General features: G+C 44.5%; 1 protein-coding gene and 1 long non-coding RNA gene across 5 annotated transcripts; one reads left to right on the top strand and one right to left on the bottom strand.

Annotated features, from left to right (window-relative positions):
* Positions 1-1,547: 1,547 nt before the first annotated feature.
* On the bottom strand, positions 1,548-70,591 carry TPD52 (tumor protein D52). 4 transcript variants are annotated; one of them, XM_034763176.1, is made up of 8 exons: positions 70,458-70,591; positions 28,294-28,409; positions 24,696-24,844; positions 23,623-23,724; positions 22,561-22,587; positions 6,890-6,931; positions 5,260-5,308; positions 1,548-3,120 (listed from the first exon to the last, which is right to left on the bottom strand). In XM_034763176.1, exons 1-8 carry the CDS (start codon positions 70,477-70,479, stop codon positions 3,004-3,006), a joined length of 624 nt encoding a protein of 207 aa, XP_034619067.1. In that variant the 5' UTR covers positions 70,480-70,591; the 3' UTR covers positions 1,548-3,003. The 4 variants fall into 4 exon arrangements, with proteins under 4 accessions (XP_034619067.1, XP_034619063.1, XP_034619064.1 ...); XM_034763172.1 differs by lacking the exon at positions 70,458-70,591 and adding an exon at positions 34,957-35,336; XM_034763173.1 differs by lacking the exons at positions 22,561-22,587; positions 70,458-70,591 and adding an exon at positions 34,957-35,335.
* LOC117873604 lies at positions 70,563-73,789 on the top strand. Its single transcript, XR_004644772.1, has 2 exons — positions 70,563-70,684; positions 73,740-73,789. It is a non-coding gene; the product is annotated as an uncharacterized LOC117873604 (long non-coding RNA).
* The last annotated feature ends 70,390 nt before the right edge of the window (positions 73,790-144,179 follow it).

Below are 144,179 nucleotides of genomic sequence, written 5' to 3' on the forward strand. Positions count from 1 at the left end.
ACTCAAAAGCAGGGAGTAAGTGTTAACTGGCTTAGGATGCAGATTAGATCACAGGTTGTGGTTCTAGAAATTTGATGCCCAGGGTTGCTTTTCAACCATTTCAAGTCCAGGCTTTCGAAGCAGAAGTCTCAATTGACAGGATTCGGGTACTGAAGACAGATGGAGCCACTAATTGCATTTCACACTAGTGGGAAAACATTCCCTAGATGTGTCAACTGAAACTGCTCCTCTGATTTCTTGAGAATGTTTTAAGTGGAATTTTACTGCCTAAGGATTCCAAGGTGTACCTATTCAGTTTATCCCACACTGTTAGCTCAGTTTACATTTGGCCAGGATTTAGGAGTTTCATCACATCACTGAAAAGAGGATTAGGCCAAGGCAAGACACTTCTGCTGTACCTGGAGATGAAACCAGGGTCTCTAGCTAAAGTGATGTAATGAGGAAAACTCAAGCCCTTTGCCATTTTTGTATGCTCTGGGGAAAATCCAATGTGATGGCAGCCTATGGTCATCCTTCTTAAGGCAGCTGCTGGACAGGAGTGAGCAAAAACAGGCTACAAAACCCATTAAGTATGAAACACTGAAGCAGTATATTGGGAATGTTTGTGCCAAGCAGGCTCTTGGAGCTAGGCTCAGGTCCTGCCTCTGAAGCAGAATGAGAGATGCTTCAGTGGGTCAACAGGGAGAATCAGATAGCTGACTTGATTAGATGGCAGGGAAAGTGTTTGCTTGACACTGTCAAACCAGGTACAGATAGGAATGCTCCTTCAGTCTAGGAATCCTACTTATTCAGAGTAGCATTTTTTTAAAACTGCTTTAGAAGACAAAACAAAAAGCTGATATTCATGCCAAAAAGTTTAGTAGTTTAGTGTTCTACTGTACCGGTATTAGTTTCAATCTAGTGCACGTATAATGTTTCCTTACTATCACTTAATCATACTGTATATTGCAGCACTAAAGTAGGGTGGTTTAAACATATTAGATGGGAAAGTACCCTGGTATTACTGGAATTTTGATCCTTTATGGTTGTCATTTATTTTACTTGCGGATTTACAGCCTCTGCTGAACTTTAAGTCTCAGGCCAGGAACTGTTCATGAATTACATTTGTGCTACAAGAGGCATAGTAAATTCCTGAATCAGTTTCCAGGATAGAACCAACTCAGCCCATTTGTCCAAGAAATAAGTGAAAAGTGGTCACAAGGCCATGAGTATGAAGACAGGAGGATTCCAACATCTTCCCAATTACTTGGGGAGCAGAGGCTAGTAAGGGAATATTTCACATGTGAATTCAGTCCTTTCAAATAGATTTTAAAAAGTATAAGTCTGTAGGGAGCTATGACTTTTCCAAAGAGTGGAATGTCTGCATTTACAGCTGTGCTATAATGGCAATACAGTGCTCATGTATAGGATTTTATTAAGCTGCTCACATGTAACTGAGCATATTCACCATAGGTGAAGTGCTATCAAAGCACTCATCAGAAGTGCAGTACAATGGTGTCTAAAGAAAAGTGTATAGTGGTTTTGGAATTTGACTTGCACAAGACAAATTTTTGCAGTTAGTTTTTTTAATTGCTTCCAGTTCATTCCAAGCTCAGTGATGAGACATTTGGCATAAGTTACAATTTGATAACGACCAACATGTGCCAGACATGTACAAAATACAAGCAACGTCCAAAGTACATAAAGTAGATATAGTCAACATGTAAAGCAACATAGCCCTCTTACAAGGTCTGCTGTAGGCTTTGAAATGGGCAAAGTTTCAAGAGTGGATCTCAATGGTTAAGCAGGAGTGGAGTCTCCAGGGTGCAAACAGTATTGCTAATTTTCAAGCCTCTAACAAAAAAGACTTAGGACAAGAGTCTTGAGAACATGAAATAGTTTGAACATCTCAAAGGCCCTCTGCCTCCTAGAGCAATGGCTCTTGCCTGCAACTGCTGTGCAAGTTTACTACAGCATGATGAAAAGTTTAAAAAAAAATTAATTCCCATAACTGACTTGGAATTAGTCAGTAATGACTTGTTAGAAATAATTTTTGCAGCAGCTGTAGGAATGTGTTCACATTTCATCTCCACTCCATGTTTTTAGTGTAAGATTCAATATTAATACCAGAATAGAAGTAGTTTTACAATCACCACCATTGGAGACCATTATTCCAGTGACTGCCATTTTACCACAGCAGAATAATTCTGGCATTAAAGCATCAAGTGAAGAACTCACAATAGTGTACTGGGGTAAACAAACTGGCTCAGATACTAGACCAGCAGCATTAGGCATCTCACTTCCATTTGGAGCATTCTGAGAAACGCACTCTTAGGACATTAAATCTAGTCACAGGACCCACAAAGAAGTCAGTAAGTCGGAATGCTAGTTAGGATTATGTCCTTTGCCCCACATGCACCAAATGCAGTATAGGACTCAACAGGTTTTGACTACAGTAGATTAATATACACTTGTGGAAACCTGCTATAATGATGTTATTCATAGTGTTGAAGCAGAAATCCTTTTTCTGCAGCTTGGAGTAATCTTCCAAGTGTGATGTCCGATTTAGGGAACAGTTGCACTGAAGCCACCAAAGGAGTGAAATAAACCTTCAGTTTGGCAGTAAAAGTAGAATGCCAATTCTTATAAGTGAAGAGAATTGCTAATAATCACAGCCTCCAAAAGGAAGTTATGAATCTACGTACTACATGTACAGTATTAGTAGGTTTGTCTAAAGTTTTTCAAAGCAACATTTTAGAGATTGCCTTTAAAATCAGGGATATATCCTTTAAGTACTTGAAAAGCATAAAAATGTCCCTTCCCCCCCAAAAGCCAGGCTGATACAATCTACTTTAGTTCCAAAAATATTTTAAACCCACAAACAAGCTATTTTATCAAATTGATATAAAGCTAAGTGCTAAGTAAAAGCACATCTGGTGGAAACGGACAGTGAAGAACATTACAAATGTGCTTAGTTTTTGCTTGCAGCATCTGGCAGTGGGTAGCAGGACAAAGGCAGGAATCTCACTGGGTCTCCTCCTGTATCTGTTCCGTAATAGTTTCTGTGGCACTAGCATTGGCAGCTGAATTTAAGACTTCTCCAAAGTCACCTCCAGCAGGCTTGGCTCCTCCAACTTTAGACTAAAATACAAGTAGTTTTAGATAAACCCTTCAGAAAGTATAACTGCAAATACAGTTAGATAAGTATTTTAACAAACAAGTTTTGCAATAAACAATACCTTCATGTCAAGATTGTTTGGGGGAATTTATCCTTTGGAGGCAGTTTTTCCAGGATCAGACTGCCTCTACAATAATTGAGGTAGGAGCGGCACTCAGTGCGACTTGGAGGAAGAAGCTAGGTGGAGAAACACTGAAGGAAATGTTGCAACCCTCCAATCATTAGCTTAACATATAGGTCTCCCTTGGCCTTTAGTACTGCAAAAATTCTCCTGATCAGATTGTTGCAACAGCCCATACTCATATGCTCTATGAAGATTGTACAACTTCAAGTTGAGATATCCTATATTTGTTTTAACTCAAAAATGTTCCAAAACCTGATTAGCTTTTGTTCTGTACCATCCTGGGGGATGTCCAAGAAAAACATTCAGCCTCAAGGACTGAAGCTCTCTGGTGTTTTGGTGGAGCACATTCACTACTACACCCCTTCAGATGGTGTGTAACACACTTACCACACATCATTCCCATATACCTCCATCCCTCCCCTCTAGTGAAATTCATTCCCAGAGTTCATGGACGGAGAAGTTCCTAAACTCCCTTAGATTGCAACAGGCCATTATACAAGATGCCAAGAGGGGAAAGGAGTTCCTTATGCACTTTTCCCCAATCCCAAATTCCTATACAAGGAGCAGTCTGGTCCATAATATGAAGGCCTTTATACCAAAAACGTTAGTTGGAACAGCCACACAACGTTGATCTCTGCTTATTGAGGCCTCAGCCCCAATTTCAGCCTCCTTTCCTGAAAGTGAAGTCTAAGAGCATGTACATTTTACAACAGAATTGCACACCTATATTCCTTACTTTCTGATGCTAACATGCAAGAGTTTGCGTTCCCAGTGTAAGCTAGAACAAAGCTTTTCAGTCCTGAAGTTAAAAATCAGTATAGATTCTGGATATACAAAGACTAGGTTCTATTATGCGTGAAAGGCAGTTTCCTGGACAACCTTTATTGAATGAAGTATCTTAGAACTTCACTATTAAAAATGCAAGTTTGTGTTGTGGTGGGATTATTTGCAACTTGTCTAGAAAGACATGATTAATGTAAACTTTGGGAAGTGTTACAAGCTTCAAAGGACTCTTTAAAACAATGGGCTAAAACAAGACTGAGCTGTTAATGGAGTAGATTTCCTAGGAAATATTTGGGAGGAGGGGAATGCAAATATCCACCTCCAGACCTGATCTTCTGAAGCTTTGACCTGGGATGGGGATCTTGGTCTACAACTTACCTGTTCCCAAGATCAATACCCAAATGGCATAAAAGAGCAACTTGATTCATAGTGTGCAGGTTCTGTACCACGGCAGTTATCAACTTGTAACTAGAGAAAAACCCCTTGGTGGGGTTTGAAGGGCTGTTCTCTGGCCAGAGCCCTGCTTGGAGTTGGGGTGATCTCTGATAAGCGTATTTGCATGTAAGTTTGCTATTTTATATGTTCTCTCACTAATGAGTTCCCCTTAATAAATGGGCTTGCTTAGAAAGAGCTGTGTGCTAACTTAATTGTGGTCAGTTACATTGCTTACCATCAGAGGAGCAAAAGTAAAGCAGGCCTGCTTAGGCAGTCTGACTGCTGGTGAACTTCCAGCGTAGGCAGGGAGCTGTGCAGCCTGGAAATATTTTGGGGTCAGGAGGGAGAGAGATGTATGTTTCTATCCAAGAGGTAATGGCAGGGAGTCAGAAAGAGTGGCCTTTATTGGACCACATAGGAGAAATACAGGTACAATTGCCTCGAACTGAAACAGCATGATCCAGCCCATTTGTGCTGTTCTGAGCATACAAGTGGACCAGAGAGCAGTTGTCTTCCCAACTGGGGATTTGCTGGCAAAAAAGCTATCATAGTTGGCTATACCCCTGCATTTCATAGCATTAATTTACTTGGTTGTCAAATGACTACATTTGGATTTTCAAAGAGTAACTTAAGAGGTTAGTTGCCCAGCTGCCATTGAATTTTAAGGGAAGGGATTTGAGCACCACATTTAGGGTCCTTCAAAAGTCCCAGCTTAAGTCTCATAAAACAACTGTTTCCAGAGGCAGCTAGTTAGATTTACCTTTAAGTTTTCAACCTTTTCTTCAAATGACTTGAAAGTAGAAGAATTTCTAGGGGGGGAAAAAAAGCCAGTGGTTAGTTTCTTAGAGTGAGAACGCGAGCATAGTAATACTAGGTTATTTTTGAGACAATGCATCCATGTTTCCCTGTCCTATGTCAACATGCTTTTGACAGCCCTCAGATTAATCTCTCTTTTGGATAGTAGTTTTTGTACACTTCGCAAACAGTTACTTTAGACCTAAATTGTACAGTTGAAGAGCTTCAAATACAACCCATGTCTAGAGCTTTCAACTGCAAGCCAAGAAGCTCATTTTATTACTACCTTTGAGGCAGTAAAGATATTACTCTTTACACTGCTTAATAGCAGGAGAAAAAAAAAAAAGAAAAAAAATAAGTTTTCAGTGAAGTTACTCATTGCCTGTAACTCAGTGACAGTACCCTTTACAAAAGGTAAGGGGGTAAGGTACTGTATAATGCCAGATTTAACTTGTCATTAGTGACTTTTCAAGGACTCTTCAGACAGGTTGACAGCTGTTGTCTTAGAAAAGTTGCTAGCTCAGTAAGACAATTTAGTCACATCCAGTCACTCTAGAGGCTAGTGAGTGATTGTTAAAGACAACTCATTATAATGTGTGTCTCAAAGTTAAAGAAAGGTTATTTACCCTGTCCCTCTGGAGACAGCCACTGTCAACAGTAATAAGTATTCTCCTCCCCATCTCTCACAGGTAGAGATCATTAAACTATGAAAAGTTAAAATGCAATACCCTAAGATAAAAATAGTGTTTAGTCATAGCAGCCTAGACAAGGGGTGAAATTTTGTCCCCACTGAAGTAAATGGCAAACATGGACTTCAGTAGGGTCATTAAGTCACCCAAGGATTCTATATCAATTGCCACCAACTTGCAGTGTGACTTTGTGCCTTAATCTGTGTCACCAGATGGAGAAATGCTTACTTCTGATGCAGCCAGCCTTAGTGTTTGTAATGTACTCTGAACCTTATTTAGAGGGTGCAAAATATTAGGAGTTTTAGGTTTGGAGTAAGGCCTTTACTTCAATTTTCCCTTGCTCAGTGTCCATTTAAGATGCCCCACATTTAATCTTTGTTACTCTGAATATGCATTTATATGGTAGGCATGTACACCATTCCTTGTTTGGGAAATTGACACTAAGCTATATGAAGTTGTATCTGCATGCTTTTTGATCAAAGCAGGATTTTGGAAGGAGGGAGGCAAGGTAAGCAATTAAAGTCAGCAAGAGAAAAAAAACTGGAGGCCAAACTGCTTACTTTCCTATGAGTTAGTAAGAAAGTAAGTCTCCATTTTAGAAGAGCTGTAGACAGTTTGGAATTTGAAATCATTTAGTAGCATAATATTTCTAAGAAAAAGACTATTCAGCTTCTCACCATAAGCGAATATCATGTCTAGGATGTGTAATTGCCAATAGAACAAGTTCAAAGAAATAATTAACTTTCTGCAAGAACATTCAGTACAGCAAATTGTTCTAAAAACCAAGATGTTTCCATGTATTTAATTCTACACGTGGGTGGGATGGGGGAAGGAAAGAGGATCAGTTCAACTAGTAAGAGACAATACACATCCAATAGCTGAATTACATACTAAAACATACATTACCTCATAACAGGCATGCTAATTGAATGTTGTATGGAGCGTATACTAAGTGTCAGCATTAAGAAAAGGAGAGAGAGTGAAGTTAGTTATGATCAATTATGAAAAGCAATTTGCTTAGAAACCCTTTGCATCAGGTTCCATGGAAAGAATCTTTCTCCCCATAATTGAAGATGTCTGAGACTACGATTTTCCCCAAGCGCAGTTTCAAATAAACTGGAGTCATGCACACATTCATAAAGAATATGCAAGAGAGTGTAGTAATACTTTATTTAAAATATGCCAGTTAAAATGTACATTCTGCATAGTTGCAACATAATTCCTTTGTCCTTTTTTAATCTACCCATTAAGTTTTCAGACAGTGAGAAACATGCTAAGTTTGCAATTCTAGTAGTGTCAAGTGAATGCCAAAAGCTATCGTTCACATTCCCTCCCCTTGAATGATGCTTACATTAAAGGGTAATGTCTCTCAGACTATCACAACATTAATTGCAATGGACTCCTGCATATGGAGTAGCAAACTACAAGTCAGTATGGATCCAGGAGCTGAATTTTAGTTCATTAGCACCATTTAGAAACAGCTCTGTTTCGTGGACTGTCAATCCATTACCTTTCACTAGGATTAGAGTCATAGTAACTCAAACAGGCCTAGTTTCAACTACAGCTGGTTGGGAAGTTTCCAACAAAATAGTTGGACATGTCACTTCCAGAAAAGCCAATAGCTTAGGTCATTCACCTAGGATGTGTCAGACCCAGGGTTGTGTCCCAGCTCTGATTTAGGTCTTTGTTTTGTCCTAGTGTGGAACAGGAAAACAGTTTGAAAGCTCAAATTTGTGGAACAGGAAAACAGTTTCTTGCCCAGCTCTAACCTTAACTTTGTTTTTGAGGAACCACAAGCTTATTCTTCATACTTGTTAAATCTTATCCCTGCCAATACATCCAACTCATCACTAGGAGTATCGTTAGTGATATAGTTTAAGTGATGTGGACAACTGCTCATTAGAAAGGAGTCATTAGGAGGGTCATAGGCCCAATAGCAACTAGATTGTTTCAGACAGTAATAACTTGAGCCAATTTAATCCTCCCTAGGAAAAGCTCAGCATTCTTATTTTTAATTCCCCATCCCCCCAAATATTTAGTCCTACTCAATTGTAGATGTGTAGTCTGTACTAGTGGAGTGCCATACCAGCTTCAGTAGAGCAGTTTTGCTGGACATGTATCTTCTCCAACCATACCTGGATGCTTAATCTTGAATCACGAGTCAATACTTTTGTATTAGAGTTCTCATCCCTGGCAGCTCATCTCATTTTGATGGCAACTCAGTCTCCCCTAAATTAGGGCCTCAGTGGTAGAGCCACTTTGGTACTAATGAAAAAGTTCCAGAATAGGTTTAGAATGTAAGGATTTCTGGAGAGGTTTAGACACCAAAGAGATAAAAGCTTTAAGATAAGCCAGGACATGTTGCTAACTGAACATGTGACTGAAGATTGGGTAGTAGTGCCATATACTGCAAGTCAAACGGTCAGCTAGTTGTTTGCTGAGGTTGTCTGTGCTCCAATCATGTTTATTCATTGTTTCACCCTGTGTATATCTGCTGTCCATGTCCCTGTAGGAGACCCAGCTTCTAATAATTAGATTTTTAGAGTCTATTTTATCCTCTGCCTTCAGGATGAGTCACACTTCTGTATTGAGACCCATTATGTTATAAGAGGATTGGCACAGATCCCAACTTTGCTGAATGCCAAGTTTCTGCTCAACACATTTTCTAATACACGCAATAGTTACATTTTTCCAGCAGTGGTCAGCCACCTGTCTGACCCTGTAAGAGGCTCTCACCTCTAGAGAGAGGAGTCTTTTTTTTAAATAAAAAAAGTAGAAGGATGCCTACTCTTCCCCTGATATTACAGTCTACAAACCCACCCACCCACACCTACCTACAGGAAATATAGTGTACAAAGACTGACCTTCAAGGATAGCATTTGCATTGTCTTTTGAGAGAGACATGTACTGTAAATACAAGCTTCAGTGTTCAGCTTTCGGTGGAGAAGTTTTCACGGACCTCAAAAAACCATGCACAGTTCTGGAAATAGTTTAACTCCCATAGTACCAGTTTGTTATGTAGCTATGATGTGTTTTCAGTAACTCAGCCAAGACAACTGTTTTAGAATGAAGCATATTTTTGAATTAGTAGCAGTTACGTTACTTTGGTTTCCAAGTTTGACTTACAAGTCCAATGTTACACTTAGCCACGTCATAGCATACCCAGATACAGGATGTGATCCAAGAAGATATTCTCTGGAAGGACACCAGGAGGCTCTTCATCCTTTCCGCCACAACAAATTACTGGTTCAACTTGTGGAACAGTTTTGTTCGTTCAACATAAAAAGCCAAAGCCAGCCGAATATTCAGGGAGTGAAGCCTCTGCTCACGGCTGTTGGCATGGGGCTTCAGGAAAAAGACTGGGAGAAATAGGTCTTCGTTGGTGTGAAAGTTGGAGACCAACCCTACTTGGTGTTCCTCCCGAAGGTGAAGTTGCACTTTGTCCTTATAAAAAGGTAGTATATTGGGCGGGGTGGTCAGATGTGAGGGCCTTGAGCTCAGAGACCTCCTGGCTGAAATTATGGCAATTAGGATTAGGCCACTTTATAAAGACAGGTAAAAAGTAAAGTAAAGTAGTTGAGCATGTCGCTAATTGTTTGAATGGAGGTCCCCCCAGCAGCCGTGAGTGTACCAGGTTAATGTCCCAAGGAGGGAGTGGACTGCTGGATTTGAGGGTATAGGCTGTCTATCCCTTTAAGAAACCACCGCATCATAGGGTTAGCGAAAACTGAGAGGCCCAACTCTCCTGGGTGAAAAGCTGAGATGGCAGCCAGGTGAATCTTTATCGACAAGTTGGACAGGCCCTGCTGTTTCAACCTTAGTAGGTAGTTCAAGACCGAAGGGGGACCGAAGATTGCAATGGAAGGATACGGCTCTGCGAAGACAAAATAGAGAATCTTTTCCACTTGGCTAAGTAGGCCGCCCTGGTCGATGGTTTTCTGCTGCCAATAAGAACTTCCCTAATGGGGTTTGAGCATGCAAGCTTGCGTGGATTCAACCACACAGCTTCCAAGCAAGGAGATGGAGAGATTCGAGATTGCAGTGTTGGAGCTGGCCGTGATGTTGAGTAATGGAGGTCTGGAACAAACAGCAGGGCGATTGGAGTCTTCATCGAGAGTTCCAGCAACATGGTGGACCAATGCTGGCATGGTCAGGCTGGTGCTACCAGGATGACAGAGGCCCCGTCGCTCTGAATCTTGAGGAGGACCTTGTGAATAAGTGGGATTGGGCGGGGCGGGGTGGGGGAAGAAGAGGAGAGAAGTGATAACATGTAGAAGAGCTGGTCCTTCCATGGGAGAAGAAATGCACCTGCCAGTGAGCCCTGGCTGTGGCTCAGGAAGGAGCAGAATTAGAGGCACTTCCTATTGCTCCTTGTGATGAACAACTCAACTTGGGGAAGACCCCATCATTAGAAGATATCATTTATTACGTCCAGGCGAATGGGCCATTTGTGGTTGTGAAAAGACCTGCTGAGATGGTCTGCTAGTTCATTCTGAGATCCAGAAGCATTGAGCGTGTTATGCAGAACTCCCAGAGCTTGCAGGCTTCCTGACATAGGGGAGAGGAGCGCACTTCACCCTGTCTGATAAAGAACAATCACTGTTGTGTTGGTCAGGACTGATATGCATTTGCCCTCCAGATGAGGCCGAATGGTCTGACATGCCAGACAAACCGCTCTCAGCTCTCTGACGTTCATGTGAAGCCACAGCTCCTCTAGAGACTAGAGGCCTTGAGTTCTGTGCTCTCTGAGGTGAGCTTCCCACCACATTGATCACTGACGCATCAGCAGTCATAACAAAAAGGTGTTGTTTGGAGAATAGGATGCTTATACACACACCATGTGAGGGTCAAGCCACCACTGAAGAGGCTTGAGAACCATTGGTGAAAGCATGAATGCCCTGTCTAGACTGTTTGCTTGGTCGGTACACAGATGGCAGCCAAGCCTAGAGAGGTCCGAGTTTGAGCCTTGTATGCTGGACCACGTATGTGCACAACACCATGTGTCCTAGGAGTTTCAGACAGTGGTTGTAGGAAACTGCTGAGGTCTTGTGTCATGTATGGCCTGAAAACATGACTGAGGTCATGCTCTGGCCTGTCTCAAGTCTAGCACTGCCTCTATGAACTTTATTCTCTGAGTAAGGGTGAGCATTGACTTCTGAGTATTTAGCAGGAGACCCAGTGAGTCAAAGGTCGATCTTATCGGGTTGACCTGCTAATCCACTTGTGTCCTAGAATGTCCCGTCAGTAACCAGTCATCGAGGTATGGGAATACCTGAACCCGTCTTTTCTGCAGGAAGGCAGCCCTGACTGACATGCATTCGGTGAACACCTGAGGTACTGATATTATATAGATAGGTAGATGTAGATATAGATCTATCTCAGAACTGGAAGGGACCTTGAAAGGTCATTGAGTCCAGTCCCCTGCCTTCACTAGCCGGACCAAGTACTGTCCTTGACAGTTTGTTTGCCCCAGATCCCTAAATGGCCCCCTCAAGGATTTAACTCACAACCCTGGGTTTAGCAGGCCAATGCTCAAACCACTGAGCTAACCTTCCCCCCCATAACAGACCAAACAGGAGCACTGAGAATTGGTAGTGAGCACCCCCCATTACAAACCTTAGGAAGTCCATGTGGGGAGGGATTATGGAAATATGCATCCTTCAGAATTGAGGGCAGCATACTAATCTCCAGGATCCAGGGAAGGAATAATGGTGGCTAGAGAGACCATCTGAAACTTTAGCTTCTTCATGAACCTGTGAAGTTGCACGGGTCCAGGATGGGTCTGAGCCCCCTTCTCCCCCCTTTGCTTTCAGTATTAGGAAATACTGGGAGTAAAGACCCCTTGCCCCTGAGCTCCAGCAGAACCTCCTCCATGGCTCCTGCTGATAGGAGTGTTTGTACCTCCTGCATAAGGAATTGCTTGTGAGAAGGGTCCCTGAAGGGGATGCGGGGGCAGCTCAGGGGAGGGAGGAGGAAAAGAAAATTGGAGGTAATATCCCATTTCTACCCTGCAAAGGTCCTAATGGTCTGAGGTGATTTGGGACCAAGCCTGGTATAAATGGGATAGAAGGTGCCAAAAAAGGAAGGAAGGATCCAGTTGGCTGGCTGGCAAGTCTTCCTCAGGCACATCTTCAAAAGGCCTGCCTAGGCCTGGTGGCTGTTTGGACAAACCAGATCCCTGGTTGTTTGGAGCTTGGGGTTGGCAAGGCCGTCTTCAACTGTGGTCCTGTCTGGGCTGGCCTTGGTAGGGAAGAGGCATAGGCTGAGGCTTAAAATGCCACGTTTAGTGGCCGGGGTGTGCAGCCCCAGTGATCTCAGACTGGCTTGGGAGTCCTTTAAGCTATGCAGCTTAAAGTCAGTCTTCTCTGAGAATAACATGGCCTCCTCGAAAGGGAGGTCTTGTATTGTCTGTTGAACCTTCCCAGCTAGGTCCAAGGCCTGCAGCCAGGAGCAGCGACATTTCTATGCCTGATGACATGGCACAAGTTGCTGCATCTGCATAGTCCAGCGCTGCCTGTAATGAGGTCCTGGCCACAGCCTTGCCCTCATCTACAGGGGCAGAGAACTCAGACTTGGAGTCCACAGAAACCAGCTCAGTAAACGTGGATAGCGTGTCCCAAGACTTAAACTGTAGTGGCTAAGGATCGCCTGCTGGTTAGCGATGCAAAGCTGGAGTCCTCCAGTGGAGGGCACCTTCCTCCCGAAGAGGTCCAGCTTCTGTGTGTCCTTAGCCTGTGGGGTGGATCCTTGCTGCCCCTGCCTCTCCTACTCATTGACTGCTGCCACCAAAGAGTCCGGCGGGGGGGGGGGGAAGATGAGTGAAGAGGTATTTGTACCCTTTAGAGGGTACAAAATACTTCCTCTCGACCCCTTTTGCTGTAGGGGTCAGGGAAGCTGGAGTTTTCCAGAGTGTCTTTGTTTTCCAGTATGGTCTTGATTCGGGGGGGGGGGGGGGGGGGGGAGAAGAGGAATAGAGCCACCCTGGTGGGACCTGCCTGAGATAAAATGTCCACTATTGGGTCTGAAACCTCAGTGACTTCTTCCATCTGGATACCCAGATTCTGTGCCACCCATTTTAACAGCTCAAGATGGACTCTGCTGTCCTGTGGAGGAGTCCCAAAGAGGTTCCCCCTACTGCCTCCTCAGATGACAAGGATGCCCAGGCCAGTGCTGTCCCCCCCGTCTGTCTGGCTCCTTGAAGTGTTCATAAGCTGCTGCACCAGAGTTGCTGCCAGAAGTGTTGGTAGAGCTGGATACAGTGCCAGGAGTGGCACTGGTGCTGGTAACGATGGCCGCCGAGCCGTGGGAAAAGACCCTGCTCTGGGACTTCTTTCTTGGTCATGTCTGAGAAACGACCGATTGCCCGGAGACAGATCCCTGGGACTGGTAGTATGGCCACAGGGTCCTGAAAGGCTACTGCACCAGCACTTGTGGTAGCATCTGCCACTGTGGCCACAGCACCAGAGAGAAAGTTTGGGTTATGTCTGGCCTCTGGTGTGCCTGTCCTCTACTCCAGCTCCTCAATGTGTGGAGAGAGTGTGCCAGGGAAAGGGTGAGCAGTGCTGTGTCAACAAGGGTTTGCCTCTGGATGGCACAGTGGTCTCTGATGCCAGAGGCTTCAGGGCTGATGGTCTCTTGGGCAAGAAGATCCCTTCCCACCTTGAAGGTCTCTGGTGCCAGTGGAAGAGGGACCTTCCCTCTACCCCAGACTCGATGGGCCCTCTTGTGGACCCGGAGTAGACAGTGCTGTTTGTTGCACTGCTGTAGAGTGGCCCGGCACAGGTCACACTCCCTTAGCTGGCTCACGCTCTAGCGCTCAAGAGGGGGTGCACCCTGTCAGTCTTCCTGTGCTTCTTACGAGGCACAGGTGCCTGGAAGTGGTGCCGAGACTCTATGCACAGGGCAGTCTTCGGTGCTGGGGAGTGCTAGTGCCAAGTCCCAGGACTCTAGTCCCAGAGTCTTCCTCGGTGCAGCCTCCCTAATCAGAGCTGGTGTATTGTGCACTGATGCAGAGGAGCCCAGTGCCGGTTCCACAGGGCTCGTCTCAGATTGTGGCCGCAGGGCTGCCTGCATCAGCAGCAGCCTCAATCTGTGGTCACTTTCTTTTAGTGCAGGGATGAAAACTCCTGCAGATCTTACACCTGTCCATTTAATGGGATACTCAGCCTGTAAAGTCTGGGTTGCCCCGGGCAACAGTTTTTGGCAGACTCCATATGGTTTAAACCCTGGGACCGAGGCATGTCCCAGGAAGGGGAAAAATGGGGAGAACCATCCCCAGTAACAAACTAAAACATTTACACTACAATAACTATCTAGAACTATTTACAAGAGAAAGTAAGCAAAAGCTATTAGGGGGATCACTCAAGCAAGAGAGAAAGCACTCCAACAACTTTCACTGGCAGTAAGAAGGAACTGGACAGGTAGTGGGTTGGCAGGACCCCATTTGCAGCACCATGAAGGCACAACTCCAGGGTGCTCCATAGCAGACCTGATGGGTGCTGCTAGGGGAAAAACCTTCTGGTGACAGTGCACGTGGCACGCACACACCTAACTGTAATGGATATGAGCAAGCACTTGAAGCAAAGTGTAGGTCCATTACTTAGTGGGGAAGGAGAGCTAGTGATGGACAACACCAAGAAGGCTGAGGGGTTTAATGGGGGGGGGGGTGTCTTCAAACTGATAGCAATTAACTCTGAAAAACTCATGAAGGATGGGTGAGGTCCCTGAGGGCTGGAGAAGGGCAAACATTGTTCCCATTTTTAAAGACTGGTCTGAGGTCGAAAGGTACTAAGGACCCTGGAACTAACTTCAATACCTGAAAACGTACTGGAACAAATTATTAAATAATCAGTTTGTCAGCACCTTGAGACTGAGTTATAAGGAATTGCCAGCATGGATCGGTCAAGAACAAGTCATGCCAAACAAAGCTAAATTTCCTTTTTTGACAGGGTTGCTGGATAAATGGGCCGAGGAAACAGTAAATGTGATTTTGACAATCCTGCATGATATTCTCATAAGCAAACTAGGGAAATGTGATATAGATTAAATCATCATCAAGGTGCATACACAATGGTTGAAAGACCACACTCAGTAGTTCTCAATTGTTCACTGTCAAACTGGGAGGACATAACTAGTGGGGTCCTGCAGAGGGCTGTCCTGGCTCATTCTATTCAACATTACCACTAATGATTTGATAATGGAGTGGAGAGTATGCTTAAAGTTTGCATGTGACACCAAACTGGGAAGGGTTACAAGCACTTCGGAAGACAGGATTAGAAGTCAAAATGACCTTGATAAGTTAGAGAACTGATCTGAAAGCAGCATGAAGAAATTTAAGACATGAGTACTGCACTTACAGGAAAGAAACAAAAAATGCTCAGCTACAAAATGTGGAGTAACTAGCTAGGCAGTAGTACTGCTGAAAAGGATCTGGGGGTTATAGTGGATCACAAATTGAATAAGACAATATTGTGATGAAGTTGCAAAAAAAGGCCAATACTCTGAGGTGTGTTGACAGAAGTGTTATGTGAAAGACCTGGGAGAGGACTGTCCTGCTCTACTCAGAGCTGGTGAGGCCTCAGCTGGAGTATAGCATCCAATTCTTGGTGCCATACTTTGAGAGATGTGGGCAAATAGTCTAGAGGAAAGTGTACTGGGGTGGCTGCTTATTGAGCTCCCTGTTGCGAGCCAAGATGGCTTTGCAGGCGCCCTGTCTTGTTAGGCCCACTTCATAGGCCCCTTAAGCACTCCACACACTTATGGCTCACAGCACCACCATCCAGGGCTGGTTTAATAGCAAATAAAATTCACACCGTTCTCAGAATCCTGCATAACAAAATAATTCAAACAATCCTCACTGAGCCCCCCAAAGTCCATAACTGTAATTCCACAGTTCATACTTTGCACTGGTTCTTTGACACACCCAGAGCTCTTCCTCCGAGAGCCTGCTCCGCCCACAGGCACTAGGTACGAGCTGTCACCCAGGCTTTTCTCTTTCAGAAACCTTCCTTGTTTTGAACATGGACCTCTTTCGAAGAGCTCTTCCCAGTTGTCTGAAGAGGGGATCCCTGCCCCACCATACACTACAGGGCTCCTGATACCAGGCTCTTGAAGGAACAGTGTCTCCGGTGTCTTCCACAACCGGATTTTAGTTCCCCAGTACCGCTCATCCCTGGAACAAGGTCTTCTGGTCCCCTTTATTCTTAAAGGGCTAGTATACCCCATTACAGAGAAAAAAAAACAATAAGTTTAGAAAACCTAACCTATGAGGAAAGGGGTGGGGGAGGAGGAAAACTGGGCACATTTAATCTTAAATAAAAACAAGGAGTCCAGTGGCACCTTAAAGACTAACTGGATTTATTTGGGCTTAAGCTTTTGTGGGTCAGAAACCCACTTCTTCAGATGCATGGAGTGAAAGTTACAGAGATAGGCATAAATACATTTTGGTACATGAAGAGAAGGGAGTTACCTTACAAGTGGAGAACCAAGTGGAGTTTGAGAGGGAGTTTGACAGAGGGAGGCCTACGATGGTTAGGAAGACCTGCAACACCTGTGCCAGCACTGCTTAGGTCTCTTCCACCTGCGCCTGTAGCCAGACAGAGCACCTGAGCATAGATGCTTCTACCCAGATCCTGGTGTGGTTTTCATAGAATCATAGAATATCAGAGTTGGAAGGGACCTCAAGAGGTCATCTAGTCCAACCCCCTGCTCAAAGCAGGACCAATTCCCAGCTAAATCATCCCAGCCAGGGCTTTGTCAAGCCGGGCCTTAAAAACCTCCAAGGAAGGAGACTCCACCACCTCCCTAGGTAACGCATTCCAGTGTTTCACCACCCTCCTAGTGAAATAGTTTTTCCTGATATCCAACCTGGACCTCCCCCACTGCAACTTGAGACCATTGCTCCTTGTTCTGTCATCTGCCACCACTGAGAACAGCCGAGCTCCATCCTCTTTGGAACCCCCCTTCAGGTAGTTGAAGGCTGCTATCAAATCCCCCCTCATTCTTCTCTTCTGGAGACTAAACAATCCCAGTTCTCTCAGCCTCTCCTCATAAGTCATGTGCTCCAGACCCCTAATCATTTTTGTTGCCCTCCGCTGGACTCTTTCCAATTTTTCCACATCCTTCTTGTAGTGTGGGGCCCAAAACTGGACACAGTATTCCAGATGAGGCCTCACCAATGTCGAATAAAGGGGAACGATCACGTTCCTCGATCTGCTGGCAATGCCCCTACTTATACAGCCCAAAATGCCGTTAGCCTTCTTGGCAACAAGAGCACACTGTTGACTCAAACTGAGCACTCAGTTTTGCAGGGACTGACTTGCAATTCCCACTTACTGATATCCAGGCTGGGGGGGGACCATCCAATGTGAAAGGTGCCTGCTGGTGGAATCTCTCAGGCAGCAGGTGGGAGAGCTACAGGAGGAGGCGGCTAGGTTGAGGCGCATCCAAATCCACGAGCAATTCCTGGACAGTGTCCACATGGAGACAGTTGAGGTAGCTGTCCCAGCACACTGGACTGCTGACACACCACTGGTGGTGGAGGAGATGGCTCAAGGTGGACACTGGCAGCTGGTCACTTCTGGCAGCAGGCAGTGCTCCACCCCTGCTCCAAATCCTCCCACTGTGGTAATAGGAAACCATTATGCTCTTCTTGGTACAGGAGAGAAGGAATCACCCCCTACAGCAGAGAAGCCTCGTACACCTAAGGCTGGGAGGTCTGCTGCCACCACTGCAAATAGGAAACATAGGGTAGTGGTAGTCAGACTCTCTTCTGAGGGGGATGGAGGTGCCCATCTGCCACCCTGACATTTCATCTTGGGAGGTATGCTGCCTGCCAGGGGCCCATATCCGAGACGTTACATAGGCATTGTTGAGGATTATGCAGCCTTCCGACTATTACCCCACGTGGGCACAAATGATACTGTGAGGTGTGACACTGAGCGGATCAAGTGTGACTACAGGGCTCTGGGAATATGGTGAAGGAGTTTGGAGTGCAGGGGGCATTCTCTTCGATCCTTCCTGTCAAAGGTAGGGGCCCGGGCAGAGACAGATGCATCGTGGAGGTGAATGCCTGGCTGCGAAGATGTGTTGCCAGGAGGGCTTTGGCTTCCTCAATCATGGGATGCTATTCCAGGAAGGACTGCTAGGCAGAGATGGCGTTCACCTTTCGAGGAGGGGAAAGGCCCTATTTGGCCACAGACTGGCTAACCTAGTGAGAAGGGCTTTAAACTAGGTTTGACAGGTACCGGTGAGCAAAGCCCACAGGTAAGTGGGGAACATGGAGACCTGGGAGATGGGTCGGAAACGAGAGGGAGTGTTGGCTATGTTGGCAGAGAGAAAGGAGGGTCAGGGCAAAACTGGGAGGCAAGATCAAATCAATATCTTAGATACTTATATACAAATCTGAGAAGTATGGTTAATAAGCAGAAAGAACTGGAAGTGCTAATAAATACAACTATGACCTTGTTGGCATCACCAAAACTTGGTGGGATAATACACATGATTGGAATGGATGGGTATAGCTTGCTCAGGAAGGATAGACAGGAGGAAAATATATATTATATATTATAAATATACACACTTGGACATAGGAGACAGAAGTGTTGAGAGAGTCTCTGGGTTAGGCTAAAAAGGGTAAAAAACAAGGATGATGTCATGCTAGGAGTCTACTACAGGCCACCTAACCAGATAAAAGAGGTGGATGAGGCTTTTTTTAAACAACTAACAAAATCATCCAAAGCCCAAGATTTGATGGTGGTGCGGGGGGGGACGGGGACTTCAGCTATCCAGATACAGACTACCCAATAAGTTCTTGGACTGCATTGCAGACAACTTTTTATTTCAGAAGGTTGAAAAAGCCACTGGGGGAAGCTGTTCTAGATTTGATTTTAACCATTAGGGAGGAACTAGTTGAGAATTTGAAAGTGGAAGGCAGCTTGGGTGAAAGCAATCATGAAATCAGAGTTCACAATTCTAAGGAAGGGTAGAAGGGAGTACTGCAAAAGAGACAAGGGATTTCAGGAAGGTGGATTTTGGTGAGCTCAGAGAGCTGATAGGTAAGGTCCCATGGGAATCAAGACTGAGGGGAAAAAACAGTTGAGGAGAGTTGGCAGTTTAAAGGAACACTATTAAGGGCCTAAAAGCAAGCTATTCCACTGGGTAGGAAAGATAGAAAATGTGGCAAAAGACCACCTTGGCTTAACCACGAGATCTTGCGTGATATAAAAAAGGAGTCATAAAAAAATGGAAACTAGGACAAATATAGGCAAACACAGGAATGCAGGGGCAAGATTAGAAAGGCAAAGGCACAAAATGAACTCAAACTAGCTACAGGAATAAAGGGAAACAAGATGACCTTATCAATACATTAGAAGCAAAAGGAAGACCAAGGACAGGGTTGTGTCCTTGGTAGCCTCCACTGCTCAATGAGGAGGGAGTAACAGGAAACTTGGAAATGGCAGAGATGCTTAGTGACCTTTGTTTCAGTCTTCACCGAGAAGTCTGAAGGAATGCCTAACATAGTGAATGCTAATGGGAAGGGGGTAGGTTTAGAAGATAAAATAAAAAAAGAACAAATTAAAAATCAGAGTTAGATGCCTGCAAGTCACCAGGGCCTGATTAAATGCATCCTAGAATACTCAAGGAGCTAATAGAGAAGGTATCTGAGCCTCTAGTTATTATCTTTGGTAAATCATGGGAGACAGGGGAGATTCGGCGGGGCCAGGCCAGAGGGAGCCGCTCGACCCGAGCCGGACTGGGCCGCTCCTCCCTGAAGCCCTCCTCGCACGTCCCCGTCCCAGTTTACCTGCCTGCTGCTTGTTTCAGGCTTCCCGTGAACATCTGATTTGCGGGGAGGAGGAGGGAAGGGAATGTTCCGGGGAGGAGGGGGAAGTGAGCTGGGGCCAGGGTGGACAGCTGCTAAAGCTTTTGTTAAATTTAAAAGCCCTTTTAGAACCGGTTGTCCCAGAACCGGTTTGTATGTTACCATTCCTGATGGTTAATTTGTGTCCATTTATCCTTTTACATAGAGAGACTGTCTGCTTTGGCCAATGTACGTGGCAGAGGGGCATTACTGGCACATGATGGCATATATCATTAGTAGATGTGCAAGTGAATGAGCTTCTGATGTTGTGGCTGGGTCTTACGATGGTGTCGCGAGAGTAGAGATGGTGACAGAGAAGGCAATGGGGTTTGTTACAGGGATTGGTTCCTGGGTTAGTGTGGTGTGGTGTGTAGTTGCTGGTCAGTATTTGCTTCAGGTTGGTGGATGGTCTGTAAGCAAGGATTGGCCTGCCTCCCAAGGCCAGTGAGTGTGGGGGATAATTTTCCAGGATAGGTTGTAGGTCATTGATGCACTGGAGAAGTTTTAGCTGGGGGCTGTACGTGATGGCCAGTGGTGTTCTGTTATTTTCCTTGTTGGGCCTGACCTGTAGTAGGTGACTTCTGGGTACCCATCTTGCTCTGTCAATCTGTTTTCTCACTTCCCCAGGTGGGTATTGTAGTTTTAAGAACGTTTGATAGAGATCCTATAGGTGTTTGTCTCTAGCTTAGGGCTTGGCTGTAGACAATGGATTGTGTGATGTGTCCTGGATGGAAGCTGGAGCCATATAGGCAAATATAGCATCAGTATTGGGTGGTATTTATGGGACCATCACTTATTTGCACTGTAGTATCCAGGAAGTGGGAAGGAAGAAAGAGGAAGGAAACCTACCAGATCTACTATGTCCTCTTGAGGAGGACTTGGACCAGTAAGCAAGAATAGAAAAAACCCACATATTATAAGCGTCTGAAGGTGCCATGTCAAAGGCGAGATCAGGTTTCAGCAACCAAGAGAGTGGGAAGAGGTCCTTAGAAAAACAGTGCATTTAGCTTAAAAAAAAAAAAAAAAAAAAAAAAACACACAGATTCTCTATTAAATACATCTCTCTAGCACCGGGGTGGGCAAACTACAGCCCACAGGCGGCATCCGGCCTGCCAGCCATTTAATCCAGCCCTCAAGCTCCAGCTAAGGAGTGGGGTCTGGTGCTTGTCCCACTCTGACACTCCAGCCGGGGAGTGGGGTATGGGGCTTGACCCGCTCGGCTCCCAGAAGCAGCGGCATGTCCCCCTTCCAGTTCCTACACGTAGGGGCAGCTAGGGGCCTCCGCTCCCCATGCTGCCTCTGTAGCTCCCATTGGCCGGGAATTGTGGCTAATGGGAGCTGCAGGGGTAGCACTTGTGGATGGGGCAGTGTGCAGCAGAGCCGCCTGGTCGTGCCTCTACATAGGAGGCAGAGGGTGGGGACATGCCCCTGCTTCTGGGAGCTGTTTGAGGTAAGCACTGCCCAGAGCCTGCACCCCTGAGCCACCACCCCCACATTCCAACCCCCTGCCCCAACCTCTGAACCCCTCTGTCCTAGCCCAGCGTATCCTCCTGCACCCCAAGCCAATCATCCCCCACCCCTCCCCAGCATGGAGCCCCATCCTGCACCCTGAACTCCTCATTTCTGGCCCTACCCTGGAGCTTGCATCCCCTCCTGCATCCCAACCCCAATTTTGTGATCATTCATGGCCAGCCATACAATTTCCATATCCAGATGGGGCCCTCGGGCCGAAAAGTTTGCCTACCCCTGCTCTAGCAGGTAGCTACTGGAGCCAAGAGGCACTGGTAGGGATAAAACACTGAAGACAGGATTATTATTTTGCAGAACACCGGAATCAAATTTAGAATATTTATACCATGTCTGTTATACACTGTTAAGATACTTGAATTATTATACATTTATAAGTATTATAGTTTCTCATGCATGTTACCCCAAACTATCTTTTTAATACACAACCCTTTATGAGGTATTGTGTGAATATCGTTTATGCAGCTATATTGTCAATTCCATCAATACTTATTACCCCTTATACAATACAGTTACTCAGACCAAGATGATCCACCGAAGTCTGTATACTAACGTTACATTTAGTAGCATGCCTTTTCAGTTGCTTATAAATCTGAGTCTTATTTGCAAGTTAAATATTAAGTTTGCCTAGGACTCCAAAAATAGTACATACAAAGGGTGAGAAATAGCATAGTTAGGTACAGACATCAGTATGGAAATTTATTTAGCCTCAAGTATTGTGACAGCAGTGTACTTACTGAACAGCTATGTGATGAGAGACACTGAAAGGACAACTGCTACTCTAGATCAGTGCACTGCTGAACAAACATACATGATACAAACAGAGGACCAGAACTTTTAATCAGACATTAGAGGAAGGAATTCTGCATGCCATTGACCTCAAAGCCTTTTCATGTCTCCTTACAACATGCTTCCACAACTGTTCCCCCTCCCACCTCTCAGCTTCCTTTCTTTTACTTTTTTAAAAGTATTACAGTCTTACTGTATATCTGGATTTCTTGTTCATTTAGGAACTACCCAAAATGATGAAATCCAACCCCTGACATTAAAGACTAGGTTATTTTTATTCTGTGTAGTTACTATAAGGGACGCAAGTGTTGTCTAGATAAACCAATTTTAAAAATTGATGTGGAACAGTCTAACCAATTATGTGCTAAAGTTGTATTAACAATTCTAAAGCCCACCTTACCTAAAGGAATGTGAAAATGCCTGCAGTCTGCAGGATGCCAGAGTAAGCATTAAAAAAAGAAAGGAAGTTCTGATAAATCTGTAGTAAAATTAATCTCATGTAGCTACTTCTCTTGCTTCTATAAAATGAGTGCTTGAGAGGTAAATGGCAGCACTTGACATGCAGGGCTGACTTTATTACACTGTTTTCCAATGCAGTTAAAATCTTAAATGGATACATTTCTATGGGCCAATTAACAGGCAAATAATTTGGTCCACTAATGCAAGACAAGCTACAGCAAGACAGAGGCAAGATAAACAAGAATTTCGCAAATTCCTGTAGTGAAAGCAGTGCAATTGTATGGATTGTACAAGCCTGCAGATGTTAATGGAGTCAGGAAAAAAAGTCTTTCATGCTGGTCAAAACAGAGGATAGTTTTAAATGGTCTTTGGTATTAGTGTGCATGAAAGATACAATATAATGGATGTGCAGTTTTGGCACAAGACAGCAACAGATTTTCAGTTTGGCAGTTACCAGCTTTTAACCTGGCACACTGGCAATTGTTCATAAAAAGGTAATAAAAATCAGGCTTTTGGAATGAAGTTACGAATAGCTTACAGAACATGAAACATGACTTAAGGAAAGCAAACAAAACACCAAAAGCTATCCATACAAAATGGATTTTGATGCAAAAGCTTTAGACAGTCATGAGAAAATGTAATGTGCTTTCATAGGCTGAAACAGCCAAAAAACCCAGGAGCAATGACACCACAGGAGTACTGATGAAAATACTTACTGTGTAAAATCCTTCTAAAGAGAATTGAGTGACATTAGAAGTAAAACATTTGACTAGGAAGCTATTTTGCGTACATAAACCTCTTATATGAATAGAATTGCATAGAATGATTTTAGGAGTGCATTCCACAAGCAGCCACTCTCTCACCCAGCTCAAGTCAGCAGCAGATGCTCTGCAGGTTCTTGGTATACTAGTCTGTGCCTTTAGCCACTGATCAGAAGTCAAATTAATAATGTGCCTTCCCTCCCCCAGACACTCAACTTCAGTAAAAGATTAATGAAACATACTTCACATCTTCCAGCTTCTTTGTGATGACTGAGCCAACTGATGAAAAAGCAGCAGATGCCTTCTGCCCAGCCTGAGACAGGGTTTCTGATGTCTTCTTATATCTATATTCAAACAGCCAGAGGTAAATAGGATTCTATTAGTAAGTCTACAGACACTTACAAGTTGTGCAACATTTTGATACAAAATCTAAAAAAACCCACATGAAAATTAAGTCTTTGAATCAAGATAGATATCCAAAATATGCCCCAGTCACAAGACACTGAAATTCTACAGCCAATTCTGCAGGTGGTCAGACTAGATAACAATGGACCCTTTAGCCTTAACACTTAAGTCACTGTCATCAACAAGTTTCAGGGCAGGCTCACCTAGAAATCAATTTGTTTTCTACATGAAGCCAAGCAACATGCTCTGCGGCCACTGGAAAAGTGATTTTAGCAATCTTGGTTTCAGCCTGCAGCTTAATTTTGTGCTGTTCTAGTGAAAAACTGCTTGAAGAGGTGATTAAGTAAGAGTAAAGGCTTTGTGCTGAATCTCAAGGTTATGAAACCTTTCTGTACAAACTTTTTACTTCATGCATACAGTTATTGCAGATCTTTCAGATATCCACCAGTTGAGTGATGTTAAAAATGAATCTTTGGAATTTTGTTTGGATAAAATCCAAAGTTCAAGTGCCCATTGTAGTATTGTGCATTTCTTTTCCTACATTAGGGAAAGATTTATAATAGTTTGCCAATTAAAGAGAGAAGGATATTGCATTTGATTTGCACCATCTTGGTGGTGCGATGTGCTGGCAAAACAAAATTGCCTTTTGGTTTATGCAGAATAGGAATCATGGCTCTGTAAAGACAGGGTTGTTAGAAGTCTCTTTGGGACAGGGACTTAGCTAGATTTTAATGAAGCTTAGTTTTACCTTAAACTTGATACCCTCAAGAAAGCTGCTACAGTTTCTTCAGACATTTGAAAGTAAAGAAAGTTTGACTAGTAAATATGTTACAAAGTTTAACAGCACAGGAACAGTTTTCACTTAGCCAACACATATTCATGATACACTGAACCAGTGACAGGGACATACGCTGAAGTAGAAGTCACATCTTGCCAGCCTTTGGTAATGTTCTGCCTCAGTTCCTGCAATGAATTGATTCCTAATTTTCTCTTGATCTCTGCTAGATGCTTCTCCTTGGCAGCTAGCACCTGTGAGAGCGTCTGGATTTCCTCTTCTACCTAGGGCAGTATACAGTTCAAGGAGGAAGGTCAGTTAGCAAGTGACGTAACCAGTTGCAATACTTCATTTAGGAAGTTATTAACTGAAGAACATTTAGCATGATGAAGTAATTTACAATGGATGCCATGTTTTAACATTTCCTCTTATGTTTTAGAAATGGATTGATGCAAAATGGTCTTTTTTTTTATAGAAAGGACTGCAGACATTAGGAAGAGACCAGTGCAAAAAAAAAAAAAAAAGGTTCTCATCTCCTCCAGTTATTTCAGCGTTTCTGGAGGAGGACTGGATGATTTAGGAGATAAATGAGGCCCTATAGCCTATTAATCTACTCATCCAAATTAATAGTAAATAATTGTCTACAAGACAGTTCTTTTAGCCAGATTGGAGATCAAGGATTGTCTCGTTAAGGGAACTACCATACACTTTCATGCCTCAATCCGGACATGAAAGGACTGTTAAGATGTGGTTATAGGGACTAGTGAAGCCTGCACTGTACCTGTTCTGTGCGTAAGATTTGTGCTCTTGTAAATATGCAGGGTAGCTGCCCTGGAGACTAAAAGATTCTTGAGATGAACAGACTGACAGTATTACATTTCTTAAAAGCCAAATGCCAAGGTTTAAGCATCCATGTGTCATAACTATAAAGGGAAGGGTAACAGCTCTCCTGTGTACAGTGCTATAAAATCCCTCCTGGCCAGAGACTCCAAAATCCTTTTACCTGTAAAGGGTTAAGAAGCTCAGGTAACCTGGCTGACATCTGACCCAAAGGACCAATAAGGGGACAAGATACTTTCAAATCTTTGGGGGTGGGGGAAGGCTTTTGTTTGTGCTCTTTGTTTGGAAAGTTGTTCGCTCTTGGGACTGAGAGGGACCAGACATCAATCCAGGTTCTCCAAATCTTTCTGAACAAGTCTCTCATATTTCAAACTTGTAAGTAAACAGCCAGGCAAGGCGTGTTAGTTTTATCTTTGTTTTCTCAACTTGTAAATGTACCTTTTGCTAGAGTGTTTATGTCTGTTTGCTGTACTTGGAACCTAAGGCTAGAGGGGGGTCCTCTAAGCTCTTTAAGTTTGATTACCCTGTAAAGTTATTTTTTCATCCTGATTTTACAGAGCTGATTTTTACCTTTTTCTTTAATTAAAAGCCTTCTTTTTAAGAACCTGATTGATTTTTCCTTGTGTTTAGATCCAAGGGGGTTGGATCTTGATCCACCAGGAGTTGGGAGGAAGGAGGGGGATGGTTAATTTCTCCTTGTTTTAAGATCCAAGGGGTTTGGATCTGTATTCACCAGGGAATTGGTAAAAAGTCTCTCAAGGCTACCCAGGGAAGGGAATTAGCTTTGGGAGTGGTCCAGATCTAAGCTGGTAGTTAAGCTTAGAAGTTTTCATGCAGGCCCCCACATTTGTACCCTAAAGTTCAGAGTGGGGAAGCAGCCTTGACAAACATGTAGCACCCTATGGAGACCCTATCTTCAGAGGAAAGGTGCTCAACCAATCTGCTTAGATATAAACACCATTCCCGAACAGGCCAGCAGAGGCTAGAGAAATGACTAGCTGGGGAATGCAAGCTTTATTCATCATCAACTCTAGGATATGTTAAACAAGCATTTAGGCAGAGATGTTCAAACTTAAGGGTCTGAAGTTAAACTATATGGAGGCTCTAGCAGTCTTTACTCCTGAGGGCATTCTGCACCTAAAAGTTCTGCATGCAGTATTGTAAAATTCTGCACGTTTTACTTGTCAATAAATAAATGTGGAGTCTCCAGCATGGCAATGGGGAGCACAGGCCACTGGCTGCACAAAAGGTGGGAGGTCACCCTGCAGCCTCCCCAACCCCATGACATGGAATCAGTGGTGAGGCTGCACCTGACCCTGACACCACACAAGGCCTAGCCCAGAAACACCCTGGGGCCCTCTCCCTGTTGGCCAGATGCACCAGGTGTGGGGCAGGCAGGCTCAACCAGGCAGGATCCGAGGGGCTGTGTGGGGTTAGAGGATTCTGTGGGGGACAATCTGGGTGCAGGCAGCTCAGTAGGTGGTCTAGGTGTGGGGGATCTGGATGCACAGGCTCATGGGGGGGTCCAGGTGCAATGTGACTCTGCAGGGACTTCCAGGTGAAGGTGGTTGGGGCTCAGCAGAGGGATCTTTGTGTGTGGGGGGGGAGGGGTGTCATCTCAGCAGGGGACTGGGTGCTAAGGGAGTGGGGCTTGGTGGGATGGGGTCTGGATGCAGCTAGTTGGGGGAGTCACTGGCGTGGGGGTCTGGAGGCAGGATGTCTGGGTGCAGAGAGCTCCAGATATAGGGGTTGAGGTTCAGTGGAGTGCGCTTCAGGTATGGCAGGCTGGAGGGGGTTCTGGGTGTATGGGGTGAGGCTTGGCAGGGATGTCTAGGTACAGGAGGTCCAGATGCAGAGGTTGTGAGGATGGGGGAGCAGCTCCCTGTACAGTGACCTCTGCCCCACAGTGAGAGGTGATGGGGCAGGAAGCAGGGGAGGATGCTGAGCTTCCTGCTGCGGAGGGAGGTTTTGGGGGTGGGTCTGACAGCCCCATCCACTCCTTTCAGAGGAAGAGGAAGTCCCATCCTCTTCTGCCTCCAGCCCAGCCGGGACTAGCAGCTCATCCCAGCTCAGGGTAGGAGCCACTGGCTGGGGTGTGTCCAGCCCCACAGTGATTTACCTCTGTGAGCTGCTTTGGGTGCCTGAAACGTTGTACCTGTGTGGATAGGGAGTGGTGCATGACTGCTCTTGCAGCTTCCCCATCAGAAAGTCATTTTTCTGCAAGGAAGCAAAGAAATCTGTGGGGGACATGAATTCTGTGCACATGCAGTGGTGCAGAATTCCCCCAGGAGTAAAGTCTTATTTAAGTGGCCTGATTTTTTCCAGGTTTCACTGAAACTAGAGAGTGCTCAACAGCTTTAGGAGTAAAGGCTTTAGGAGCCTAGTTCATTTTGGCTCATCGATAAGGTCTTTGTTTAATGTCTACTGCTGGTATGAATTAAGGACAAGATTAATTTCCTTGTTAACCATTAGCAATAAGTGTGCACATCAATAACACTACAAAAAATAAAAATATTAGTAGAGTGGGTGTTTTACTAGTGGATTCTAAAGTTGAAGTGTGAAGGGAAGTGGACAAGGTGTTCAAGCCTGGGCACCTAAAGACAGACACTTAAAGCTATATTTCGGCATCTACTGAAAATGACTAGTTATTTAATGCTGAGCACTGGTAGCTTTAGCTGACTTTAGTGAGATTGGAGAGTACCAGTTTTGAATTAAAGTCAAGGTAGATTAAATGCCTAAAGTTGGGGACCCAAAGTTGACCATTTTGGTCAGTGCTTCCCAGACTTCTATTCTGACAGCCAGTTCAGAGAAGGATCTTATTCAAACTTTGAACTTTTACTGGTTTCTGAAAGATTTCAGAGTGAGAGCCACCTGCATGAAGATTGTTCTTTACCTTAGCAAGTTCTTTTCTTAGTTCCTCCTGTTCTTCTTCAGAAAGATTTTCTGTCATATTAACAGTAGCAGCAGCATCCTCTCCTACCTCAGGTACTGTGTCTGAGCTCAGCAAACCTGTGAGAGAAAGATTAGTAGAGTACTCTATTCGCTAAGAAAAGATGGTAGATGTATTGCAGTCTCCATAGAGACTGCAAGATTTGTTCTTGTGGCAAACACTACAATGCCAGAGTTTGTGTACTAAGGAGTACTGAAATTCTTAAGGCAATTGTTTTGGCACTTCTATAAAGGGCCTCCTAGTTTGACATCAGCATTGAAGTCAGCGTCCTTAGTTTGGAAGGCTGTTTCTTACACATGTAGGATGGATAGAAAAAGCAGAAATCCTTGAATCTCCATTGCCAGACCCCTGCTGTAGCCGGGGGAAAGTACTGCCTATCATCCTTTAGCCTACCAGTCAAGTTCTCAAAGAAAACACAGGTAGCACCTAGCACTAAGGTGGGATCAGAGAACAGCCATCTCTATCCTTTGGCCTTCTTAACTGGGGCTTGGGAAAGAAGACCTTGTTAAATAGACACCAGGTTTACATGTTTTTGAATACATCTCTGCAGACAAATGAGGAATTTTATACTTGGTTTTGAATGGCCAACATAGCAACTAAGTAAGATGGATTCTATTCTCATTAGAGTTTTAATGACATACAGACAATTCTACCAGTACAGCTTTCAGTGAGATTGCCATTTGTAACTCTTAACATTTATCCTGCAGAACCTTGCTTACTGATGTGCAAGGAGAGCCATCTTGTCCAGAGCCCACAGTTGAATCTGCTGTTCTGATGGTCTTGAGAAACCAGTTGAGTGTATTTGATATGGAAAAAGTCACAAGACAAGCCCTGGGCCTCAGTCATTTTCAGACCGAAACATGTTTTAAGTACTGGCATGTACTGTGATCACCACTAAAATGTATGTTTCATAGTAGTAGTCTGATTAACAAGTTTTTGGCTTCAGCCTTGGTGCACACAGCACTCAAGTATAAAGCTAATGGATTCCAGCCTTAATATTTTATCTACCAGCAGTTTGTTACTGCTTGTTAGGCAAGTAATTCTTGCTAAACCATTTATCCTCACTTATTAATTTGTATTACCAGAGAGTCAGGAAATCCCTTGAGTTAGAAGCTGTGTAAATAAAACAGTTCCTACCCCCAGAGAGCTTGCAATGCAAGCACAATAGTATGTGGACTGCAAATAAGAATATTACAGCAGAAAAGCATTGGCTTTCTATTTGGGGGAGGGGAAAAAAAAAAAAAAAACCACACACTCACTCACTCCAGGCTTACCAGGTGTGATGTCACAAGAAAATAAGAGACACAGAAATAGAGATTAGGGTTGGAAGAGACCTCAGGAGATCTAGTCCAACCCCCGGATCAAAGCAGGACCAACAGCAACTAAATCATTTCAGCCAGGAATTAGTCAAGCCAAGCCTTAAAAACCTCTAAGGATGGAGGTTCCACCACCTCCCTAGGTATGCCTTATACCTCAAAGAGTCAAAGACAGACCTTCTGTGATGAGCCAGTGTGCCTAATCTATTTTCCAGAAAACAGATCCCAGTGTTTTCATCCATACAACTGTTACAAGGCACTCTCCAGAAACAAACCTGAAATACCTTTTGCCACTGTAGGAAGATGAGTGGGTAACATGACCATTTTTACAAGATCCCCAACAGTATGCTAACTACTTGCTCTTGAGCCAAGACTGCTTGAAAACCTTATTCCTGAAGGGATGCAAGCAACTGAGTAATGTTTCTAACAGCTTGCTGGAGCCAAGTTTTTGGTAGTATTCTTTTCTCCAAAGGGTGACTGAGGCACATATACAATATGTTGCCATTTTATGGCTGTAAGAAATTTCTGTACTTAATGCTTTCAGACACTCTATTGGAGGGCCAGGAGTAGATACATGGTCACAGCCAAAATAGCTTGCAGAATCCTAACAGACTAGTCTGGCTTTCATGTGTTTAGTATTAATTGTATTAAATCTTAATGACAGTCAACTGGAAATAGCGTAGCTCTTCCTATACTTCAGTATTTAACAGCAACTACTTCAGAACAAGTGCAAAGATAAGAGGAAAGATATGAAACAAAAAATAAAACCAAGTAGAGACTCCAATTTGAGAATTTAGAATTGGGATACCAGTATATTACAAGTTGGGCTGTCAAGTGATTAACAGCGCAATTAATCGTGATTAATTTTTTTAAACACTAGAACACCATTTAAATATTTTTGGATTTTTTTCTACATTTTTAAATATATTAATTTCAATTACAACAGAATACAAAGTGTACAGTGCTCACTTTATATTTTTATTACAAACAATTGCACTGTAAAAAACTTCAATTCACCTCATTGAAGTACTGCAGTGCAATCATGAAAGTTGAACTTACAAGTGTAAAAAAGATAACTGCACTTAATAAAACAATGTAAAGCTTTAGAGCCTACAAGTCCACTCAGTCCTACTTCTTGTTCAGCCAATCACTCAGACAAACAAGCATTCAGTGCTGGAGGGGTGAAGTAAGCAATAACTTGTGCAGGAGGAGGGTGAGGGCGATATCTTGCTGCTGCTTCTGGAAGGGTGGTTTCTGGTACTGGGCTAGCTCAGTTAAAGGAGGCGAGCTGGACTCCCTTCAGCTGAGTGAGTCCTTGTTTGCAAGGGAAGGTGGACTTTACCTCAGGGACTCATACTGCAGGGGAGGAGAGGCTGAGCTCGCCAGCACCATGTTCTCTATGGGGTATTCCCGGAGCGAGCGGCTGGCTAGAGGTAATGGGACATGATGCAGAAGGGTTGGTCCTGGGATTGACGGGCTGGCCAGGGTGACAATACATCCCGTTTTGGCCAGGACAGTCCCCTTTTTCAGCTTTGTCCAGGCCATCCCCACTTTTTTTATTAATTAATTATTATTATTAAACACACACACACACACACTGGGCATTTGTTCTGGCTGCAAGGCCGAGCAGAGAAATGTGGCTGCTGCCCAGGGGTCAGCTGAAGGCAGCACTGCCTGCCAATAGGAAAGCAGAGAAATTTGCTGCTGGTGGGCTGCGGGCAGCACAGGGCTCGGCCCTGGAGGTGGGTGAGTGGCTTGGGCGAACTCTCTGCAAGGGGGGGGGGGGCAGCTCGGGCAAGCCCCTGGCATTCCCATTTTTACTTTAAAAATATGGTCACTGGGTTGAGGAGGAAGGGTCAAGATCTCTACTTCTCCACTGGAGCCAGGATGAGAACCATATCTTTCTCTAGCCTCTTCTCTTCCCACCCTCTGGTGACTGCTTGTGTTACTGCACCTGACCGGACATAGGTTCTCTGCAGCAGCTGATACTGCCCTCCCACCTAGAGGGTCTGCGATTAACACACATTTAAAAAACATTAATATACTAATTGTGCTGTGTGTTAATCGCATGTGTTAATGGTGATTGACAGCCCTAATTACAAGATGACTGAAACAGAGTCATCTGAATTATCTACCCATAAAACAGTTTGTGAATTCTGTGCGAATGAAATCTCCCAGATTGTCAGCAACATCTATAGATTTGAGGAATAGGGTCAACATAAGCAGCACAATCCTCTTCATGTCACCGCATGCCTCAATTTTGAACTCGAGACCACCCAGGTCAAGACTGTAGATAGGCTTCCATATGCATTTAGTCCTCAACCTCTGCACCACTCACCAGCAAAGGTGGATTTTTGTGGTGCCACATTTTCAGGAGACTGGAAATCACTGCTATTCAGAATCCTCTTCCCCGACAGCTAGCACAAGTTAAGTTACTCCTGAAGCCAAGGTTTTAACCCGCCTTCAGAGTAAATCTGAACTTCCCCAAAAAAAGCTTAAAAACCTCATCCTGCCAGTAGCACATGGAAAGCTCTCCATTGGATGTGGATAGACAATATTGACATATTGCTAGCAAATGACTGACCAACTCAATTTCATGTCAAAACAAAGTAACAGTTGTTACCACCTAAGATGTTTAAAGGATGTTTAAGTAAGAAGTCAGAGCTATCTAATCCCCTTATTTTGCAGAAGAAAAAAAAACAGGGGAAGATATTTTCAGGAGTTCTCCTCCAATATACATTTGAAATACTGTCAGCTCTTTAGGAGCTAAAGTCTGGACTGAACAGAGTAAGGGGCTAGATTGTAGAATGAAAACAATGCTTGCTAAATAGTGTTTATCCTCTAAGATGGCATTTTTTCAGAAGTTTAACTAGTTTGATAGCTACAAGTAGTGTGGGGTAGTTTACTTATCTTTACACAACTAAGGGATGGCCAAAATAATACATCAGTTTAGATCTACCTGGTGCTTTTTTTCCCAAAAGAAGTCTTCCAGTATATGTTAGCTGACTAATTAGTGTGGGCAATCTTATGACTTTTGAGGGTTAATGCCAATGATAGCATTCCAATTACTACCCTAGTACATGTTTGTCTGGAGAGCTGGAATGGCATCTTCATTTTAGCATCTCAGATTATCAAGGTTTTTAAACCCCTTTGAGCTAATGTCTTCCTCATTTGAGATCTAAACGGTCTGCAAAATCAAAAGGGAAAGCACTTGGCTTTTAAAAGATGTAATTAGCACTTGTGACACACTTTGAGAACTGCAAACTCCGTAGGAACTTGAGAAATCTTGTTCGCAGACTTCCCTGTTCTGCTACTACAAAATGAATTACTATTAGAATCATCCACACATATTCATGGTCTCAAAAAAAAAAAAAAAATTACCTGTTGACCTGAAGATACTCATGTTCATTCTCTCCCAAAAAAAAAAAAAACAACTAATATTTAGGAGTAGTCAATATGATCTGATCCACTAGTTCTGGGAACAGGGAAATGTGGTCCTTGATTACTTGTTCTGTTCATTCCCTCTGAAGCCCCTAGCATTGGCCACTGTTGGAAGACAGGATACTGGGCTAGATGCACCTTTGGTCTAACCCAGCATGGCTGTTCTTATGTTGAAAGGCTGTAGGTTTTCCTAGCATTGTAAAATTTTATATTTGCCATGAACTTCACCCTCAGTGAGCAGAAATAGGGATTAGTTAAGTCTCCCTAGACAGTGAAGTATCATGATAGGCATAACAGTTTCAAGCCCAGGAACAGAAGGGGGAAAAATGTTCCCACGTACACTAACAATTTTTCTTAATCAATCTGGCCTCCTAGCGATCTTAAGTTTACTCACATAACTGCTTACAGGCTAACTGGAAGGGATTTTTGCTTTGTGATTGACAAAGGAGAGGCATGAAGTATCTAATTTACAGTCTGTCAACTCAGTTTTCCCCTGATTTTGCTAGAGAATATTTGGTCATGTTGAGGATGCGTACCTTGAGTTCCCACATTGACAACTCTGTCCAACATCTTCACCTTAAATCATTGTTCCACAGGAGTCATTGGTTTTCATTTTAACTTCAATCTGGAAAGAACTTCTCTAGCTCAACTTTCACTTATAAGTTATTTCACTAATTGTCTATCAGTCTGATGAGAAAATAGCTGTCTTTTCTCCATACTAATACCTTAGGCCTCCTATCTACAGAGGACCAAGTGCCCAGTCTTTTCTATCATGTGTCTGACAAAGTGAGTCACTTTTTATCTATCCCTATAGTTTAGCTTTAAAACATGCTTCTTAACAGTTCTGTCCTCATTGAGGAGGGGGGGAGAAGAGAAGAAGAGGGGGAGGTGCCATATTACCATTTATCAGTTCACAAGCAACTTCTTGTTCATACTGCATTCAGATCTGACCAGAACGAAAGCAATGTGTTCACTAGCATAAGGAGGGGTGGGTGGGGCAGGAATAGAAGCAAACAAATGAGCATAGGAGGGTGCCAGAGGTTCCCAGTTCTCCAACTGGAGAGTACTTTCACAAGTGTTCAAGACAAATTCAAAGTGCCAGTTCATATGTAATTATAAATGTTTAATTTTAGACCAAGGGCACCAAGGTGGCTTCTTTGGCACATACGGCACTAAAAGCAGTATTCATTCCAATCAGACTCTGCTGTTTGTGCACACAAGCAAGTTAATTTGCAGTAATGGGGGGAAAGAAAGGGAGGAGGAAAAGTTATGTGGGAATTGTAATTTAAAGACTTTATGGGCCTTTGTTAGATTGGGAAATACTTTGACACAGAACCAACAAGAGTTAATGTCCAATTTCTACCAATTTGGGGCACTGGCTATTTTAAGCTGAAGTACATCTTAGATTTTTTTGATGCAAGATTCACATGCAACTAAAACAATTGTTAAACTATGTTAAGTATCCCCATCCTGCAAAAATTTGCTTTCTTAGTTTTCAGATCACTTATTTTTGCTCAGTCTACTTCAGACCCCAGACAGCTTGTTTACAGCAAGGAATCAATGTTAGTCATTCTATGATGCATATGTACTGCAGGTCATTCCATAAGACAGCAATTTTTGGATCCAGTAAACCTCCCAAGTTGGGAGCAGAGGACCAAATTGTCCTCATACCTGTAACCCTTTCAGTCAGTGATGTTGCCAGAATAGGAATTCGGCCCCCACAACACCAGCCCCTAGATTTCCAGAATTTGATTGCTCTTGCTGCACGTGTAATTGTTTGTACATGGATTAAAGTAAACTAGTATACTCGCTGCTCTCCCCCACAAAAAAATATTAAGGAAGAAGTTACCAGAATTCTTCTGTACAGGTGATCCAGGTGGAGAGATGTTTACACTAGGTGACAGGTAGAGATAGTTTTTGTTAACTCCACTATTGAAATCAAAAGGAGATTTATAATCCTCATTTAGATCTGTATCCCTCCAATCCATCCCAGACAGTTCAGAATGCATGTTCACTCCTTAATATAGATCAACATCCACTGAAGTATTCATCCCGATTGTCAGCGTTGTGCAGCCTCATTCACTTAGTAATCCCAACCATAGGATTTAGATGTTGTACTTTCCCACACTGCACTTTATTTCCTTTGGACGACTTTAGACATTCATATGACTCAAGTGCCGTACACATTTATTAAATTACTTCTGAGCCATGTTGTAGTTGTGGCATAGCACAAGGTTAAGTTTCTGTAAATCTATAACCTGGGCTGGGTTTTACAGACCATTCCCTTGGTAAACAAACACTTGCAGCACACTATGCACAGGCTTCTGGGACGTCTTAGTCTTCTGCAGAATTGCAGCCAGAATTTTCAATCATTGAAATAAGAAATAAAAAAAAAAAAAAAAAAAAGTCAGCTGACTGCAGCTGTACCAGGATATCCTTAATCTTCTAGGACACAAAAGGATTACTAGCCACAATCTATTCTATATGCCATCTGTGTAGGACTGTTAATCACAGAAATAAGAAATTGTGCATGGCTTCCTGTTGTCTGTGCAACAACTGTTTGTAATTTGTGTTGCTAGCAAAAATTTAAAAAAAGTCAATCTGTGTTTGTTTATCTAGCAAGATTACAATGCAGCACCCATCTCAGCAGTCTAATATACTTAAAGTAGTATTTGTCACCTGAGATGAGTTACCAATATATTCAAGATACTTTCAGATGAGACCCATTGCTGGGGTCAGCAATGGACAAACTGATTAACAGACCATACAAAAAGTTTATAAGTTTCACAAGCTACAGAGGAGATGAATTACATTTACCTTTGTAACTCATGCACTTGGTACTTTGGCTAAAGCCTATTTAGTGCTAGTCAGTATAGTAAAAAAAAGTTAGTGGAAATTTTCTGGATTAATTTCATATTGGGCTATGCAACTTTAGTGCAATATATTGCTCTACTATCCTCAGTTGCTTCACTACATGCTTTCAAAAGGAGGCAGGTTGTTGGAAACAGCTACACAATTTTATGCAGTAGAGAGATTAGGAATTTGAAACATTTATACTTATCAGAGGCAAAATTGGCATGAGTACAGATGTTCATTGGAACTTACACAATATTAATTTGCTCTAGTTTTCTATCGTTGTGGGCTAGGAATTGTATTCAACTCCATTGTGAGTGGGGCAGGGGGAGAAAAGAAGGTTACCACAGTTCCTCCAGGAACTTAAAGATGACTGTCAGGGGTGATTACAATATGAATGCAATGAACAGCTCTAGAGAAGTGCCATTCCTGGAGTGATTGATATACACACATAGGTACTAAAGGTCCAAGAAAAACAAAGAAAGGGCTTTTGGAATAAGAGGCTGAATTTAAACAGACTGAGTCTTCTTTCAGATCCAGCAAATGGATGTGACCTTTGGTCCACATCCCTCTCCCCAAAAATCCTTGCTGAAGGGTTGGAAGAACTTTAACCTGCCCTTCTGTCTATGGGCCCTGGGATTCTTCTGGTACATTTTACCTGTTTCTGTTCTATTTATTTAAAAAAAAAAAAAAAAATTTTGATTTAATGTAGTCAGAGAAAGCTGGGTGGTTACTAGTAGCTAATTTGTCATTATCTCCTGAGAAAGCAAAGTGAAGGTGCTGGCCTTTAGGCAGATGGCTTGCTCAGGTGATTAGTGAACTATAGGGGACTACAGCCTAAAACTCCCAGTCTGAAGAGAGAAAGGATGTGGTTCCATAGAAGGCTAGGGGCCTAAGACTGATTGGACATTCTTAGAACAGACCATGGAGGAGATCCAAGGAGCGGTTCCCTAGAAACTGATTTATTTTGCCAAGTCATCCCATTTTTCCTTCTTCCTGCTCCTTCAAGAAAAAGATCCTTGCAACTTACCTCACTCAAGTTTGGGTACTGAATCCTGATCAGGGCCCTTTGTAGAAAGGCACCATAACATAATGAGTCCAGGCTTGTTAGCTCAATCTCTGCTGATTGCAGACCACCTTAAAAACATTTGATGTCAATTGGAAACCACTGCAGATTGAGCATGGGAATAATAAGATCTCTGCAGGAAATTCTCTTGAAGTGAGCACTGCATTAGTTTCTGTACCTTTGAGTCTGTGCCCTATGGTAGGGCATGGTGACCTAATCTCTGCATTGGAAAAATGGCTGAGGATCCTGCCACAGAAGTTAACTTTCTATCTGGCTGAAAGGTTTGGCTACAGCATCTACCCAGGTATCCAGGAACAGCAAAGGATTTTAACATTGCCAGATTTAATAAGTGACAGATGCCCTTTCAAGCCTGAGTGTCATTAAATAACATTTTTTTCCTACCATCCAGCCCCTGGATGTGACAAGTGTTGACCGATTTATCTTGGTTGAGCCTCAGTCAGACATACTAATCGCACAAACTGGGTTAGGTGAGACGGAGACCCTGTTAGGGTCTCAAGTTTCAGAACAGCTGTCCTAACAGTTTGGTCTTTAAGATAGGCCAGGAACGGAGCTTGTTCACAAGCCATGATGCATTCAGATAACATTGTTTGTTTCCATCTACAATGCAAGACAAGACCACAACTTCTCTGTGCTGCTGGGGTCTACTGTACATTTTAAGTGTTCCAACAATGCACATCTGAGATAGCAAAGGTGGAAGAGAGAGAGACTGAAGAATGGCCTTGAAATGTTAAGATCGCTTTTGCTCATTACATTTCCCTTGATTTAGTCTAGGTAGCAAAGAAGTACATTGAGATGCATCAAAGAGATGAAGGCTCCAATACCATGACAAGTCTTCAGTAAAACAGTCATAACAGGCACATCTGAGAAGAGGATGACTTGTTTCCTTACAGCCAATAAGGAACTGCTCGACACATGCAAGAATACCAGAAACCAAGATTTCCTCAATGTGATCACAGCTTCCCAGCCTCCTCCATTATATAGCTATGAGGAAGACTCCCATGTGAAGCAAGAGACCCTGTTATGAAATGACCTGCCAAAGAGTCTTGCAGTATGCCTTTAAATGGCAAGATTGATTTAGCCTGACCTCTGGCTGAAGCTAGTTTCCCCACTCTGACCACATCACCAGTGCTTATTTTGAGCCCCAGCATCTCTAGGCTTGGCAGTTCATAGCCCCGGTACCTCTGTTATTGTCAAGTAAGTTATGAAAGTTTAAAAAAAAAAAAAAAATATGGGTTGAGCTCCAGCACCTCTTTCATTACAAATTAAGCACCACACATTACCTCCCATTAGCTGTACCTTGCCATCTTGCCTTAGCACTACCTGCAGGAGTTTAGGTGGTCACAGTTGATTTAGATTTTAGCCACTTTAAGCCAGTCCAGAACAGCTGTTACACACATTCCAGAATGCTTATGCTCTCGAGAGCAAGTAAACAGCACAGACTAAAATCCCATTCTTGTAGTGGCAATATCAGTACAGCTACATGCACTAGCAGGAAGTTTGAACTACCTCATCTTCCTGTATCCCGTGAAGACAAAAAAAGTCAAGTTTTGCCAGCATAGAGCTCAACCCTTTTCAGATACCACCCCCAGTACCTTTTCTGTTTCAGAAGTGTTGCTTGTTTAAGCATTGCACCCACATGTTTTACGGCTATTATTTAATTGCTTCTTTACAGGCTGACAAAACCAAGAGCAAGCAGAAGCAATGAAAGGTAGGAGATGGGCACAGGTTTGAGAGATAAGGGCAGTAGTTTTCTAGACATACCTGCCCCAGAGACTCATATTGATAGGGCACGGATTGCTATAACCAGCATTTCAGCTTCTATGAGGTGAACTGCTGTAGATAGCATTTCTACCCTAAAAATGTGAGGGGAGTAGGAGTTCAATAGACTAAGTGCTCACCCTTTGGTTTACACCATTTTAGATGCTACGTATTTGTGCAAGGGCTGTCAAGAAGGTCAATTACTCATGACTAATGCACTTTAGCCAATTACAACCAAGTTTGCCTGAATGTAATGTAAAATGGTTCAGTCAGGCATTAGCATCAAGATTCTTATATGCTACAAGTAATTGGATTGTGATCTGTTAGTGTTCCAAGACTTCTCAGAGTTAGTACTCAGCATGAACACCACATGCTAGTATTTCTCTACATGAATTACACATAGAAAGCTCTCTGCACTTGTGGAGAGAGCACTATTTAACCAATGTTAAAAAACAGGACATGTGTTTGATTAGAGTTGGGCACAGGTGTATTTGTTCCTCAGATAGCACCTCCTACCTAGTTTCAATTTCACACTGTATGGCTAATACTAACTGGCAATGATCATGTGACAAGTGTTGCCATCTTATTAACTGCTTTCTTAAATGGGAAAGGCTAAGAAAGCATAAGGTTTGCCTACATTTCAATAAGGCTGTCTTATCTACACTATTGCAGATTGCATTTATGAATGAATCAGCTGTATACTTTTCATATAGTCATAACACATACAATGGTTGTTAATTCAGTCCATCTCCCCTTACCTTATACTAAGTGCATTTTTTCCAGGAAGCTTGATTAGAGAAACTGAGTCCCAGTGGTCTCTAGCCTTGATTTGAATTGTTTTCACAGCAGAAAGCACATCTTCAGTGGAGACAGCCTTATTGCTGAAGTGTGCTTCAGATTCTATCTATTTCTTTGGTCTTCCACACTGAAGTCAGGAAGTGAAAGAGTTGGGTAGGAGCTCCCTATTGCCTGAAGAGTGATTAGGATACTAGTAATCTACTCCAAAACGAGGAGAAGAGATAGCTCAGTGGTTTGAGCATTGGCCTACTAAACCCAGGGTTGTGAGTTCAATCCTTGAGGGGGGCACTTAGGGATCTAGAGCAAAATCAGTAGTTGGTCCTGCTAGTGAAGGCAGGGGGCTGGACTCTATGACCCTTTGGGGTCCTTCTAGTTCTAGGAGATAATATATGGAGATATCCTTATTATTATTAGAGCTTTGGAACAGGGTGCATTACTTGGACAGAGACTGGTGCTGCACAGGACATGTGATAGAAATTCCATGGGCAGGAACATGTCTTTCTTGAGGTCTATTGGTGCCTTTAAATCCACACTTCAGAATTAGCACTAAAAAAGCTAAGTCCCCTGCCAGCTGGCAATCACTTTCCTGGATAATGATCAGTGTCACAACTTCATAGGCCAGAACCATATTCCATCTATTTGAACTGGCAGGGTAGTGCCGTCATACTAAAGGGGATCTTACATGGGCACCACTGTCACTTTATGTTGTGATTAGCTTTAGACGGTGTCCTGAACTGGGGAGATTACCTTACTAGGCCATTCTGAATTTAGTCAATACTTGCCCAACTAGTGCCTTTTAAACCTACACCCTTCAACTAAGTCCATGTTCCTGCACCCCTTTGAAGCGGGGAAGGCATCTGTTTTATTGGGGTATACACCATCTAAACCTTAAAGCCACTTAAGCATACCTTCAGTTATGCAGCATCACTTGGATTGCTTAAACTAATAAACCCTCATAGATCAAAGATGAAGTCCGCTAATGCAGGTTTAAGGTTCTGGATCAGTTTAAAAGAGAACATTGCTAGAAAACGGTTTTCAGGGTGGGAAAAAGCAGTTCAACAGGGCAAGACACGTAGTGCATCCAGGTTTGGTTTTTAAAATGGCCTTGTTGCACTGCTGTTCCCCACCCTTCCCATTCAAACACAGGATTCTAGTGGAAGAAGCCAGCAATTCAGCTTTTGAAATAACACTGTTAGAATCATAATGGATAACTGGTGTCTGTTCATTTAAGACCAAAGGAAGATATTACCAGAAGCCACTTTCCATTGTGGTCCAAGTTTTTTTTTTTTTTTTTTTTCTCCCCTCCTGTAGTTTAAAAAAGAGGCTGAACACACATCACCACAGATCCCAAAGGGACATGGCCTCTTTGCAAATAGAGCACCATCCAGGTTGCTGGCTGGCTAGGTGTTTAAGGTGGTCTGGTTGTATATGCCAATGATGGGCATAACTGCAATCTTGTGCGCCAGAAGCATTGGTGACATGACATGATTGTGGGCCACATAGCAGCATTCCTTGGCACACAGGCTTGGGAATTTGTTGGTCTTCCATATCAGGAAAGCCACCGAAACCAAACTAGTGCTGATCAAAGCCAAACCAACAATTGCCTCCGATATCCTAACTTCTTATCTTACCCTGCAACTTGCTATGGAGCAGCTGACGAAACACAAGAGTCAAAAAAGTCGATTTGGTGTTCTTCAGCCTGCCTCAGTGCTCATGATTTGCTTCTATGCAGCTGTTTAACCATGTTCTACAGATCTGCAGCTTTATAGCAAGCTTGATGTCATGACATCCCCAGAGATCATTTAAGGGTCTCACCCAGCAGCAGCAACTGCTATACAAATGTCCACATTCTTCAAGCATCCTCCACTACTACCCAAATATACATGACAGTTGCCATCTGGACAGCTTAATGATAGAGACCAGGGACTTCATTTTAGCCTATTTAATAATCAGATCAGTGCTCATGGCTTCTTGCCCAACCAAGTCAGCCATCAGTTACAGTGATTTCAAACTAAGCCCAACAAGAGGTCATCAGCATATTTGAGATCTTACAGCAGAAGAGTGCTGAGCTTAAAACCAGCAACTGCCTTCTTAAACTTGTTAGCCAATCAACACTGATACCGAATAATTAGGGTGACAGCACTGCCTTCCCACATTCCTGTGGTGATACACACCATGATTTCCTATCTGCCATTGATTTGAATGCAGCTTTGTTCCAGTATAGCTCTTCTAGCAAATGACCATCTTCCCTGTGATGCTGAGCCACCTCACCAGCTCCCACAAGCTTGCTCAATGTATTGAATCAAAGGCCACATGCAAGTGCAGCACCCTGCTTACTAAAATTCAGACATCCTCAAAAGGCAGTCTCAAGGCAGAGATCTCACTGACCAGTGGAATGACCAGGTCTAATGTTGCACCAAGTATCCTGGCCTTTGCCACGAAGTTTGAGACATTAACAGAAGTAAAAAAAAAAAAAAAAAAAAAACCCCACACACTTTCCCTGGATCTATAGTTGCTACCCTCAGCAACTGAATAGTCCCCTTCTTCTGATCAGAGAGGGATGGTATTTATACTCCAGATAGTCTGGGAAAAAGCCACAGTACAACAATTCTCATGTGTCTTTAGCATCTCAGGGGTAGTGTGACCAACCCCTGGTGCCTTCCCTGACTTCAGCTTATGGGCTATTTGCAATGATGGCAAGATGCCCACAGCTAGTATGGACTTGAATACTGATAAGTAGTTCAATCACCTGCCACCCTTGGAATGTTTATCTGGCATTGGGTTAAGCTACAACAGCCTCCCCTTGCTGGAGCAACCTGTCAGGGCAGCATGAGAACAAAGTACAGTCCTCAGCTTTTTCATTACTTCATATCCAGTGCAACTCAGATAAAAGGCAGATATCAAGCATTCAGGTTTTTCAGTTGCTTGATGAAGACCGCTTTCACCGTTTTGGCGGTGTTTCCAGTACCAATTTTATGTTTGGCTCCAACACAGGATATACCTGAATGGCCCTTTTGCAAAATTTCATTGGTCATTTTTACCTCCATAGTAGAGAAACTCAACCATTTCAGCTACAAGGACAACTAAACTATTTTGTTGCATGTGGTCAGCTTCAACACCCACAAAACAAGAATAATCTTTGTACTCAGTAGCCTTGTGAGGTAGCATCTTGGGGTGGGGGAGGTGGGAACCTCAGTTTGCGGGTCAATATGTTCTTGATACAACTTTGGAACACATTTTATGTTGAGTTATAAGATTTCCCTGTATAGTGTTAACACCACATTCCAAACCCAAAGCTGACAAACTGGTCTGTCAAACAAAGGAATGTGTGCTGTGCTTAATTTGCATTTAAGCAGTAAAAAACAAAACCAGTCACCAAGCAGGAAGGGTGGACAAAAACTTCAAACAGGTGAGGAAAAGCAGCATTGAACATCCTTCTCCATAGATGTTCTGTCTCAGAATCTCAGCTGGAAATGTTTTCCAAAAGGAGGACTGGCACTGTAAAAAGAAGGGACAAACACCCCAAGGCACCTCTCCTTGGTCCATCAATTCACTGCACCAGAAGGGACAAAAGAAGCAGCCACTAAACTGGAAAAGGGGTTCTAGTCTAAGAAGTTTGGTCAGTAAGACTGCTCAGAGCATGTGGTAAGAAAAACTTAAATTTAAAGCAAGGTTGTTATATCAGGCACCGGTTGCGTTGTACCTTTATTTTTATTGTAACCATTTCTGACTTTTAAGCCTCATTACTTGTATTCAATCTATGTAGTTAATAAACTTGTTTTATCGAATCCAGTGTGTTTAAATGGAAGTGTCTGTGAAACTCCATTGGGGTAACAAGATGTTTACACATTATTTCTATCAAAGAAATATGGACTTTATATGAATTTGTGCTGTCTAGGAGAGGGCTGGACAATACAAATACATTTCTGGGGGAAGTCAGACTTCGAGCGTGTTGGAGGCACCATGCAATCTAACCAAAGCCAAGGTATGGCTGGATGGCTGCAGCACAGACACAGTGGGGAGTGGCTTACATGCTGGAGGCTGTGAGCAGTTCAGACCGGAGGCTACAGCAGCAAAACATTGTAAAGGGAACTGCAGGTTACAGGGCACGAGTGACAAATTTAGTCTAGATTGTACCCAACTAGGTGACAAAACCGCAGGCAAGTTTTATGCAATTGATGCCTCAACAAGTGCCCCATTTAGTCCTGCTATATCTAGTAATTTCAGCTGCTCTTCCCTGGACTGGTTATCTCAGAATATAACCAAAGTTGGACACAATGCTCCAGATGAGGCTGTGTCCTGGTTCTCTTTAGTACACTCAAGCATTCTGTTTGCCTAACCCTTACAGCTACGTACTAATCTGGTCTCAAGCCTTTCCTCAGAGAACCATAGATTACGTACACTGCTCTCTTCAGCTAAACCCACTTCCTTCAATGCAACATGCCAAAAACTTCCTTCATTGGGTCTCAGAACTCTGCCAATCATTAAGGACCCTGAATCTAATGTATAGGATTTAACACCTTCTTGGCCTTCATCAAGCATATTTAATGCTGTTCCAAGTTGGATCTTAAGTAGCTAAGATAGCACTTACAATGCTATCTTGGGCACTATCTGAAGTACTGGTACTAGTTTTGTGGTTGATATACCAAGTTAGTCACTTGATGTGATCTAAGAAATAGTACTGGAATCTCTTAGATGGGCCAGTAACCATAACTTGAAGTCTGAACTGGTATGGTATTGCTAAAGTGCTGATCTTTGCTAATTCAAGTTAGCTCATACCATGGGAATGTCAACAAGTTTTGTTCGCTTGTTTAAAAGGCCTAGGTTTTTATAGCTACAAAGCTTGAGTACAGGGAATATTAAAAGGAACGGATGCTCAGAAACTTCTGCTAATAGTATGGTAATGCATAATTTGTCACAAAATGATAGGAGGGCAAAAGCCAGCTAAAATATGAACCATATAGCAAGCCTGTTACTTAGCAGGCAAAGACAGTTGAGCTGGTCATAGTTTTCTGGATTTCAAAGCCCTGGTCTACATTACAGAGTTAGGTAGACATAAGGCATCTTACACCAACCTAATCATGTTAGTATACACACTATTGCCTTGCCCCTGCCAATGTAAGTGCCCTATTACAGCGACATAACTCCACCTCCACAAAAAGTGTAGGGCTTATTTTGGTATAGCTAGGGTGGTGCTGTGTCTGTGTAGACACTGTGGTTACTTACATTGGGGAGCAGGGAGCTGCAGAGCCAAGGGCCTGGGTTCTCAGCATCCCCAACACTACCTGTTATGTTGGTGGAAGCTCTCATGATGAGGATGCGCACCATTAACATAGGTAGACTTAAGTTTGTAGTCGAGACATGCCCAAAATCTGAAGCTAATGAAAGTTAAGCTTACTAAAGGAAAAAAAAAAAAAAAAAAAAAAAAAAAATCAGGTTTTTCCACAATAAGCTCTACTAGGCAACATTAGTGTCCTTGAACAGCTTCTTCACCCATTTAGATATTGCCATGGTTGGATTTAGTTAGCCTACTGCGGTTAAATCATAGAAGGGGGCATATACAGGAATACATTAAGTGATGTTACTCCATGACTGATGACCTTTGAGTAGTGCTCAAGTTACTTTAAGATCTTGAATAGAGTCTACAATAGATATGTTGATAGAAAGATCCAATTTTTTTTGGAGTATGCCAATTATGCTCCAATGTGAGATGTAACTAGTAACTTGGTTTAGAAGTCATGACGTTCAGTTAAGACACTAATGTTTTTAGAATTTAAGCAGACTGTCCCCTTATGCCTTTTTATAAAGTTCTTTAAATGGTGATCGTGTAACTGCCAGGTCTGAAATCCCAAAGGGAAAGGACTCTGCACTACTTGTATTTGTGGTACAAACAAGAACTTGCTCATACAAGTTGCAGAGTTGAGCTCAAATTTGGGGTTTTAGACTAACAGTTTCCTCTAAGGGACCGAACACCTCCATAGTCTCTGTGCAGATTCGGTCCATTGCACAATATCAGTAGCCTGCCTGACAGCTAAGCAGCAGTTTGACCTGTGCAGCTTATCTTAATTTCAAGCAGGGTTGAGAGGCATTAAGGGGATTGCATCCATGCAGCTATGTGAGGGACTGGGAATAGGGAGAAGCTGGTTTATTAGAAGGTATTAATTTGTACTTGTTTGTTCAAAGATACTCAGAGTAGGTTCCAAACACCCTCTTCACTACTTTTTTCTATTGTGGACAAGGCCTAGTTTAGTGCATTTGATATGAGAATTTTGCAGCTTCACCCAAAGAAGCGTGTAAAGCCAGTTGAAACTTTAAAATGGTTTGGGGTACCCAAATTCTTCTTCACCCAGACCTAAAGAAATCCATTTTTGGTCTTAGGTACTAGTCATTCACAGTAAAGTCCCCTGTTGTAGACAGACGTATTAGGCCTGGTCTACACTACGGGGTTAGGTCAAATTTAGCTGCACCCACACAACCAACCCCATTCCGTCAACCTAAAGGACTCTTAAAATTGACTTCTGTACACCCCTCACTGGGGAGGAGTAGTGCTAAAAATCGACCTTGCTGGGTCAAATTTGGGGTAGTGCAGATGCAAATTGATGATATTTGCCTCCAGGAGCCATCCCAGAGTGCTCCATTGTGACTGCTCTGGACAGCACTTTGAACTCTGATATACTAGCCAGGTACACAGGAAAAGCCCCGGGAACTTTTGAATTTCATTTCCTGTTTGGTCAGCTTGGTGAGCTCAGCAGCACAGGTGACCATGCAGTCCCCCCAGAATTGCAAACTAGCTCCAGCATGGACCAAAAGGGAGACACTGGATCTGATTGCTATAGGGGGAGAAGAATCTGTGCAGGCAGAACCCTAATCCAAAAGAAGAAATGCAAATATATTTGCCAAAATCTCACAGGGCATGTTGGACAGAGGCTACACCAGGGACACACAGCAGTGCCACATGAAAGTTAAGGAGCTCAGGCAAGCCTACCAAAAGGCAAAGGAGGCAAACGGTTGCTCCGGGTCAGAGCCCCACACATGCCGCTTCTATGAACAGCTGCATGCCATTCTAAGGGGGGGACGGGGGGGGAGACACCCTACCACTATCCCACCACTGTCCATGGACACATGCAAGGGGAGTCACAGAACACAGATGAGGATTTTGCTGAGAAGAATGCACAGCAGGCAAGCAGTGAATCCATTCTCCCCAGCAGCCAAGAACTCATCACCCTGGAGCCAATACCCTCCCAAGGCAGGGTCCCCAACCCTGAAGCCAGAGAAGGCCCCTCTGGTGAGTGCACATTTGTAACTACAGTACAGGGTTTAAAAGCAATATAGTGTTCATGGTCACCTGGTTGAAATAGGGGATTTTTTGTAAGGGAAAAGTAAAAGGACCCCATTCATCCTGGGCTGTTTGTGCTTGGCTAAAAGGGATCATCCCAGAGAATAACCACACGGTGGGGGAGGGATGGTTGTGTGCTGCACATCTACCCGAATATTGCAGCCCCTCCTTTTAAATGTGAAACCCAACCCATTGCTTGCTCTGGGAAAAGGGGACGCTGCAGTTTGAAAACATTCCCACATGTTATGAAGACATAAGAAGTCAACCCTCTTTTACTCTCCCTTTTTATCTCCCCCCCCCCCCCCCCCCGGAGCAAATGTTTCTACACTCCCCCTATCATCTCCATCTCTGTGGTTATTGCAGATTAGAAGGTGGGGAAAAAAAATGCACTTCTGAGCTGATGCAGTCCTCCATCACTGATAGGGCACAGCTCAATGCATGGAGGCATTCAGTGGTAGAGGCCAGGAAAGAACTGAGTGATCACAAAGAGCGGAGGCAGGACGTGATGCGGAGACTAATGAGGGAGCAAACAGACATGCGGTAGTGTCGGTTGAAGCTGAAGGAAAGCCAACAAGAGCACAGACCCCTGCTGCATAACCGCCTACCCTCCTCCCCATGTTCCATAACCTCCTCACCCAGATGCCCAAGAACATGGGGGGGGGGGGGGAGGGAACAAGGAGAGTGGAAGGGGGAGGCTCCAGGCACCCAGCCACTCCAGAGGATGGCCCAAGCAACAGAAGGCTGTTATTCAAGCAGTTTGATTTGTAGTGTGGATACAAACAAACAATGTGGCCTTGTCCTTCCCTCTTCCGCCACCCCACGTGAAGGGCCCTAATCCATTTAATGTGGATGTAAGATCTTAACTGCAGTTTCTGCTAAGAACTTTTCATATAGGCCCAGAGTCCACAGCTTGGCCTGGGCCATGGGGGCTGGCTAACAGAGAACGATACATAGCTAAGAAAAAGCTGGGGTAAACAAATAACCTTGTGTGTTTCAAGTCAGTGAGTGGAGTCAGCATAAGTACACCCAATTACATTCGGAGTTATGAGTTCTAGACACATGAAGCACAGAGAAAGGCCTCACGGTTACTCCCTAATGCAGGGAGGAGATAGTGGTACAACACCCCTCAGAGCCCAGACAGTTCAGGAAGAGGCCCAATATGATTTACATGAGTTATGACACCCTCCCCTCACATGTATGCCAATCCTAGCCCACACACATGCAAGGGTAAACTTAAACTATTGTGTACTAATTACTGCCTTTTTGCTTTAAATCTTCAGGAATGTATCTGTTGGTCAACTGGGAGAGCTGCTACCTCACTCCCCTGCAGCCCAAAATTAGGATTTAATTTATACACTTCAATAGACAGTTTGGGGGTAATCATCTGTGTGTCAGCAATATGTTAATTTGAGCCTCAGGCGAAGCCATTATGTAATCTTTTAAGACCATTGGCTTATTGTGCTTATCTTGCCTTGCTGTTAGAACCTATCCAGGGGCTTGGGAAAACCCATCCCCGTTGCTTCTCTCTGCCCAATGAGTACCCTATATAATCTATTGTAATTCATTGTTCTGCAGTGTCTCTAAGCCTAATAAGCAAGGTGACACTCCACCAGTGCTCTGCGTAATAAACTCCTGTGCTTGACTCTACACAGTGTGAATGTATGTTCCTTCACCACCCAGGCTACTTTGTCCATTATCTCTTTAATTAAAGAATGCATGGTCTCAAAACTATAGCTACTTTATTTCGAGGGGGGGGGGGTTCAAAACCTCTCTGATGCACAGCATGCCTAGCTGTACTCTTCTAATCACCCTGGTGTCTGGCTGCTCATAATCGGATGCCAGGTGATTTGCCTCAACCTCCCACCCCACCATAAATGTCTCCCCCTTACTCTCAGGTATTATGGAGCACACAGCAAGCAGCAATAACCATGGGAATGTTGGTTGTGCTGAGGTCTGACCTAGTCAGCAAACTGCGCCAGCGAGCTTTTAAGTGTCCAAAGGCACATTCTACCACCATTCTGCACTTGCTCAGCCTATAGTTGAACTGCTCCTTACTACTGTCCAGGCTGTCTGTGTAAGGCTTCATGAGCCATGGGAGCAAGGGGCAGGCTGGGTCCCCAAGGATAACTATTGGCATTTCAACATCCTCCAATGGTAATTTTCTGGTCTGGGAAGTAAGTCTCTTCTTGCAGCTGTTCGAACAGCCCGGAGTTCCTAAAGATGCTAGCGTCATGCACCTTTCCCGGCCATCCCATGTTGATGTCGGTGAAATGTCCCTTGTAATCCACCAGTGCTTGCAGCACCATTGAGGAGTACCCCTTGCGGTTTAATGTACTGGTTGGCAAGGTGGTCCAATGCCAAGATGGGGATATGCGTTCTGTCTATTGCCCCACCACAGATTGGGAAATGTGCAGGTCATAGTGGATGGCTTTACTGCAATAGAGTTCCGAGTCACCACCCTTGATAACAGTAAGTCAACCATTGCATTGGCTACTTGGGTCACAGCAGCCCCCACAGTAGACTTGCCCACTCCAAATTGATTCCCGACTGACCAGTAGCAGTCAGGCATTGCAAGCTTCCACAGGGCTATCACCATGCACCTCAAGTGTCAGGACAGCTCTCATCTTGGTATTCCTGTGCTTCAGAGTGGGGGAAAGCAACTCAGAGTTCCAGGAAAGTGGCCTTACGCATGCGAAAGTTTTGCAGCCACTGTGAATCATCCCATAGCTACCACACTATGTGGTCCCACCAATCTGTGCTTGTTTGCCTGGCCCAGAATCAGCATTCCACTGTGTCAACCAGCCCCAGTGCCGCCATGATGTCCCAATTGCCACAGCCCATGCTTTTCAAGAACATCTGGGTCCATGACCTCATCAAAATCATCCTCGTGCTGGCATCTGCATATATTCCCAGTTCTGCATATACTCAAGGATAACGTGTGAGGTGTTTACAATGCTCACAACAGCAGCGGTGAGGGTAAGCTGAGCGGGCTCCATGCTTGCCATGGTATGGCGTCTGCAGGAGAGCAGAGTTGCAGCGGAAGCTGTGGATGACTGGTTAGCAGTCCTATTGCACCGTCTGCTGACGGCAGCACCCAAGACAAAACAGCAGCAGTGACAGTGAGCTGGCTCCATGCTTGCCGTGGTATGGCGTCTGCACGGAAAAAAGGCGTGAAATGATTTTGCTTTCATGGAGGGAGGGGTGACTGACAACATGTACCCAAAACCACCCGCAACAATGTTTTTGCCCCATCAGGCATTGGGAGCTTAACCCAGAAGTCCAAGGGGCGGCAGAGACTGCAGGAACTATGGGATAGCTACCCACAGTGCACTGCTCTGTAAGTCGATGCTAGCCACTGTAGTGAGGATGCACTCCGACTTAGTGCACTTAGTGGGGACATATGCAATCGACTGTATAAAATCTATTTCTAAAAATTGACTTCTATAAAATCGACCTAATTTTGTAGTGTAGACATACCTGTAGACTGTCACATTTGTTTATTCTGTCAGAGCCAACATCTAACCTGCTGGAGGCTCCTTTACCACTACTGACAGCAGCATCTAGTGCCTTCTACCAGCTCCCCTTACATGAGAAAGGGGTGCAAGAAACATGTTCCTCAGCAAATGAGGAATTGTGGACATCAAAAAACTGCACTAGAGCCCAGTTTCTCAACCTTTGATACTTTGCTGCCTTCCTAAACTGTGTCAGGAAGATCTCAGGAACCAGCAATGGTCCCTAGACTGGTCGTTGAGAAACACTGCACTAGAGGAATAAGGGACAGATCAGGGATTTTCAGAACAGCTGACTGCCTATCCCATATTTAGGGTGACCAGATATCCTGATTTTATAGGGACAGTCCTGATATTTGAGGCTGTGTCTTATAAGGGAGCCTGTTACCTCCGACTTCCATTTTTCACACTTGCTATCTGGTAACCCAACTCATATTTGAATTAAATGTTTAGATTGCACTTAATACTATTTGTTCAGTGCAAGTGGGAAGGTTAAACGTGACAAAGTTAAAAGTATCAATAAGCAGCCTAGGTATTGAAATAAGTAGTTGAGCTCCCCCTAATGGTGTTCTGTAGAACTAGTAAATTACAGAATATTACGCACTGGGGAAAAAAAATTGGGAAAGCAAGTTAGACTGGCTTTGTTCACATCTCACTACATGTGCTCCTTGAGGAAACCTGAAATTACGGTCAGTGTTACAGTGGCAAGATTAGTTAGCAGTTAGTAGCCTGTTTTTTGTTGTTGTTGTTTTTTATTGCAAGGAGAACAAAGACTTGTATTAACAGTTTGAGAGTACTCATATTCCCAATCCCTATGAATTATACCCGATCTGCCAATAGCACAATTGTCTAAGGATCAGTTTGATCTTAAGTTTAGCGTATTCAGACACTACTGCTATCAACTCTGCTGTAAATAAGTCTATTATTCAGGCTTGTTATACAGGGAAGTTCGTGTCATGCAGGGACTCTATAGAGGAGCATCAATTCAGTTTTGCCCTTTAAAATGCTGTATGGATGCCATTAAGCAGTTAGCCCACTCCCATTAACTCTGTACCAGATATTTGTTTTGAGAACTGTGGGATTCTACATGTACTCCTCCCCCTCTGTTTTCAGGGGACAACCCTGGTTCCACCCTGACTTCTCAGGCCTGGTCTACACTAGGTTATGTCGAATTTAGCAGCGTTAACTCGAATTAACCCTGCACCCATCCACACAAAAAGCTATTTATTTCGACATAGAGGTCTCTTTAAATCGATTTCTGTACTCCTCCCCGACAAGGGGAGTAGCACTAAATTTGACATGGCCATGTCGAATTAGGGTAGGTGTGGATGGAATTCGATGCCAATAGCTCCGGGAGCTATCCCACAGTGCACCACTCTTGACGCTCTGACCAGCCACACAGGAAAAGCCCCAGGAAAATTTGAATTCCTTTTCCTGTTTGGCCAGTTTGAATCTCATTTCCTGTTTGGACATCGTGGCGAGCTCAGCAGCACTGGCAATGATGAAGAGCTCTCCAGCAGGTTATATAGTGTCATAGCACTGTCAACTGGGACTTCTGTCATATCTTAAGCTATTGCATAAGAAGTTTACCTTATTGAAGGGGTATAGTAACAAATGATTGCAAGGAAGATGTTGCATACTAAACTGACAGTTTATAACTGCTACCTATCATCTTTGCTCCCTTAGTTTGTCAACAGCAAATCGCAGGTTATGAAGTTGTCCCATGCCATTTTGAATTAGATCTTTAATTGCAGAAGATTATTAGTGGACACTTTACTTGGTGGTATGACTGGAGTGAGTGTACATACAGGACAATCTCAAAGAATGGCTAGGAATAAGAGCCATTACTTCAAGGTATTAGCTCCCCTGCTTGGATAAAAGAGTTCAGTATTTAGCCAAGCATCTTTCAGACAGCTTAAAAGGTAAAAAGATATTGATTTCATTGGCAGCTTGATGTTAAGTGGTAGCTTGCATCAAGATGAAGGATAGTCACAGCTTAGACACAGAATTAGATTTTTAACAAAGTAGAATGAGTTGTGTTTATCATCCCCTGACCAATCTGCTTATGTTGCATTATAGCCCTTCCCCACCAAGTGTTTTGGGGCAGGGCTCATCTTCCCTTGTGTAACTAACTCATTTTGGTGCTATTGCCATACTAGTACACAGTATTGTCTGATGAACTTTCAAAAGGTTTGACCAGTTTCCCAATTTGCTAGTTTCCTCCTGCATCATTCACGATGTGTGCGCACACAAAGCTGGAGACTGCAAGAGAGGTTGATGCAGATTGTGACACCAGATACTCGGCTTGTTAGTTTGGTTTGAAATCTTCACCTTCAAATAATCCAGTATTTGACAATATAGTAAGAGCACCTGATGGGTCTGGTTCTGTTTATTGTAGTTTGACTGCAAAACTACTAATCCACTTGTTCTATGACATGGTATAGCAGAGTAGTAACATAGGTAGGACTAAAATTTTAGATGCTGCAAACTAGCAGCTATTAGCTCATATATTAATATAGCAGATTGGGATATTAGTATCTATGACAGTCTTGTTTCATTCATGTGACAGCCTACAAAGATATTGCTAAGCAGTTCACTTAATTATCTGACTTGAAATAACTGCAAATGTCTAGTCACAGTAAGACTTGTTAATGTTTAATGCTACTTGAGTTTACTGTATGCAGAGTCAAAATAATGGGAAACTAAGAAATTAAGACTAATCATATTATTTCTAACGGACTTCATATGGAGTAATAAACCTTCCCCTCAAATGAAAACCTAAAATGTGTTGATCTAATTAGTGTGCATTTTCCCTTGTTCCCTGTCTGAATGCCTAGGCTATATGACTTTCATGGCAGGGGAGAGGTATCCTTAATCTATGTATATTTGATACATTTGGCTTGAACATCTTTAATTAAAATTACAAAATACTGTAACGACAAAATAATTAAATTGCTCCTTTTAGTCTGACTGCAGGAGTGAAGGAGATGGCCTTGAAGTCTTTCTGGAAGCCAAAATCCAGGCTTGTAGTTAGCTAAGCAACACAGATATTGAAAGTGAGGCATCCCAGCATCCTCCTTTTGAAGATTCTGGAATACTGGGTAGAGCTGAGGTTTGGTCTTTAGTTAAGGTACTACAAGAAGTCAGATCTGCATTCTATTCCAGCTATACCACATACTTCCTGTGCAAGCTTGGGCAACTGAATAAAGAAATTTATACTTGTCCTTGTGAGGAAGGCAAGTACATTACCCTTTATGAGATGCTAAGATACTAAAGTGATGGGGTTCATATAAGAACCTAGAGAGTTTCCTACATGCTCAAGTTATTTTCATCATATTTCAACACTACAGGCTGGATTGGGGCCAGAGTGGAAGGGTGCTAAAGAGCCATGTTTTCTGGTTTAGTCCCAACTAGAAAAGTTGTAGATCTTTACTACACAAAGTAGAAATACATTCTTATTCTCCAACATTGAGACATCCACAATAGAGCTGGTCAAAAAATTCCAACTTTGTCTCTTTTATGGAAGACCTCAAATATTCATTCCACTTCTTAGCCAATTCTAGACCACAGGCTTCTGTCATTAACTGCTTTCTTTGGCTATTCAGTATGCCCTCAAGAATCTGCTTTCTGCCACCCACAGTTGAAGACCCCTAGATATTAATTGACATTATGGCAAGTGGACACATTCCAGTATTTCTTTAAGTGAGGCCATCTTACCTAGGAGACCCTGACTGCAGAGGCCTGGGCCAATTTTGTTTCCTCTTAAAGAAACCCCTTCTACTAGATGGCATATAGGCAGGCTCAGTGAATCCAACTCTTCCCATTTATCTCAAAACCTGTTCTCTAGGGCTTGGATTATCTAACATATGCTACGTTGTTTCTGATGGGGCCCTGAGCTGTACGTAGTCACCTCCTGTCCAAGGCCTGCTACCAGTACCGCAAAAGCCTTTGAGCATTCAGGGTGCTGTGGCAAGTGGGATTTCTTGTTGCTACACATAGGTGATGACAAAGCAATCTAGGTAGGAATTTGCCTCCTTGAAGTTTATGGAAGATAAAAGTTCCAAGATAGAGCTACCAGAACAGGGTCCTTAACTTCTTGCAAATCGTGGTTAGTTAGGAATCTGTTCAGATGTTTTAGCCTTAGTATTGCTCTGATCCCTCCCAACCATTTGGCAACCAGGAGTAGAATGGACATCCTTGTCTTTTCCATTTATGGGATTTCTTCAGTCACTCCAGCCTGATGGCAAGTTGTTTCTCTCATCTGCCCTCATCAGCATGTTTATACTGGGGATTTTCTAGTAAAGTTTATATTTCACATGGAAACTGGTCAGGTGAATTTTAAAGTGTTTAAGTGAAAGATAAAGGGACAAATCACATGTAGAAGTTGGCATTAATGGAACAATGCAGAAACAGTTGCGCAAGACCTAGGAGGACAGATCTTGAACCTGATGCAGCGAACATGGAAACCAGTGGGGAGATTCAGAAAGCAGGTGGCATGGGCAGGAGATCTAGCACTATTTTTATGGATTGAAGAATGGCAAAATGGGTGTCAGGAGGCCCATGAACACTTACAAGTGTACAGTACTAAAGCGGAAAGGTGGGATCACTTCAGCTTGGGAATTATGCAAGTTCTCAGCTAGAACTAAAGTATAATGTAAAGCCATGACAACTGGAACTTTGCTGAAATTGTGCAATACATTCAATCACTTATGCATTCATCCTGTTTCCTAATTGTAATCCAGAGTTATGAAGCCTATAGTGAAAGTTTTAACAGCTATTTCTTGTTACTGAGTTTAGTAGCAGACTGGATTGTTATATTATCAGTTTACAACCTACGAAACAGTTTAGATATCTAAATAATTTCTATATCCAAGCAGAGTCATGGAAAACTCAGTGAGCTTCAGGCCACTGCATCAGCAAGTATGCAAGCCTTGTTTTGCACATGGTGCCACCACCACATGCATAATAATTGCTGAGAATATTTAAATACTAGCATTTTTTGCTGGGATTAAGGTGACTAATCCCGATTATTTCCCATTCATTCTGAAATGTAGAATGTAATGCCAAAGGTATACTCTTCCCCCCCCCCCTTTTCTTTTTTTCCAGGGGGAGGGGCTTAAACACTCAAGTTCTTGAAATCTGCAATATGATGTAGGCAATTCTCAATGTCACATTCAACCTACTGCATTATTTAATGCACAGTACTTCCAACATATTAAGACATTCTCTACTAGTAGTACTGTGCTAGAGTACTCTCCACTTGTTGAAAGTGCTTTAGTCCCTATTTGTATAACAAACCAAAACTTAGTTGCTTGAGAATTCAGCAGTATCCTAAAGGGGTTAGATAAGCAGCAACTCCCTCCCAATCCAAAAATGGATTTAATATAAGTAGTCAAGTTATCAAAGATTGTAGATTCTAAACATTTAAGAGGAGACATGCTTTAGATGTCTCCAGTTTGTTTCCTTCATACTTATTTTCTTATAGTTTGGCTTTGTTGATATGTAGAGTTCTTTCTGAACTCCTAATATTTTGATTGTTCTCTCCCAAGTTCTCAACCCCCACCTATTCTTCCCTCCCATTTAAACACCATCTGTTGAGTTGAATGAAGACCCTGCACTGTCCTTCAAAGTTTAAGAGTGGGTAGCCCTGCCATAACTATAAAGAGGAAGCCCATTTAGTTTAGGTAAGAAACTGAAGGATATTCAAAATTAAATTAGTATTAAACTATAGAGGAGAATTACGTATAAAGCAAATAGAAAGGAAGACTCATGCTCTGGTTAAGTGTATTCTATTTACAGCTACAGTAAGTGTTTTAAAAAAAAAAAAAAAAAAAGCTCTCCAAATTCTACCTAGGATAGGAGTCATGATGGGTTTCCCTTCTCATGCACAGGATGGGACGACAGTCTAGACTCAAATATGCCCTCAGTGATATGCAGCTGCATTATTTCTGTGGGCTTTGTTAGTGGATGCAAGTCACTGGAACGTTTTTATTAATGCTCAAGGGAGGCATACACTCCAGGTCCCTCTTAACTGGGTTGGCACTGAAGTGCTAACAAGGAATATTGATTAAGGAACTAGTTGTTATTGTATAGGTTGTATAAACAGGTCCATTTGAGTGTGGTTGTACTCAGAGTTTGTTGAATGGTACCCCCTTCAGTCTGGAAGGAAATCCATATCCTGCTCTAGTGTCCAAGTCAAGATGAACACATTCTATTAATACCTCACATGATTAATGTGACAACTGAAGCCTGTTCAACAGACTAGTCTCCACAAAAGTGGTAGTTTACATTTTAAGATTAAGATTCAGACAACGCCCACTGATTTAGTATTTTTTGTGCACTCGTCACCACTGAGATACTGCTCCAGCTATGAATGCTAGTGTAATTTGCTACAAGAGTTTAAATACACATGACTATGGCCAGCCGAAGATATATAGATATCAAGGTCTCTACAGTTGTAAGTCCTGTCTGATGAGCTTGCCTCTAAACATTGTGTGGCTGTCAGAAACTGAGTCTGCAGATGGATCTAGGGAACACAGCTAAAGCAAGCTTCCATGTGTCAAGAGTGCTTTAGCATGTCAGTGACAGTATGTTTCTGTAAATACAGTCAAGCCTCTAGACTGCTTGTAGCCATGGATTTGTAAAGAATCAGTTTCATTTCCGTGCTTAGTTAGTATATGCCTGCTGAGCTGGCTTGTTTCTCCCTTGAGTAATCGTGCACACTGTCAAGTTTGATGTCAACTGCAATGCTGACAAGTTGGACAGTACAACATCCTGTATTTGCAGCCCTTCCTCTAAAGCAGGAGTTCCCAAGCGGTAGTACGCATATCCCTGGAGGTACATATGAAAATGCAATAAATAAAATCACAACACAATTTTTCTTAACAGGCTACTCAAAGCTTTAAAACGGTGGGAATGTTATATAAAATACAGTAGTTAATTTACTTCAAGATGTAAAGCACTGGAATGGGTTATCTAGGGAGGTGGTGGAATCTTCTTCCTTAGAAGTTTTTAAGGTCAGGCTTGACAAAGCCCTGGCTGGGATGATTTAGTTGGGGATTGGTCCTGCTTTGAGCAGGGGATTGGATTAGATGATCTCCTGAGGTCCCTTCCAACCCTGATATTCTATGATTTTATGTACCAATGAGGACAGATGTGATATATAGAGCCCTCACCTCCAGTCACTGTACAGCACAGATTCAGTTGCCCAGCAACAACTGTCCAGTGTAACTGAGCTCAAAACTTAATCAGGGGAGATTTTCAGTTGTATATGTCACTCTATACTGTACATAACAGTGAAATATGGACAGATGGCTAAAGACACTGTTCTTCTTAACACTAGCTATCAGTGATGATAAAGGTAGGGGGACATGAGCAGCTGGTATATCTTGAATGGGGTACACAGGCAGATGGTAGCTCTGGAAGAGGTACGCAATAAGAAAAGTTTGGAAACCTCTGCTCCACAAGGCTCAGAATCTGCTAGTGTCAGAAGACAAATTCCAGAGTTGATCGTGTCCTGGTGAAATTAAATATTTCTGTTGCAGCCAACTGCCCACTGCAGATTTGTGGGTAGAATGAGACTAGTTCTTACTGACTTATACCTGAAAGCAAGGCATGTTACTATACTAAGGGTCAGTTATCTAGACCTAAACATTTTAAAGACCCCTCAGTCACAGCATTATTCAAGAATCAAATCTAAAAATTTGGGCCCTAGCAGCTTGACTGTGAACTATGGGGTAGAGCTAATCAGTACCCATTTTAGTGCCTTACAGCATGATGTATCAATTCGGAGATAGATTAAGGCCAGAAGAGGCCATTATGATAAATTTGGCCTCATGCATAATGGGCCATAGACTTTCATCCAGTAATTCCTGCAACAAGCCCATAACTTCTGGGTTGTACTACTCCATTCAGTTTTACACAGCCCCTCACCACTGTAGTCTGAGCTCCTTCCAGAAGTGCAGTAAGTGATATCAATGTCTTTTAGGGCTTGTCTACACTGCCACTTACAGTGCTGAAACTTCCCTCACTCAGGAGTGTAAAAACACACCTCCAAGTGATGCAAGTTTCAGCACTATAAAGTGGCAGTGTAGATAGCACTGGTAGCTATTCCCCTCACAAAGGTGGTTTTTTTTACAGCACTGGGAGAGCTCTCTCCCAGCACTGGAGCTGCATCTACATAGCCACGTTAAAACGCTGCCACAGGGCTTTAATTTCGGCTGTGTAGACATGCCCTTAAGGGCATCCAGTCTTTAAAGACTTTGAATGATGGAACAATTCAAAGAATTTGGATTTTCTAATTGTCAATTACCCCCCCCCCCACACACACACACACACAATTTGTTGTGGTTCAGGGATGGAGATACCATTATGGAGGTAGAGGTGCATACTGTGGACAGGTCCTAAACAGGAAAACACTGGATAGATTTTTAGAATCATAACTCTGGCCCTGCTCAAGCAGACTGGGTCCTACATCCTGTGATGGGCACTAAGTTTCAAGCCCTACCTTTCCCCAACTGAGGGTACGTCTACACTACCTGCTGGATCGGCGGGTAGTGATCGATCTATTGGGGATTGATTTATCGTGTCTAATGTAGAAGTGATAAATCGATCCTCAATCGCTTCCACCTCTTGCCACAGTGGAGTATAGGAGTCGACAGGGGAGCGGCAGCAGTCGACCCCACGCCGTGAGGATGTGAGGTAAGTCGACCTATTCTCAAGCAACTTCAGCTATGAGAATAGCATAGCTGAAGTCGACGTATCTTAGGACGACCCCCTCCCGTGTAGATCAGGCCTTAAGGATAATCAGTAACCTCACTGCCAGCCTCTTACTGCAGTAAGACATTCTCCAGCAGTGCATAAAACCTGCCAGAACTTGCTGTTTGATCACAGTGACAAAAGGCCTTTTTCTGAGAGAGACAAAACAGTCAACACTTAACAAGGCAAGCACATGAAGTACCTGCCTGCTGCAGCTGTACATGCTTATTTATTCTTCTAAATGGAGAAACTGACAAGGATAGGTTGCTATAAAAGCCTTGAAGAATTTGACAGCTACTCATCAGGGGTTGCTACACAAGTTTGGGCCCTCCCTGCACTGAAGCCCAGCAGCAACTCTGATGAGAAGCTCAACTCTGCCCCAAGGTGATTGATTTTACCAAGGTGTGATGCTGGGGCACATTCTTCTGAATCTGTCGCTTATAGGGCTCTGATAAATTTGAAGCGCCACCTACCTTTACCTGTTGGAAGAGAGCACTTTCCCCTTCTAGGCTATTTTGCAACAGGAGGAAGGAGTCTGCCACTACCTTTTCCCTGGCCTCTATATTTTGGCTATTGTCTATGATTAAGGCTATGTCTACAGTACAGAGTTTCGTTGACCAAAAAGTAATTAAAGCACTTAAATTAAAGCAGCATAAAACAGCTGTTGCATGTCCACACTATGCTCCTTGTGTTGGCAGAGCGCATCCACACTAGCAGCACTTGCATTGACACAGGAAGCAGTGCACGGTGGGTAGCTATCCCACTGTGTAACTGGCCACAGGGTGCTTTGGGAAGGGTTTGCAATGCCTCATGGGACAGGTACAAGATCACATGATGCAGGTTTCTCAATCCCATTGTTCCATGGGAATCCTACTAAATTGCCAGCTGCTTTTCAAGTGAAGAGGAAAAAAAAAAAAAAAAAGGGTGTGAGCACATGCTGTCTCTAAGTTCAGACAGCTGCCTGAGCAACCAAACCTGAGGCGGAGGAGGACACCTCCCCACATCAACCTCGAGCTCTGCACAGCAGTCTTTCCCTCCCACCCACAGCACAGCACAACAGCCTGCTCTGCCTGTTGATTCCCATTAATGGACTTCTGTGATTCCCTCCAAGTTCTCCCACAGCCTCCTCAGCAGCTCTTAGCTCTCCACACTGTGGAATGTCTAAGCTTCCCAGAGCTTTGACGGGGAGAGGCACATGCCTGCATAGCTAGATGCAGGGCAGCAGAGTTCCAAACAGTGAGAGAAAGCAGTCATGGCAAGCATTGTGGGATACTGGGGAGACCAGTTATGGCAACAAGCAGCAGCGTCTACACTGACGCTTTGTCACTAACTTTGCCACACAAAAACTATGCCTCATCAAGGTGGTTTTATTTTGTCAGCAAAACAAAGTTTTGCCACCAAAAGTAGCTTTGTAGTATGTACACCTCCATTGTTTTGTCAGAAAAATCTGCCTTTTGCTGACAAATTGTGTAGTGTAGACAAGGCTCAACTCCACTGCAAGATTCTACTGCTCAGCTTCCTCCAGAAGTAGGAAAATTTTGCTCTGCTGCTAGGCAAAAGTTAACAGCAGCAATAGTGGGTCCATCCTCACAGATTGAGAGATAACACTATATTATCACTTGGTGTTTAGGTTGCAGCAGCCAAGAACTAGAACATTTTAAATGGCCCCAGAAACTTGCCATGAAAAAAAGCTTCCCATTTGCAACTGGCGAATGAATAGATTAAGAACCCGGCATTTAGTAAGAGTTCTGGATGGTGTTCCTTGGGCTATAAATGGGGGCACAAAGCACAACTGCAAAATAGGGAGAGCAGAACTTTTACAATTGTGAAAGTAGTTCCTTTCTTCGCACTGGTTTCTGGTTCGCTAGCTAAGATTCTCCCCTTATAAACAGGCATTAGAAGTGTTTTCTAGGATTTTCACACTTCAGGCTTTGAGGGCACTCAGCTTATTCTTCACTCTGTTCCCCCCAGGGGCAGGTCTATGTATTTTGCCACCCCAAGCACGGCAGTGAGGCAGGCTTTGGTGGCGCGCCTGCGGGCGGTCCGGCTGGTCACACTGATTTGGCGGCATGCCTGCGGGAGGTCCACCAGTCCTGGGCCTTCAGCGTACCCGCCACCAAATTGCCGCTGAAGCCGCGGGACCAGCGGACCTTCTGCAGGCATGCCGCCGAAGGCAGCCTGACTGCCGCCCCCACAATGACTGGCAGGCCTCCCCCTGTGGCTTGCCGCCCCAGGCATGCGCTTGGTGCGCTGGTGCCTGGAGCCACCCCTGGTTCCCCTCACCCATACAAAAGCTCAGTATGTCTTAGTGATAGAGGCTTGACTTTTTAGTTTTAGGGGCTTCAATTTAGGCATCTAGCTAAGAATGGCCTAGTTCCATTCCATCCTACCCCTCTCCCCGAGAATTAAGTACATCAGCAGGAGCTGCATATGCTCAGCATCTCTACATTAAGAATCTATATGGGGCCCAAGCTTAAGCTGACTCACACTGACAATTCTGGCCATATAGTAGCTCCTCAGTTCAGTGAATAGTCTTATTGTAGCACCTGCTTTCCCTTCCAGTCCCCATTTTTTTTGGCTTACTCTCAGCAGTCTACCCAAGGATCAGGATAAGTGAGTCCTCTACCACCACACAATGAACCTCACGCCAAGATATTAAGACTAGGGAAGATTATTTCTCCAGCAGAAGCAGCTATGTGCTTTTCTGATACAAGAGCAGTCAAGCTGTACTTTTGCTTTGAAGCCACTTATGATTCTTTCAAATAGCCTTGCTGAGCAGAGGTCAGCAACCTGGACTATTATTCTGTTCAGAGAGGGCAAATAACCCTTTAAGTCTACAATAAAATTTTCTGTAAGTTAGTTCAGGAATCCTTAGCATTCAGGTAAAGTTCCTACACTGTTCTGCTGCCATGGAAACACTAAATTTTGTTTTGTTTCCCTCTTGCACCCTATTTGTTTGAAAGGATACAATTTTAGGTCATTTTTATCTCAAATCCCAAAATACTTTACAGAATTATAGATAGTACATAGGCCAAACAGGCCAACACCTTTGTACACTGCTGTGACGAAGGTAGATTCTCCAAGACCTCTGTGTTGGCATAAGAGAGTTTTCTACCATTGTAAACAGGCAGAAGTGGCTCCTACACCAGCCTCCCCACACCCTAGTATCAGAAATACAAGTGATTGGGAGGAAGCATAGCAGAGCTCTTGATACCAACAGAGCCCTCGTAGCAATGGTGGAATTTAGAACAGACAAGAGACTTCAATCTCATAGGGACTTGTGCAAGTCAGGAAGCCTCACTCCACTCCCTGACACAGACCCCCCCCCCCCCCCCCCCCCCCCCCCCCCCCCAAAAAACCGGCCCACAGGCCAAAAAATTGCTTAAAGAGACAGTACTTACAGGCTAATAAGGGGAGAAATGTTTAATGTCTCTAGAGTAGCCAGGATATAGGAACTGTTCTATATGGCCAGCTCCAGGGTTTTGGCCGCCCCAAGCAGCCCAAAAGAAAGCAAAGCCACGATCATGATTGCGATCTGCAGCAGCAATTCGGTGGAAGGTCCTTCGCTCCGAGCGGGAGTGAGGGACCGTCCGCTGAATTGCCACCGAATAGCTGGACCTGCCTCCCCAAGCACACCAAGCTGGTGCCTGGAACTGGCCCTGATGGCCAGTAGTGTTGAAAAAGCTAACACTAGAAAGCAAAAGCAAGCATGAGATTAGTACTGGAGCAAGGACAGCATAGAGACAAGATTCTTATGGCAAATTAAAATAGTGTTGGCAAGGAGCAGCAGGCTTACATATGGGGGCTAGATTTACAGCTATTCCTAATAAGCACCAGGTTTTGCTGAAAAAGGCTCAGTAGAGTTGTTTAGTAACAGTTCTTCACAGGGCTGATACCCAGCATAGTTTAGAGTAGTCTCCTGCTACTAGCTACTGGCATAATACAGAGTAGCCCAAGCAAAGGGGCTGTCCTGGCAGCCAGGACTGACCAGTTACAAAAGCATTCCAGTCATATCGCTGACCCCCTTCCCCCAAATGTCCCCTACAGCAAGAGCTGGGGACACCATCTAGGAATTCCCCCACACTAAGGAAAGTCCTTCATCCAGATGCAGAAATTCATGTTTGGTTTGTGCGGATAGAACATAAAGAAGCTTTGAAGCCAAGGATCTGGCCCAAGAATAGAAGTTACAAACAGGAAAAGGAAACAAGAGAACAGAAAAAGCTAGATGCTCTGAGCTGAGTGAGCTTAAGGAAGTGTTTTACCAATGATGTTCCTGTCAAAGAAGCACTTCTGACTGAAGCTTATAGTTAAGTGGCAAAACTTTAAATGAAGACAAGGCCTTAATTTCCCTCTCCCATATATTTACCAAGTCGAACTGGCTTCACTCTGTCATCATAGACCTTATTATGTCAGCATACTTACAGTAGCAATTCCCCCAGCATAGATGCAGTTGTATGGGTAGAAGTCTGCATATACAGATACAGCTTAGCCTGGTGAAGCAAAAGAAGCTATAGTGGTACAGAGAACTTTATACCAGCATAACTTTATTTACATTAGGGCTCTTACTAGCATAACTGACAGTTTATGTAATAATAAAAAAGAGACACCCCTTACAAGTAGAATTAAAATAATCTATAGCATAAGTGTAGATCAGGCCTAAGAGGAGCAACTCTAAAAAAATAGCTAGGTGTAGCATTTATAACAGAGCTAAGATAGGAAGTTTGACTGCAAAATTTAATCCTCATTTAGAGAGTTTAGCTCTTCCATTTGCTGAACGTACAGAGTATTTGTCACTGGAATGGCACCCTTCCAAGTCTGGAGACAAATGGCACGTCTCAGCTGCTTCTCACTTTGCTAAGCAGCAGACTGAAGTTCAGAATTCTTCTGTTTCACTGAAGCCGCTCAGAGTGCTATGGGCAGCTGTGAAACTGACAAGATTCAGATCAACTATCTTGCTGGTACTTGGGGAAGCTCCAAGTACCTGAGGCATGCAGGCAATGAAGCTGTTGGGGAAGGAGGGTCTAAAAAGGCTGGAAGAGGCAGGTGCCACAAGTACTCCTGTTCTTTTTGCGGATACAGACTAACACGGCTGCTACTCTGAAAGCAGAGTAATAGAGACACCCCTCTCCTCAGCCTTCCACCTACCTCTCCCTCCAAGCATCTGAGGGTCTGGGCATTTCCAGTTAGCCATCCAGACCCCAACCTGTCTCCAATGAGAAATCCTTCTCTCACTGTCACCCTCTGATTTACACTGCCCAAACAATTTACTGCTAAGATTTGCCACAATACACAGGAGGTCAGAACAAGTTACTTGGACACCATAAAAATCCTATTTTTAAATCAAGATTGAATGTTTTTCTAAACATGCTGTAGTTCTAATGGAATTTAATTCAGTGAAATCCTATGGTCAGGGTGATGCAGGAGTCAGACTAGATCAGTAGTCCCTTCTGGCCTTATAACATAGGAATAAAAAGTCAATTTGTATTCATCTAGTAGTTTGTTAGCTTGGCCTCTGTGTATCAACAAAAACCTACAGAAAAGGTTAGTTGGATGTCAGGGTACTGAAGAGTTACCGACAATAAGAACTGGCTGATCCATTAACTGTTCATTTCCCATTTGTCTAGCCATGCACAAGTGTAGAGATAAAGTTTTGTGAAGAAAGTAATTTTGAAATGTGTAGATTAATTTGTAATGCAAGTCTGATTTTTTCCAAACAAGCGAGACAAGAACGGATACAAGTTGACAAACTTACTCACCAGGGCAGAACTTGATGGGTCTTGTATGGACTAACTAGCTGGCCAAACTTCAACCAATTGAGGTTCTACGGCAGATCTGCTCTGGTCACACTTTAAAATGGGACTTTGTGAAGAGAATTTAGCTATACAAGTTTTACTTTCTTAGTCATACAGGTGGCTTATTTGCCTGGCGAAGTTATGCTTGTCACTCCTGATTTTAAAGCACATTTGTTTCCTTTCTCCACCATTCATGTTAGCTACGATGTTAGACATGCAACATTAGCGCTTAGAGTTAATGTGAGCAAAGTTCCCAATATTGCTAGCAGTAGTTCCCTCCACATTGGGGTTGATATAATGGATTCTGATGTAACAGTCTTAATACAGACTGCTAGTTCTAGAAAAAGATGCTTATATTGTGCGTGTATAACAATGTGAATAGAACAGAGGAGCTCCATGTACCATGACTCCCAGAACACTTCAAAAATCCTCTTGACTACTGGACTGAAAAGCTTACAAGCTAGGATTCAGCTGCTTTCCATTTCTAGACCTGAAGAAGTAGTGCAGGTAAAAGAAACCAGCACCGAATTGTGAAGTCTGAGGGCAATACAGTTCTACAAAACAGATTAGTCTTGTTTCAGAGTAGCAGCCGTGTTAGTCTGTATCTGCAAAAAGAAGAATGGGAGTACTTGTGGCACCTTAGAGACTAACAAATTTATTAGAGCATAAGCTTTCGTGGACTACAGCCCACTTCTTCGGATGCATAAACTCTGTAAGCTTAGATTTTTGATAAGAGTGTGGTAATGCTGACAGTATGCAGTGACATATGGGTTTGTACACACAATCACTTATGTCACTCAGGGGCATGAATAAGCCATCCTCCTAAGTGACGCAAGTTACACCAACCTAAGTACCAATGTGGACAGCACTATGTCAGTGGAAAAGCTTCTCCCACCAACATAGCTAACGCCTCTCGAGGAGGTTTTATTATGCCCACAGGAGAGCTCTCTGTAGCAATTCTAGTGTAGACTAACCCCAAGTAACCAGCCTTTAAGGGTGGGAAACTGTCAGTATGTAACGCAGGCAGGTTTCTCAAAGAGAAAGTGTCTATTTACCTGGGAAGACCCTACTTCTGAATACAAGCATTACAAAGCTAAAAAGACTCCATGATTTATCAGCATTAGTTTGTAGTGAAAGATTTATCCCAGATGTGAACACTAACAAGGAATAAGCATTAAGTAGTATTTTAAATAAATACTGTGACACCCACTTAGTTTTAGTAAATTGCTTTTTTGTTCTATAAAGTAAAACTTCTAGTGCTAACAGTTTAAAACTAAAGACTCTCTTGCAGTATTTCCAATCAAAGTGTTTTGCTAGTGCACAAGAACTAGTCTCTAGCCAGCATTACACAAGTCTTTCTATTGCACAAGTGTGAAGAAACCCAGTTTATAATGTATTCATGGCTAAGTTTATGAAGTTCTTCATTTCAGTGTATTATTTTAATTTGTTTGTTTTGAGATGCATTTACCAGTGTATTTTTAAAGTTTACTGTTTTGAGTAACCAACTTATTTACAATTAGTTTCATATTTAACATATATCGTTGGAGTACAAAAATTCAGGAACAGCTATTAAGCCATCCACAATTCCTTTCACTTTCACAGGGTGAGAATGCAGCTGTCAACTTGTTACAAGGTTGCTACCCTGCATTGACATCTATTAAGTGGAAACATTGGTTACATGGCAGTTTCACTATTATCACTCTGTCTGCATCACAATTCATTTACAAACCTCATTGTTAGACCAATAAGCTTATTTCAATTGTCTTGCTCATGGCATAGACATCTCCTAGACTGTAGCCATAATCTTATATGAAGCTTCTAAATGAGGTTTTCCTTCCCCAGAAGGAAAGAGACTGAAAGCAAAAAAAAAAAAAAAAAAAAAGTCCAACTTTTGCTAGTTTCAAATATAAAGTTGATCTTTTCAGCATTCTGGCTATTGCTGAGCTGGTTACGAGTTATCTGTACTGCCTCTGGATTATCTTCTCATCCTCTCCCCATATTCCTTTTGAGTTTACAGAAGCCACCAAGAGTCTGAGATACAGCTTACTGACAGGCTATGCTTTCTTAAGCAACAGTTTGCTTGACTGACTAGGCTAGTATTGTTGTACTCACGACGATCCCAGAATATTAGAGAGAGACAAGGTGGGTGAGGCAATACCTTTTACTGGACCAACTTCTGTTGGTGAGAGAGACAAGACTAATATTGTCAGCCGAATTTACAATCCAAAGAGACATCCAGTTTGCTAGTTAGATGTGCCCTCAAGAAGACAGGCCACTGTAGTGGTAAGTCATTGGTGAGCACAGGCTTATCAAATGCTGAACAAGAATCCCATGTCTCCAGTACTACAGTTTGCTTACAGCTATATTTATTAGACTAGTTTCTTGCAAGCCTTATTTTTAAAGGGATTTAAATTAACTATGTTTGTCTTCACTACACAGGAGCCCAGTTATTTCAGAGCAGTTGACTTTATGATAGGCATATCCTCATTTTGTACAAGGAGATCAGAAGTGGGAATTCAGGAACTCTGAAGTGGACAGTAGTTTCTGGAAGGGGCAAGTATTTCCCTCTACAAGTCTTGTCAGTCTTGTTCCAGATTCCATGTTGTTTCAATGCAGAGCTATTACTTTCAGTGAATAGCTGCTTTGGAATAAAGTCTACTCTACAGTAATTGTTTGTTAGATATTGAAACCAGAATATACTTGGATGCAAGTTGTTAAATATTGCACTTTGAGTCTTATGGAGATAAAATTTATCTGACCAGATTAGTTAAGTGTAAAAGCTACAAGTTTTCCTTAGTAGACCATCACATGAGCTCAATGGAGGTGCCCTGGCAAAGCATAAGTTTCGTCTGCTTTTTTATAACATTCCACATAAAGTTAAACTAAAATTTGACAAACAAGTCTCCAGTTACATTGCAGAGTAAAACACCAAGTTGAGACCTCAATTTCAAGGCATAATGGACCATGTCCTCAGTTCACAATATTTGAAGGTGGCACATATACGTCCTTCTGCACTGATGTGCACTCAATTTTACCAAAGTGACTTAGGAGCACAAATAGTTACAATGGGACTTAGGCACAACTGAAAATTTTAGTTCAGTACTTTTCACTAATTATTTTACCTCTGCACTAAGTCCTACCAGGCAACTCTTTCCTTTTGTTGTGCACATGCAGAGAAGTTCAGATGTCTTTTTAAAGTTATATTATCAGCTAACGCAGTACACTTCTTACTAAAGAAAGTGGTTAACACACTAATGCACTTGTTTAGTCTAATCAGGCCAACTGCATTGCCATGCGAGTTAACCCCTTTTAATCAGAGGCAGCGCACTTCAGTTATGTCCAAAGCTAGATAAAGTTCAAGTTGGAGGCATGCCAGTATATTGTTTACACCAAGACTAACCATTTAACATTTAACCCATTGTGACTTTGAACATGTGTCATGAATACAAAATAAGGGCATTTGGATTCAAATATCAAGCCTGACCAGGTAAGGAGCAGCACCAGTGGCACAAGCAGTGCAAGGAGCGGTTTATAGAAATACAGTAGGTCTAATTTATTCCACCCAGGAATAGTCAGTGGTACATAATGCAGCATGTTGCTATGTAAAGCTACTGTGTAAAATATCATCCTTAAAGCATTTTAGAGTAACAGGTCATCTCACAGATTGGCCCAATGATAACCACCAGCCTTAAGGTACAAGATTCAATTCACTTTTTCCCTTAGTCTCATGATTAATCTAGAGAGAGGAGCTTCAGTTAACTATAAGGCAGGAGGAGAGCTGTGATTCCATAAGAGCTAGAAAGACAGCCATATACGTATAAAGGAAATCCAAGCCCATGAATTTTTGCCTTCCAAAGTCTACAAACAGCTGCAGTGCCTCTGCTGTAGCAATTCAGAAACCTGCGGGCAGCAGCACAATAGACGTCATACAAATTCCCTGCTGTTAGGCGAATCTGTGAGCACTAGTAGTATTAGGAAGCCCAATTTAAAAAACAAGTCGCCATTTACTCAAAATCCTCACAATCTGTTCCCCTCCCACAGCCATGCGCCTCCCTATTGGTGAGGAATTTGACAACTACTACCTAGCACTCCTGCTCAAGGAATAAGGGACAACACCTTAGTAGAAGTCCCAGCACCCAACCTTTTGTTTTACCAGATGAATTTGGCAGCAGGGCTTGGGTGCGTCACTAGACCACTACCCCATACCTTACCAGTATCCACCCCACACTAGAAAGCCATATCTGTAACTAGTGGGTTCAGTTCTCCTGCTAATAGTTTTTGGTAGATTTAAGCCTTACATTTATTGTAGGAAAGCAGCTCTTTAATGCTACAGGAATATTGGATGTTTCCTTCTACCAGAGGAGATTTGGCAGATTAGAATATTTTACTGGAACTGTTCCACTACCAGGTTCGCAAAATTAACTTAATCCCTATCCCCCATCCAGATTCCTATAATGAATGTGCTTTGCTGGGTTTGGTTTTCAATCCACGTTTACTATACTGTCATAAAATACATAGAGTGCTGAGCACATTAGAAATACAGGATATACATGCTTAGCCTGTGTTTTAAGACAATCACCTGAGCCTAGTACAGTTATTAAATATGAACATAGAAGCTATTTTAGAAGATTACCCAACATCTCAGAGGCTAAGTCAAAGTAATTCCATTCTATCTTGTATGCGTATAGAAGGTAGAAACTAGATTCACAACATCTTTAACACAGACCATTGGGCAGTTAAACCAAGTAGCTAGGTCCACCTCAGGCCTGATTTTCAGAGGTGCTAATTACCCACAAGAGCAAATCAGAGTAGTGAGGGTTTAGCATCTCAGCAGGTTGGGTGCTTGGTGTCAAGCCTGGCACACAGGAGTAAGTGAGTGGTGGAGAAGAGACAGCCTTGGACAGGGGCACAGTAGGAGCAGGGCTTGGAGGTACCTAGGCTCCAGGAGTGCAGGTTGAGAGGAAGCCAAACTATGGGTAGTTCAGGGCTTTCAGTCTCCCCAGGCAAGGCCGGCTACCTCCACGCCCTCTCCTCACTCCTCCGCCCCAAGCCACCGCCGGAGCTACAGCAGCTGCCACGGCTCCCAGAGGGCGCGCGCAGCTAATCACTATGCAAACACCAAGCGCTGCCCAGCGGCCCCTTCACCCCCGCCCCGCTCCCGGATGCGGCCAGGGACCGGGGACTGACACAGCGAAGGGCCCCCGAGCGCGGGCCGTGCCCTGCGGCGCCAGGGGAGGGGCTGCTGCGGCCACGCCTGCCCCGCCCGGAGGCAGGAGGGCTCTGGGGAAGCGCAGGGGCCCGGGCGCTGCAGCCAAGGGGGTGGCTGCTCCTCTCTGCCCCGTCCCGCTGCTCCGGGGGCCGGCGAGCGGGCAGCCCCGCCCCGCCAGCGGCCCCCCTCCCCACAGGGCAGGCGGAGCCGGGGCGGACAGGGGGCGTCCGGCCGGGAAAGCTCCCCCGTACCTTGCTCGCTGCTGGGGTCCATGCTCGCAGCCACCGCCCTCCGGAAACAGCCCGCTGCCGCCTTGCTCCCGTGCAGCCCCGGCTCAGTCACCACCCCCCGGCGTCAGGCTCGGTAGCGTGAGCGCCGCCTGGGCTTCATATAGGGCGGGCTCCTGGCCACGTCAGCCAGCAGCCAGCCACCTGACCGGAGCCGCCCTGCGGCTGGGGCAGCTGCAAGGTGCTAGCAGGTGAGGGCGGCGCCCCTGGCTGGGGGGCAGGGGCTCTGCGCCGCTGAGCCCAGGTGTCTGGCCTGGGGCAGAGCCGTGAGCCCCGCGCTGCTCCGCCTGTGGGATTCTCTTCTCAAGCGGGGCAGGTGCTGGGAAAGAGGCAGGGTGATTGGCAGCCCTGGAGGCGACCCAAGACGGCCGTATTGGAAAGCTGTCCTGGAAACGTACCAGGCCGGACACGAGCCCCTGTCAGCGGCTCCATCAGCCCTCCTATTGCCCGCTACAAGGCGTTCAGATGTCAGGAATCAGGCCCCAAGAAATCGCAAGCTTCACTTAGAAAGTAGTAGATTTAAAAATAATAACCAGGGGGTTCTTTATATTTGCCTTCTGGTTTATGAGACTTGAGGGTTCCTGTTTTCAAGCTTTTCTCTGAAACCTAACGGGCTGGAAATGTCCTTTTTGAAATGAAAGGCAAAATTATCACATCATCCTCAACTGGCTCCAGGAGCTGAGTCTTTAAGATGCCATAAAATGCCAAATATCTCCAGACTTGTGATAAAGTCATGAGAGGCGGCAGCACTCTCGCTACCTTTATGATGATGATCATAATGGTAAAAGTAAGGATATTTCATTTACTCTTCGAATAAAGATTACTTTTCCTGGGTGAGTGCACCAGTAAACTTTTGCAAAACAGGTCTAACCTAATCTGAGCATCTAGGCATTTATAAATTATATCACATAATGACTGTGGTATCTCTCTATTTCCAAATCCAGTGCTGCAAACACTTACTCATGTAAGTAACTTTACACACATGAGCAGTCTGAATGATTTAAAATGAGATACTCATATGCCTAAAGTTATTCACATGCATAGGTGTTTTGCAGAATTAGGCCTGAAGTTCATATACCACAATCTGTGTACCCATGGTATCTGAGATTTTTATACTGCACTCATTTCCATGGTAACTATTATGGTATTTAATACTGTGCCTCAGTTTCCTATATATAAATATCTGTTAATTTATTCAGATCTTTACATGTTCATCAATCACCATAGTGTCTGGAGCTAACAGTACTCACTACCTTCTATAAAGTGCTTCTGGACCCTGGAATAAAAGTTGCTTAATAATTGCAACTTGATATTATTTTACTTATTCACAGAACTGATACAGCAATCACTTTACACAAGCTGGTTTAAAGAAGCCTATGGCAGGCAGTTAAGAACTGAATATTCATAACACTAATTAATGATATGTCTGTACCCTGTTGTGACGGCTCAGGCTATTTGTTTTTTCTATTTATCTATTATATTTTTGCTTGTAAACAATATGCATATTTAAAACTTGCACTGTGTTACTGAAACTAAATTATATTCTTATTTTAGCCTCAGGGGTGTCCCTTGAAAGTTGCGAACAGTTAAACAAAGCAACCCAGTGCACTTAGCAGATCATCAGTTCAAAAGCACTGTTTCTGCATTAAAGAAAATGAGAGAGACAACAAGGCGACTGAGGTAATATCTTTTATTGAACCAACTTCTGTTGGTGAGAGACAAGCTTTTGAGCTATACAGAGCTTTTTCTCAGGTCTGGGAAAGGTACTCAGTGTGTCACAGCTAAGTGGACAGAAGTTGGTCCAATAATAGATATTACCTCACCCACCTTGCCTCTAATGTCCTGGGAATGACATGGCTACAACAACACTGCGTACAACAATTAAAGAGAACTAACAGTTTAAAAAACAGGGCACTGCCTGAACCTGAAACATCACATATGTAGTTTGAGCTTTTTCTCCTAAAATAACTTTAAATGCTGAAAACTTATAATTGTGGAGTCTGCCATAAAAGCAAACCATTTTGAGAGAGTATCTCAATAAAGAAAATATTAGTTTGATGGATACACTTCTTCCCCCACTCCCTTCTGTTTCCCTGGTCCTGTTATCTATGGCTTTGTTTGCTCAAAAAGAGCAGTGTTTGCATAAAATGAGTGGCCAGACAGACACAGAGTGGGGCTTTGTGAATACCCAAATTGTCATGAACATTTGGCACATTGTCACATGCCAAAGAGGATCACAATAGAGGGCTATGAGGTGCCAATTTAGGATGCCTAGACAATGAGGAAAAACAATGTAAATCTCAGGTATTCCATGAAATCTGGGACAGCTTCTGTTAGAGGACTATTTGTTTACATTATAGCATATACATAGCTTCCGAATGAAGTGATTGTGAAGATGCCTAACAAGATAGCAAGCAGATAAAACAAGGTAATGTGTATATTCTCATCTTGGTGCGCAAGAATCAGTTTACCTAGGCACGTAACACCCTGTGCAGTGAGATGAGTCTACATATCTCACAGTAATGTTTTTTGATTATGGTAGTGATTGAACACAAAATTGAACACAGATACATATTTGAAATTGACACATCTCTGATATTAAAAGACATAATTCAGCGAGAACTATATTTTAAAATACTGCACTTGAAATCTTACACTTTTCCCCATCTCCCATGAGCAGCTGATGATTTATGACTGATCAGTTCTCAGAAGGTAAGAATATCAACAGTGTAGAGAATTAAATCCCTTGGGCTCAACTCACTCCACAATTATGCAGGACTTACACGACTAGCACAAACCCCAACAGCAGACTGTCAGGGTTGCAGTGGTGCAAAGCAATCACAATCTCAGTTCTTCTAAGGGGTTAGAGAGTCATAGGCCAGTATATTCCCCAGAATGGGTATGATGACCACGACAGAGGCATTACCAGGGCAGTTAGGGAGTTCACTGATTTAGTTCCTCCCCCGGCACTCCCACTCCCAAAGCTCCTATGAGTCTCTGGTACAAATGAAAGCTGCCCTGCTCTGATGACCCCCAATGAAGAGCACTGCTGACAGGCTCCTTGCTCTCACTAGAGAGGAATGCCCTGTTCCATGCAAGGGTACTGTTGGAGTTAATTGATAGATTTAATGTACATCTTCTTGTGCCAATTTGACCAAATCTGGCCTCTTAACTACAAATGGTTACAAATGAGTCCCCCAAATACACTTAAACTATCTTAACATTCTATCTTGTTTTTCTTCACAGGTATGCAGAGGATGATTCTCTCTGAACAGGGCCGCCCCAAGCAACAAAAAGAACAGCAAAGCAAAAAAAAAAAAAAACAAAACCTGTGGCGCGGCCGGAGCCAGGGTGCAGGGGGGCTCCCTGCCCTGCAGATGTGCCCTGGCTAGCGGAGGGAGGGGGAGGGAGCGGGGGGAGAGAGAGAAGTGGGGCGGCCAGGGCTTCAGCAGGGCTCTGCCATGCAGCCGCACCCCCTGTTGGGACGGCTCCGCACTGCTCCGGTCGGCTGGGAGGGAAGGACGCGGGCTGCCCTGCCGGGCTTGCTGCAGAGCGCTCCCGTCCTCCACGCCGCTGCCCCCTAAAGGGCGGCTGCAGCAGAACAACAACAACAACAACAACAAAAAAGCGGCCATGCCGCCCTAGGATTGGGTGGAATGCCGCCTCCTACAAGCTGCTGTCCCAAGCACCAGCTTGCTCGGCTGGTGCCTGGAGCCGGCCCTGTCTCTGAATGTGTACTTTCTTTTTCATCCAGTTATTGTAACCCAGTTATTATAAGGAAGAACATAACTACAACAGCCTTTCTGTTACATGAATAATACTGACCTTGGACCTTTTTGTCTGCTTGGATTCCTTTTTCCTTTTTTTCACTTCGGATTGAATGTATTGTGCATCTTCATTCTTTTGTCACTAAGCTTTCAACCCCAGTCTTTCTGTAACCATTGACTGAGAACAGTATTTATAATGTTCGTGGCTGATATCTGTATCTGTTAGACCAGCTTAAAGTCTGTTCCACCTCTGTGTTCAACATATTTATATTCAGATCCCCACATGCCCCTCACCTCCATATTCTTCTTCTGGAGAAGAAGCACTGAAAACCCTCAGCATTGCTTTCATGCAAGGTAGCATATTCTGTTTTCATTTGTAGCCTAATGCTTCAAGGTGCCCTGCTAAGTGCTGAGTGTTCTCAACTCCCACTAATTCTATTTTTATTATTATAGTTATATTACAGAAGTGCCTAAAGGCTCCCGCCATGATTGTGCTCTCCAAATACATGGTAAAAGACATTACTGTTCAATCTCAGAATAAAAGACCGTTTCTGATCTGAAGGTCTTACAATCTATAAGAGAAGACACAAGTGGGTGAGTGTAACAAACAATAGGAAGAAAAATGGAACAGAGGACAAAGGAAACATGTGATTAGTTATATATACAAATTGTTTTGAGTCAATTACCTTTTTCATTTATAAGCTCTACAGTAGAACCTCAGAACTATGCACACCTCGGGAATGTAGGTTGTTCATAACTCTGAAATGTTCGTAACTCTCAACAAAGCATTATGGTTGTTCTTTCAAAAGCTTACAACTGAACATGGACCTCATACAGCTTTGAAACTTTACTCTGCAGAAGAAAAATGCTGCTTTGCCTTTATTTTTTAAATAGTTTATGTTTAAACACAGTACTGTACCCTATTTGCCTTATTTATTTATTTTGGTCTCTGCTGCTGCCTGATTGTGTACTTCCAGTTCCAAATGTGGGGAAATAGAACAGGGGGGCCTTCTTTTTAATAGCCAAGGCTTTGAATCTGAAGGCCCTGAAATAAACCCTCCAACAGAGATCTGTTATGCTGACTACCCTTACACAAAGCAGTACAGGCCCAGGCCTGAGCAAGACTGAACAACACAGTTCTCTGCCAAACTCGGTCAAAGGTAATGGCCAGAGGAGGGGGAGGAAAAACAAAGAACAATGCTAAAGGCTACGACAGAAACTGCTTTAGCAATATAATAACCGCAAGTTTATGAAATATAATAATAACTGCTTGTTTATGAAAACAGAATATCCACTTACATTAAGAAATTGCTTTTGCAACGAGCTGATCACTCTTGCAGTTGCAGCTATCTGCAAACTTTTCAATTTGTGAACTGAGGGAAGATAGGTGTTTATCCACTGAACTCATTTGAGGGGAGGCCATCTACCAGGTCAGGTCCCATTCAAAATCTAGCTGCTGAACAGAGGCGTGCACACGGGATGTGCCGGGTGTGCCCAGGCACACCCTAATGCCCGCAGGCCAGATCCAGCCCCTCAAGGCTTTGGATCCAGCCCACGGGATTTGTCCCCCGTGGTGCCGCAGGCCCCGCGCCGCTCTCAGAAGCAGCCAGCATGGGACCACATCCCTGGGGCCCCGGGGGGGTTGAGGTAGAGGGCTCCTTGCGTTGCTCCTGGCACCATCTCCCACAGCTCCCATTGGCTGGGAACGGGGAACCACAGCCAATGGGAGCTTCAGGAGAGGTACCTGGAGGCGTGGCAAGGGCAGTGCATGGAGCCCTGTGCGCCCCCCCCAGGGGCCACACAGGGACATGGTGAGCGGCGCAGTGTGTGGCCAGGACAGGCAGGCAGGGAGCGTGCCACTGCAGGTAAGTGGCACCGGGCCGGAGTCCGAACCCCTCCTGCACCCTGCCCCCCAGCCCCCTTCCCTGAGCCCCCTGCCTGCACCCCGTACCCCTCCTGGACCCCAACTCCCTGTCCTGAGCCCCCTGCCGCACCCCTCCTGCACCCCAACTCCCTTCCCTGAGCCCCCTCATACACCCCGCACCCCTCTGCCCCAATCCCTTGCCCTGAGCCCCTTCCTGCACACTGCACCCCCCTCCCATACCCCGCACTCCCTCCCGCACCCAACCTTTATGATGTTTGCCTTTAAAAAAAAAAAAATTCCCTGGGTGCACACCCTAATGAAATGTGCTGCTCACGCCTATGCTGCTAAAGGAGGTGGTGATACAAACCTTATCACTTTTAGTCCTGTGGTTAGAGAACTGCCAAAAGGGGGAAAGGATTTGAACAGGAGTCTCCCACCTCTTAGGAGTGTGCTCTAGCCACTGAAGTATGGGATAGTCTGATTCAGAATTCCCTTAGCCTCTCCTGTTGAAGCTGTTCTGCTGTGGCCAAATAACGAGAGAGTGGTTGAAACAGGGGCTGGACCCTGAGTCTCCCACCTCCCTCAGGCCAAGTGACTGTTCTACTGTGGATAACTACTTAAATAGTCATTGCGCCCAGAAGCAGCCCTAGTCGTTTTACCAGGCTCAGTTGAATACTGACAAATATATAGCTGAGATCAGTCTGGCTCACCTGTGTGTTAGTACTATAAAAATAGGTATTAGAATTACAAGAATTGTTTAGTGTTTAGATTTGAATGCCTGTGAGTTGCTGCACGCATTAATTTCACTGATAACATCTGTATCCCATATTGTAAGGTAATATTGGAGCGTTTGCATTGCAAGCTTCTGGAACTGTGTAAATCACCAGACAGGAGACAGACATGAACTAGTGTGAAATGCTGGTCTCCAACAGAAAGTGTTATGTCCTGCCCAACAAGGAAGGCCCATCAGCACCAGATAGAGAAGAACATTAAAGAAGAAACATTTTGAGTCTTACAAGTGAATTCTTCCCATCAGCTGATTTGCAGCTCAAAGTGCAAAGGGGAAGGGAATAAAAACCCCTAACAATAAGTGGACTTCTATGCTGCTTGGACTCTGAGGGGCAAGGTTTTCTAGGCATAGGCAAGAGAAGCCAGTGCTGAGCCTGGGTTAGCCCTAAAGGACATATCGAGCTTGCTTATTATGAAACCTTCTATAATGTTGAAATTGAAGATTGTAATTCATTTGTGTACGTATGCTTACTGGCTTTAACCTTGTAACTAACACTCTTATTTCCTTTTCCTATGAATAAAACAATATAGTTTATTATAGGGTTCTCTGCAAGCATTGTCTTTGGTTTGAGATCTAAGGTGCAATTGACCTGGGTTAAGTGACTGGTCCTTTTGGACTGGGAGTAACCTGAATATTTCTGTGATTCGTGGTGTAAGGGACCATCTATCACAAAGGCAGGCTTTTCTAGGTGACAAGATTGGGAAGGGGACTCGTGTCTACGACTCTGTGTTCAGGCTGTTATGGTGCCTGCGGAGTTTACACTTGATAACTGGTTGGTGAAATCTAAGTACAGAACTCACAACCAATTTGGGGATTGTGCCCTGGTTCTGAACAGTCTGATCTAAGGTTGGTACTCATGCTCTTGAGTCGCTGCAGGACAGCTTGACAAAATACTTAAATAGTCATTTGGCCCAGAAGAAGCCCAAGTTATTTAATTAGAAAACATTTTTCACGCATCTCCCCCGACTCCTCAAGATGCTGAGCCAAAACAAACAAACAAAAAAATCCAATGGTTCTAATCCATGGCAACTATCTCTTCCCATTCATTGTATAGCCTAGGTACCTAATGCAGGCCTTGCCGATCACTGTGTTGTTCCTGTGATTCTCTAGGCACCTAAAACTTGACCTTGTGACACTTAGCATTGCAATGCCTAAGTCCTTTTGTGGCTCTGGGTCTTGGACCTTTGTTTTGAAATAAGTTTCTCCTAACTCAGATGTGCATCATAGAATACAGATAAGAGCATCTAAGTGATTTAGAAGCCAAAGTCTCATTTTCAGAAGGGACTTGTCTACACACAAAGGCTGCACTATTTCCACTATCCCAATATAGTCAAAGTGGTACAACTCAATGGGAGTTAGGCACTGAGGCACTTTTGAAAATCCCACTACATGCCAGTTTGCATCTTTAGGCACCTAAATACCGTTGAATATTTGGTCCTTAGGCACTTTTGAAAATGGGAGTTAGGCACCTAAATCACTTAGATACTTTTGAAAAGATACCTGACACCTCTAATCACCTGGACTCTGAAACATTGGGGGGGGCTCCTGCAAGGTGTTTGTTACTAGTACAGCACATACAGAATACCACTAGTATTGTCAAGGATTATTAGAAATAATAGTGCAAGGATTTTGGAAGTTCTATCTGCTCATCGCTGCTTTGGCCACTATCATTCTGAGGTCTTCTCTAAGCATTACACAGCAGTTGTCCTAAAGTAACTATATACTTATTATTAATAATAAGCCAAATCCTGAAATTCTTACTCAAACAAAACTCCCCTTGAATAACAGGCTTCATGACACCCTGCTTAATGGAGCTTAGCTACAGGAGACAGTCTGGCCCTATAAGTGTAAAATGCTATCAATTTAGAACTCTCCACTCCCATCTGCAGCAGCATTTTACTCCCACTTTGTACTGCTGTCGGTGAGTACATAATGAGCAGTAGCGGTGAATAGGGCTAAGGGTTTTTAGTTAAGTACTACAGTACAGCCACCACAGAGAGTACAAGAGCACCAAACATTGTTTATATTATGTCTTCTTATGTGTATGTTGATTAGTGCACATTTCCTAATTTCTCACTGAAGGAAGAGTGACTACTTATTTATTTTTAATTAGCACTTGACGGTTTCATTTACGTTTGTGTTACTACAAAATGTGCAGTATTTGTGTCTGTCGGTGCATGGCTTATCATATGAAAGAATGTGATATAATGCAATTATTAATTTTAGCTGGACAATAAATAGCCTTTGCATTTTGCAAAAGCTATTAATATCCATGTATTTCTGGAAGTGCTTAAGGTTTTGGTTTGTTTGTTTTTCTCGCATAATGAATAGGGGAAAATATTTCTAACTTCTGGTTAGTGACTTGTTTCCTTACCTTAATGTCCTTGGATAAGATTTATGTTTGTTTATGTCTATGGTAGTAGTTTTATGGAGCATTGTCTAGCCTGTGAGGTACTCTGGGGTATGTAATAAACATACTGATTGATGAGTGCAGTGCTTTAACTTCCACATGCTTTATTGTTTGTAAGTAACATCCTTGTTGCAATAAATATAGTTGTATTTTAGGTGGATTTTTGTCCAGTATCAACTTGCTGCTGATAACGTGTCAGTCACAGAAACTAATATCCATTCGAGAACCACACTACCTATAGTTAGGGCTCCATGTCTGTCACGGAGGTCGCGGAAGTCATGGATTCTGTGACTTTCTGTCACCTCCGTGACTTCTGCAGGGGCCAGTATGGCTGACCCCAGGGCTGCCCAAGCAAGTGGCTCCGGGGCCAGCTGCTCAGGTGGCCTCTGCGACAGCCACACCAGCCGCTGCTCCTGTGGCCCCAGGCATCAGTCCGTGGCCAGCCATCCGGAGCAGCCATGATCCGCAGCCCCAGGCAGCGAACCTCAGCCATCCAGAGCAACCGCAGTCCGTTGGCTCAGGCAGCAGTCCCTGGCCAGCCGGAGAAGCCGGTGTCCATGGCCACAGGCAGCTGGTGCTGCTGGTCCTGGGCACTCCCCCCAGCAGAGCCTCCCCCATGCCTCTCCAATGCCTCCCCCCACACAAGATTTAATCACAGATAAGTCATGGACAAGTCACAGGCTGTGAATTTTTGTTTATTGCCCGTGACCTGCCCATGACTTTTGCTAAAAATACCTGTGACTAAATCGTAGCTTTACCTATAATGGAACATGTTTGTACAGTTGAAAATTGATAACAGAAACAGAAACAAAATGAGATCATGTCCCCAGTTTTTTTCAGTTACATTGTCAAATGAGATTACTTCAAAGCCTGAAATGCTGTACATTTAACACATAATTAATAATCCAATGATCTCCAAGTGCTTTCTAAACATTAGGTAACTTTCATTACACTCTTATAGATGGCTAAATCGTGGTACAGACATGTTTCAGTTGGGTAAACTGAGACACAGAAAATATAAATAATTTACCCATCACACAGCAAATCAGTGGCAGAACTGTGAGGAGTATATAGGAATCCTAGTAAAAAGACACAATGGAGAAGCCATTAATCACTGCTGTTTAGGGTTGCCAACCCTCCAGGATTGTCCTGGAATCTCCAGGAATTAAAGATTAATATTCAATTAAATATTATGTCATGTGATGAAACCTCCAGGAATACATCCAACCAGAACTGGCAACCCTACTGTTGCTCCAGTTTTTTATAGATTTTAAGGCCAGAAAGAATCACTATTGTCATATTTGACTTCTTGCATGACATGAACCATAGAATTTCACACTGCAATTCCTGCAGTGAAGGCAATCATTCTTCCCTACTGCATAAATGAACATTATTGAATCAAGTAACTTGCTGCTGAATAGACAGCCAATCTTGATTTAAAGATTCCGAGTGATGATCACCACTTCTAATGGGATCACTGATATAAAGCAGGAGTAAAACAGCAGTGAGTCAGGCCCTAAATGTTGAGATGAAGGACGTGATGGTCCTAGTTATCTTGAATTGGTAATACTGTCTGCTTCCCCCCCTTGAAATAGCCAGTCCCATCATGGCCTCACCCAGAGCATGATGTATGCCTCCAGCAGTAAATAAGGTTTCCAGAACATAGAAGGCAACTTAATCAAACTGCTCTAATACCAGTATATCTATTAGAACCATACAGGCCCCAGGTTTGAACCAACAGATTACTCAGTCCATCAGGAGCTGGGCAAAAGTGTATGGCTGCACTCAGTTAATTTTGGAACTCCTTCCAGTATGTCTTCTCCAAGACCTGCAACTGATCTAAAACAGCAGATGACATAGGCTTGTTCTCTGTAGCAACCTCCCCATACCAGGTCCAGTTTGTGGCATATATCTCTGTTTTCAGAAAGGGAGTCAAACAGCTAGACCAGGACTCCTTCTCCCACTGAGCTACCTGCACTGAAAGGAGCCTACCTCATTATGCTAATTGGAGATATCTATAAAGTAAAATAATATAACAACCTTGTAGTGCCTGATGTGTCTATAAGTACAGCTCGCAGTAAGGGGCAGGGTCCAAGTCAGGCTGTCCATGCCTTCCCTCACATCCATCCCCTTCCTCACAAACTTAGGCCACTATAGGGACTATACTGGTATAGCTACAGAGACGTAGCTAAAATGGAATAACCCTATTGCATAGACACAGCCTACACTCACAGAGAGGAATTTTCGATCTCTGTAGGAATACCACCTTCCCTAGCAATGGTAGCTAGGTCGACAGAAGTATTCTTTCATCAACCTAGCTGTGTTTACACTGGGGTTAGGTCAGCATAGCCCCTAAGCCCCATAGCTAGGTTGACCTAAATTTTAAATGTAGACCAGGACCCATTCATTCAATCTTGCACTAACACACTCATTCACTCCCTCACATGTGCGGTCACTTACTACCTCTCACATACCCTTATCTATTCACCCCTCTCACACACATTCACTTTCAGGCTTGGTCTACACTTAAAAGTTGAAATGATATATCTATGTTAGTCAGGGGTATGAAAAAACACACCCCTGCCTGTTGTAGCTATGGCAACAGAACCCCCCCAATGAAGACGCAGCTATGGCAATGGAAGAATGCTTCCATCAGCATAGCTACTGTTGTGGAGGTGGGTTCCTACACTAATGGAAAAACCTCTTCCATCAGTGTAGGCCAGGGGTCGGCAACGTTTGGCATGCGGCTCGCCAGGGTAAGCACATTGCTCGCCTGCGCCACTTCTCGCCGCCCCCATTGGCCCGGGATGGCGAACCGCGGCCAGTGGGGGCTGCGATCGGCCGAACCTGCCGCGTCAGCAGGTAAATAAAACTGGCCCAGCCCGCCAGGGTGCTTACCCTGGCGAGCCGCGTGCTGACTCCTGGTGTAGGCTGAGTCTACACTAAGGGATTATGCTGGTATAGCTATGACGATGTAGCTCTGCTGGTATAGTCTCTGTAGTGTAGATTTATTCTTATTCTCTTCTTTGCCCTCTGTAGCAAGCTTTGTAATAAGTGGCTGCAGGACTGAGCCTTAGTGGCAGCTAAGCTGCTTGGGGTTAGAGCCAAAGCAAAGATCCTCAATGGTATTTAGACACAGATTCAGGTCTGATTGGCTGTTGCCTTGCACCTTATGTAGTCATTTACCCCAGGGCAAAGTGGATATAAAATGCTCCCAAATCAGAACTGTAGCATTTTACACCCACTTTTCATGACTCCAAGCATAGGTAACTGCTACAAAAGGGCAAATGTAGGTGCTGTATAAATAACAATATCTATATATCTACAGCATTAGCTTTATGTCCCATCTTCAGTTTTAAGAGAGAAAAACCCCCATCTCAGCACTGAGTCATTTCCTTGCCCATCCTGTCATTAGTACCTTCCCACTTTGGCCAGGAGTTACATTTGCAGTCCTGCCATCTGAATAATGAGATTTTTTAATTTTATTTCCTTGGTTATGGCAATGCACAGGGGTGTCCAAATGTACTCTTCACTTAATGCATTATCTACCGGTGCAGGCTTAACGCAGACTGTGAAAAAAAATCCCTCATTTCTTTTCAGCTCTTCTATACTTCATCCTTAAGGCTTTCCAGATAAATCAATATGTGACTCAGTGCCAGTGACACACAGAACTAACTTCAGCATTAAGGAACTGCACCACATGTAAAAGGTCTGATTCTCTTCTTTCTTTCACCAGTGTAAACCAGGAGTCACGCCACAGAAGTGAATGGCGTCACACTGGTGTTAAAAATGTAAATAACAGGAGAATCTGGCTTGCAATATTTTGTGACTTTATTTTTTAAAGACACTATGCACATTCTTTTTTCCTTTTCAAGAGGAGTAGGAATTCAAAGGGTTAATGTGATCTCGTTGGTAGAAGGTTCATTGGTTTATAAATCCATGTGAACTGTGCTGGTCTGGATTTTTCACACCCCTGAGCAACATAGTTGTACCGATAGAGGTCTGTATGTAGACCTGGCCTTAGTAACAATTGTTGCATTTTCATAGGAATTAACCTTAACAGAAATCCACTTTTTGGGGATGATTTTCTGGTTCCTGCAAGAAAGACTTGGTTCTGTGCAGTGTATTTCGTACAAACAGTACCCTCCAAGGGTGTTGCAGTGTTAAATATGACAGAGAGCTAAATAATAAATAAGGCCTCACACAGAGAGACCTTTCAAAGGAGCTTTCTCTGTCTTTAAGTGGCCATTTATTTTAGTTATGGGGGTAGTAGCATTAAAAAAAGATAGAGAGAGAGAGAAAAAAACTCAGATCAGCTGTCAGCAAGCACTCTACCTAGTTACACACTGTGCCCCTATAGTCATGAATACAATTCTTCAAATGTGGCCATTAAGTGGAGGGGGGGGGAGGGTGTTTTTGAAGCACAACAGCAGAAATAAATTTACAAATGGATGCTCTCCATAGCTTTTACATGTCTAATTGCTTGGCTATTCATAAGACTTGTTACCGTAGCAACTGCCACATCCCATTGTAATTATACTGTCTCTAAGTAACTGAGCACCTTCTTAAAGGAATACACACAGAGTTATCAAAGTCAAATAAAAAATCTTGCAAAAAGAACAGGAGTACGGCTGCTACTCTGAAACCTAAAAAATCTTGGTGCATTGGGCTTGTTTTTGGCGTAATTGGCTTGTAAGTTGCTTGTTGGCTAGTTTTTGGCTTGTTGCTCGTTGTAGCTTGTTGCTTCTTTTTTTTTTTTTTTTTTTTGATTGGCTCCTTTCATCTCCCACTCCTGCAAATGTCCCTGTCTGTCACACTGTCTTCCATCCCCAGCATTGCAAACATCAGACAATCAAAAACCTTGAGTCAGGCCCCACAAAATATCAAGATTGGCCTAAAAAAAAATCATGAGCTTTTAAAATTAGAATACATTTGTGGTTCTTTTTATTTGCTTTCTGATTTCAGAACCTTTTGGGTGCGCTCAGATCATGTTGTCAGGCTTTGTCTACCACAACTAGAAAGGAAGTTAATTTTTTATTAAAAAATGAATGATGAGATCCACACATGATCAAGAGCTTCCAGGAGGTGGAGCTTTAAGAAAAAACACTAAATATCATGACACCCATGATGAAATTGTGAGAGGTGGCCACCCGGCATTTTGCCCCTTGCGCCCAGAACTCCTTCCCCAAGCCTGTTCACCAAGCCCCTTCCCTTGCTTCTTTCAAATCCATTCTGAAAGCTCATTTCTGTTGTCTCACCATGAAATATGAGAGAAAAGGAACTACAAAAACTAAAAGCAATGCCACCACCAAGATGACTGACCTCACTGACCTACCCTGTTTCCCCGAAAATAAGACATCCTCCGAAAATAAGGCCTACTTACAGTTTTGCCTCTCGTTGTAATATAAGGCATCCCCCCGATAATAAGACCTCCCCGATAATAAGGCATCCACCGATAATAAGGCATTTTTCATTTCTGAAAAATAAGACATCCCCTGAAAATAAGACCTAGCGCATCTTTGGGAGCAAAAATTAATATAAGACACTGTCTTATTTTCGGGGAAACAGGGTAGCTAACCATGGAAAGATACTGGAACAAATGATTAAACAATCAGTTTGTAAGCACTTAGAGCAGAAATTCTCAAACTGGGGGACAGACTCCTCTGGGGGGGGGCACAGAATGTATTTGCGGGGGGTAGGAGAAGCTTTAGGGAAAAAATTACTGGGCACATTTTACCCACAGCAAAGAATAACTAGCAAAGCTGATTCTTCCAGACATATCAGGTCCTCAGATGACGCTGTGCATTTGACTCTACAGAGCGCTGTGCGTTTTGACAGATTTCTGTTAAGCTTGCATAGCATTTTACAAAATCGTTGCCATCTGTACGTTAGTCCATTTGCTACAGTGAGGTGTACACATTTATTTGTAAGCATCGACCGCAATCGCAGTTTTGCTTTTGCTCTTATATGGATCGTTGGCTCTGTTTGAATCAATACCTTACTGTTTTTAATAGTTAGGGAGAGTTACATGTTGATTTTTTTAAAACGTATATGTACTTGTGTGGCGTGGGGGAGGGGGGGCGTAAACTACTACAGACACAAAGAAGGAGAACACGATCAAATAAGTTTGAGAACCACTGACCTAAAGGGTGATAGGGTGATATGTAATAGCCAACATATATTTATCAAGAATAAATCATGCCAAACCAACCTAATTTCCTTCTTTGACAGGATTACTGGCCTAGTTATAGGGGAAGCAGTAGATGAGGTACATTTTGATTTTAGTAATACTTTTGACATCATCCCCCAGGCCATTCTCATAATAAACCTAGGGAAAATATGGTCTAGATGAAATTACTATAAAGTGATTGCAAAATTGGTTGAAAAACCATACTCAAAGAGTAGTTATCAATGATTCACTGTTAAACTGGGAGGCGGCATCTGGTGGGGTCCCACGGAAGTCTCTCCTAGGACCAGTACTATTCAATATTTTCATTAGTGACTTGGATATTGGAGCAGAGAGTATGCTTATAAAATTTGCAGATGACACCAAGCAGGGAGGGATTGCTAGTATTTTGGAGGACAACCTTAGAATTCAAAATTACCTTGATAAATTGAAGAAATGGTCTGAAATTGACAAGATAAAATTCAATAGAGACAAGTGCAAAGTACTGCACTTAGGAAGGAAAAATCCACACACAATCACAACATGGGGAATAACTGGGTTGGCTAGGCAGTAGTACTGCAGGAGAGGATTTGGAGTTATAGTGAATCACAAATTGAATGAGCCAATATTGTGATGAAGTTGCAAAAAAGGCTAATATTCGGGGCCGTATTAACAGGAATTTCATATGCAAGACATGGGAGATAATTGTTTTGCTCTACTTGGCATTGGTGAGGCTTCAGCTGGAGTAATGTGTCCAATTCTGGGCACCACACGTTAGGAAAGATGTGGAAAAATTGGAGAGAGTCCAAAGCAGAACAACAAAACTGGTTTAGAAAACATGACCTATGAGGAATGGTTAAAAAACGCTAGACATGTTTAGTCGACTGAGAAAAAAACCAAGGGGGACCTGATAACAGTCTTCAAATATGTTAAGGTGTATGGAGAGATTTTGGCAAACCAGTAAAGTGCCTGAAACCACTATGGCTTATTGCTAAAAGCAACCTAGTCAGCAATCTCAGCTTGACCAGAGCAGGAGGGGAGAGGGTTTTGGGTGCCACAGAGAGGGCAGCTTGACCCCGCGTCCTTCCTGATAAGAATTGTGTTGAAGTTGCTGATACATGCATTTTAGAAGAGCAGGATGTGCCCCAGGAATGTCTATTGGGGCCTCAAGGCTACAAACTCTGGAAAAACCCACAGCTGGTTAACCAATAATCAGAAGGAACCTCTTGCTTGACCATTGAAACTGTTTACTTAACAAGTTTTCTTTAAGGGACATGTCAGTCTATTACTAATGTATAAATAAGGGGAAAACGTTTGAGGTAGTGGGACTCTTTTTGGACTCATTTGGACTCTCCCTCTGGATACATCTTGTGGTCCGAACCGGCAGATGGAAGATTTGGCCACCGGAAGCCTGTCGCTGTGTCACTCGAGAGCCACACTCAGCTTTGGTAATTATCAAGGGTTGGGGGTGTTTTACTAACCTGTTGTAGACGTGTGTAAGTGCTTGAGACTAAGTAAAATTTAGCTTTAAGTGAAAGCACTCTTGTGTTGTCCTGTTTGTGCCAGCCATCTATCAGTCAGACGGCCGTGTCTCCCCTGATTTATTTCCTGACACCACCTCGCACAGAGTAAACGTTACCCAGAGCTTTGGGTTGAAAGAACCCCGGGTAACAAAGGCTATTATAAAGAGGACAGTGATCAATTGTTCTCCATGTCTATTGCAGGTAGGACAAGAAAAAATGTGCTTAATCTGCAGCAAGGGAGATTTAGGTTAACTATTAGGAAAAAACCTTCAAACCCCTAAGGATAGTTTACCAAGGGAGGTTGTAGAATGCTCATCACTGGAGTTTTTTTAAGAACAGGCTAGACAAACACCTGTTGGGGTAATCTAGGTATACTTGGTCTTGTCTCAGCACAGGGGGTGGAGTAGATCACCTCTCAAGGTCCCTTCCAACCCTACATTTCTATGATTTTATTGTCTCTTTTGTCCACCTCCTCTTTTCGGGGATGGGGGGGTGTCAGGTTGGTCAGCCCTGTGTTGTACCATGTCAGATACAGATTGTACATCCTCATGGATAGAGTTTGTGTCTATAGTTTCTGTGATGTGCATATCATAGTTTTGGATGCTCAAAACAAATAACACACCGTAATAATTGTAATTGCATCTAAATAGAATGAAAATTATTAAAGCAGGTGGACTTGAGGCTATTGATTCAAAACTGAGCAATAAAAGATGGAGCAGAAGTGGTAATTTGAATGCTTTGTTCAATATTTAACACATCCTTGCTGGAGGGTAATATCTCCCTTGGCTTGGAAATTTTCAAATGTTTTACCTTTGCCTGAGGATAATCCATTAATAATGATGGATTAGGGATCCCTTGGCCACATTATTCTCTCAGTTACACCATTGTAATTGAATTTAAATAATTGGGATGGCATTTGTAAAGAGACAAAAATTTGCCCTCACAACTCTATACCAGAGACATATGAGGATCATATTTACACTTCATATTTTGTAGCATTTGAACAAGCGTTTTATAAAAACATAAATCAATCAGAATCTTCAGCAGGCTTCTGGGTTTCCATAACATTTGTATACAATGTCATGAAGCTGTCAGAGAGCATAGACAGTGTTGAAGGAATATGCTAAAATATTTTTCCAAAGCATCTGCCCTACATAATAACAACACGTTAATGCTGACAATTAATATATATGGGAAAATCTCTTGTCAGAAGTGTGCAGAGATTCTTCATTGACAGAGTTTGGAACATAAATTCAGAAATTGTGGGCCAGATCACCAGCCAATGTAGCTCAGCTTAGCTATATTGACCGCACTTTACATCAGCTGAAGGGTTGTCCCTGTGTTTCTTACTGGTATGCAGTCTGAGTATTACAAAACTCTCTTTTTACCACTGCTGTTCCTGATTTAGACTGGTGATCTGTGAGAGAATGGTCTGATTATAAAGGGAAATTCAATTCTATCATATTTTGATTCTATTTGGAATGGAACAAAATATAATTGAGTTAAACTAAACTCTGAGGACAAGATTAAAGAGATCTGTTCTTTCCCTCATAGTCCAAAACATCATTTTTCTACTTTCTCCTAGGTTGCTTGGATGCCATAAAATTTTGATAGAACTGTAACTTTTTAATACAGATTAAGAGCTTTTAGGATCTTAAATCCTGTAGGCTAATTGCTGAAGGACTTAATGATGAAAGCTAATAAATCACATTTTCATTACTGATGTAAAACTTGTGGATTAAGAAAGGAGAGGCACTGATTAGCTATTTGGAAGAGCTTTTACACACAAAGCCCAATTCATCTGAAAGGATAGGAAAGCGTTTGGGGCATGTAAGCCACAGAAGGGCTGCCTTTGGGGTTGTCTATTCAGTGGGGAGGTGGTCCTTATCAGGAGCATAGACTCATAGACTCTAAGGTCAGAAGGGACCATTATGATCATCTAGTCTGACCTCCCACATGATGCGGGCCACAAAACCCGACCTACCCACTCCTGGAAGAATTCTCTCCCTTGACTCAGCTGTTGAAGTCCCCAAATCATGATTTAAAGACTTCAAATCGCTGAGAATCCTCCAGCAAGTGACCCCTGCCCCATGCTGCGGAGGAAGGCGAAAAACCTCCAGAGCCTCTGCCAATCTACCCTGGAGGAAAATTCCTTCCCGACCCCAAATATGGCAATCAGCTGAACCCCGAGCATGCAGGCAAGATTCTCTAGCCAGACCTTCTGGAGCAGCAGGTTTGTATAATTTTTGTTGGTGCCCAAAACGGGTCCAAGTCCCCTCGCCACCCACACCTGCCTTGTAAGCCAATATATATATTTTAAAATAATGTTAAAATGTGGGGGTTCTGGGGTGGGGCTGGTGATGAGGGGTTGGGGTGTGGGAGGGGCTTGGGGGGAGGGTTGGGGTGCGGGGATGAGGGCTTTGGAGTGGGTCTGGGGATGAGAGGTTCACGGTGCAGGAGGGGGCTCAGGGCTGGGGCAGAGGGTTGGGGTGGGGGGGGTGAGGGCTCCGGCTGGGGGTGCGGGCTCTGGGGTGGGGTGGGGCTGGGGATGAGGAGTTTGGGGTGAAGGCTGGCTGCCCCAGGGCTGGGACCAGAGAGGAAGATGCCCCCCAGCCCTTCCCTGCTGGCAGCAGCGAGCTCCGGGGCAGGGGTCCCCCCACCCCCCTGGCAGCACACTTACCTTGCATCATTGTCAGTGCACATGCTCTTAGGGCTCCTCTCAGGCCCAGGAAGTCCCCTCGACTCCCCTATGGTGGGTGCCGGGGGGGGGGGGAAGACTGCCATCATGTGTGTGCCTCCTCCCCTGCTGCTATCCCTCACTGTAGCCTCACTGGGGGTGGGGGATGGGACTGCCCCTTGCCCAGCGTGGGGCAGGAGTGGTGACTGTGGGCAGGAGGGCCCCCTGTGCTGGTGGAGGGTCCCATCGGAAAAGGGAAGGGTCCGTCCGTCTGAGGTGGAAGGGCAGAGTCCGGGTCAGCCTGGGTCAGCCTGCCCTGGCAATGGTGGTTGGAGGGGGGGCACTAGGACCCTGCAGCAGCAGTTGATGCCAGGAGCCAGCAGAGCAGAGCGCAGCACAGAGCTGCAGGGGGCAGCCCCCTGCTTCCCAGGGCTCAGGCAGAGACACTCGGGGAGGCACGTGAGGGCAGCATGCAGAGCCGGGCCCTGACTGTTGCTGGAGTACGGGCACCACGGGCCCATGTAACTCACTGCCCCTGGTCCTTATGCAAGAGGAAAAAAAGACAAACAAAAATAATCTGCTACCGTTTCAGGAATTGTGGAACTGCTCTCAGTGTACATGGGCTCTCAATGTTGTAAATGGTTTAATTCCTGATTCTGGACATCTCTTTGCATTGGTACAATTGGAGCACCCAGGCAGCCTTCAGGCTGTGTTAGTCCACTTGTTTGTCTCTGTTGTTGAGTTTGGGGAGGTCAGTATGGAAGAGGGCTGGAGCTGGTGGCAATTAAATGAGAATGGATGGGGTCCTGGCTCTATACCCCATTGCATCCTAATGGTGGTGCCTCCCTGCCCTGACTGCCTGCAGAAGGAGGTGGAGTATCCAGCAGTGCTGGAACAATTTGTATAGAGGAGGTGCTGAGAGCCATTGAACCAAATTGTAAACCCTGGATAAAATGCAAACCACTTCAAGCCACTGGGTGCAGCAGCACCCACCCAGCACACCTAATTCCAGCACTTATGGGAGTATCTCTCACTTCTGTTATGATTTGTTGTTATTCGTATTATTTTGTATTTAAGCTTTAGCATTTGTGTATGGCCCTATACACAGCAGTTTACACAGCATGCAAACACACGGTCCCTACCCCAAGAATTGACAATCTAAGCTGACCACAACAAGGCAGGATTGCTGAGGGAGATAACAAACAGCAAAGGGGAGGGAGGAATATGGATAAATTTGTTTGGGTAGGACCTGACGCATGTTATAGTATGAACTATAGATCAGCAAATACCACACTACTGCTCCATCATGCCCTAGAACAACCCCCTCGCCACTGACTAAAATCAAGAAAACCCTTCTGCTCTTGTGCCACAGCCCTCCTGGTGGAAGACAAGGATTCTCACAGAAGATGGTCTGAAGCCTGGGCATCTGCCAAACCAAACAAAAATCTAATTGTCAACCCAGCTGTGCAAGTGCCAGGGTTCTCTTCCCCAAGGCGCATATGGATAGTTCTAAAAGGTGGAAGATGTGGATACTTACTCTATAGGTGGTGTGACATTATCTAATTAAAATATGAGCATGCAAATCATTGTTGCTACCACTGTTATATAATTGCAACAAATCTTATACACATTGTGATGTATGGCCAGAAAGGGTTAATCATCCTGAAAGATGAATGACCCAGATTCAATCTTTAAAACATGGTAGAAAAGTATATAAATGGTCATTAGGGCCATTCCATGCTAGATAGGCTAGAACTTTGAAATGCAAACCTGTATTGTTAGAAAATTGGAGGTGATACTAATTGTATGTGTTTAATTATAACTTGTTAAACGTTAGCCATGTAAACAGACAGTTCCTGTCTGTCACTATAGGGCTATTGATTCAGAGATCAAAAGAGAATATTAATATTTAGATGAATCTTGGGTGTAATAATGTCATTGTCTATATGTCTCTTTAAAGTTTGTGATAAACTGCTTAATGGATAAATTATCTTATGTTAATCCATGTAGTTAATTACCAGTGAGGTTTAGGAAATAGGTTACATCAAAAGCCTATTGTTCACCCAGGACTGCATGGTCAAGTGGCTGCTAGAAAACTGTATAAAAGACCCTTGGGTCCTGGTCCTTTTTATCTCAGCTTGATGCTTCATGCAGGGGAAGCTTAAGCTACAAGTCTGAGATCTCCAGTCCTAACTTGGAATCACCCTGAATATAAACATTGGACTATAACCCATGAACTAATTCTGAAAGAACTCTTTGCAACTACAAAGCTCACCATCTCTGCTATGACTCTGAATCTCAAGAACTGTACTTATGTCTGTATGTATACTGATCGTTTAACCAATTCTCCCTCTTTTCCTTTTTAATAAATTTTAGTTTAGTTAATAAGAATAGGCTGTAAGCATACATTTGGGTAAGATCTGAAATATTCATTAACCTGGGAGGTAATGTGTCTGATACTTTAGGACTGGTAGAACTTTCTTATATGATGAATAAGATTTTCTGTAATCCTCATCATATCTGACTTGGGTGTCTGGGTGGAGGCCTGAGGCCGGGTTGTTTTAAGGGAACTGTTGTTGGCTTCTGGGTAACCAGTGATGTATAATAGAAGCGTTCATGCTGGTTTGGTAAATCTAAGTATTGGAATATCCACCAGCTTTGGGGGTCGTCTGCCTCATTCTTTGCAGTTCACCCTAATTGAGTAATTCCAGTGTGGCTTCCCTGAGACCCCGGTCACAGGTTGAAAGTGAGGGAATCGCCGAACTGCAACTGTGGCATGGTGCAAACTGTCAGACACATAACATGCTCATCTTGGAGGTGTCGCAGCCATTCACATGGATACCCCCTCTGCTCTGGACTGGATAAAAGACCTTAAGATCCAACTGTAGCCATTGCTTTCACTGTTCCACTATCACCATACAAAAGAAGTATCAACTATGTTCACTTTTCATCAATTATTTTATAGTTAAAATGTTGAGAATTTGGGGTTGGACGACTAAGAGATTATGAACAAGATGGTTTCCTAAGTAGGTTTGGGAATAAGGAGAGGGAGGTTATATGGTATAGTGGATCAGGGAGGACATTTCGGGCACAGAGGGATTCCCTGTTTGAGGGAGTACTTCATTCTCTCCAACAACTGCCTTTGGAAGGGAGAGAACTCTTTCCTGGCTGTGACCCCGAAGTGTTCAGCTACGTGGAGCCACGTAAGAAAGAAGTCATGGCCGCCTCTGAAAGGGGAGGTGCTGGGGTGGACTTGCAGAGTAGTGACCAGCCATTGCAGCTGTCATGCCCCCCAGGATACTACTCAGCAATGGAGGGAATGGGCAGCAGGACAGAGTTCTCAGAGGGTGATGGAAATATTGCACAGACCATCGAGGAGAGTATTTGAAGATACACTTATCAAAGCATTTCAATCTGGAATAGGGGAGTGTCTGGGACTCAAGCATTTCTGGATGTACCAGTTGAAATGTGGTTTGGGTCATGCTGAAAAGAGAGGGGTGGAATAGACAGGCCAATATTTTCTACATCATAATTTGAAAATGTTTCTAAAATAGGATCTAATCTTGAAGTCCTCAATTAGTTTTTACTCAGGCAAACTCACACTAATGTCTGAAGGTGAGTATTTGGTGCTCAGATATTATGGTGATGTATGACCCATCTTGTTTATGGTCATGTGGTAAGTAGCAGTTGTATCTAATGAGTGTGTTGGTTTAGGAATCCTGTTTGGCCTTTGCCTCTCTCTAAAACAAAAACATTTCAATTTTATAACGGAGGCTGAACTCAGCTGCAGAAAGTCTAAGAAAATTTACCCAAGGTCCTATGGAAAATTGGTGGCGCAGACAGGAGTAACACACAGACCTCCTGTTCCCACTCTTGTGCTTTTAGACCAGACCACACTTCTCAGTCTACAACTTGACAAGTAAATGCATCAAAGCTTTAGAGTATAGAAAGAGGAAAATATGTGAAATGTTTGGGTTGTTTTAAAGGAAGAGGTAGGAATGTACATTGAATCATCTCCTGGGAGCGGAGAATGTTTTCACTTTGACACATATGAACGAATGGACTAAAATGTAAGCACGAGGCCCCCAACGGATGCTTAGGAATTCTTTGGGCAATAAAGCATTTTGATCCTGAAATGTTTAAAGGAGGTGTCTGGCAAAATATACTGTGATCCAAAGTTTCTAAACTATGTGCATGAATGTATCTGTGTGAGCATGCAACCCTCCAGCTCTCCAGCACCCTTCAGAGCATTTCTGGAGCTGAGTTGGACATGTTTATTTTTGTGTGCACACTTTTGAAAACATTGACCCTATACATATAATCATATTACAATTGACAGTCACTTTGGGATATGAGGTATGCAAAAAGTGGCATGTACCCCACATTCTAATTCTAACTTGGCTACAAGGTGTGTATCAGTCCACAGATCAGAGTCACCACTGGCAAAATTCATTAGCACAAGGCCTCCTGCACCACTTAAATCTTCTATAGTGGCTACTTAGGGGATTGTGGGCAGAGTGGCTGCACAGGTGAATCTGCACAACCCCTGTGTTTCCTGGAAAGGGCTTGCATGCTGGCTCTGCATAGGCCAGCATGGGTGGTCATAATGGGGGGGTCTATAGGCTCCACACTGATTCATATCCCATGAACCCAACACCTCTCACAGCTGGTAGAAGGGCTGCAGCTGCTGTTCCAGTCAATTGTGGAGAGGTGGTTGTGCTGCAGCTCTAGTGTTGGGTTGGTAGCTGGACTTATCTCCCTAAACCTTCTGTACTCTATTCACATAGAGCCCAGTTACATTAACTCGATGGTTGGGTTTTCAAAGGAGCCTAATGGAACTAGACACTCGACTACCATTGAAACTCAGGGTATGTCTACACTACGGGATTAATCCGAATTTACAGAATTCGAATTTTGGAAACAGATTGTATAAAGTCAAATGTATGCGGCCACACTAAGCACATTAATTCAGCCGTGTGTGTCCACGTACCGGGGTTAGCGTCGATTTCCGGAGCTTTGCACTGTGGGTAGTTATCCCATAGCTATAGTTATCCCATAGTTCCCGCAGTCTCCCCTGCCCATTGGAATTCTGGGTTGAGATCCCAGTGCCTGATGGGGCAAAAAACATTGTCGCAGGTGGTTCGGAGTACAGCCTCACCCCTCCCTCCATGAAAGCAACGGCAGACAACCGTTTCACGCCTTTTTCCTGAGTGAACAGTGCAGACGCCATACCACGGCAAGCATGGAGCCTGCTCAGCTCAAGACAGCAATCATGAACATTGTAAACACCTCGCGCATTATTGTGCAGTTTATGCTGAACCAGGACCAGAAAAACGAGGCAAGGAAGAGGCGGCGACGGCAGCATGGCGACAAGAGTGATGAGGACATGGACATGGACACAGAACTCTCTCAAACCGTGGGCCCTGGCGTTTTGGAGATCATGTTGTTGATGGGGCAGGTTCTATCTGTGGAACGCCGATTCTGGGCCCGGGAAACAAGCACAGACTGGTGGGACTGCATAGTGTTGCAGGTGTGGGACAATTCCCAGTGGCTGCGAAACTTTCGCATGCATAAGGGCACTTCCATGGAACTTTGTGACTTGCTTTCCCCTGCCTTGAAGCGCCAGAATACCAGGATGAGAGCAGCCCTCACAGTTGAGAAGCGAGTGGCGATAGCCCTGTGGAAGCTTGCAACGCCAGACAGCTACCGGTCAGTCGGGAATCAATTTGGAGTGGGCAAATCTACTGTGGGGGCTGCTGTCATGCAAGTAGCCAAAGCAATCATTGAGCTGCTGCTACCTTTATTGACTCATTCTCTGTAGGCAACCCACCCTCCCCCTTCAATCACAGCTTGCTTTCAAAGGAAATAAAGTCACTATCATTTAAAAATCATGTATTCTTTATTAATTGATTATAAAAAGAGTGAGAGAACTGACAAGGTAGCCAAGGTGGGGTTTGGGAGGAGGATCGGAGGGAAGGAAAAGGCCACTAAAAAAAGGTTAAAATAATGACAGCCTTTTGCTTGGGCTGTCCACTGGGGTGGAATGGGAGGGTGCACGGAGCCTCTCCCCCTCCCCCCCCGCGTTCTTACACGTCTGGGTGAGGAGGCTATGGAACATGGGGAGGGGGAGGGGGGTTATACAGGGGCTGTAGCACCAGTCTGTGATCCTGCTGCCATTCCTGAAGCTCCACCAGACGCCGGAGAATGTCTGTTTGCTCACGCAGCAGCCCCAGCATTGCATCCTGCCTCCTCTGATCTTCCTGCCACCACCTCTCATCTCGAGCGTCTCTCCTCTCCTCACGTTGGTCCCTCCTGTCCTCACGTTGGTCCCTCCTGTCCTCACGTTCATTGGCATCTTTCCTATACTTTGAAACTGTGTCCTTCCACTCATTCAGATGAGCTCTTTCATTGCGGGTGGATTCCATGATTTCTGCAAACATCTCGTCTCACGTCCTCTTTTTCCGACACCTTATCTAAGATAGCCTTCGGGACAGAGGAGGGAGGCTTGAAAAATTTGCAGCTGCTGGAGGGAGGGAAAAAAGGAGAGATTTTTTTAAAAAGATACATTTTACAGAACAATGCTTATACTCTTTCACGGTGAACAACACTATTCACATTACATAGCACGTGATTTCTGTGCAAGGTCGCATTTTGCCTCTTAATATTGAGTGCCTGTGGCTTTGCTGCTAGAGATCACAGACACAGGTCCGGGCAACAGAATTCGGCTTGCATGCGGCCATGGTAAGCCATTGTGTTTTGGCTTCTGCGTCCTCCGTTCCCACATACCAAGCAAAGCCCGTTGAGTGCTGCAGTTTTCCTGTTAACCTTCAGCAGCAGAAAACAAACTAACCCCCCCATCCAATTCTCTACGATGATCGCTTTATCCCTCCCCCCACCCCATGGCTGGTATCAGGGAAGATCCCTGCTAGCCACACATGAAAAGCTCAGCACCAATCCCCCCCCCCAGCCCTCCGTGCTTGGATTACTACAGGGAAGGATTTATTTTCAGCCACAGGCAAACAGCCCAGTAGGAACGGCCACCTTAATTAAATGCCTGTATTTCAACCAGGTTACCATGAGTGATATCACTCTCCTGAGGATTACACAGCAAGATAAAGAATGGATGTTGCTTCAATGCCAGCAAACACCAGGACCATACGCTGCCAGGCTTTGTCATGCAATGATACCAGATTACTTGCTACTAGCATGGCGTGGTCAAGTGTCTACCATGGAGGATGGAATAAGGCTGCACTGCCCAGAAAACTTCTGGAAAGGCTTTTGGAGTAGCTCCAGGAGAGCTTCATGGAGATGTCCCTGGAGGATTTCCGCTCCATCCCCAGACAAGTTAACAGACTTTTCCAGTAGCTGTACTGGTCGCGAATGCATCCCAAGTCCTCAGGGCAAATTAATCATTAAAAAACGCTTGCTTTTAAACCATGTTTTATATTTTAAAAGGTAAACTCACCTGAGGTCCCTTCCATGGGGTCATGGTCTTGGGTACTGGCTTGGGAGGCTTGGGAGGGTACTTCAGTCAGGCTGAGAAAAAGATCCTGGCTGTTGGGAAGAACGGAATGCTGTGTGCTCTCTGCAAGCTCATCCTCCTCCTCTTCCTCCTCTTCCCCGTCTGCAGAATCCTCAGGTGTGGCTGATGAGATTACCCCCGCCTCAGAATCCACGGTCTTAGGTGGGGTAGTGGTGGCGGCCCCCCCAAGAATTGCATGCAGCTCAGCGTAGAAGCGGCATGTTTGCGGCTCTGACCCGGAGTGACCGTTTGCCTCCTTTGTTTTCTGATAGGCTTGACTGAGCTCCTTGACTTTCACGCGGCACTGATCTGAGTCCCTATTGTGGCCTCTCTCCATCATGCCCTTGGAGATTTTTTCAAAAGTTTTGGCATTTCGTCTTTTCGAACGAAGTTCTGCTAACACTGAATCCTCTCCCCATATAGCGATCAGATACAGTACTTCCAGTACGGTCCATGCTGGTGCTCTTTTTCGATTATTGGCCTGCATGGTTATCTGTGCTGATGAGCTCTTTGTGGTCACCTGTGCTCTCCTGTGCTGGGCAAACAGGAAATGAAATTCAAATGTTCGCGGGGCTTTTCCTGTCTACCTGGCCAGTGCATCCGAGTTCAGATTGCTGTCCAGAGCGGTCACAATGGTGCACTGTGGGATAGCTCCCAGAGGCCAATACCATCAAATTGCGGCCACACTAACCCTAATTCGAAATGACAATATTGATTTCAGCACTACTCCACTCGTCAGGGCGGAGTACAGAAATCGATTTTAAGAGCCCTTTATTTCAAAATAAATGGCTTCCTTGTGTGGACGGGTGCAGGGTTAATTCGATTTAACGCTGCTAAATTCAAATTAAACTCATAGTGTAGACCAGGCCTCAGTGGGATGGTCAATTAACTCCCTTAAGCTTTATGGATGGAGTAGATTTCACCCTATGTACAATATGTGCAAATTCTTACTAATGAATAACTATGTACTCAGATAATATAAAGCAGTGGCTCGCAACATTTCCAGAGTACGGTACCCCTTTCAGGAGTTTGATTGTCTTGTGTACTTCCAGTTTCCCCTCACTTAAAAAGTACTTGCTCATAAAATCAAACAAAAAGACAAAAGTGTCACAACACACTATTACTGAAAAATTGCTTACTTTCTTATTTTTACAATGTAATTATAAAATAAATCAATTGGAATATAAATATTGTACTTACATTTCAATGTATAGCATATAGAGGTGTATAAACAAGTCATTGTCTTATGAAATTTTAGTTTGTACTCACTTTGCAAGTGCTTTTTATGTAGCCTGTTGTAAAACTAGGCAAATATCTAGATAAGTTGATGTACTCCCTAGAAGACTTCTGCATAATACCAGGGGTATGCGTACCCGAAGTTGAGAACCACTGATGTCCATAGCATCACCTTGACTTAAAAGTGTGAGTATGGTAGGAAACAATTAGTTCTTTGAATATTTCACACTAGTCTGGCTTGTACTGTGCATGCTAGTTTCCCCCTTGTTTGATTCTCTAATTGCATATGTAATTTGCAGTAGTTTCTGGAAAACAATAAAAAGGAAATCTCTTATAAAAGAAAAATAAAGAGAGCCGGGGTATTTCTAGCCTCAGCATCTGCGCATGGTGTGGTGAGGAGTTTGTCTGTGGGGTGAGGTTTTCCTGCACCAATCCCTCTGCTGCCCATAACAGGTAATGTTGAATTTAAAGCACTAAGGATAATGCATTGTAAAGCTACCCTTTGTTAATTTATTATCCTATATGTAAATCTTGAAAACAGGCAAGAGCACAGCAAAACTGTACAGAATGCTCTGCTCCTGGAAAACTGACACTGTTACATTTAAGAGGTTCAAATTTGAACTGCTATATATATCAGTCTGCAAAGTCCATCTAATTCTTTAATGTGTTTAAGAAAAAAAAATCCATGTTCATGTTAAAAGGTTATGCCAAAACTAATTCATTGGCAACCTTATAAGAATAAGTTAGTGTGACACAGAGACCCATTGGTGCCAACTGACAAAGGGCTAACTTGTTACCAGCTTTGCCCATTACTTTGGTGTATGATCATTTATTAGTGTTACTCTTCTGGGGAGGGGGGTTGTACTTCTATCAATGTACTGCTTGTGTCACTTGTGTTCTCATATGGAGCTCTACTTCTTCCTTCTGCAAGTTCCCTCCCAATGGAGCTATCCTGCAGGACCTAGGTTCCCCAGGGCTACATTCTTCCAGCTGCAGAATCACGAACACACACACACACACACACACACACACACACACACAAACAGAATGCATCTGAGCAGACCGGGTTAATCAGCACTTCCAAGCTGACTCCTTATATGCCCCTGGACTCAGCAGACTGGGTCGAGCAGCACTTCCGAGCTGCCACCTTCATATGTCCCAGGTTCAGCATGTCCCTATCCCCACTTTCACGTTACAATTGTTCTGGTAGTAACCCACTTGATGAACAAACCCCACAGGAATTTTGGGCACCGCAGGGATCTTTTAGCTTCGGTAGGAGGAGTGTTGCTGCAGAGCGAATGAGGAAACCAAAAAAAAAAAAAAAAACAACCTTGAGGTGGAGAGACTGAGAGTGAGAGAGAAGCGCAACCAGCTTATTCATGAAAGTTATTTATTGCCAGGTAATAACCATGGGGAGCCAAACAAACAAAACAGTTATAATATTAAATCTAACTTAAATTTGATTATAAAAGTCAGGTTTACAAAACTATCACTGATCACATAAGTCAGGGTCAGAAGGCTATACTTAGAGAGAGAGAGAAAGAGACAAAGAAAGCTGGGTTCTCACCACTCCATGAAGCTTGAATCGAGCGGGGGTCCCAGGTTGTGGTGATAGCTGAGGGTCTGGAGTACTGGAGTCAGGCAGAGCCCCCAGCACAATCAGTAAGGAGAAGAAGAAGTCCCAGTGGAACTGATGCAGATTTTGGATCCAGGCAACAGAACACTTACTTGAGCATGGGTAGGGGTTTTTGTAGAGAAACAACAATGATGCAAGAGAGAACACTAGATTTGTTTATATGTAAACAAGGGAGTATACCAAAGTTGTTTTGTTCAGGCTAGACAATGGGAGCTGATCATTCCTGGCTTTGGGTGGTGTTCCTTGGAGGGAGCTCACAATGCAATTAGGGAGCTTCACTATTTTGGATACCAATAAAGGATTTATTACTATAATTGGTCTGATAACTACTGAGCTGAGTGTGTGCAGGTGTGGGTTCATTAACATCTGTAGCAGAGATTCCCCATCATGCAGTGCTTCCCTGCTTTTCTGGTCCCTTTTCTGGCCCTGCAGTTCTTGCTTGGAATCTCTGTTCTCCACTGTTTGCTAATGGAGATGCCTCCCTGTCCCATCTTCGATGCAAATGAGGCTAGGGGAGTTCCCTTAATCCTGTCATCCTTATCCCAGGGGCTTAGTGTGTCAGTTTTGTGCCCACAATTAATTGCAAATGAAAAGCTGTACCCACTAACCTGAGACCTCTTGGAAAATGTGGCCCAGTCTGTATCAAAACCCCAAGAATTAGACAGTACTAAAGCCAAGAAAAACTAGGAAATGATGCAACAAAAATGCTTCTTGAGTATTTGTTTACACCTAAAAAACCCTGAAAAGATTTCTTTGTTTTATCCTCTATTTAGTGTTCACATAAGTGGTAAAAAATAATTTATTCATATTGTCCCTTGAGCCTCCATAGACGTTGTATTTTCTTAAAATCTGCAAAGCCTTTAGTATAGCAGAAAGAGTATTTTGTTTCCTTGTCAATTACATACAGTTTTGCAGTGTATTATAGTGGCACATTGATTACCAAAAGTGTTGTCTACTAAAATCAATTTTACAAGAGTTTAGGCTGGATCAAATTTCAGTGTTGTCATTGCATCAGTGGTACCGAATCATACATATTGAACCATTATTATGATTTATTGTAACATTTCAGCATTAAACTTCGCAATACATGAAAAAAAGAAAAAGGAGCTTATGTCTTCCTGCACGGAGCACTGATTACATAAGCATTGACTCAGGAGGGAGAGTGTCTGCTACTGAATCAACAACACCATTTCCTGCAATAAGCGTGTGATGGTATATGGGTTGAATCCAGACCAGTGGGGGGTTGAGCCCTGTAACTCTGGGTGCCTCACAATGCTTTGGTGGTGCTGTAGCCCCCAGCCTGGGACACTCACAACCAGCCTACCAGGATGCAGGTCACACCTTGAGTGTCTGTGTGCTAGATAGCTCTGGTTCAGCAGCTCTGACCTTGCTCAGCAACCTGTCTACAGCCCCACTCTGGCTTCCACCAGCCTTGGTTACAACCAGCAAGGTCCCAGTCCCCACTTTTCTCAAAACAGTGTGCTCTGCACTGTCCAGGAGGAGGCTGGACATTTCAGAGAAATAAGTTTAGTTTGTTCCTTGAAAGACACAAGAGCACATCATGGCTTATTAAGTTAGCTGAGGTAAATACACCCTTCCCTGCAAACACAGCACTGAGTTGGTTTATAGTGAAAATAAAGCAGATTTATTAACAAAAGGTCATAGGTAAGGCTGCGAGTCTGTCACCTCTGAGACTTCTCAAGCGGCTGGCTCAGGGGCCTGAGCCAGTAGCAGCAGCAGTTTGGGTGTTGGAGGAGGCTGGGGTGCAGGGTGGTGCTTACCTCAGGGGGACTCCCCAGCTCCCAGCCGCATGTCCCTGCAGCTCCCAGGCAGAGGGGCCAGGGGGCTCCATGCCCTGCTCGCACCCACAGCTCCCCTTGGCTGCAGTTCCTGGCCAATGGGAGCTGTGGAGCTGGCGCTTGTGGCAGAAGCAGCACACGGAGCCCCCCTGGCCGCCCCTCATCCTAGGAGCTGCAGGGACATGCCAGTCAGAGCTGGGTACGGAGCCTACCAGCCCTGCCAATCCCCGCCCCCAGCACCGGCAGGGATCCCAGACCACATGCTGCCGCCCATCCCTCCAGCACCATTAGGGGACCCGGGCTGCATGCTGCTGCCCTCCTCCACCTCCCAGCACCAGCAGGGGTCCCAGACTGTGCACTGCTGCCCCCCCACCAGTGCCAGCCAGGGTCCTAGGCCACTCCCCAGCATCCATGATGCCCCTAAGCACACACGCCCCCCCGAGCACCCGTAGCCCAAGTTTTAGTTAGGCATATATAATAAAAGTCATGGACAGATCATGGGCTGTGAATTTTTGTTTACGGCCCATGACCTGTCCATGACTTTTACTAAAAATACCCATGACTAAAACATAGTCTTAGTCACAGGTAAAGTGGTGCCAAATAAAAGGAATAAAGTTAGAAAGGGTTGCAAGCAAATCAAAGTGAAAACACACATCTAAGTCTAAAACTTAGTCTAGCAAGATACAAGCTTTGTTCAACATGGTTTCTCTCACCAATCTTCCTCATGGTCATGGATGACTTTCCCTCAGTCAAGACCTTCCACAGAAGTACCAGAAGCTACTTCCCTTTTCTTCCTAGGTGAAAGATCTTTGCCTAAGCAGGTTTCTCATCTATATTCAGTTTCCAGAGACTTCAAACTCTCCCCCCTTGGTTGAAGGACCCATCTTTCTCAGCTCGCAAGAGTTCTGTTCCCTTGGGTCTGTCTAGTGATGGATGCCACCACAGGCACCGACTCCATGGGTGCTCTGGGGCTGGAGCACCCATGGGGAAAAATTGGTGGGTGCTCTGCACCCACCAGCAGCTCTCTGCCCTGCCCCCCACCCCAGCTCACCTCCGCCTCCTCCCCTTCCCCCTCCCCTGAGTATGCTGCATGCCCGCTTTTTCCCCCTAGCTCCCAGCGCTTGCGCCACAAAACAGCTGTTTCATGCGGCAAGTGCTGGGAGGGAGGGGGAATGTGACATGCTCAGGGAAGAGGCAAGGTCGGGGCGGGGATTTGGGGAAGGGGTCCTACAAGGGCAGGGAGGGGGCAGAGTTGGGGCGGGGACTTTGGGGAAGGGGTTGGAATGGGTCGGGGCAGGGGCGGGGAAAGGGTGGAGTCAGAGCGGCGCCAGGGGCGGGGGGGGGGCACAAGCACCCACTGGCACCTTGGAAAGTTGGTGCCTATGGATGCCACAGATGGTTTCTGTCTTTCTTTAAAACTTCCAAAATGCACCATGTCACCTTCTTCACCTACCAGCAGGGTGGTGTGGTAGAGGCTTCCGCCCAGTGGGGAGGGAGATGTCAGGGCTTCAGCAGGAGCGGGGCTGAAGCCCTGAGCTCTGGCTCCTGGCAAGTGTGCTCTCAACCCGGCTCTCAAACTTCTGAAGATTGTTGTATGCGGCTCTGTGGGTCAATAAGTTTGGCCACCCCTGGCATAATATGTCAGTTTCACTTCAACATAAACACACTGGATTGGATAAAACAGTAATAATTAAACCACACCCAATGAGCAGGAGTAGCTATGTCAGTGGGACGTAGCGCTGTCTATACCGGCACTTCTATCAGTGAAATTTATGTTGGTCAGGGGTGTGTTTTTTTCATCCACACTAGCAGCTCTTGCATCAGCACAGAGAGCAGTGCACTGTGAGTAGCTATCCCACTGCAATGGCTAGGGTGCATTGGGAAGAGTTTGCAATGCCTCATGGGACAGGTACAATGTCACATGATGCAGGTTTCTCAATCCCATCATTCCATGGGCATCCTACTAGATTGCCAGCCACTTTTCAACTGAAGTGGTGGAGGGAGTGTGTGTGACAGGGAGCATGTGTGTGTGTGTGTGGCAGAGACAGAGTGTGTTGGGAGAGTTTGTGAGAAAGTGGGTGGAGTGGAGTGTGTGTGTTGGGGGCGCAGGTGCTAACTTCCTCCAGGGTTCTGGGGTGGTCAACCCCTCCCACTCCATCCCAGGCCCTGCCCCCACCCAACCCCTTCCCCCAAACTCCCCCTGCCCTGCCTCTTCCCAGCCAGTTCTGCCCACTCCCCTGAGCAGGGCCGGCTCCAGGCACCAGCCCACCAAGCATGTGCTTGGGGCGGCGCCTGGAGGGGGGCGGCGTGGCGGGGCGCTCCGGCCCAAGAGCAGGGCCGCGACTGGGCTCGCTGCCCTCCCTGCGGTGCTCCTGCTGCCGGGGGCTCTCCACCCTCCCCTCGGCACTCTGGCCGCCGGGGAGAACGGAGAGCCCCGGCCGGGCTTGCTGCCCTCCCCCCAGCGCTCTTGCCGCCAGGGAGAGTGGAGAGCCCCAGCTGGGCTCTCTCTTCTCCCGGCGCTCTGGCCGCCGGGGGCTCTCCGCCTTCCCCCCGGCGCTCTGGCCGCCAGGGAGAGCAGAGAGCCCCAGCCGGGCTCCCCGCCCTCCTCCCGGCGCTCTGGCCGGTGGGGGATTGCTCGGCGCCCTCCCCTGCCGCGCTGGGGGGGGGGGAGGGCGGGTGGCATTTTTACCTAGGGCGGCAAAAAAGCCAGAGCCGGCCCTGCCCCTGAGCACGCCCCATCTCTGCTCCTTCCCCTCCCCCCAGCACCTCCTGAATGCCATGGAACGGTTCATCTGGCGGGTGGTAGGCGCTGGGAGGAAGGGGGAGGGGTTGATTGGTGGGGCAACCACAGGGGAGTTGGCTGCCGGTGGGTGATAAGCACCCACTAATTTTTTTCCATGGGTGCTCCAGTGAGTGTGTCAGCACACTGCCGCTAAGTTCAGACAGCCGCTGAAAGGAACCAGTCCTGAGGCAATGGGAGGGGTACACCCCCTACATCAGCCCCTGCCTCCTTCTCTGGCTCTGCACAGCAGTCAGTCTCTCTCTCTCTCTCACACACGCACACGCACACACACACACACCCCTTCAGTTCATAGTGCAGGAGAGAGCAGCATTCCACATTAATAATTTGCTCTTTGCTGTCAGAGCTGAGCGGCATGCTCAGCTGCCACAACTTCCCGGAGCTTTGAAAGGGGAAGGGCGCATGCCCGGGTAGCAGGAATGCAGCTGAGTTCAAAACAGTGAGCAGAGCTGTCACAGCAGGCATTGTGGGATACTGGGGGAGGCCAGTTATGGCAATATAATGAATGGCAGCATCTACACTGACACTGTCTCAAAGTGGTTTTATTTTGTCACCAAAATAGGGCACTTTTGTTGCCAAAAGTGGCATTGCAGTGTGTACACCTCCACTTTTTTACCGCCAGAAGCTGTCTTTTGCCAACAAATCTCTGTAATGTAGACAGACTCTCTCACTACATGTTTCCAGCAAGGTTACTGATCAAACTGTTCAGGTCAGGACCCCTTCCCGAAAGTCCAACAGCTCTTTCCTTTTGTCTTCTCAGATACAGAGAATGTGATGGGCAGAGAAAGAGAGAGGGGTATCTTGGGGCGTTTGCCCCTGCTTTTTATAGTTTCAGTACTCCTCTTGAAAAACATCTCCAGCTAGGAGCAATGTGACAGGCAGTCTGTGTGGAGGAAACTCCATGCTGCTTCTTTGCTAAGATGCAGATTTTTGCCCTGTCTCCTTTCCTGCCAAAGAATGGTCACTTAGAGGTCATGGTCCATCAGCCTTGTTTATACCTGGCTGAGGTGTCAGCTTGCACTTTGTCTCTGAGGAACTGGTTTGGCCACTCCCCAGACTTAGCTGGAAAACATATTTTAGTCATGATTTCAGCATATGTTTATAACTTCACATATAATGCCACTACATGCATTTTGCCATAGAGTGATTGATCAGAAAATGATGAGTTTTTAAATGATACCTCATAAAGCATGCCCTGTACAAACATTATTACAATAGCAGACAGGGTATGAACACAGGGTATATTCCATCACAATGTTACCCAATGACTTCCTCAGCAGTTAGAGACTCACATGAGGAGCAGGTATTGAAGCTTCGTCCTCTGTGATATATCTCCCAGCAACTTCATCTTTCTCCTAACTTGGTGGCTTACAGCAGATGACAACTGCTGTTAATTGTACTTCCATTTTCATTCTCCATTTAATTTCTCAATTTGGAGTCCTGAACTATGCAACTTATGGCTCCAGATAGTACATAATTTTATTTTGGGGGTGGGGAGTGTCAATGTATCATACAAAGAAAACAGTCCACCGGGACAGCCAGTATGCACTTTCCCAGACAGCTATTGTGCCCACTGAAACTTGGAGCAAAAAAAATGGTTACATCTCACCCAAGACTTGATATAATCCATGATTTTCTGCTGTAACATATAGCAAATACAACACAATTTATTCCTCTACTAACAAATGAGGAAGTAATTCAGGAAATCTGTACAACTACCACCATAGATTCTTGGCCCTAACCTATTTCAAATCCTGACCATAACTCATTCCATAGAAATAGTTAGACTATGTGGCAGTAGAGGTCAAATGTGTTGCTTAAAGATTACACAGCAGTATTATCCTGTTTATTACTGCACAAGTGCCACTGGGGCCAATCAAGAACAGGGAGTTATTGAATTAGGCACTGTGCAAACAAAGTCCCTACCCCAAAGAACTTGCAATCTAAGTAGGGAGACAGCATTTGTTCTATTATTGTCATAAATCAGAGACTTACGGGTTCATCTAAGCAGATTTTGTCCTTGAATGTTCAAACCATCTACGTGAAATAGCATCTCTTTCATTAACACTTGACCCCTGCATGTTTAGTTCAAGCTGACTGGGCAGAAGCTATTTTATATTTTATCAGTTTCTTCAGAGTAGCAATTTTAGCTCCTGTCTTGCAGCTGCTGAACATAAAAGGCTCTCTCTTTGCTTCAAGAATTCTCATATCTCACAGAAGTGTTTTCAATGTGATCAGAGATTCTCCTCCACACAGGGTTCCTCCCTGTTTAAACTTCATTCCACAGCCTCTCCCCCTCAGTGCAGAGGCAGAGACTGCTGTTTGTCTAACAGTTACAGTCTTCTAGCTGTCAAATTAAGGATATCTACTCTCCTTATGTCAGTACATAAATCTAACAAACCCACCCCCAAATCCTGATTGTTTTCTCAGGACTCCATTGTCAAATACTATGTTCACTACACTGCCCTCAGGTGCACTCATGGAGCTCCAGACACACAGATGTAACTGTGGGCAGAATTTGGCTCAGTACTTACATTTCCATCTGTCCCGCTTCAAGAGTATTATCTATTCAGTTAAATCAAAATTTTCTTCTTAAACGGACTCCTACATACTTTTTTTAAATTCCAAATATACAACAGAGAAGTCTAGGAAGTTCTGCTAAGAATTTTATCCCCAAATCTACAAAACTCTGCAGATAACTAACTTTACACAATCAGCTACTTTTTAAACCTAGTTTGCACACAGATTTTTGGTACAAATAATTGAAATAAGAAAAAGACAAGAAAACAAAGAACATTGCAAGCTTAATAACAGTACCATTGTAAATGACAATCTATGTGTGATAAACTCCAGAGGGAGATGTTCAAAAGTACTTAAGGCATTCAGAAACATAATTCTCATGGATGGTTGGAGCTCCTTCGCAGATCAGCAGCCATAATAGACAAGTTGCAGCACTCCTTGGCAAGCCTGAGATTATTTCTTCCAGTACTAGAGTATCTTCACAACAGAAAAATCACACTTAAAAACAATGTTTCTAGTCCTATCATTCTTTGAAAAAACAACAATAGTTGCAGTGTTACCAAATCTTATAGTTTATTGCAAGAGAGACAAGGGGGTGAAGTAATATATTTTATTGGCTCAACCTCTGTCTGAGCTAAATACAAGGAGGGACAGATTGTTAAGCATAAGGATTTCACACATGCTATAGGTCAGGAGGCTACTTAAGATGGAGTGGGTAAGTAAGGGTTAGTAGGCTGTAGGGTGTGTTGCATAGGGTTACCATATTTCAGCAAGCAAAAAAGAGGATGGGAGGAGCCCCGCCCTAGCCCCTCCCACTTCCTGCCCCCCAGAACCCCCAACCCTCCCCCCGTTCCTTGTCCCCTGACTGCCCCCTCCTGGGACCCCTGCTCCTAACTGCCCTCCAGAACCCCACCCCCTATTTATGTACAGGCGTGACTACCTGCCCTTTCCTGGTTACTATACGCGGCCAGTCCGCATCCACATCCAGTAGTTAAAAAAAAATAAATAAACTAATAATTTAAATTGGAATTTCATCCATTAATAAGTATTTATTATATAATTAAAACCATTCTATTGAAGGGCAGATATTAAATAACACTAAATATGTTAATGTTCAAAACAATATTAAAAATTTGAAAATTTAGAGCATGGAAACCAAAATAGCTAAAATTTAGTTTTGGCAAGATACACGGAATGGAAACTCCGGGATCTTTACCTGTCACTGAATATAGCCATCATACCAATAGTGGAATATAAAACAAGTCTACGTATACTCTCCTTAAAATTTTTACTTCTGTCCATTCCCAATAATTGTAACAAATCATTATTACCTTCACTCCACTTGCCACGCGCCCCAAGCACAAAACCAAAGAAGTGGATATTTTTACCTCCCGTTGAGTTTTTAATTTCTTCCTCTAACTCAAGATAATAAGCCACCTTCTCACTGTGGGCTTGTTCCAAACTTCCGGCATTATCCTCCCATCGCACTGTAACATCAACCACCACTACTGTATCTCCTTTTATAAATATAATATCCGGCTTTCTTAACTCACCCTTACTATTTCTCAAATGGGGCTCTATCATTGTCTTCCACCCTAATTTACCAACCTTATCTACAACTGCAGCCACTACTCTATTATGCCTTTTTATCCTAGCATTCTTAGTCTTATAACATTGTCCTGAGATATGGGGACTCCCTGTTCCTTGTCCCCTAACTGCCCCCTCCTAAGACCCCCCCCCCAACTGCCCCCCAGGACCCTACCCCCTACCTGTACCCTGACTGCCCAAAACTTTCTCCACTCCCCCCAAAACGCCCCCCCCCCGTTTCTTGACTGCCCCCTCCAGAACCTCCCTGCCCCTTCTCCTGCCCCCTGGACCCCTTACCCTCCTGCTCAGAACAGGGTGTTGGGCTCTGTGCGAGCCCGACACGTGGCTGCGCTCCCCAGCGCAACAAAACCTGGTCCCTGGACCTGCACAGTGCTGCCGGACCGGGCTGCAGGGGAGAGCTGCCCTTGTATCAGCACAAAGTGCTCTCGCTCCCGTTTTGCTACGCTGCATGGCAGAAACCGCTCCCAGTTGCAAAAGGGGAGGGCTGCACTTTGTGCTGATACACTTGCTCAGAATGCAGGGCGGATCCGGCTCCTCTCCAGCTGCTCTGGAGTCCAGCCCGGGACTTCCCTGCAGCCCTCCCAGCCGCTCGCTCTGCTCTGCCGGGGAGGGGGGAAATCCCGGACATTGTGAGTGCTTTACAAATTCCCCCCGGACGCTATTTTTAGCACAAAAAGGAGGACATGTCCGGGTAAATCCGGACGAATGGTAACCCTAGTGTTGCAAATTGTTGTAATGAGCCATAAAACCAGCATCTCTGTTAAGTCTGTGGTTGGTTTTTAGTGCCCAGCAGAGTTATTAATTTAAGTTCCCAAGTTTTGAATGTGTTGTGCACGTTTCCTTTGCGGACAAGGACTAAAAGGTCAGATATGGAGTGACCACTTTCTGGGGGAAAAAGGCATTCAACGATGGGAGATAGGTTGTTTTTGCTTTTTATCATTTTTCTGTGTGAGTTCATTTGAGAACATAGTGACGGTCTGGTTTCAATTGTCGTTAGGGTGTTTAGTGCACTGGATGAGGTACACCACATGTGATAGGCATGTGTAGGAGCCATGGATCTTGAAAGGTGTGTTGTGGGCCGGGGAGAAAACATTGTAGCATGGAAATATATCTGCAGGTCTTGCACTGTTGTTCTGGCAGGGTCTGGTGTCACTTTGAGTTGGTGTATCCAGGTCTGTAGGGTGACCAGACGTCCCAATATTATCGGGAGAGTCCCGATTTTAGGGGACTTGTCCCGTGTCCCAACCTTACATTGGTCGGGACGTCTGGTCACCCTATATGAGGGGGACTGTGGCAAGCCGGCACCACTCACCTTCCCTCCCTGGGCCCTGGGGCAGCGCGCAGCTGAGCTCCCCGCGTGGTGGCACCAGCCCACGGGGCGCACCGCCTGGCCGGCAGGAGCCTGCAGAGCACAGCCCTGCCCCTGCCCCGGGCACACAGAGAGGAGGTCTCCTGACCCTGTTCCCTCAGCCTCCCCCACAGTCCCCCCATACCTCCCACCTGAACCCACTGTCCTCAGTCCCTGCCCTACCCCAAATCTCTTCTCCAACCTCTCCCATCATCCCACCCCCATCGCTCCCCCTGCTGTCCCACCCCCTCAACTTCCCCCCCATTCCAGTCCTGCTCCCCTCTGTCTCATCCCTTCCAGACCCTGTCCCTCTCCCCAACCCTCCCCAGCCCAGCCCCGCCCCATTGTCTCCCCCGCCCCACTCTACACAGCTCTCTACCCTGTCCCATTCATGCTCCCCTCAGCCCCTACCATACTCCCCCATCTCAGTCCTGTCCCATCCCCCTCAGCCCCCCCCGACTCCCCCAGTCCCAGTCCTGTCCCCCTCAGTTCCTCCACCCTGCTTCCCCTGGTCCATCCCCACACACCCACCGACTTCCTTGACCTCCCTCCCCCCCAATTCCACTGCCTGGACCCACCCCCATCCCACTCAGGACATGCAGGAAAAAGAAGCAATGGGCTTAAATTGTAGCAAGGGAGATTTAGGTTAGACATTAGGAAAAACTTCCTAACTGTAAAGGTAATTAAGCACTGGACAAATTACCTAGAGAGGTTATGGAATAGCAGTCATTGGAGTTTTTTAAGAGGTTAGACAAACACCTGTCAAGGATGGTCTAGTGTTGTTATTACTCAGTCCTGCCTCAGTGCAGGGGTTTGACTAGATGACCTGTTGATGTCCCTTCCAGTCCTACATTTCTGTGATTCACACTGAATTGCCTTGTGCCACTGTCTAGTAGTAGTGGCACACAGTTCTCTGACATGCAGGTTTATAAAACTGTAGTTAATATACAGTTTAAAGCATAGCAGTTTTAAAGCTCTGCATGTTCAGACCAACTGAGCTGAAAATTATGATCTATAGTATTCAAAACTATTCAGATGTGGGCTGAAATAAAATCAGCATGAATTTCTCAACAATATCAATGGAATCAGCATTGCGCTACTATATATTGTAAAACATTACAGTGAAATCTTGCAAGTATTACATAGCATGCCGCCTTGCCCAAGTGGTAACTAAGCATAACATCTTCCTGTTTCAACATTCTTAACTTGTATCCCATAGCTCCTAGAAGTTGTTTTTTTTTCAAACACTGAATACTGCTAAGTTATGAGTTTTAACAGTTTTTTTTCTTTTAAACCACAGCACTGAATGTTATTATAAAATTGTTTTCCAAATATTCTTAAGCTCCCAGTTTATCCCCTGCTAATGTTCATTGTGAAAAGTATTGCAGGTTTAATAATAATATTTGGCACTTTTGTAATTCACTGTCCAACATGTGTTTTGTGCCCTCCTCTGGTGGATTTTTAGAGGATAACTGTATAGCTACCAGCTAAGGGAGTTATATCTTGAACTCAAGTAGTAGAAGTTCATGCTTTTAAATCTGGATGGCTCAGGTTCAATCTTTGGTGACTAGCTATGATGGAGGTTGCTACACTTATAATCCCTTTAATCAGAGGTTCTGAATATGCTTTGTTGTAGGCAGAGCTAGCCTATAGTTAAGCAACCGAAAATTTAGAATGGGAAGTGTTGAAATGTTGGGAAGCCTTATAATTTTGCCAGTTTGGAACGAACATCCCATCTGAGGAATGGGGGCGGGGAGAGAGGAGAGTGAGACAGGACCAGGAAACTGGGACAAGGAATCCAGAGCGGTAGTGGGGGGCAGTTGAAATCAGATGAGGAGCTGGGGTGGGTGAGACAGCAATAGGATAGACATAGACTGGAGGGGACGGGGAAGAAGGGTCTTTGACTACTAGAGACTACTCCATTCAGGAGCCTGGAATAGACCCAGGATTCCTGAGTTTCACAGTTCCTCTTCTGTCAGCAGATATCTGTGAAATCCAGTGGCAAAAAAAAAGTGTCTCATCCCCCTATAGAGCTGATCTATCATATATAAGATGACAACCTACTGCCTCTGCCATCACTTACTCCATTAGCTCAAGTGACAGAAGTCTGTGCAGTGGATCTAAAGGTTCGTCGGCAGGGTTGGAGCCATGCGAGTTTCACGATGATTTCACATGCCAGAATTTCTGGGAAAGTTCAGTTTTGATGTTTACAAAAAAACCTGGGGAAATGCATACAGAAATAGGGTGACCAGATGCCTAAATAGGGGAATCTCAAGCAGGAGTAGAGAGGTTATTTTATCTCTGTATTTGGCACTGGTGCAACCACTGCTGGAATACTGTGTCCAGTTCTGGTGTGCACAATTTAAGAAGGATATTGATAAATTGGAGAGTGTTCAGAGAAGAGTCACAAGACTGATTAAAGGATTATAAAACATCCCTTATAGTGATCGACTCAAGGACCTCAATCTATTTAGCTTAACAAAAAGAAGGTTAAGAAGTGACTTGGTTATAGACTGTAAGTATCTACATGGGGAACAAATAGTTAATAATGGGCACTTCACTCTAACAGAGAAAGGTAGAGCATGAGCCAATGGTTGGAAGTTGCAGCTAGCTAGACAAATTCAGGCTGGATATAAGGCATACCTTTTCAATAGTACGAGTAATTAACGATTAACAATATACTAAGGGTCATGGTGTTTTTCTAAAAGCTTTTTCTAAAAGCTATCCTCTAGGAATTATTTTGGGAAAGTTCTATGTCTGTGCTATACAGGCAGTGAGACCAGGTGATCACCAGATCCCTTCTGGCTTTATAATCTCAGAACTAGGTGCATCAATTCACATGCAAAATTCTCATTGAATTCAATAGGTGTCCTTGCCCTGTGGCTTGTGGTGCGGGCTGCAGCAGGGGCCATACAACCCCTCTCGCAGCTTCTTAGGGCCCCCTCTCATGGCTCTGTGCACCTGTGTCTGTCATTGTCGTCCTCTCCCCTCCCACCGCCCCGCTCACCCAATGTGTCCTGATATTTCACTCTTGCGATCTGGTCATCCTACCTGGTCTGTAGGGAGCTTGCTTCTGATGAGGTGAATTCACTGTTCTGAAAAGGTATGAGGTCCTGCTGGTTACCTTAACTCTGTGTTAATGAAATCTTTGGGCAGTGAACTAAAGGCACTGGAGAAACTGCGGGTACTCAGCATTTTATTTCAGTGCTGAAATATGGATTTAGGAGCCTAACATTAAACCCCCCCATTTTTAAAAAAATCTTGCTCCTAACTTTCAGTCAAGACTTCATTACGTACTACAGGTTTTCTGTGCTTTAAAAAGAAAAATAATTTCTCTCTCTTCCCAAAAATGATGCTTTCACCTTTTAATGATCCTTCCTGTGAATGTCCATATGATCGGGTGAACTTGCCCTTGGGGGAGGCTAGCCCCCAGACCCTCTCTGCCCGAGGCCTTGCCCCTTCTGCCCTCCCCCGCCAAAGCCCAGAGCACCCCCACAGCCACCGCCCGCCAGCCCCAGCCCCAGCGCTGGGCAGGCGGTACAGGCAGAATGCCCCCAGCCCCCCCCCAGTGCTTGGCAGGGCAGGCAGGCGGTGCACCGTGGGGTCTTGTGCACACCATGGCTCCCAGTCCTAGCCTTCCTGCTCCAGCCTCTGGGCCACCCCACCACAAGGGAACAGGCAGGCAAGAGAGAGTCTGGGGGTGAAGCGTGGGCGGATCACTCCAGGCAGTTTAGGTAGACTGAGCCTTCCCCTGCGTATGATACCTGCCGCCCATGCCAGCAGGATTCTGCTCTGTTGAAGTGTACTGTGTTCTGAACTGGTTTCTAAAGACTAATCTTAAATGGTTACAGCTGCTACCATTTTCCCAGGACTTAAAATATTTTAACAGTGATAGTGAAAACTGTTTGAGATCATTACAAAAAAAAATACTATCAAACATACCACATTCCAGCTGTATTGATGGGTTTTCAATACACTGGGTAAAAGCACCTGAAACTTAAGCTATGCACTCTAGCTAAAACATGCAATGTAAAGGAGGATGATTATTAGTCTCTTTTGTTCTAGCACATCCATTTCTTCAAACTGCAGCTCCCTTTCCCAGACCTTCTGCACTGTCACTTTGCTGACTAAGGCCTTGCCTTCTCTGGAAAACGTTTGCTGGTATCACTATACTTAATAAAAAGAAGAACAGGAGTACTTGTGGCACCTTAGAGACTAACAAATTTATTAGAGCATAAGCTTTCGTGAACTACAGCCCACTTCTTCGGATGCATATAGAATGGAACATATATTGAGGAGATATATATACACACATACAGAGAGCATAAACAGGTGGGAGTTGTCTTACCAACTCTGAGAGGCCAATTAATTAAGAGAAAAAAAACTTTTGAAGTGATAATCAAGCTAGCCCAGTACAGACAGTTTGATAAGAAGTGTGAGAGTACTTACAAGGGGAGATAGAATCAATGTTTGTAATGGCTCAGCCATCCCAGTCCTTATTCAAACCGGAGTTGATTGTGTCTAGTTTGCATATCAATTCTAGCTCAGCAGTCTCTCCTTGGAGTCTGTTTTTGAAGTTTTTCTGTTGTAATATAGCCACCCGCAGGTCTGTCACTGAATGACCAGACAGGTTAAAGTGTTCTCCCACTGGTTTTTGAGTATTTTGATTCCTGATGTCAGATTTGTGTCCATTAATTCTTTTGCGTAGAGACTGTCCGGTTTGGCCAATGTACATGGCAGAGGGGCATCGCTGGCACATGATGGCATATATCACATTGGTAGATGTGCAGGTGAACGAGCCCCTGATGGTATGGCTGATGTGATTAGGTCCTATGATGATGTCACTTGAGTAGATATGTGGACAGAGTTGGCATCGGGGTTTGTTACAAGGATAGGTTCCTGGGTTAGTGGTTTTGTTCAATGATGTGTGGTTGCTGGTGAGTATTTGCTTTAGGTTGGAGGGTTGTCTGTAAGCGAGGACAGGTCTGTCTCCCAAGATCTGTGAGAGTAAAGGATCATCTTTCAGGATAGGTTGTAGATCTCTGATGATACGCTGGAGAGGTTTTAGTTGGGGGCTGAAGGTGACAGCTAGTGGTGTTCTGTTATTTTCTTTGTTGGGCCTGTATTGTAGGAGGTGATTTTTGGGTACTCGTTTGGCTCTGTCAATCTGTTTTTTTTCACTTCAGCAGGTGGGTATTGTAGTTTTAAGAATGCTTGATAGAGATCTTGTAGGTGCTTGTCTCTATCCGAGGGATTGGAGCAAATGCGGTTATATCTTAGAGCTTGGCTGTAGACAATGGATCGTGTGGTGTGTCTTGGATGGAAGCTGGAGGCATGTAGGTAAGTGTAGCGGTCAGTAGGTTTCCGGTATAGGGTGGTATTTATGTGACCATCGCTTATTAGCACAGTAGTGTCCAGGAAATGGACCGCTTGTGTGGATTGATCTAGGCTGAGGTTGATGGTGGGATGGAAATTATTGAAATCATGGTGAAATTCCTCAAGGGCTTCTTTTCCATGGGTCCAGATGATGAAGATGTCATCAATGTAGCGCAAGTAGAGTAGGGGCGTTAGGGGACGAGAGCTAAGGAAGCTGACTTGAAGGTATATATTGTCCCCAAATGTGAAATAGTTGTGGGTGAGGACAAAATCACAAAGTTCAGCCACCAGGTTAGCTGTGACATTATCAGGGATACTGTTCCTGATAGCTTGTAGTCCAACAACTCCCACCTGTTTATGCTCTCTGTATGTGTGGGGTACAAGAGGGGGCTCTGGGCTGATATTGAGGGTTCAGAGGGCAGAAGGGGGATCAGGGCTGGGGCAGGGGGTTGGGGTGTGGGCGGGCTCAGGGGTGCAGGTTCCCGCTCTGGCTCCAAGGCACGGTCAGGCGGCTCTGCGCGCTGCCCCGTCCACAGTCATCACCCCTGCAGCTCCCATTGATAAATTAGAGAATTGGTCTGAACTCAACAAGATGAAACTCAATGAAAAACAAGTGCAAAGTACTTCACTTAGCAAGGAAAAATCAAACGCACAACTACAGAATGGGGAATCACTGGTTAGATGGGAGTATTGCTGACAAAGATCTGGGGGGGGTTATAGTGGATCACCAACTGACTATGAGCCAACAACGTCATGCGGTTACAAAGAAGCCTAGTCTCATTCTGGGGTATTGTGATGGTGTGGAGGTCAGCCCAGGGCACCCCTTTCAGTCACGTAGGGTAGCACAGGTGAGCCCTGACTCAGTTCCCTTCACCTGGGTTATAAAAAAGTCCAGACAGACCTTTTTACCAAACAGCCCCCCCCATCAAAGAGTCTCATTTATGGACATAGCTCCCCATTCCTCTTAGCAAAGGAGCTGTGCCCCAAGAGAAGAGACTCCTTCTTCGGGGCTTCCAGGGAGACCCATCATCTCAGGCTCAGTCCAGCTACCAATCTCTGGCTCCTTCCTTCCTTCGGGAGATTCACCTGTACATAGTCTCTACTTCCAGAACCTTCCCAGTTCCTTCTCTGGGTCACTCCTTTTCAGTCCTTCCTTAAGCAGGAGTCCCCAGCTCTCCTCTTTGGAATGGAGTTGTATTATTTAGTCCCTCACTCTCAACTTAAACAGGAGTCTCACCAGCTTTCCTCTCTGGAGGAGTGTTCTGGGTGGTTAGCCAGCGGTGCGCCTTCACCAGCTTCCCCCTTTTCCCAAATTAGCCTTCAGGATGCTTAGCTGGCTAGCTTTTCTCTGCTGACGTCTCCTCATGTCTGCCCTGTCCTTATCTGGTCCTCTTTTTCGAGTTTATCCCCAACTGGTTGGATAGGAGGGGAGCCTTGCCCATCCCTCTCTGCAAGGCTTCTGGCCCCAGGTCCTTAAATAAACAGTACCATGATTTTCTCCCAAACATTTCTTACTCCAGGGACCACTTCCTCTCTCACACTATCTCCCCAGTCCTTGTACAGATAATGAGACCATTCAAACTCTTATAGGACCATGCCCATTAAGGTTGGTTGAGCATTAGGCATTACTAGCCTTAAGGGGCAGACTACCCCATCATAGTTGTAGTAAGAGGAGTCTTGCATGCAGGTAATTGTCCCTCTTTACTCAGCATTGGGGAGGCCTCAACTGGAGTACTGTATACACGTCTGGGAGCCACACTTCAGGAAGGATGTGGACAAAGTGGAAAGAGACCAGAGGAGAGCACCAAAAATGATAGAGGAAGCTTAAAAAAACTGGGCATGTTTAAACTTGAGGAAAGAAGACTAAGTGGAGGATCTGATAAGAGTCTTCATGTATGTTAAGGGCTGTTACAAAGAGGACAGAGATCAATTGTTCTCCATGGCCACAGAAGGTAGGGCAAGGAGTAACGAGCTTAATCTGGAGCAAAAGATTTAGATTAGCTATTAGCTTTCTAACTATAAGGATAGTTAAATACTGGAATAGGTTATGAAGGTGGTTGTGGAATCCCCATCACTGGAAGTTTTTAAGAACAGGTTAGACAAACACCTGTCAGGGATGGTCTAGATTTACTTGTCCCATGACCTCTCAGGATCCCTTTCAGCCCCACATTTCTAGGAGTCTATGACAATGGATGGAGTCAGGCAACCTTAATTAGAGGCAATACTGCCAGCCACACCTATAATATAATTACCATCACTTTACTACCATTGTCAAGGCTGCTTCCCCACTTTGAACTTTAGGGTACAAATGTTGGGGCCTGCATGACACTTCTAAGTTTAACTATCAGCTTAGATCTAGTCCGCTGCCACCACTCCCAAAGTGTTAATTCCCTTCCCTGGGTAGCCTTGAGAGACTCTTTACCAATTCCCTGGTGAATACAGATCCAACTCCCTTGGATCTAAAAACAAGGAAAAATCAATCAGGTTCTTAAAAAGAAGGCTTTTAATTAAAGAAGAAGGTAAAAAAATCATCTCCGTAAAATCAGGATGGAAAATAACTTTACAGGGTAATCAAACTTAAAGAGCTCAGAGGAATCCCCTCTAGCCTTAGGTTCAAAGTTACAGCAAACAGAGATAAACACTCTAGCAAAAAGGTACATTTACAAGTTGAGAAAACAAAGATAAAAACTAACATGCCTTGCCTGGCTGTTTACTTACAAGTTTGAAATAGAAGAGACTTGTTCAGAAAGATTTGGAGAACCCGGATTGATGTTTGGTCCCCCTCAGTCCCAAGAGCAAACAACCCCCAACACAAAGAGCACAAACAAAAGCCTCCCCCCCCCCCCCCCCCAAGATTTGAAAGTATCTTGTCCCCTTATTGGTCCTTTGGGTCAGGTGTCAGCCAGGTTACCTGAGCTTCTTAACCCTTTACAGGGAAAAGGATTTTGGAGTCTGTGGCCAGGAGGGATTTTATAGTACTGTACACAGGAGGGCTGTTACCCTTCCCTTTATAGTTATGACAACCGTATGTGAGTATTATGCTACTAATGCCTTTGGCTACTGCATAAACCAAAACCTGAATGAAACACACTGCGAAGAAGATAAGAGAAAAGACTTCAGGAAAACCTAGTGCTGGAGTAGGGAATGGCTGTTCCACATCTGCACCACAATGCTAACCCAGCTGCTGAGATCACTATGTAGGATTCTTCTGATGTTGCCAAGTCTGGCTTGCTCTTTCTGTTCTGTGCTGCTCTCCCCACTTTGCATGTACAGCACATGCCCCTTTGCAGATTACAGGCTACAGAACTGGTATGCACGAACTGGGATAACACTGTGATAGCAGATGTAACAGGGCACAAGGTAGTGTGATCATTTTATTAAAATTTGCTTTTTGTGGACAAAGGAGAAAAGGCAGGAGGAGAGCAGCAGAGGGATGGGAGGAGAAAGAGGAAAAGGCAGGAGGAGAGCAGCAGAGGGATGGGAGGAACAGAATGTGAGAGAGAACAACCCAGGACCTTCAAATATTTTCTGGGCACCAGTAATTTTATACTGAATGGATATCATCACACAGCTGCATAGAGCAGTTTGCACAATGCCTGCCAAGAATTATAGAGATGGAAAGGAAAATCATTTATCTTGCCCATCCACTTGATTGTTTTCTAAAGTATATTCTCAAGTTTTTTGTCCAATCTAATTTTGAATTACACAAATGAGGGGGCTTCCACCAATTACATTGGGAGATCATTCTAAAGCCTGTGAGCCATCGCTGTTAGAAAATTATTCTTGTTGCCTGGCCTATATTGCCCATGTCTATTTTCAGCATATTAATCCTAGTTGTACCTCCTTGGAGCCACCTGAAGCAACTCCTCTCCCTTCAGATTTTTTTTACATGATCATCATCTCCTCCCTCAGTCAGTGCCAAGCAATTCACTCATCTTACCTGTTTATTGGCTTACCAGGTTATTGGTTCAGCTCAAGATTAAATTCTTCACCATGCTTGGCTGTAGTTAGTGCTAGTAGTCTCAAGTTTTACAAATACTAACGTTTATACACTTCAGTCACCTTTTCCCTCCCAACAGCCCTGTCCCTCCCATATTGCTCTCTTTGAAAGACAAATCTTGAAAAGTGACAGGCTAGTCACAGAAACAAAGCAGTAGATTTCCATTCAGGCAGCATATTGGCAAGGATGGTTCAAGAAAGTCATCCTCACGTTATTGTGCCATTTAAAATGTATTTCTGCTTAAAAGCTGGCATGATATGGCCTAGGGGTCCCAGGCAGCAAAAGCTGTAGCTCAGGGGGAAGTGTATTTTCCATTCTAACCCCATTACTTTTTCAGCTCCCTCCGACTTTCTCAAACTGTAATGAATCTGACCCATTTTAAGAGGTATCTTTTCAGAGGAGTTTGGTATGGCACAATGATTTAGTTTTATGTGGCTGTGTGGGTTTATATCTTCTGCTTGTTTGTTCAATGCTTTAATAGTTTTGCCTTTGTTGTTTGTAGATGCCTAGACTGATATTGCAGATGGGCCTAATAACATTTTATTAGAAAGCTGAACCTGTTTTGTTATTAATTCAAACATTTCCAACTGGCTATCTATGGTGCTAGCAGCTAAAATGTGTGGCCATTGTATTTTATGCCATACAGGACATAACAAAATCTCTCCTTGCTTGGGGTCAAACTGTGTCTTTCAGATCCTGTGTGGACAGGGCCCTCCATGAACATGTAACCCACTGGTCAATGTGTGCTACATGTCCCCATTGGTGCCTGAGGCATGGAGGATGAGACTCTGTTAGAGTCCCCAGCTACAGAAGCTGGCTTTTTAGCTCAAGCTGTAGAGACTCATGTTCTCATCTCCAGTGTGAGCCAAGATAGCTGTGTTCACACACAGACCTACCCTTTATTGAGTGTAAGGGGTTCACAACTACATCATCATGTCATCTTTCCTAACCTATCGATTGGGTCAGGTTCTACAGAGGGAAGATGTTGGACCAGGGACAGGACAAGGGATGTGTACTGTTCCCCCACAGGCCTGGTGCAGATGACTAGGAAAACATAATACAGCTCCAGGCTGTAATACCCTTTCAGTAGAAAGCTGGGACGTCTGCCTTTAAACAGAGTCCTGATGGCAGCTCTGGCCTGGAAAGGTCCTAATAGCACATCTCCCATCCTGCCAGGGAGTGCTGAATTGAGGGAGTGGGAATCCAGAATGAACCAGTATGCAGAAGAGGGCCTGGCCAAGAAAGATTTGGGGGAACCCTGAAGAGATCCCCATCCTCTCCTCACAAGTCTAGCTCTGTGAGGAGATGCCCTGGGCCTCCAACTTTACTCAGTTATCACTTAGGCAAGTCCCACTGAAATCAAAAGGTAATCTGCCAAATTTTCCCTTTTTGTATGCAATGTAGTTGTAGCCATGTTGGTCCCAGGATATTAGAGAAACAAGGTGGGTGAGGTAATATTTTGCTGTGACACTGGGAGTTCCTTTCCCAGACCTGAAGATTAACTCTGTGTGGTTCGAAAGTTTGTCTCTCTCACCAACAGAAGTTGGTCCAATAAAAGATATTACCTCACTCATTTTGTCTCTCTAAATTTGCCATTAGATGCTTCTTTTGACTGCAGCAGGCATGATATCTGAGGGCAAAATTTGGGCCCATGTAAATAGATTAGGATTTGTCTCTGTGTTGTTAGCTATATTGGATCCCATAAGCATGTGGGTGAGTTAGCATTGCACCAGAAACCTGAACATTTGAGTTTCCTGGTTGAATTCTCAGCCTTATTATTCAAAGATATTTGTTTCTATTGTCTTTTGTTCTGTAGAGATCAGGCACACAATATCTCACTATTTTGCCCAGACAACAAAATGTGTGCTATTGAAGACAGCCTGCTCAAAACACTTTCTATATGGTTCCTAAAATATCTCCTTGAAACAAGGATCATATTTCTGAATTTACCCATTACATAAGGTAGGTCACAGCCGACTAAAAGCAAGAATGACATGAGCCAGGCATAGTGAGGAAAAAAAGTTAATACCTTATTGTGCTAAAGGCAAATAGTTAATTCTACCACACAATCAACTGCTTTAATGCGTTTTTTTAGGGTGTTGCTAACTCATGTTTTGAATTCCATTCAAGGACTGACTTTTCCTCTTTTCACCAAAAAGTGATCTGGAGACAATAACTCAACTGGAGAATATAATCCAGGGCCTTAGAATGAAGAAAGGAAGAAACAACAGGAAATAAACTAAACACTGGTGTCAGCATATTTCAAAGTGTTTTGGTTATTAACCGTACAGTATAACAACTGCATCATATTAACATTGCCCCTAGCACATGTTAATGCTGTGTTATTGCTTTGACCAGAATTCCATAGCAGTCCTTGCTAGTGATGCATTAACAGAATCCACATGCCCAAAGCATTATAAAGGTCAATAGTGCTGGTCACTTGCTGTGATAGTCCCAAATCCTGCAGGAGATTATTGCTTCACAGCAAATGCCTGTAATGCTTTAAATGACTTGGTTATTGGTAATCAACAGTTGTTCCCATGGTTTGTCATTGGTTTTAATACTTTTTGATTGATTGGCTGCTTTTACATTATTGATCATGGTATTGTGCCAAGATTCTCCTTGATCGTTGGTTTTCAGGACCTTGTTATCCATTCATGGTTGTTTTTTTTTAAATTTGTCTGATTCATCTGACATGCTGTGCCAGAAGAATTTGCCTCATTTCATCTGTGGTTCCCCCTCAGAGCTCCCTGTTAGGTTTTCTATGCTTTAATCCCATTGCTGAGTCTATTAAGGTGACAAAGGTTTGCATATGCTTCCTAGGTTGATGATAGTTAGATTTGTACTTAATTTCCAAGCCTGACTGTCAATTTACATCTCTGCATCATGATATACTACTTGGCTGATACATGGGACATGTGTGTCAGAATTTTTTTAATAGAAATGTTGTTATTCACTGCTCATACATTTCCCACTTCCATGTTTCTCAGTTTTTAAAGGCTAACTCAGAATTACACCTGCAGTGGTAAGAGATCCAAGTGACTTTTGACTGATATATCCTATTGTGACAGAGTCAGGCCAGATGGCTACGGGAGAGTGATCGAAGGTAGATATATTAGCCCCAGATTAAGCAGGTCCCTTTTCCCTGAGTAAGATAATGGGCTGTTCCAGAACAATCAGGAAGATGCTGGAACCAATTAAAGCAGACTAATTAGGACATCTGGAGCCAATTAGGAAGCTACCAGAATCAGTTAGGACAGACAGGATAATCAGGGCACCTGGTTTTAAAAGGACTTCACTTCAGTTAGTGAGGTGTGTGCAAGAAGCTGAGAGTGAGAAGGTGTACTGCTGGAGGACTGAGAAGGACAAGTGTTATCAGACATCAGGGGAAGGTCCTGTGGTGAGGACAAAGAAGGTGTTTGGAGGAGGCCAGGGGGAAGTAGCCCAGGGAGTTGTAGCTGTCACACAGCTGTTACAGGAGACACTATAGACAGCTGCAATCCACAGAGCCCTGGGCTGGAACCTGGTGTAGAGGGCGGGCCTGAGTTCCCCCCCCCATCCCCTTAACTCCTTATTTGATATAAGAGGAGTTGATCTGGACTGTGGGTCCCACCAGAGGGGAAGGTCTCTGGCCTGGCCCCTGACCCATTAGGTGGGTCAGCAGAGACTGTGGGAATTGTTCTCCTCCCTTTCCCAATGCTGGCCAGTGATGAGGTTAGCCAAGTGAACGGCAGGTTTGTGCCACTAACAAAAAGAGCCAAAATGAGGACTGCTGTGAACCTCTGAGATGAGCAAATCCGCCAGAAGGTGCAGAACCCACTTTAGAACAGAACAGAGGAGGCACTTTATCACACTGTTGTATGCAGTGTAGTTGTAGCTGTATTGGTCCCTGGATATTAGAGAGACAAGGTGGGTGAGGTAATGTCTTTTATTAGACCAACTTCAGTTTGAAAGCTTGTCTCTCTCACCAAGAGAAGTTAGTCTAGCAAAAGATATATCCTTACCCACCTTGTCTTTCTAATGTCCTATGCTGTATTTCTTGTATTTATTTGGTTATTCAAAGCTCAGTGTTTCTACTTTCATAATATTTCACATGTGTAAGCCTTGTGGCTTGGCGCTTTAGAGGGTAAGGTGCTCTCTGTTCCCATCTGTTGATAAACAGGAGAAGAATGACCATAGAAATATTGCATCTGTATGAAGTATACACTGAGAACTCCAGCTAGACAGAAACTCCATCTGCAAAGGAACTCTCTACCCCATCTATTGGTGAACAAGGGGAAAGTACAGCTACAGAGCATCATTTGCATAAGCTTCTACCCTGCATTCCTCAAGTCAAACTTTGGGAGTCGCCATAACTACAGAATCTATGAAATAGTTAGGACTTGACCTGAACTGAGTGAGGTAAAGGGGCTCTTACACTCTTTGCCATAAAGTATCCCCAGGAGCAAGGACTCTGCACAAGGGTCCTGTGTGCTACTACTTCCCCTCCCCTGAGAATCCACTGGGAAGTGATGCAGAAGTGGCTCTTCACTGAAGCTGCAGAAGATGGTGGCAGCAGTAGTAACTGCAGACAAGTGAACTCTGGTGAGGTCCCTCCAAACCAACTCTAAACAATGCTGAAATCACAATAGCTAGGTGAGGTGTTGGAGAACAGGGAATAGAAACAGGTGTGCCTAAGTGTACCTCAAGACTCTGAGACTATGCTGCCCACTAACATCATAGCTAAATGCCTCATATGCCCATGTGTCCTCAGATGCACTATATGGGTAAAAAGATAAGGGAGATTCCCCAGCAGGGAGAGACCTGGGGTCCCTGTGGGAATGTGAGAGGATGAGTGGGGTTCAGAACAGGAGCCCTACTGGGGAGGAACCAGAATATACCCCTTCCAGAAAATATCTGAATTGGTGCCACTGCCAGGCAGAGATCAGATACTGTCCAGAATTATTACTGGTGTTAGCTGACACACTGAGCAGAACATATATACCCAGCATAAGTGAGCTTGGAGAAGGAAGATCAGGACATTGAATCCATTAACATGCTGCACTGTCTCCCAGTTTTAAGAGCAAAGCTGATGGAAATCGAAGAAACTACAGACATCCAACTACGAGCAGTCAAGAGACCAATACTATCAGAGTGGCCAAAAGACAACGGCCAAGTGCTGTAGGAGCAGAACCATATTTTCAAATTAAAGATGAGCTGACTGTGCAGGATGGAATCCTAGTCAAAGGACAGAGGGTTGTTGTCCCTGCCTCATTACATAGATGCAAAAAATACATGCCTCACACTGGGCATTGACAGCTGTCTTAGGTGGCCTCAGGAATGCATTACTGGCTGGGAATGAATACACAACTCCACTCCTCGACAGAAGGTTGGGTGATGGCCATCAGCAGAAAGACTCTTACCACATGAGCTGACCATGGGAAAAAGTGGAAGCTGACTTATTTACCTTCAATGAAAAGCAGTACTTGATTACATGGGACTCCTATTAAAATTTTTGGGAGGTTAGTGCCCTGCCTGATACAAGAAGCAAGTCAGTGATTGGGAAAACTGAAGGACTGCTTTGTGAGATTTAGCATTCCAGACACTGTCTTCACTGAGAACAGACGCAGACCCCAGTTTCCCTCAGAAGACTTCAAGCAATTTGCATGTGAATGGGAGTTCTTCTCAGGAGCTGAGTTCTTGGTGGATGCCCCTGTTTCTGTACAGAGGGGAAGCCAGGTCCAATTTCAGCAGTACTATGACCATGCAGCTGGAGCAATGTGCTGGACTGTTTCAGCAGCAGCTGTACTGATTTAGTACGGATCACTTGCTTAAAAGTGGTCAGACCAGGTCCTCCCCCCAGCTCTGCAACCCATGGAAATTTGAGCAAGTGCAAAAACCTGGGGATGGTACATTTTGTCCCCTTGGGCCTGCCTAATTGGTGCCACTGCAACTTGGTAGCAGTGGAGGTGCACTGACATGCACTGCAAGCTCTTTGGAGGTCTAAGGAGGGGCTTTACCATGCCTGTCTCTATGGGCTTGTGGTCTGATTGCACTATTACTGCGTGTGCACTCCAACTACCACAGCCAGAAGCTTTTTCTTTTTTGGGGGTATACCCTTGTTCAGTCACACGCTGGCCCTAGAGGATTTACCACAAAGTTCCTTACTGTTTAGCTGACACCTGCAGGATAGGTAGAATACGGAGCATAAAAACACCTCTGTGATCTGATTAGGGGGCTAATTTCATTAATGTTATAAACATAGTAGAATTAGTGGTATTACACTTGGGATGAATTTCTAAAAGTTGGTTACTTTATCTTGCCAAAGTGCAAGGGCTATATCTGGGGGTGTTTTGTAAGGGGGGCAACTCTGATGTCAGTATGTTAAGGGGTCAGTGGGGGGTCCAAGAAGTCACATTTTCTCTGGTAGCGGTAGCACCTAACAAGAGTACACTCTCTATCAGCAGTTGTGTTCAGTAGTGCGAATCCAGCGACCCACCCTCTAGTGGCAGTGGTGCCTAGCAGCAAGTGTGGGAAGGGTAGAGGAACCCAGGCCCACCCTACTCCATCAGGTTCTGACCTAGGACCCTAAGAAACCAGTTACCCTGTGCAGGTTAGGTCTCCATATCTCCAAACCCATCCTCCAGGTCACTTCCTACCCTTACTCTGCCACTGGCAGTGGCTCAATGTCCCCTTTGGTCCCCGTGGTCAACTGGGTTCCCGTGGCATAGTCTGGGTATTCAGCCTTGGCAGTCTAGAGTCCCATCAGCTTCTCATCAGGAGCCTGCAGCACATGGCCATTCTCCTCCTCAGCCAGCCCAGACTGAACTAAGCTGCTTCTTTTTATATGCTCCCTTCACTGGGAGCATGCCCGGCAAGGATGAGGGTGCCTGGCCTCTTGGGCCCTGTATTGCTAGTGCATGGTTGATGCACCCCATCACACATTGAAACAAAGGCTGAATTATGTCGCTAATTGAATCAAAGACTAAAATGTCCCGTTTCCTTGGATACTTCTGAGTATGTAGGCAGGATTTGTCAAAATAGCTATTGTCAAGAAAGTTATTGGCATTGAGACCTCTGAAACCCAGATTGCTCATAAACAAATTGATTATCTAGACTGTACAGCAGTTGCGGCCATATTTTTTAAAAAGTTTAAATTGTCTAGATTAAAAAAAATTTTAAAAATCATAGTACCGAATCCTGAGACCTTAACTTCACCTGGAAGTTTTGCAGTGTAAAAACGTCAGGATTTCATCCACAAATAGTAATTTTTAGGCAAAGTTATTCAGAAAATGTTGAGCCAGAAGTCCTTGAAGAACTCCAATACTGTACTTTTATAGGGCATGATCCTGAAAGCATTACTCATGCGAGCAGCCCCAAGGCATCTTGCAGTCCCAAATGGAAGAGGGCTCTAAAGTGGAACCTCTGGCTTGATAACCAATAGCACTCTTGAATGCCACATGTCGGCATTGTACAAACAAGACCATGCTCACCTGTTCAGTAATTTACCTTTGTTTTCTTGTGTGTCCCCAGGTGTCTACTGAATGTCACATTCAGCTGAACTGCGTCTCCAGCAAATCCACTGCCCACTTAGGGGCATATTTCTATGCAAGGCATTCTCCAGGAGCTGCAGAGGTAGAAAGACACCCTCTTGGCTACTCTCCAAGGCATCAAAAGCAAGTTGAGTCCTAAATCTTCACTCAGGTCAATGACACACAAGACAAATGTGCACTAGGATTATCTGAGTACCTCAACCCATATCTGACATATTAGAAGTCTTGCAATTCAGCTGACATCATGAGAACCTGGAGGCAGAGTAATCACTGGTTGACTGAATTGCAGCATAGTGTGCTACAGATATCTCAGCTGTTGCTTCACAGTGGTGCTTGTTGACATCATAGCTGGACTTGCATGTCCATAAGCAGCTTGCCCTCTTGAGCCAGTTTCAGCACTAACATGCTGATTATAGCTGGCATGGTCACTCCCCATGTCTCTGCTGTGGTTCCTAGCTTTATCTGGATTTCTGGACACTAAAGCGCAGGTTGTGAGATTTAATTTAGACACAGTACGAGTCTGGTACAATAGGAACCAGGTTTCCAGTGAGCTTTTACTCCAGTCAGTCTTTTCCAAGTCTAGTCACATGAATGATAATTAAAGCTTTATTAAACATTCTTGGTTAAATTTAAAGTGTAACATGTCTCTTTTCTTAAAAAGGATAAGAGCCAGCTCTGCTTTCAGTCTGGATTTATGCAGGAGCAAAATCTGTCCCATAAATATTTAAAGAAACATGTATACAGACACTTTTGTTCCCATTGCCGTGTGTTTTGCCATATTTGCTATATGAAAGTGCCATTATGGATTCAGCTATATTTTCCCCTAGAGGCCATAGCCACGGTAATATTATGTTTGATGTAAATAGGTTATGATGACTGAATTTTTTACTCCAGTAAGCACATTGCTGGGAACACGTTGCTCACTCCTCCACTCCTATAAAGGGATGACTCATACCTGACAACTGTCACTGATCTCATCTGCCTTACCTCAAACCCCACAATTTATGTGCAGTTCTATTTTGAATAAGATGTGCATGAATGTGGCTTCAGTCTCTCTCTGTGCAGCTTCATTGTCACTGAGGAATTTTTTTCTTCCCTTCTCTGATATTTTTAGTGAACTGATGCTTATTCCTTGTCTCACTGCTGTCAGGTCCACTTTCATGAACATAACAAAAGGGTAAGTGCATCTTTCAGCAGTTGAATTGGGTATTTTCAGAGCTACTCTCTGAACACTTCCAAGACACACATGGCCAAATGTAGCTCTGGTGTAACTTCACCGACTTAGTCTGAGCTCTTGTGGGGGCAGGGACGTTTTTTGTTCTAAATTTGTACAGCACCTACCAGCGTGAGGTCCTGATCCATGACTGGGGCTACTAGGCCCAACCAAACTATAAATAATAACAGTGTCTTTCTGTATCAGACAAGTTCCATCTCTTTAACAATGCAGTGTTCTAATGTGGAACAACACTGTGTTTGGGGTGAGGTCATTGTTCATCATTTATAAACTTATTTTTATGATGGAGGGAAATATTTTGGATGCAAACTTGTGACCCGATAGGATTGCCAACCCTCCCCGATTGAGCAGGAGTCTCCCGGAATTGGCCTCAATCTCCTGGTGACTATTAAAGGCAATCCAGGAGATTTTAATGGGCCAAAGTCCAGTCGCTGGCGCAGCAGGGCTAAGGCAGGCTGCCTGCCTCCCACACCCCAACCCACTGCCCCAGCCCTGAGCCACCTCCTGCACCCAAACTCCCTCCCAGAGCCCACACCATGCACTCCCTCCTGCACCCCAACCCCCTGTGCCAGGCTCAGCCCGGAGCCTCCTCCCACACTCTGAACCCCCTCCCATACCCCAACCCCCTGACCCAGCCTGGTGAAAGTGAGAGAGGGTGGGGGAGAGCAAGTGACAAAGGGAGGGGGAATGGAGTGAGTAGGGGGTGGGGTCTCAGGGAGAAGAGGTGGGAAGGGGCATGGCCTCGGGGAAAGGCAAGGGTGTTTAGGTTTGTGTGATTAGACAGTTGGCAACCCTATGATCCAGCCAGCCTTGAACCTATGGTGCCTTTTCTCTGGTAGGATGTTCAGACAGGTTTGAGGCATAACGTAGTATTGTCAACAGGGACTAAGGGATTCATAACTGAGTTTGAGATTTATTTTTTTACAATGTTTATTAAATGCCCAGCCTTAAATCATTCATAAGGATCCTAATGCAGACTATGATCTGATAGCCACTGTAGTGCCCTGCAACCCAACCCCCTCTTGGGGTCAAGTCACCTCTGATACCTTCTCCTGTCTATGAGGTTGGCCTGGATGCAGCTATGTGCCCCATTCCTGCTGGCCCTACCACCTTGCTGCAGTATGTGTGCTGCAGAGTTCATGTGCGGAGAAGTTCAGTACCTCTCACTCTGCAGCACACACAGCATCACAGGGCATGGCAGGAGCAGGGCATGCAGCCACCACCATGCCAACCCCGCGGGCAGGAGGCATTGGCTCAAATTTAGGGTTGGAAAACTACTTGACCCTCCTGGGCTCAGGTCAGGTATTCTTGGGTCCAGCTCAGGGTTAAAAATTTGGCCCAAGCAAACCTCTAAGCTATTGTGTTAAATCTTCATAGTTAAATGCCACCCCGTGCAATATTTCAGTGGAAATCGCTGGATGTGTTCATGGTGGTAGTGAGTACATAATTATTGTGGCTCAGGGAGGGGTGTCACATCACCGCTCTGTTACTGAGCATTTGTGTTAGAGGTTGTTTTCATTTGTCTCCCATCTGTCTCAGCACTTACAGATTGTTTGAATATTTGTTCTACGGATATCATGTTACTGCGTGTACATAAAGTTTCTAGGGAATGCTCAAAGCATCACAGCCTGCTACGATCCATGGCTGATTATTTTCAAAGGAGCAGAGTTGAAGGAAGTTAGGGAAAGTGATGTATTAGCTTTGGTTGACATTAGTTTTTAAATTTAAAGCATTATCTCTAAATTAAAACTCAAAGCCCTGTGACTCTAAGACCAAACTGAGGATGATTGCTAGAGTTGGATGAATGTCAATCAAACATATCTTAATAGTGTTTGTTTTTCATCTGCACTTTTATTGATCCAATCCCAGGTACCACAGACGATACTTATTACTTTTGGCCAATTCACAGACCAGGTGGCTTATTTTAGTGCACATAATTAAATCCGAGTCTGACCACTTTGTCATGTACGAGGATGTTTTGCTCAGCGTGACTATGTTAGATGGAAAATGGTAAGCCTAACAGCTATGGTTTGAGTATTAAAGGCCCAATTTTTCTTAAATTAAGGTTTTTTGTTTGCTTTTTAAATAAAAAGCACACATATTAACCAGTTTAAAGATGAGAATTATAAAAAAAATCTGATCAAAAGGAGCAGTAAGTAATAGTGAGTACACTTAATATGACTACTGTACTCAATACATCCAATTAAAGAAACTAAGCAGTTAATACAGCCACAATTTTGGAGAACCAATATATATGTAGCTTCGCTAACGTGTTATTTTCTATCTAGTGTAACTGAAAGTAATCTTTAAATTAAATGAGGCAATTAATAATGGATAGTCAAATTAAATGGAAAACTCTGTGGTCTAACTCCAAACTTCCTCTAACATGTGAAAAACCAAGTATTTCAACACTATATTTGCAACGTTACAAAAAACCAGTTTTATATTACAGAAAGTCAATCATATCTACCAGAACAACCTCAGTAGCAGGCAAGATGGTTGAAACAATAATTAAGAAGAGAATTATGATAAGCGATACAATAGAGACAAAGCAGCACACCTAGAGGAGAATATATGAACAACCTCCCCCCCCATGAGCTATGAAATTTTTTTTGAGAATGTCAACAAAACAGCGGATGCAGGAGAACCAATGCTTTGATTTTATTTGGACTTTCAAAAAATCCTTTTAAGAAGTCCCTCACAAGACCACGAAGAAAGTTATGTTATTGTGGAGTAAGAAATAAAGTTTTATAACAGATTAGAACAGGGGTAGGCAAACTACAGCCTGGGGGCCGCATCTGGACCTTCAGATGTTTTAATGCGGCCCTTGAGCTCCCGCTGGGGAGCAGCGTCCTGGGCTTGCCCCACTCCAGCCGGGGAGCAGGATTGGGGACTTGCCCCATTCCGTGAGACTTCTGGAAGCAGCAGCATGTCCCCCTTCCAGCTCCTACACAGAGGGGCAGCCAGGGGGCTCTGCAAGATGTCCCTGCCCCAAGCACCACCTCCGCAGCTCCTATTGGCCAGGAACTGCAGCCAATGGGAGCTGCAGGGGCAGCACCTGTGGACGAGGCAGTGCATAGAGCTGCCTGGCCATGCCTCCGCATAGGAGCTAGAGGGGGGGACATGCCACTGCTTCCAGGAGCTGCTTGAAGTAAGTGCCTGGAGCCTGCACCCCTAACCCCTCCTGTGCCCCAACCCCCTGCCCCAGCTCTGATCCCCCTCCTGCCCTCGGTCCCAGCCCGGAGCACCCTCCTGTACCTCCAACCCCTCATTCCCAGCCCCAGAGCCTGCATCCCCAGCTAGAGTCACATACCCCTTTGCACCCAGAGCCCCCTCCTGTACCCTGAACTTCTCATTTCTGGCTCCACCCCAGAGCCTGCACCCCCAGCTAGAGCCCTCATTCCCTCCCACACCCCAACCCCCAATTTTGTGAGCATTCATGGCCCGCCATACAATTTCCATATCCAGATGTGGCCCTCGGGCCAAAAAGTTTGCTCACCCCTGGATCAGAAACAGACAGAAAGGAGTAGGAATAAGTGATCAGTTTGCAGCATGTCAAAAAGGTTAACAGTGAGGTGCTATGAGGTTCCTATGTTTAATATACTTATTAGTGATCTGTAAAAAGTGTGGAGAACAATGAGATGGCAAAATTTGTCACATGCCAAATTCGATAGATTAGTCAACAGTAAAAGACTAACTCAGAATGGCCTAACAAAGCTAGGAGGATGGGATGATGGTGGTAGATTGAAAGGAATAATTTTGAGCTATTCCTTTAAAAAAAAAAAAAAAGCCTTGAAATGAATTTAATGCTTTTGAAACATGCTATATAAGCAGCCTTGGAAACTGAATAACTCTCTCCATAGCACAGATGCATTATATGTGCACTGTAAGTTCTTCAGGGTTCTGTTTATTCAGCACCTAGCACAGTAAGACCCTGATCCATGACAGGACCCCACCCCTATCTTCCCCCCCTTCCTCCCCCCACTACTGCAATAGACTATGTACTATTTACCTACATTACCTTACCACTGCCTCAGTCTTGATCTGGAGGGGCCATTTCTACCAGTGATATTAGTTCAGTCTCAATACCCATTGATCCTTGGCTTCTCTGCTGAAAAAGGGAGCATATTTAACTTTTCTTTCATCCATATTGTCTGTTCCTCTCCCACACACTCTATTAAATGGGTCTGAGAAAATATTTCTTAGGTAATAACTTCATCTGAGGAATTTAGCCTCTTTTCTGCTGGTGCAGAATAACCATGAGCACAACATGGCTGAAACCAGTTCTTTTTAAAAACACAAACAGTTAGTTATGGAGAATGTTTTGCACTATTCACCCCACTTTAACAGTGAGTCACCTGTTTCAGTACAATGCAGCTTAGAGCATATGGGGCAAGATCAAACAGATTATTGCAGTCAAAAGTACTTATGATTTGCCTTTATTGCTTAAGACTGCTGGAGCATTTATTCAAGCAGCCAGAAGTGATATGGTGTCCTGTTTACCTGACACCAGTCAGGAAAACCTGCTCTACAGGCTTCTACATGAAATCTTCAGTAGAAATTTAAATTGCTGATTCAATCCATCTGGTTTCAGCCAAAAACAACAGCTTACTCCCCTGCCACCAGCTCATTTATCTAAGACTAAGAACAACTGCCTGGTCACCAGACAGGAAGCACAATCGGCCTAACTTCTACCCAGAAGGTCATATTTTCAAAGCAAGGAGTGAACAGCAGTGTGTACCTTAAAACCCAAGACGCATATGAAAATCAGGTATGGTGTTTACATGTAGAAGGAGACTTGTGCACATTTAAATGCTCCTAGCTTTGAAAACTGTTCCAGCATTTCAGACACTTGTATGAAATACACAGCTACAGTGATACCAACTCATGATTTTAATCACAAGTGTTACTGTATTTGAAGTTTTAGCTTAAAGCTAAGCTAAGTGATTAGATGAAAAATCTCAGCTTTCAATAAAAATAATAAAAATCCTAACCTTCCTGGTGCGGGAGAAGAGTTTGAAAATGTGGCCCCAATGCAGCCCAAGACTCAAAAACACAGAGCAAATGAATCCCAAATCCAATATTCTCCCCTTGCATTTTCTGGGCCAAATTAATGATTAGGGGGGTTGAGGTGACTCATTATTTTTGATCATTTGGGGTTGTCAATACTGTAGCTAACAAGACTTTCAAATCAAACAAATACAACTGCGAAGTCTGGCATTACTGTGAAACTTACGCAAGGGATCACCTTTGTGTACACACCTGTTTTGAGACTATCCCAAACATATCCAATAAATTCTGTTCTTCTGTTATTACTGGAGGGCTACCTCCACTAAACAGTTCCTTACAAGTCCCCTGAGTGGTCATTGAAGACCTCTTTCATAGTAATTCTGCAACACGTATAGTTTGCATCAGATTACTTATATGTAAGGCTATGTTTTAGTCACAGATATTTTTAGTAAAAGTCATGGATAGGTCACGGGCCATAAACAAAAATTCACAGCCTGTGACCTGGTCATGATTTGTACTATATACCTTTAACTAAAACTTGGGCCCAGGGGCCGTGAATGCTGCGGGACGGGGCATGGCCCAGGACTCCCGTTGGTGCTGGGGGTGGGGTGGCGGGGCTGGCAGGCTCCCTACCGGGCTCCGTGCAGCTCCCTGGAAGCAGCCGGCAGCTCCTAGTGGGAAGGTCAGGGGGTCTCCAAGCCCCCTGGCCCCTCTGCCTAGAAGCTGCAGGACATGCTGGCTGCTTCCGGGGAGCCCCCCTGAGGTAAGCACTGCCCCACACCCCAACCTCCTGCCCCAGCCTTGAGCCCCCTCCCACACCCAAACTGCTGCTGCTGGTCCTGGGGCTGCCTGAGCTGCTTGGACAGCCCCAGAGCCAGCCACACAAACCGTTGCAGCAGTCACGGAGGTCATGGAAAGTCACGGAATCTGTGACTTCCATGACAGACACGCAGCCTTACTTATATGTATCCTATATTAAAAAGGTGGAACAAAATTCAGATTAATTAGATTGTATGTGTGCAAAATATGACCATTTGCAAAGCAATGAAATCCTTACCCAGCTCCAAACAATACTACAAAGTCAGAGTCAAAAGACCTCAAGCACTGATTTATTAGCAGAAAAGCAACTCTAAAAGCACACACCAGCCACTAGTACTTTACCCTATATAAGGATTCTCCTAAAGATTTGTTTGCTTTGTGCAGAACACATGCTCTGACAGAGATCTCCTCCCATTTTCCTTCTCTTCACAGTGAAGTCTAATGAGCCATACTTGCCTCAGTAAGTCAGCAGTAGTTAGAACCTTGCAGGGAGCTGCATGTTAACACCTGCTAACTGAACGAGGGAAGAACCCTGCCACTCTAGCCCAGATCCTCAAAAGGTATTTCAGCTCCTAACTTCCATTATTTCAAATACCTCTAAATACTTTGAGGATCTTGTCCATTGTTACACCATGGATAAAGATAATTACAGCAGATACATTGAACTGGTGTAACCGTACCCTTTCTTCTCTTAAATGAGCATACCTCAAGATAGTGCCCATATTGAAGACATACAAGTTGTGGCATGTCCTATCAGCTTGAGGACTCCTCCCTTCTAAACCACAGTCAGAAAAGAATCGGATCCTATTGTACTATGGGCTGGAAGACAAACAGTTCCTGCCTTAAACAGTTTACACCCTAAGGCCTTGTCTTCACGAGAAAGGGTTTGCTGCCAAAATCCTGTAGTGTAGTACAGCCCAATATAACTGCTTCTATACCAAGGCTTTTGCCAGTGTGTGTCTGTGTGTACATAAATAAAAATCACACCCCCTAACCACAATTTCTAAACCGGCAAAAGTTTCTAGTGTAGATGAGACATAAATAAGCATGCTATGTTCCATTTTATACACGTCGGAGACTGCACCAGTGCAAACCCTGCTTTGTGCTACATCATTGTATTTACACCAGTGCAAATGTCCTTAATGTAGTCTAGCCCTTCGTGAATGGTGTAAATCTAGGAGTAACTCAATTGCAGTCAATGCAGGTACTCCAAATTGAGTGTCTGCATAGGCTGCAATGGAGTTACTTTACATTTATGTCAGCATGAATAAGGTCAGGATATGGCCTTAAATTAATAGAATAAACAGATTATACTTTATTAAGCCCACTCTGGTAGCGAACTAGAAGTTCACAGTTTTGAATGGACAAAACTTAAGCCTTAATGAACTGGTAAGAGCCTGCTCGCTTGGATGGAAAGGTAAGCCAGCAGTTGTGTTTCTCTCCATTTGCCCTGGAGGCAAAAATCAAAGCTTCAAACAACCTTTTTCATTTAGATGACAAGAAGGCTGAGCAAATGAACCTGGAAGCAGCTACAGCCTCCAACACTGATTTGTCTCAGCCACAAAGGGGAAAATATAGGAAGTGAAACAAGTCTCTGAACTTTCTGATTAGGGCGAGTCAGTCCTGAATTTAAAAACCAATGACATTCAAACACAGAAGGATTTCTCTCTTTAAGTTGTTTACAATTAATTGAAAAAAAGAAAAAGAAAGAGATACAGGAGCACTATCAACCACATGAGGCCCAGACTTTTACTTTCTTTAAGCAGATGGGAAGATGACAATTCCCTCAGTCTACTTTTTTCACTTGATTGTTGTAGGTGGATATACCAAATTTGCTGGAAAGGCCTACTCTGTTCACACACGGAATTGAGTTTGACAGTAGGGTGACCAGATCACCCAAATAAAATATCGGGGGTGGGGGGGGTGCATGGCGGGAGGGGGCGGGGCAAAAAAAAAACCCACCCTTCCTCCACAAGCGCTGGAGGGAGGCCCAGGAGACGCAGGGGAAGCACGGGGCCAGGGTGAGTGAGAGTCTGGCCTGGCCCCGAGCAGGCAGGACTAAGTCGGGCGGTAGGGAGAGTAGGGGGGTGGCCCGCGGGGCCAGGCGGTGGCTGTTCTCCCCCCCTGGGCAGCGGGACTCGGGAGCAGCCGCTGCTGCAGCTCCCACTGCCGCGGGGGGAGGAAGCGGCCGATGGCCAAGCTCGGCGGCTGCGGCTCTGGCGCCCGGGCCCGAACCTCCCCCTGGCCAGTCGCGTCTGGGCTGCTGCCCAGCTGGTGCAATCCCACGGCGGCCCCGGAGTGGGGGCAGCAGGCTCCAGCCCCCCAATCCCGCTTGGGTCCCGCAGGGGAACGAACGGGCCTGGGCTGCTGATGCCGGGATTGCACCAGCTGGGCAGCAGCCCAGACGCGACTGGCCAGGGGCTGGGCGCAGCGTGCGCACTGCTGGGTCCCCGCAGCAGGCCCGGGCTCGGGGGGTTTGGGCCCGGGCGCCAGAGCCGCAGCCGCCGAGCTTGGCCATCGGCCGCTTCCTCCCCCGGCGGCAGTGGGAGCTGCAGCAGCAGCTGCTCCCGAGTCCCGCTGCCCGGGGGGGAGAACAGCCGCCGCCTGGCCCCGTGGGCAGCCCCCTTATTCTCCCTACCGCCCGACTGAGTCCTGCCTGCTCGGGGCCAGGCCGGACTCTCACTCACCCTGGCCCCGCGTTTCCCCTGTGTCTCCAGGCCTCCCTCCAGCGCTTGTGGAGGGAGGAGGAATGGTGAGCCTGGGGAAGAGGCGCGGATTCGGGGAGGGAGCCAATGGGGGAAGGAGGGGGCAGAGTTGGCGCGGGAGGGGGGGCGAGCACTTCCAGGCTTCGGAGCATTTCCTTGTTTGTCCAGTGTCCCGACCACACATCGGTTGGGACGCAGGACAAACAAGGAAATATCGGGACAGTTCCGATAAAATCGGGACGTCTGGTCACCCTATTTGACAGCCACATCTAAGTCTCCTGTAGATATATTCCCAGTGCTATTGTAACCTTTGAGTGGGCTAGAGAGTTTACTTTACTGCCCCTCTCCTGGTGCTGTAACACACCTTCTATAGCAAAGCACATGGAGACCCAGAATTCAGTCATTAAGGATATTCAGCAAGGATTGCACCGGGTCAACCTCCCCATAAGCAAGTCCAAAAAGAACAAAGGGAATGCACTTACTTTTAAATACCAACTTTACAAAAGACAAATAAACTAATAGCTTAATTTCTGTTATATAAGGCTACTTCACAATACACATAAATTGTCTTCATGTATACACAAACAAAAGAAACAAATTGAATCTAAACAGGTCAGTCCCCATAGAAACACAGTGAGAAGCAACTCAGAGTTCCAAAAGCTTAGGTTGAGTTCACCTGAGTCTCACTTAGGCCTTGTCTATACTTATGGCTAGATCGGCATAGCTGGGATTGATGCTGTGGTGTCAATTTAGCGGGTCTGGTGAAGACCTGCTAAGTCAGTGGTCTTCATTGCAAGGCCCGTGAGCCAGTGGCAGCTCCCATCGACCCTAAGAGCGGCTCCCTACGTTCCCTCTAAGCTGCGCAGCAGGCTATAAATAGCTGCGCAGCAGCTCTAAAGGGCTATGCAGCAGGGACCTGAAGAGGAGAGAGGTAGGGGGTGGGTGGGAACTGGGGAGGGGAGCAAATTGGGGCTTGCAGGGCTGCTGTGGGCCTCTCCACCGGCCCCGGAGCTCCCTGCTGCCAACAGGAGGGGAGAGAGTACCCCTTCCCCCGGAGCTCCTGTGCTGACAGGGGGGAGAGAGGGCCCCTTCCCCCAGAGTTCCTGCTGCCTGCTGGCAGGGGAGAGAGAGGCCCCTTCCCTGAAGCTAGCTGATGCCAGCAGAGAGAGGGCTGCAGGGAATTCTCTTGCCCCAGCCCCAGGGCAACCTGCCTGCACCCCAAACTCCACATCCCTGGCCCTACCCCAGAGCCCACACCCCCAGCCAGAGCCCTCACCCCCCTGCATCCCAACCCTCTGCCCCAGCCCTGAGCCCCCTCCTGCACCCTGAACCTCTCTTCCCCAGCTCCACCTTAGAGCCCTCACCCCTAGCCCTCACCTTGCACCCCACCCTCCACCCTACCCTGGGCCACCTCCCACACTCTGAACCCTTCGGCCCCACCCCGTGTGGCTCTCACATTGAAGGTTTTTTGCCAAAGTGGCCCCCACTTCAAAAATAGTGAAGAGCACTGTGATAAGTCAATGGCAGAACACTCTCCTCGCAACTTCTGTACTCCAGCTCCCCGAGAAGTATAAGGTAAGTCAGTGGGCGAGCGTCTCCCATTGACACAGCACGGCAGAGACACTGCTGAAAATTTACCTGAGTTACGTCGACTTCAGTTACGTAATTTACGTAACCAATGTAGCATGACATAGGTCGACTTACAGCTGTAGTGTAGCCCAGAGTCTTTGTTCATCCACTCCGCTGTCTGCTGAGTCAGAAACACTACAGTCATATCTTCCCTCCTCTGGCTTGCAAAAGTCTCCAACTGGACTCCAGGCAGAGTTGCTTCTCCTCAGCTGACTAGCTAACTGAGTGATTCCCCAGTTGAACAAACTACTTAACCAAGCAATCAGTATTAGTTATATAAGTGAAAACCCCTGTTATAAGAAAAATACAAAACTGAGAATAGCACAAGATAAATGACGCTTTCTCCACCATCACATTTAAACAAAAAAAGAGTTGGTGAACCAGACTGGTTAAGGCAATTTGGCTAATATCAAATAACGTTCAAAATATACAATTAAAATGAAAAAAATTTCCCTCCCAATTTCCCTTTTCTATTACTAACACTCACAGGTGCCGACTTTACAATGTGCCCGGGGTGCTCAACCTCTAGCTCCGCCCCAGGCCCCGCCCACTCCTCCCCCTCCACAAAGACTCCACCCCTGCCCTGCCTCTTACAGCTCCGTCCCGCATCTTACTGCCCTGTTCCACCCCCTCCCCCAAGCACGCTGCATCCTGGGTCCTCTCCCCTTCCCCCCCAGAGCCTCCAGAACACCGCGAAACAGCTATTCGCAGCAAGGGGGAGGCGCTGATCCGCGGGGAGGCCTGCTGCTGGGGGGAGGGGCAGCAGTGCAAGTACAGCGGCACAGCACGGTACGCCATGCCAGCAAGATATTTATAGCCAGTACAGTGTACTGGAAAGACACAGGAGGAGCTGGTGGCCCCACGTCGGCAGCTTCTCTGGTGCGGCTGTATCACCCCCTGCCCTTTCACGGAGCTGCGTCTCCTCCATCTGTACAACAGCAGCCTCGCCGGAGGACAGGGCTGGGGGCGGTACAGCTGTCGGAGGAGCTGCCAGTGTTCTTCTCCTTTCCCTGCTGCGGTTCCAAAGTCTCTGGCGCAACAGGAGGAGGAGGACAGAGCCCTCTCCCCCCCGCCCCCGCCAGTAACGTGGGATGGATCATGGAGAGGGGACGGGCAGAGCGTGGGGGCCCTGGTGCTCCCCCCTTAGCTGGTCCCCCCTCCTCCCTCCGTACCGGTAAGAAATGGATTTTACTTGCACCACTGGGTGGGGGGGGAGCTGATGGGGGGCTGTCAGTGGGTCCTCAGCACCCACCATTTTTTCCCCTATGGGTGCTCCAGTCCTGGACCACCCATGGAGTCGGCACCTATGCTAACACTGCCAGGGCTTCCCTGTTGGAAAGGTAACAGTATCTCTACCCTGCTGAAAAATGCATCAGAGTTAGGGGAAAGCAGCTTGCTTTCTGTTCCTGGGACTATCTATCTTCCAACCTATGCATCTCACTTACCCTTTTGTAAAGCAAGCACCTTCTTTCTTTTCCCCTCCGGCCTCCTTCCTCAGCAGTCAACCAATTCCCTTGTATAACCCTGCTTTAATGAGCCCCCTAGTTAGCTGCTGCACTGCTTACTTTAGTTTGGGTTATCACATGCTGTTTTTATTATATATCTATGTAATATTCCTACTACTACACCCACCCCTCACCCACACATATATTGAAAGGCATTTCTCATTTAGACAAACAAATTTAGAGTTCTAGGCCAAGTCATTTTTCAGATTTTCAGATTTGAAAATTTTACCTGAAATTAACTTTTTTTTTCCTAAACACCATCACTTAATATTGTTTTCTGATTTTATCCAGAAAAAATTCTACCTTTGGATGAGATGCAACATGCAAAATTTCAGAAATTGGTTTCTTTGGAGGGAAGAGTTTAAAAATAAAATCAGGTTTATAATGGGAAATGGGTAGTTAAGTAGTATTTTTCCCACTTTACCCATGGGGAAACTGAGGCAGATATCTCCAGTGAATTGCTTAAGGGACCCAGAGGGAGTCAGTGTCAAATGGGACTAGAACTCACCAGTGCTTGACTCCTATATCTACTAGATCAGACCTCCCTCCCAAGGGAAAGAAGGAGGAAAACAGACAATACAATTGAGCAAGATTATTTGAAAGCTCAAGCAACATATTAAGGAAAGGACCACGTTATATCAATTACAGCATGTATACACAGATTCCTGTATGGTAGGCACACAAGCAGACATTCTCTTCATTATTAGTATCCTGCTGCTCTATCCACTGAAAACAAAATATGTTAATGGCATTTTTCATTCTAATTAGGTTTCATAATAGTGTAAAGAACTGCCTGATGAGTATATGCACCACTACCCTCTACTGGATAGAATCAGAATGGCTGAGCTGTGTATTGGAGGCCCTACATTGCTAACAGGTAGCCAAAAGTTCTTCAGTTTAGGGGGTATGAGCATGAATTCTATTCCTGTTATCATCAGGGCTTTCTTTGTACAGCACAGCAAAAACTGCAAAGCCTTAGGAGTCCTCAGATTTGTTAACAAAAGCAATATTTAATGTTTCACCCCTGACCTATGAAAGAGTGACTGAATACATGAATTAAAGCCCTCATCCTTGCCTTAGGCTTTAACATTTGCATGTCATCATTATCTAGCTAATCATTACCTTTAGACAGATTTTATTGCTTTATAAATTGTTAGCTGCAAAACACATTAAACATTGTTTAAAATACAAAGCATAGTATCAGGTTTCAGAGTGGCAGCCGTGTTAGTCTGTATCCGCAAAAAGAAGAACAGGAGTACTTGTGGCAAGTGGGCTGTAGTCCACGAAAGCTTATGCTCTAATAAATTTGTTAGTCTCTAAGGTGCCACAAGTACTCCTGTTCTTCTTAAAGCATAGTATTAATATGAATGATGCTGAAGTTTTATCAATTTAAAAGTATACAAAAATACAATTATTTCAGACTTACCATAGTGTGATTAAAGCAGGCAGTCAGAACACTAAATACACTCATTTGTTCTACATCCCATATTTTAAACTGATGAATTGTACGTCATTGGCACTAAGGAGAGCCCATACCTCTGTTTGATTAAAGGAATTAGTGGCTAAAATTAAATAAGTGGGAACGAAAAAAAATCCCATCAGCCAATTCTTGAGAGGAAAATGAGAGCTTAGTAGGAAAATGGTAAGTTACTATATATGACATGACATGTAATATATTCAACAGATGCTAAAGATTGACTCTTCACAGGGATATTAGTTTGCTGCTGGATTCCTGATATGATAAGACTGCAAAATCAGGATAGGTTGTTTTCCCTCAATGAAGATAAAAGATCAAAACAAACAGGTTCATATCTGAGGTATCTGTTAATCCTCTGCATAAATAACAGTTGGCTGCTTCATTTATAGAGGGCTTAGTGGGCCTTGATCATTTATAAACTTAATGCTACAGTTTACTCAAATATTCCATGAGAGCAATTGCAAAAAATCAGAAGCATATTTGTGTGTCAATATTACACAGTAAATTAAGAAATGAAAACAAAACTCAAAATATGTCATCCCGGAAGCCCTGTTTAGAGAGCTCAAGGTACCAACACCCCGATGACCCAAGTTCTAGCACAGGGGTTCTCAAACTGGGGGTCGGGACCCCTCAGGGGGTCGCAAGGTTATTACATGGGGGGTCGCGAGCTGTCAACCTCCACCCCAAACCCAACTTTGCCTCCAGCATTTATAATGGTGTTAAATATATTAAAAAGTGTTTTTAATGTATAAGAGGGGTTGCAGTCAGAGGCTTGCTATGTGAAAGGGGTCACCAGTACAAAAGTTTGAGAACCACTGGTCTAGCACATCATAATTACTTCTTCCTCTTGGATGGCGGAAGCCAGTGCCAGGAAGGTGACTGGTACAGGGTCAGAGAGAGGTTGGGAGTATTCATTAATCCCTGCCCCACCCCAGCCTGAACGTTGTTTAGAATCTCATTCTTCTGTCCTGTTCCAAGAAGATATTTTTTCATACTTTATGTTGGAGCCTGGTGGAGCAGGGCCAGAGAGCCCTGAAGGGATGCCAGGCAGGAAGTAGTGAAATTGTCTGGCAGAACCAAAAGCCCCGCCTTAGGGAGTCAAGACCTAGGACAAGGAGAGAATCCAGCTTTATGAAAGGTAAACAGGGCTGTTTCAAAAGTGCTGCCAAATCTGCAGTTTAGGAGACCTCACCAAGGTTAGTTGGATGTTTACCACTCATGCTCTGGGTGCTGAGTATATGTTACTTTGCAGTTGGCTGAAAACTCTGAGGAGGGGTTAATTAATAACCTGAACCCTCTGGGGAAAGGCATCTCCCCTTTACTGCTCTGGCTAAGGAGTGATGTAAATTATCTCGTCCTGTTTAAACAAGAGACCTTCATCCACTGTTCCACTAGTTTCCTCCATAAACACAGGCATCCATTCTAGACACATTACTTATTCTGTCCCCTGCATGAGACTCAGCCAACAGTTTGCATGGTGTAAGTGTTTGGAGCATGGGGAGAAAGGTCACTCGCTGAATAATTGTGGCCTTGCAGATGCAGGCAGACTGTAGCTGGTGGCAAGATTAGTCTGAACTGGCTCTGTTTATAAATGTGAGTCATTATCATTCTCTGTCTGGGAGGGAGCTGATTTTTGTAAGTTATCTGAAAATTAGTGGAGAGAAGGGGAGCATGTGGGCAGCAGTGCAGGAAGAGCACTGAAAAGAACCCCCTGGATGTGCAAAGATTTTAGTTTTGAAAGCAGGTATCTTATCATTGCATGTCAGCCTGTAACTCCGGGGGAAATGAATAAATGACATAGAGTCCAGTTTCCCAATATGCCACATTAATGGACAGTAGAGAAATTGCCTTGCCCCACAATAGTTCCCCCACTCCCTCAGAATGAGTTGTGATCTGCTAGTCACTTGTGGTGTACTGAACATGAGGTACAAAATATAGCTATTCTAAAATTACCACTACAGCACTATGACTGTAAAGTAAAACAGTGCAGAAAAAGTGCAGAATTGAGAGGGAAAGGAAGGGCTTATATGGTTGCTGGGGCAAATCTCATAAGTTGGGTGGGAGGTGTGTGATGAGCATGTGATGCCCATGAAAGGGGTCAATCAGCTCTCAGCAGTTGCTAGCTAAATGTCCTGTATTCTCAGGGTATGCTCAGCGAATGAGAAGGAAACGTATAATCAGAACCAATCTTATGTTTCATTGGTTAAGTATGTTATCAGTATCCTATTGGGGTTGGAATGCCCTCGGAAGCAAAGATGAGACCTGGCTTTAGTCACAGAGTTTGAATTAATCTTTCTCAGTAAAGCAGTTGTTGTTCCTCTGGACTCTGAAATGTTATTACCTTAAGCACAGCAGTGTACAATGCTCTGAGACATGTTTTTAAATGTCTCTATGTGGAGTGAAATGACTTTTTAAAAATAGGTATTTGAAACTAATTTGGTTGGGGTGTAGGAAGCATTTTAAATCAAAAGCATTTCCAGTAATACTCATTTAGCACTTTTCAGTTATTGGTCTTGAGGCAGGTCACAATAATGGGTATCTTTATCCCCATTTTATAGATAAGGCACCTGAGTCATGGAGAATTTAAGTGACTTGTCCAAAGCTACACAGTAAATTAGTGCCAGATCTGGGAACAGAACCACAGTTTTCTGCCTCCTGGTTCCACACCCATATAAGGTGGGTCACACAGTCTCTAAAGAATGACCTACCTCTGTCTGACAATAATTCAGTCTC

The sequence above is a fragment of the Trachemys scripta genome, chromosome 2 (assembly GCF_013100865.1).
Source record: "Trachemys scripta elegans isolate TJP31775 chromosome 2, CAS_Tse_1.0, whole genome shotgun sequence".
NCBI classification, from domain to species: Eukaryota; Metazoa; Chordata; order Testudines; family Emydidae; genus Trachemys; species Trachemys scripta.

Coding starts and splice junctions, on each gene's coding strand:
- TPD52 (XM_034763172.1), bottom strand. CDS start 35,116: ATGCATTCTGAACTGTCTGGGATGGATTGGAGGGATACAGATCTAAAT. Junction 28,410..34,956: donor ACCTGTACAGAAGAATTCTG/GTAACTTCTTCC, acceptor TTTCTCTCACAG/GTTTGCTGAGCTCAGACACA. Junction 5,309..6,889: donor ATTAGCATGCCTGTTATGAG/GTAATGTATGTT, acceptor TTCCCCCCCTAG/AAATTCTTCTACTTTCAAGT.